Below are 121,896 nucleotides of genomic sequence, written 5' to 3'. Positions count from 1 at the left end.
TTATGCCGGTCCAAAAGGAACACCAATGGAAAAACACACACACACGTGCAGAAGTGAGAAACTGGGAAGGAATATAAATTGAGAGATGCAATCAGTTTCTTATTTTTTTGGTCTATGATCAGGAAGAGGTTGCTGGACTGTGATCTGTACAGAAGACCATAGCAGATCAATACAAGGTGGTGTGGAAAACCGTAGCAGTTCAGGCTCCTCCTATGGCATGGCCTCAAAGAATAAGTTCTGGGGCTGTTATATGGGGCCTTGCTGTAAAGCCGGGGTAGAGTACCTTGGCTCTCCAGCTTTTCCAAAACGAACTCCTATCTGTCCAGGCATAATGGGAGTTGTAGTTTTGCAACAGCTGGCGAGCCAAGGTTTCCTACCCCTGCTGTGTATAATTAACAGCTGTGCTTTTTCTAATCCTAGATAACTCATTTAACAACTTTCTTGCAAAAACAGCACCACCCATGTCCTTAGGTTGTTTGTGGTATTACATTTCAGCTCCATTCACTTCAGTGGAACTGGGCTGTAAAACCCACACCCAAACTAACAGGAGCTGTGCTGTTTCTGCAGGTTTTTTTGTTTGTTTTTTTTCTTCTAAGCCTGTGCAACCACTTAAAAAAAAAACAGCCCAGCCAAGATAGCTGCTCCCATATGTACAAGAAAAATCTAAATAGAATAGGTTCCCTAAGTGTGAAAGCATTTTTCCTTCATATGGACAGAATTCTAGTGTCGGTGTACAGAAAGTCTATATCCATCATGACTATCTTTGTGCAAGCAACACGTCGCTCTGTCGCCCACACATCATTGGGAGCCGCCTGGTTATTACATTCCTAGGCGTTTTCTCCTTCAGCTACACCATGACTGAACAGCTCTCTGCATTCCCACCTGTCTGCTGTTCACATCAACAGGAAAGGAACAGTGGATTGTATAGAAGTGACCACACTGCCCTCTAAATCTTTTAGGCAGCAGACCTCTAATACACGAGAAAGCAGTGTAATGTATAACAGAATGCTGGTCACCTGCAGTAGACTCCTTTCAAAAGAAAATCCCTTTAAATCCAAATTTATGGCCAAATTTACAGCTTAAAAAAAAAAGTCTGAATGTAGCCAGGTGTAACAGGGGTTAAATCCATGGTTTCAGCTTTTGCTCAATCTATGGAGCTCTGCATGTCCCAGTTTCACTTGCCCAAAAAGGTGGAGTTCTGAAACTATGACCCCCGATGTCTGTGTGAAACAAAAGCTGCTAATTTGCCCCTAGCAACCAACCACAACTGCAGCCATTAGCTTACAGTAACCAATCACGGCTCAGTTTTTATTTTACACAGACTAATAAATCAGGACACTCTTGAGGGAGATTTATCAAACTGGTGTAAAGTAGAATTGTCTTAGTTGCCCCTAGCAACCAATCAGCTTCCACCTTTCATTCCACAGATTCTTTGGAAAATGAAAGGAATCTGGTTGCCAGGGGCAACTAAGACAAATTCTACTTTACACCAGTTAGAATAAGGGTACGTTCACACTTACCCGATCCGCAGCAGACTTCATTTAAATAACTGAACACAGCATTAAATCTGCTGCGGATCCTGTAGGTGTGAACGCACCCTAAATCTGGAGAATGGGGGAGATTTATCAAATTGAAACCTAATTGACAAGATACACATCCATGTGCCCCCTCATGATAAATGGCAATGCAGCATAGATCATGTATACCAATGAATGTCAGTGCTAATGGGGATGTGTGAATCAGGCCTAATGGTGAGTTTACACAGATTTATCTGACAGATTTTTGAAGCCAAAGCCAGGAACAGACTATAAACAGGGTGCAGGTCATAAAGGAAAGACAGATTCCCTGTCTTTTCGAGTCCATTCCTGACTTTGGCTTCCAAAATTGGTCAGATAAATCTGCCTGTGTAAACGCACCATTAGTCCTATTCAATGAGGTACATTTAAGTTTCTGCAGAATCTCCATAAACAAGTTTTTGGGTCTTTTAGGTTACACAATCCACATAAATATCTGCGCCATGTGAGCCAATGTGCTTTTTACAAGAATTTCTGCATAAATTACCATGTGCTTATTCAAAATAATTTGTTGTATGAAATAACATCCTCCCCGAGGTAATAGCTTGATTCCTAACATTTATGAATCCCCTTATTTACAAAAAAAACCCTTTCCCACTAGGTGTCTCTCCTCTACAATCAGCTGATCACAGCCTATTGGTATGGAAACTGCATCTCTAGTAGGTTTGGTTGAACATCTGAGAAAGCTAGGTCCGATCGAACTCGAACCTAGCCGAACCTTCTGTATTTGATTTCTGATGTCTTCACAGTCCGTGCAGAAGGAGGAGACGTTCCAGAGACCGCCTGGCATTCCAGGATTCAGCCTATTACCTACAGGTACAGGTCTATGTCTGGTCAGTACCAGGTGAATATGCTTGTGCAATTTTTGCAACTAATGCTGCGTTTACACGTAACGATTATTGGCCCGATCGTACGATTAGCGATGTCGGATTTACGATTTTTTTTATAACGATCAGCGTTTAGATGGTACGATATATCGTACGAGAATTCGCACTGCGATCGTTTAAGCCTATCTCACACATTGGTTAAATCGGCGAACGACTTCACACGGAACGATTTGCAAATTTTGTGCGTACGATGGACGATTTGATGACCTGATGAAAGATCAAGATGTACAATTTATCTTGCGTCGTTTGATCGTTTACACGTACGATTATCGTTCGAATTCGACCGTTATCGCGCAAATTTGCACGATAATCGTTACATGTAAACGCAGCATTAGATGCATTCACTATGGCAGTGCTATATTTTAATAAATCAGTCACAAGATACTGGAACAAAATATACACCAATCCACATTAGAAGAGTCACACACATTAAACTTCTTAGTAAATGTCCCTCATAATATCCAATAGGAGCACAAAACCAACACCACATTGCAGCAGTCCTGTCCCCATTCCTACTCCTCTAGTCATCTGGCACATATGACCCCTTCCTATCCACTCCCCTCTAATAGCAGCGCTCCACACTACCTTCCGCATTCCCAATTCCAAGATCTATTGTAGAGCAGTAAGGCTATACTCACATGCTCAGTAGTTTGATAAGGACTGTACATGTCTGCAAAGAAGGAACTCTTACATGTGGGAGCAGACAGGGATGTTATACTGGGATTGAAAGTGCTGGAGCTGGAAGTAAGAGCACTCCCCTGCACTTTACACACTTACTACAATTTATACTCCCCCCTCCAAGTAAAGGACCCGTGAGCTCAAGATCATGTGACTATGGCACTGCAGTCCCTTTAGTTGTTACCATAGAACATACAGGGACAATAAGTATTAATAAAAGCGGTCTCTTTTGGAGTCCCTGCTGTGTGCCAATGTCAGGCCGCACATGCTAAGAAGCATTGATCCAGTGTCCCTGAAAGGTAAATCATGGCTTCTCTCTCAGAAGAAATGTTGAGCAGAAATGAGTAACTGGGTTCAGCAACATTCTTTAAAGAATGGAGAGGCCATAGTGTACATACAGTGTAGGGTCTGCCTCGATATGAGTCCACCTTATCGTGGTGAGGCAGTTTACGCGGTTTGCAAATAGTAACCAAGAGACTCATTATTTTTGTGGGAATTTTTTGGGCAGTTGGGGGGGGGGGGGCTGCTTTTAATTATTTTCATGTCTATGGTGGGTCTGTATCTTGCTGTTGCGGTGAGCTGTTGCATTTTTCTGTGTTTTTGTGTGTTTGCAATTTCAGCCATGGCAACGTGCTCCTGCCTAGTGTAAACAGTGTTCTAGGAGAGCTGACCAATTTTTTCCTTTTTTTCTGTTTTCCAACATTCTTTAAACATTAACACTTGCCATTTGACTCCCCATGGCTACAGAAGTTGGATGCCCCCATAGGGCTTGCATCCAACTTCTGCAGCTGCAGGAAGTCAAATGCCGAGGGTTCAGAGAACATTGCCGAACCCGAACAGTACGGTATCTCCACCCAACACTACTCAGAAGCAGTTGTGCTTAGTGTATATCCTTCATTGCTATGCTCCTGTTTCTTTCCTTTCTGCTCTCATGGCATGTTGCAAAACCAGTGCATCAGTAACTCCCCTTTCTTCCTCCACATACCACCAATTATATTGTCATGTGTAAATGAATGAAGGTTTTTTAAAAATCTTTATCAGAAATCCCCATAGTAATCCTGTGGGGGCTCTACAAAACCTTATAAATGAAGAGTAAGCGAGACGACAGTGGGCGCTCAGCACAGACATTTATTCCGTATGCATTTTACACGCATCTTTATAAGCAAAATAAAACAAATATACAAATACAGGAACAAGCTTTGTCCAATGTAACTGGCACTAGTGTTATAAGCGGATTAAACAGGTGACTGGAATCATTAATATCTGACCGCAGCACATGGCATAACTTCTTAGAAGCACTCCAGCACAATAGTAGCACCTTCTCGGCAATACTTACAGAGACCAGAACGTCGACAGTTTCAATACCAACAACTGTTTTGCATTGTCAAAGTGAATTACATTGCACAGGTTAACAGTAAAAGGTTCAATGACCACCTTCTGGACTTGTAGACTAATTCCTTTGCTTTGTATGATAAAAGTATAAAACTAGATCACAGCCATGTTCCACATCCACCCATTGTACGTGTGCAGCTCCTGCACTGTGCTTTATTTGCGATTGTAGATGTCGATATACAGATTTCCTCTAAAGCCTGAGTGAGTCTTTGGTAGGTGAATACGGTTGTATTAATGACATACATTAATGATCTACCACAGTCATTGGCCTGGAGGGTATCAGCTAGTCCTCAGGTGGCCATAGAGGACTAGGCGGAAAAAAAAAAAAGAAAAAAAAAAAAAAAAAAAGAAAACACTAACAAAAACATTTAGTACAAATTCTCATGACCAGGCACTTAGAACCCAGTCTTTGCTGAAGGCACCAAAAAAATGAGAGGGTGGGGTGGTCTGCTCCCAGAATGATGACGGTTGACGCTGCCCTCTGCGATAAGCTGAACTAGTGTCATACAGACTCCATTTTGTGGGTTTAACACTAGTGATGCCAAATAGGTGGACATATTAAACTTTTCTTCTCAACTTTTTGTGCAAAAAAAACATCAAAAAACCTTTAAAAACAAAAATCCAAAAACATCTGCTCATAGCATAACTTGATTTAACCTGCAAACCTTGCAGACGGACTTGTTAACACTTCACACTTTCCCCCGCCCTCCGGATTTTGGAATGAAGATACATTGTGATTGCGATTATGACCCTGTAATAGTAACGCGGACAGCAACGTCTTCACAGAACATGGTGTGGCGGCCATCGAGGTGGCCGCCCTGCAGTGCACGCAAGCCTGCTGTAGTATTGGGATTGGCAGAGAACCTTCTTGATGGGGCAAATCCTGCAACCTCCCAGGGGACCAGCAGCATCATAAGCAGACGCGTGGTCACAAGCAAATGGATATCAATGTTACACAGCACTGGAAGGCTTCCCGTTCTCTTTTAGGGTTATCCCCAAAGTGGTTACCCAACATTTTGCAAAGCTTTCCATGTGAGCAGAACTGGTTAGTGGTAGAGAGTAGTATTGCAGCAATAACAGGCCTAGATGTCCGTCTGGATTGCAGAGTTTCCTTCTGTTTTTGGATCATTCTCAGTGTCCGTCTTCTCCCCGGGGCTGGGTAAGCCCTGGCTGGCACCCTCCTCCGCTATATAACTCAGCTGGGGGATGTCCGTGCAAGGAACAGGGATGCTAACAATGGCGACACCACTGGGCTGAGGAGAGTTTTCCAGCCGGTCATTTTCCACTTCGGGGAGTGGGCTGACTGTAACAAAGCGGGTGTGATACTCATTGGAACCGTGGCTGCAAGAAGTTTTCATGCTCTCCATATCGGAGCAGCTGAATTCTGAGAAATGACTAGAATGAGAGTCTGCCACTGAGGGTAAGCTGTCACTAAGAGAAGGGGAGTCACATTCACTGGAATGAGTGCTCTGCTGCTCCAGGAGCTGGGCGTCCATGTCCTCTCGCGTCTCGTTTATCTTGGTGCTACTTTTCTTTCGTAGCTTGCCTTTGCATTTCTTCCCTGTTGTATTGTCTTTGGGCCATTTGGTGGCGCTGCATTTACTTTCCGTTTGGCAGGCTGCAGAGCCGCCCACATTGCTTCGGCCTGGTGCGCTGCCATCATCTACGCTACTGCTGCCACTATTATGCCTGAATTTGGCTGGTTTAGACTCTATGTCCACTTGAACCTCCATACTGTTACCTTCCCTGCAAAACAATAATCACAACATTAGATCCAATAATTTTTTTTTTCTGTCGAAAGAAAACTTATAATAGGGGGGAGATTTATAAAATGTGGGAAAAGAATTAAAGGGAATCTGTCACCATGAAAATGCTACCTAAGCTATCACCATCATGTTATAGAACAGAAGAAGCTGAGCAGATTGATATATATCTTTATGGGAAAAGATTCAGTATAACTTCTAACTCTTTGATTGAAATCTCTGATGTTTCCATGCTAAAGAGTCCAGTCCATTGAGTGACACCGCCCACTGGACTCCTTAACACGGAATGAACAGGGATTTCTCTCAGCATGTTACAAGTTATACTTAATCTTTTCCTACAAAGATATATATCAATCCGCTCAGTTCTTCCTGCTCTATAACATGATGACGATAGATAAGATATCATTGTCTTGGTGACAGGTTCCCTTTAGAAAAATAAATAAATAAATAGAGAGAGAGAGGTGTGTGTGTGTATAATATATATATATATATATATATATATATATATATATATATATATATATATATATATATCTGAAAAATATGAGGGAAAATTTATTTTTATAGATAACAGTTTATGGACCAACCAAACCAATATAGTTAGTATTATAAGCCAACTTTTCTGTAACCTTCCTGAGTGACAAATCATCAAGCCAATGGCTGTTAATGATCCTGGCTAAGTAGGATGACAACAAGCTGCGTGAAAATGATGGTTTTTCAAGGAGGGTACCAAGTGTATTGTGACTACAGAGATGACAAAATGCTTCCCTACCCCTATTATATGGACTTGTCAAAGAATTTCTGAATGGTTTATACGCTGGTGTATTGGAGAATTAAACTCCATGCATTACATTAAAGGGGTAGTCCACCCAAAAAAAAATTCTTTCAAATCAACTGGTGCCATAAAGTGCCAGAGATTTGTAATTCACTTCTATTAAAAAATCTTAAGTCTTCCAGTACTTATCAGCTGCTGTGTGTCCAGCAGGAAGTGGTGTTTTCTTTCCAGTCTGACACAGTGCTCTCTACTGCCACCTCTGTCCATGTCAGGAACTGTCCAGAGCAGTAGCAAATCCCCATAGAAAACCTCTGTTGCTCTCTAGACTGGAAATAATACAACTTCCTGTTGGGCATACAGCAGCTGATAAGTACTGGAAGGCTTGAGATTTTTTAATAGAAGTAAATTACAAATCTCTGGCACTTCATGGCAGCAGTTGATTTGAAAGAAATTTTTTTTGGGTGGACTACCCCTTTAAGCCCAGACATGATGTGATGACACCACTGTACCTGTCCAGCGGGATGTAGGAGTTCAGGATGGATCCAGCCATGGCTTTGGTACTTGCATTGTCACTGACGGTTCCTAGGCTCACGGTGCCCGACTCTCCACTCAGGCTATATCTCTCCTTCTGAATGTCTGCTTGGACTTCCAACCTGGACACAGCGAGAGAAGACATGTTATATGGTAACTTATGAATCGGTGCTGTGTACCTATTGAGGATTATTGCAGAGTAACCTTGCTGTTATATAGCTGCAAAATCCTCAGCTACATCAATGGCACAAAGACAGGGAACCATAGCAAGGATGCTCATGTGTGGCCATATTACAGCTGCCTTACAGACTGGTGAACTTGCATATAACAAGGTAAATAAAACAGACGTTTCCCTACATCATGTGACCCAAGTAGGATGTGCAAATTTATCACACCTCTATGTTTTAGATCAGGGATGTCATACGTGCGGCCCTTCCAGCTGTTGCAAAACTACAATTTCCACTCAGCCGAAGCTTTAGCTGTCCAGGCATGATAGGTATTGTAGTTTTCCAACAGTTGGAGGGCCACACATCTGACAGCTGTACTGTAGATGATAGATGAGCGCTGTACTCGTCAATAGTCTTCATTACCTACTGCTTATTGTATGCAGCTCACATGCAGACCTATGCCTTATTATGGATAAAATAAACCCAGTGAAGTGTGATGCTGCAGCCGTGTCTTACCTTACCCCCCCCCCCCCCCCTTTCTATGGTCTATAGGGTTGTACAATGCAGAGGCGATCACCCTGTTTGGGTATTACAGGTCTATACAAGGTCTCACGGCTCCTGTTTATGTAATATTCACAAGATCAGAACAGAATGAGCCAGGCACACACATTCCCAGCATGCACAGGGAGTTACTGGCAATAGCTGAGGTTCCTGTAAACTGGAACAGGATGTAAATAAAGAGGGGAATAACAAAGATCTCTCATTCTCCAGTGCACATAACACACTTGTCAGGGAAGCCCCCTCACCTCTACCAGCAGCTATAACGTAGAGGACAGCGTTAAAATCTAACATGCCCGATCTGTAAGGGGTGAGGTCACCATATTCATAATACACAGAAATTGTCAGGAACTTCTAAAGTCTTGGCCCTCGGTGTCTTAATTTCCTGCAATATACTGTCCACAGCCACCTGCTAAGGGATTTCTGTCTCTAGTAACAGCTGAATCAGGACAAAACCGTCCCTACTTCCTATGTACATAAGCCTGGGTTGTGTACCTGTAATCTTCACTGTCCCTGAAAGGTAAAGCAAGGCTTTCATCTTATATCAGCAGCAGTTGTTTAGTGCTTTACGTTACCCCTTGCTTGATGGGCTGCTGCTGTTTCTTTCCTTTATTGCTCACATAGTATGTTACAAAGCTGATGCATCAGTAATTGTCTCCCTCCACATGGCATCTATAGTAGTGTACTATGAATTATCCCTCGGTCCACTGCATGTGACATGGTACTATGCCGTGATTGGCCAGCTAACTAAAGGAAGGAAATAACTCCTCATGTGTACTACTTGCCCCTGAAATGAGAGAATGAGAACTAGCAATGCACCATGACGGGGGTTCAATAACCGAGGGAACACTAAAAATAGCCCTGTCATCACTCTGAGGGGTTAATGTAAAAGTCAGGCAGGTTGTCCTTAGAAACTACAGGAACACTGAGAATCTAAAACCTCTCAAGATTGGGGGCAGAGGACTAGAAGACAAATCCTATATGTAGTTTATGGTCGGTTTACACTTATTCTGATCGGGCAGCACATTTTTAGTCTCCACTAACAGTATAAATAATATTTCCCATGTAATTTAGGTGTATATCAGATCATATATCAATGTAAACTCTGCAGAGGTGACAGCCTGTACGGCCATATACTGGATGCCCAAGGTGCTTGTTATACAGAGCATTAGTTAAGAATGATCTTTCCTTGCAGGTAGATTCCCTGTAGGTTTCCAGAAAGATCATTCACCCATCACCCGGTGTCACTGATCATTTATAGTCGGCCTAAAAGGCCAATAATGACTACAATGTGGTTGGCTATGCCGGCAAAAAAGATTGCTCACCACATAACCGATTCTAAAGAGCCCTATTACACGGAACAATTATCGTGCAAAAAAATAGTTATATCATTCAAATTTAAGCGATAATCGTTCTGTGTAACTGCAAGCAACAATCGTAAAATCGTTCGTATGTCGTTGATCTAGATCTGAACCTAAATTATCGTTAACTGTTCGCTGTTATTTCACATTCGTTCGCTCAAGTTCCACATTTTTTCACTAATCACTCAGTGTAATTGCACATTGTTCACTGTTTTGCTGGGATCAGAAGGAATAAACGATCATAGTAACCATCGCAGTAATGATCTTAGTAACAATTGTATCTAACAACCATCGTTCTGTGTAATATGGTGAATGATTTCAGATTTCAGAATAACGATAAACAATCTCGTTTGCGACTGTTTATCTGTAATCGTCAAAAATCGCTCAGTGTAATAGGACCCTAACCAATATGTGCGGCCACCTTTACAGTCCAGATATAAAGATGTAGCCTCCCCCATGATAACAAGAGTATTTCTGAGCCATTCAATAAACACTAAAACCTTTCAATGGTAAAACCCCTTGTAATATGGACAGGTTCTGGTATCAGACTCAGAGCAAGGTATATTATGGAACCATAGATTTCTCCAGAAATTAAACTCAAGCTATTAGGATGTAGGTAAAATCTCCTGAAGTCTAGAGAATCCTATGGAGAAGCTGCAGAGATGATGTCCCTGCAGTCACTACAGCTTTTATAGGGAGTCGTAATACCAGGATACAGGGGAATTTCCCACATTGTGATTCCCTACGATGCAAAACCTGTCTATATATTTACTTACACTATGCAGTAAAGTGAAAGCCAATCATCAGCGAAGACAAAGGATAGAAACGTGTGCTTCTGCTTTTATTGATCTCATCATCATTCTGTATTTTCTATGGAGATGTAAGCCCTCATAGGCACGGCACTGAGCTCAGCAAGTTTATGGTACTTACTTACATTGTTTATTCATGTTATGTCTTTTAACCCTTTTGTATTTCTCATTGTGTTATCAAATTATAATCTAAAAAGGAGCATACAAAATGGGGATGTGCCATGAAAACCCATCTATTTTTCATGGACCATCATGCATGCCATTAGGTTGCAGGATCACCCATGCATATGCAGAGTGGGGTCTCTAGTCTGTAGTTGTCCATGAACATCCAGAATACTCCAATAAGGGATGACATGGCAGCCTAATCTGCAACTTCAGCCTAGACCCTAAAAAGAGTAAACTTTTTAGCTTCTATTCACATCCTGTTAATGGCCTCGGGTTGACGCATACTCCTGGTGTATGGCTCGGATGGAGGCCTGTCACAGCTGCCATCCCATAGTATACTTGTGTAACAAAGCCTTATGAGCTTTTCCTGCATTACGCACTAAGCCACAGGTAATATACCTGCAGCCTCTCCAGCTGATGCAAAACTACAATTCCCATCATACCTGGCCACAGGCACGCTGGGAACTGTAGTTTTGTATCAGCTGGAGGGCCGAATGTTTGTCACTGCTGCAGTATGCAGACAGACCTAATGTGAAAAGGGCCTTACACCCGATAAATATGGTAGAAGGTGATCTTTAGCATATGCTGCTGGGGTGGTAATGGCTCATATGTTCAGTAATAAAAGCTCATGAAAAGTCTATAGTCTCAGGAATTCCTTTATTTGATGTTCTCCAAGCTCTTTGATCGGCAGGTCCCAATATTTACCTATTAAAACAATTCACCATAGCGCTTCCGGAGAGGCTACCAGTGATGCTAGCCCCCGCTAATGCCATGGTGCTGGCTGTTTCGCTCAGGTTGTCCCGGATGGCGCCAATTCTGTCCATGTGACTTCCGCTGGCGCTCAAGCTGCCGGTCATTCCTCCTACGCTTCCTTCCCCGATACTGGGGTTGTGACGGGCTTCTGCTACAGAGGTGGTGTCTAAACAAAGGAGACAAAACGGAGGTGTAATGCAATGAATGGCTGACTGTTACAGGCTGGCATCCGATGCCTGGTGCCCAGCAACATAGAAACGTAACATAAGAAGTTAGAGAGATGTTTGGCGCGTGTAGAAACAATAGGAGAGCTTCAATCCAAATTGGCGTCCACAATGAACGTCAGGACCAGACTCTGCCAATGCACAGCGAGAGCAGGAAGTTACAAGGGGAAATTTTATTTCTTGCGTCAGACATGGCTTGTGAATATGCAAAACAGGATAAGAAGCTAAGGCCTGTACTGGGAAAATACACTACAGAATGTTATCCGTATGTTATATAGACTCCGGAGTACACATACGGTAAGGCGTCCTTATGTAAATAGCTATAACCATGGGTTCATACTAACGTAATATGGAGAGAATTTTTTTTTTTAATGGCCCAGCCTGACTACAAGTCTGATGACCTAAATAGACAGCTGTCAGCCCTGGTTATCAGACCAGTATATGTACATATCTACAACCTACTGCTGTAACCAGATCAGCCTGGAACCACTATGGGACCACTTTCTTACTGACTATAATAATGGGGATCTTACAAAGGTAGGATAGCTTGGGGAAAAAAAAAGTGAATAATGAGTGTAAAATGTGACTGTGCTCACCCGTAACAAACCGTTCTTGGCAAAATTTACCATAAATTATTATTTGTTATCTTGGCCCGGAGACTCTTGGCTCGTCCTTGTCAGGAAAATATTCTCCTGACGCGCACAGAGCCGTTTGGATCCTAATCTCGCCTTATATGGGAGGAGATGAGCACGGTATAGTGCACAGAAATATCAGCAGTACGACAGCAGGGGGCAGCACTGGATCTCTAAACATGCAAACTTACAGTCTCTGGCGTCTGTTAACCCACTCCTGGGTGATATATATGTGTGATGTAGGATTTTTTTTTCTATTTTTGTCTTTATGGTTCCCGTTTGCAATAGATTGAGGCCATTTTCTACTAATAGGGATTTAATTTGTCATTAATTGTGACACCTATGTCGCAGACAAAAATAATATAATTGCAATTTATCTGACAGATTTTTGAAGCCAAAGTCAGGAATGGATTTGAAAAGAGGAGAAATCTTAGTCTCTCCTTTATGACCTGTTCCCTGTTTATAGTCTGTTCCTGGCTTTGGCTTTAAAAATCTGTCAGATAAATCTCTGTGTGTAAAGGCACCATTAAAGCAATGGCATTACCCATTTAAGAGAAGGGGACAGACAGTAGAGACTTTAAGTGTATGATCAGTGTGACAGTACGTGACCAATCGCTCATCACTACCCCTGTTCCTTGCAGACAAAGCCTGAAGACAAATTAACAATGAAATGTTTAAAGGTTACCTCTCATTTAAACAAACTTCTGGCATGTCATAGCGACATGTTGAAGGTTTGTATCGGTCAGGGTCTGGGTGCTGAGACCTCCCGCTAAACGTTATAACGAAGGGGCAGGCATGCACAGTAACACACATTCTGCCTCTTTATCTCCATGTCACTACTAAAGTAGCAGTGAATGGAACCCTATGAAACCTCTGGTAATTGTTGTACCGGAAGTTTCATAGGCTCCATTATAATTCTGTTGCCTGCCAGTTAAGCAGAGACAGAGTGGCAGCTACTGCACACGCCTGCACCCTCATTCTAACGATTAGCGGGGGTCTCTGCACCCAGACCCCAACCGATACAAACTGTCAGACGTTTGTTTACATGATAGGTACCCTTTAACCCTTTCACGACCTGGGGTCATTGATGCCTTAATGCCCAGGTCGTGATAGGACATCAGCTTATGGGATCATAATGATCCCATAAGCTGATGCCTGTATGTCTGCCCCCTGCCACTGTTACTATCTTGTATCAGTGGCAGAGGAGAGAGGGGAGGGGGCAGAGCTCACGGGCACGCCCCGCCTTCCCTCCCGCGGCCCGCCGGCTATTGTAGCCAAGAAACCGGAAGCCAGTTCGCAGAGCCCCTATGGACACCGGAGAGAATTCACCCTCCATAGAGGGAGAATTCTCTCTCTGGAGCCCTATAGATGCTGCAGTCTTGCTGGCTATCACTGATAGCCGGGGACACGCCGGGGATGACACAAGCACAGCTTCTACGCCTGTGTCATCCTAGAGCATTAACCAACGTCGCTGCAGCCTCGGGCATAGGCTGCAGCGACGTTAATTAACAGTGCAGCGGCGGGAGGGGGCTAAAGGAGATAAAATGACCATATTATGTACTGAGTGTTACCCATCTCTGGATAAAAAGACAATGGTCTCACCTGCTGCAGTATTCACTCCACCAACATTGATATCGTTCTCATCATCAAATTCAATCCTGACCCCTTTGCCATTGCCGGCTGACACGCCGCAACCTCCGCTCCGACATAGTGATATTGGGACTACTCCATAGACATAAGCCAACATAATAGGAACTCCGATGCCTGAAAAAGCAACAATGACAACATTTTTGGATTGCTTGATGGGAATGTTGCAAAGATTTTTTAAATGAGGCTTTACATTAGGGGTCACCTTAACTGTATACTGGGAAATTGCACTGTAAGCAGATGCCTTACATAATCTGTGACATGACTGAGGTAATACGGGAAAGAAGCAGAGCATGTCAGATCATCCGACATCATCAGCAAAATCTAGGTGTTCTTGTATGACTGAGCAAAAGCGGCTCTCCTGCTCTCTATTCAAAAAATAAAGGTTACCACAATCGGCACAAGAACAGCCACAGGAATGAGATCTTCCTCTTATTAGGACGTGACGAGTCTGTCATCCCCAAACTGCTGCAAAACTACCAAGACTAACAAGTCCCAGTATGCCAGAGGTGAAGCTTTGGACTGGTTGGTTAGTGTTATAAGTGAGGGAAAAAATATATCACTCTCGAGATCTGGTCATAAAGTAACCTCCTTATAGGCACTTATATATTTTAGGATAACGTGTATTTTCAATGCCCTACAAGATGAATGTTTGTTGTAAGACATTCCAGCTGGACTCTATTGCCTTTATACACATTACATGGGTGGGTCCATATGTGATTATCCAATGTGAACTTCAGCAATATCAAGCAGTTTTGTGCACATCACGGCCAAAAAAATCCCCACAAGACCACAAAGTGTGTATTGACCCTAATACTGACCAACAGCCCTTACCTACGGTTACAGCAGCAACAACTGGAGATACGATGACCGACAAGGTGACGCCGCCGGCTATCGCCAGATTTCTCTTGTGCTTTGAAATGTCTTTACCTTCGTAGCGATTGTGAATCTGAGGAAAACATTGTCAGGTTAGGTACCAATATGACTGAGGATGGAGACGTGTTCATCTAATAGGCTGCACGTTTCATTACATTCGCTTCAAGATCTTGGAAGGATCATATCGTGTTATCAAGGAAGTGTATTGTCAAACCCTTGTACTGACAGATTGTTCCACAGATTTGCAGGGAGGAAGTGATGCTGACACCCCCTGCTATTTCTCCAATACTAGAATAATATGATAAGATGCAGGGCTAATTCCAAATACACCACACGGCAACCTTTATATAGGAAGACGTACTGTGACTTCTGTCCTTTATCATATGGTGGATGGGGCCCGATGATCACAAGAGCGGTGGTAAAGTCCCCTCTATGCTAATGAAGGGGCAGTGAACATGATCAGCCGGGCTCTACCTTTCTTTTTTTCTACTAGTCATAAGTCACCGCTAGACTTTCTGTGGTTTATAACTCCTACACCTGTTTAAGATCATCCACCGCTCCCTAAATATTGCGCAACAAGCGCTAGCGATGTGCAAGACACCACAAAAGGAAACAGAGGGTTTCCCAACATGAGGATGGACAGTCTGAGAATGCAAGATCTCCTGTCTGTTTCTTTATTACAATACAAGAAAGCCGGCCGTCCACAGCTATTCTGCTGCTCCACACATCAGAGGCCGTATACCCGCTGCCAGGCATCTGTCCACCAGCTTCCAGGCATTGCACTCTCTTATGTGACATGGGAGATAATCTTATGTGGATAGAATTCACTTGGTGATTTGTCTGCCAGGGTTTTTGTATTGGCTCACAGTATAAGACCTCCCTAGTTATAATGGTGTAGCATTGGTACATTTAGGTGCCCTAGTACAATTACGATGCTAAAGCGTAGACATAAGCCTTAGACATGAGATTGCATTGCATCTCACTGTATAAACATACAGTAATATACAAGGCCCATGGAGTCTCATTGTAAACAAAATATTGAATGTCTACAACTTATAGCATGACCTGAAAGCTTTCATGCCTTTCATGTCTTACCTCATAACACTAGTAGTAAAGAGCCACAGAATAAAAGTACATACCTTCCTTCCTACATATACAGGTATACCGATAATCATGGCAGGAATGGCAATGCCAGCTATCAAAGCTATGCCCACAGGGGCGCCAACAAGGGTGCCGAGCTGCCACAGGATCTTCTTCTTTCTGCTCCATGGCTTCTTTCCCCAAAACGTACAACCTGAAGGACTGAGAAAAAGCAAATGATACTGTGAGTACTGGATATCTTATACAAGGAAAAGGCTCAGAGAATTCAGAGTATGAGGAAATCTTTCTTCCCCTTGGCTCCTTTCCCACCAACACAATAAATGGGTCACACGGCAAATGCTCAGATACAAATCCGAGCATCTATAAGATCTATAGCTAAAAATCCATTGCAGCGGCTGGACTCCCAGCACAAAACCCGCAATCCATCCCTATTGTAGATGAAAGCGTCCCGTGGCTTTTGGCGCTTTCCTGTATTCGGCTAGAGGGAAGAACGGGCGCTCAAAATAGTCAATGTGTTTTGCAGCTTCTATTCTGGGCAATGAAAATAGTAATGGTCTGGAAGGGCACAGCGGGGGCACTGCCCTATCTATGAGCTGCCGGGTAGGGAGCGCAGGAAACCAGAAAAGACTGTCTACTGAACACATAGAAAAGAAGAAGTAAAAAGCACACTATCATTTATATACATGGTGGACTTTTTACTTCTCCCCTACCAGGAAGTGTAATGTAGTAATCCTCATCTCTACATAGGTAAAGCACAGAGGTCAGGTATAGGTTTCCCTACATGTACAGTAGAGGTTGTATTTTACCAGCATACTTCCCCAAGCAGAACCAATGCAAATCAGCCCCCGCAGGTACTACGTGACTATGGGAACACATTCTTCTCTCTACATGTCTGAATCTGGCAGGAGATATAGAACTTCTCCTAAAACATGCAAAGGCTGAACTGCAAGCTCTCTATGTTTTAATAAGTAACCATAAACAACTTATAGGGCAATGCCTCTGAATTTCCCATATATTGTCAGAGATCTTACCTGTCAGATCCTACACAAATCTAAGGCTCCTATTCCAGGGGCCGATGGGGGTCCGATCAATAATGTAAACGACTATAACACGGCCCAATAATCGTTTAGCGAGGGCTGCAGGGACATAGTTACCGATGTCCTTGAAGCCCTTGTTCAAACACCATACTTTACCTAAGCATGTTGCAGGGCTCCTTCTTCCTCCCGGTCCCGCGCGCAGCAGCAGCTTCGGTGCGCCCTGTCTTAGCTGGCAGACCGCTTGGCCAATCACTAGCCACTGCGGTCCTGGCCAGTGATTGGCTGAGCGGTCTGTCAGCTAAGACAGGCCACACTGAAGTTGCTGCTGCTGCTGCGTGCAGGACCGAGAGGAAGAAGCAGCGCAGGAGAAGACCTGCAACATGGTTAGGTAAAGTATGGTGGTTGTGAAATTGTCGGTCGCCCGCCGCGCATCGCTGCCTGGAATAGCAATGCGCGGCGGACACGATGATTTTAGGTTTTAACCTAAATAAACAATCAGTTGATGACACGATCATTGGCTGATCGTTGTCTCTGTTCCACGGAGCGATAATTGGCCAAAATGGGGCGATTCGGCCGATTATTGCTCCGTGGAATAGGCCCCTAACAGGGAAAAAGGAAGCACGCTTCACTGCACGCCATATCAGGTGTAACCGTCTCTGTATGGCCATGTTCACACCATAGCAGGAGCAGAATCTCTGAGTGTATTGGCCCCTTACAACAAATATATATCTGCTGCAATAATGATTATTCTGCATGTAAGTGGCTATAAAACTAGAATCTACGCCTAAACCGTACGCCTGCGCCTAAATTGTACAAACCCAGATTTTTTACCTAACAAGGCTTTAGTTGTAACCAATGACATAGGGGCCTCTGCTGTATTAAACCCTTACATGGGGTAGCTAACAGGAAAATACACCTTGATAACTAGACTGTGTTGCTATTGCCAGGCTGCAATGTGACCCGGCTTCATCCAGCGGCAGTATGAGCAGGCGCTGTGGGGATAGGTATTTACCTGAGATAATGCAAATCTGAGATCTCCTTCATGCAGAGCCAGCAAAACTCACAGCCGCATACGGCACAGGTCATGTGGTTGCAGCTTCCGTCATTCATCTTTATGATATAGGCAGCACATCTCGGGCAAGGCTTGATATCGTCCGCTAGTCGGGGGACAAAACAGACGTATTAGAATAAAGGCATTTATAGTCACTTTCATGCTAAAGGCAAGTGTTTCCCAATCTCAATCTCTCCAGCTGTTGCAAAACTACAACTCCCAGCATGGCCTGACAGCATGCTGGGAGTTGTAGTTTTGCAAGAGCTGGAGAGACTGAGGTTGGAACACACTGTCAAAGTGGGTGCGAAGAATGACGTTTAGCCCCAAGAGATATCTTTGTGCCCCTCGTTGATCCTGGGACCAGGCAATGCTGGGTCACTGCATCACAGAAGTTATAGAGAGGAGTCATTGTAACCTACATCCCATGATCAGGGAGCGCTGTACAGATGAGGGATTGTGTGCGGGCGCGGTGGGCTCTGTGCCAGGGTGATAAGTAACAAGGCGACATCTTTACACTGCCTGGTCCCGATCTGCTGGGTTCATGAGAAGACAGACACCAACTCTATGTCTCATATAAACTGGCACAATAGCCTGCCGCCTTGGTACAGAACTTATCTTTCTAAGAATTCAGTGTTTTTCTGCTCTATATGATAAAAGGACGAAACACAAGGAGATACCTGCAGCTCCGGACTCCTGGCTGTAACTTATGGATGATGAGCGGATTGTCCTCAGGCGTAAGCTCTGGGCCCGCTCCTGACGGGCAGCATCACACGTCTGGTTTGGGTGCCATATCTGTTTACAGTGGTAGCAGAACTCCGTGCCGCATCCGTCACGACCGCAGGTTAACTTTGGGCAGCTGGCACAGCCGAAGGCAATGACGGCATAGCTAGAGGGCAGAAATATCACTGGTCATAACACACGGCAATACTAAGGACCCGTCGGCTCTCTTGAGAGGTTGCAATAAAGGGTTCTAAGGTTATCCTCTATTGGGGATAATTTGACTGATTTATGAGGATATCTTAGTCTGTGCTTCCCACCAATTCGCTCAGGACAAGTGACTCCTGCACTCCTAAACCCGGTGGTCAGGCCCCTACTGATCACCTATCCTGTGTACAGGGGACAATGCTTAAAGGGGTTGTTCAGGATTAGAAAAAGAACAGCTACTTTCTTGCAAAAACAGCGCCACCCCCTGTCCTCGAGTTTTGTGTGGCATTACATTTTGGCTCCATTCACTTGAATGGAACTGAGCTGCAAACCTACACCCAAACTGAGGACAGGAGAAGGGGTCTTTCTGGAAGAAAGAAACCATGTTTTTCTAAGCCTGGAAAACCCCTTTAATTCAAGGATAACCCCTTTAAATACTTTAATTTCCTATATTATAACAATCCCAGAGCATCTTTTCTCAGAACTCTGTATTGTGCAACTCCTCACTAACTCCTCCTGGAAACGACAGATACAATGACAACCGTTCCCACCGTCAGAACGTCATTCAGTCTGGAAATATATTCATACCTTTCCAGGAGGAATAGCAGAAGGCAGAGCAGCCATATCACGGGGGGATACAAGTATTTACTAAGACGTCAGGAGAGCCGACAGATCCTCATAAACAGCAAATCCCAGGATAATTTATAGGGAGAAAAGTAGGTTACAAATGAGTTTTTACGACAATCCTTAATCTGTATACTTAAAAGCTGAGCTCATAAAGGTGACGAGCGGAGAACCAGTTGTATAGGTTATTGCAAAATTCTATGTTAATGGGTTTAGGCACCTGCGTTATTGTCAGGGATCCTGCCCCCACCCTAATGACTGATCCTAGTACTGTGCCAAGATGGCAATGCTTGTCTATACACGTCCTCCTGTGCCAGAGGAGAATAGAAACCATCGACCATGGAGTCCTTTAGCTCTGTAACAGTGTCGGTTCTTTATACCAATGACAGCTATATACATCATGGGGGTAACGTACACAGTACGGATGCATTCACATGTGGCAGATTTCTTACAGATCTGATTTAATGTATCAAAAAATTCTGCAACGAATCTGGCAGGTGTGAATTCAGTCTGTGCATACACCCAGGCTGCAGACGTGGGCAGTGTTATGTAGGATGGATATACACGTGCGTACAGACATACCCGGCACGCGGGAACACAATTCATGGATGTGAGTTAACACCCAATCTCTCATTCCAAATATAAACCTTTGCTGACATGGCAGAGTTACCCAAATACTAGAGAGGGTGATATATCCATCAGGGTGTGTGTTCACAGTCAGGGACTTAGATATAGAAGCAAGAATGGATTTGAGAGTCTTAGGCTTTGCTTAATACGATTCTTCTATTTATGATCTATTCTTAAATTTGGCTTTAAATATGACATCTAAAAACCAGACTGTGGGAACACACCCTTATCGTCCAAACCCGAGCGTGCAGCATTTGTTTACCAGTGGCTAAAGTAGTTGGATGCAGCCAGGGAGTTTTGAAAAACATGGATACTGCCTATGTTTTCATGTTTTTTTCATGTTTTCCAGACAGCCTTAGGGTTTCATCCAACTTCGCCACACACCGGTAATTGAATGCCGTCCGCTCGGGTTCACTCATCTCTACTCCTCGGCATGCAGTTATATAGGAGTGAAGCGATCATAATGGCCGCCATTATATCACGGTAACATTCCTCTCTGGCACTACAAAGAGCACCTTTATTCTGCAGACACTACTAGGAAGAGCGGCTCCTGGAAACTGGCGTTCCTTGTATGTACTCCCTCATACAACCTGACATGCTCTCCTGCTTCTAAGGCTGGGTTCATACTAGTGTAATCCGGTCACCAGATCAGGACTTCAAGCCATAATACAATGCAAAAATGTGTCCAGATTACACAGCCGAACGGTGAATGTAGAGCTGGGTTCATGCTGGGTCCTGCACCGCATATCTGCTGCAAGGTACAGGGCAGTGCATGGCAATGGCACCAGCCACACAATGCAGAAAAGAAATCCACAGGATAATCCACATCAAAATCTGCATATAACACACATGGATTTCGCTGTAAGATCACTGCAGATTTGTGGCAAGGTGCAGGGGTTGTCCGGGATAAATTTATTTTTAGCCCTGTTGCTGGGGGATATGACAGTGACGTATACTTACCTGTCCTGTTCCCCTGCTGCTTGCTCTGCGCTGCAGTCAGTGTTTTCATAACATTAGATGATGTCCCTTTCCCATAGGAAATGGACAGTCAGCATAGACTGCTGAGTGGCATGTCATGGATGTTTTCAAAAAGCGACAGGGACAGAAAGTAGGCGGCCCAGGATCTGACAGCAACATGGGAGCAGGTCAGGTGAGAATACATCACTGTCATGTGCCCCGCAGCAGGACTAAGAATGAATTTTTCCCTGACAACTCCTTTAAGGGGTTTATCCAGAATTAGGGGGAAAAAAAACACGTCTACTAGCTACTTCATTGTGAAAACAGCGCCACCCGTCCCTCAGGTTGTGTGCGGTATTACAATTCAGGCCAATTTACTTCAATGCAACTAAGCTGCAAACGGAGGAGGATAGTGGTGCTGTCTGTGGAGGAAAGCAGCCATGTTTTTTCTAAGCCTGCATAACCCGTTTATAAAGGAGAGCCAAAATTTTATAAAACTCTTAACACATCATAACCCTGTGTGTCTGACGAACATCTGTTCCTATGGGCTTGTACATTGATTTCCAAACCAAAAACAAAAGAGGCACAACTCTCGTAAGAGCACAATAGTCTCTTGGTTTCAGCCTCCGGACACAATCTGACGTGTCACTATGACCGCCCCCCTTAAAGTGTCTTTTTGCTTTCAGCAATCCATTTATCATGAGAGCTATACCGACTATCATCTGTCATTCCCCATATTACAGAACCCATTATATCTTGCTGGTCCAAATATAGGTTGCACGCATCAATAGGTATTAGACTTCCTTTCACAATCCATATATAACTACATCAATCCCTTACCCACAGTCAGGCGCTGGACACCATCTACAATCCGGATCTGCAACAAGCCACCTCCTGAGCATGAACTCCTCGTATTTCTCCATCAATACATCGTCATTCAGTATAAGACGGATATCATAAGGGTTAAAACGTTCTGAGCACTCTGGACAACTGATATTGACCCTGCTCTCTGAGATCTCTATCCGCAGGTACTGGCGTAAGCAGTCCGCACACGAGCGGTGGTGACAGGTCATGATCTCAGGAAAGCGGTCCTTGGAGTGCCGTAAAAGGCACAGGGGGCACTCCATATAGTCTCCGCTCTGTTTACTAGCACACGCGGTGGTCCCATTGTCTGCGGAGGTCACCGAGGCAGAGAATATGGAGTTTTTATCAGTGCACATCTCCGAGTGAATGCTTTCAATGCTGGCAATCCCATCCACCCCGCCAGTCAGGTCCCTTGATTTCCTTTTCGGATCTTTTTTCTTACGGAAGATGGATCCCCATGGCACTCTCCTTTTCTTTGGTGCCTTTTTAACAGGAGGAAGGCTAACTGAGGAAGTAGACGACTGGAGGTCCCGATCTGAACCCATCTGCCGATGCAAACTCATTTCTACTCCACCACAAATAAATCATTCAGCATATGTGCACGGCACAGGTCATAGTTCTCGGCAGAACAAGGAGTCCGGGCGCAGGGTAATCCGCCTGACAGTCAATCCGAGGTCTCTGGTTTCAGATGGGAGAATCTCGTGTTGTAGGACGGGCGGCTTGAAGTCAGTCTGTGAATGGAAACAAGAGAGTCAATACTTCTGAAACATACTGGAGAGTGATGTATCGTCTCATAAATCTGAGATGAAAAAAAGGAACTTGAGAGTCTAGATGGAGGGGAGCCAGAGGCATGATGGGGGAGAACTACAGGCCAAAGCTTCCTGGAAGCGACCAAAGGCCAGAAACTGTGTCACCGGCAAAAAGTGCAAAAGCTAAACAAACTGTCCCATAGATTACAAGTCTACCATTGCCTCAAGGGTTAATGGGGTTTCCCAGGACCTATCTTTGGATATGTCATCCCTACCAAATGGGTGGGGGTCTAATTCCTGAGCCCCTTAATGATCAGCTGATTGACGGAGCTGCAGTGCTGAAGGGTCGTCATTGCTGCGGCTGTGTCTGGTACTACATGCTGTTCACCTGTTCAGCTGACGTACCAGGTACAGCCACAAAATGGATGGAGCTGTCTCTGATAGTACACGTGGCTCACTTGTTAATCTGCAGTACCAGGCACAGCCACTATAAAATGGACGAACTGTGTTTGGTACTACATGCGTCTCACTTGTTAAGCTGCAGTATCAGGCACAGCCACTATAAAATGGATGGAGCTGTGTCTGGTACTACATGCGTCTCACTTGTTAAGCTGCAGTACTGAGGGCAGCCACTATAAAATGAATGGAGCTGTTTCTGGCAAACAATTAAGGGGTCACAGTGTTCGTGTCTATCAGCTGACTAGAGGGGGGTTGTGGGATGTAATATGGACAGTCTACCCCACACATCGGACATGATTAAAAAGGATTTTTGGTCTCATCACTGTCAGCTGATCCTCAGTGTTTACCGGCAGACAAGTGACGTACACCGCTCCTGCTCTGCGGACGAGCCTATTTAACTATTGATTTTAATAATCTAGTAATAGATGAGGACGTCTGTAATGTTTTGCGGCCGGAAACAACATAGTGATCGTCCATTTATTCATTTATCGCCTTAATCGAATGATGAGAAGTTTCTGCATGCGTCATGGCGGCCGTACACTGAATAAACAGACCATTCGGAGACCAGGGGCAACGGAAACAGCAAAAGGGTCGACGGAAAGCAAAAGTGTTTCATCAGTGAGAGAAAGAGCGACGTGTTTCTGTATGTTTAATATAGAAACCAAAAGGAGACGTGTAGGTGATACACACAGCGAGGAAAACTACTGTCAGCCATCGGGGCCCCACAACATGGAGACGTCCGCTCAGAACAGGATCGGTGTGGGCATAAACCACACAAAGTGTTATTCTCATCAGCCCTTAACCATGCACACTCAGTACAGAGGAACATGCATGTGTGGTTAAAGGGGTTATTCAGAATTATAGAAATAAGGCTGATTTCTTTAGAAAACTGTGTTTGGGAGCGGCATTACAGTTCAGTTCCACCTAAGTCAATAGAGATACTTTGTAATACCACACAACACCAGAAGACAGGGGTGGCGCTATGTTTCTCTAATCCTAGATAAACACTTTAATGGGAGAGAGGAATAAGCCGCTGCCAGACATCTCTGGAGAAAACGCTGGAAGAGGGGAAAACCTACAAAGTAAAAAAAAGGCCAATACTATAAAAGAGGACAATACTAAAGGAAGTGATATAAAAAGGTAAAGCACAGGGGCATTTAGAGACTGGCAGGCTAACGCACCAAGGACATATAACCATATGCAGCCATCACGGCTCTAACCACATATCATCTCCTACCAGAAGTGATTCTAGAGAACTGCTCGCCCCTTTACTGGAAGACGTCTTATCTTGTCATGGCTTTGGTATGAGTTCTGCTCCGGATACTGCCGGAAGATTTTCTGCCTTGTAATAGTACTAGGAATGACTGACACACAATAGTGATTGGACACGAAGGCTTTACACCGCAAAACTGTGAGGAAGAGATGATGATGAAGATGTAACAACTGCAGCCCCCATAAAGCATACAGGCCTTATAGTTCCTGCAGTCCTCATAAAGCATACAGGCCTCATAGCTACTGCATCCCCCCATAAAGCATACAGGCCTTATAGTTCCTGCACCCCCATAAAGCATACAGGCCTCATAGCTACTGCATCCCCCCACAAAGCATACAAGCCTTATAGTTCCTGCACCCCCATAAAGCATACAGGCCTCATAGCTACTGCATCCCCCCATAAAGCATACAAGCCTTATAGTTCCTGCAGCCCCATAAAGCATACAGGCCTTATAGTTACTGCAGCCCCCATAAAGCATACAAGCCTTATAGTTCCTGCACCCCCATAAAGCATACAGGCCTCATAGCTACTGCATCACCGCATAAAGCATACATGCCTCATAGTTCCTGCAGCCCCATAAAGCATACATGCCTCATAGTTCCTGCAGCCCCATAAAGCATACAGGCCTTATAGCTGCTGCACCCCCATAAAGCATACAGGCCTTATAGCTACTGCACCCCCCCCCCCCCATACAGCATACAGGCCTCATAGCTGCTGCACCCCCATAAAGCATACAGGCCTTATAGCTACTGCACCCCCCCCCCCATAAAGCATACAGGCCTTATAGCTACTGCACCCCCCCCCCCCCATAAAGCATACAGGCCTTATAGCTACTGCACCCCCCCCCCCATAAAGCATACAGGCCTCATAGCTACTGCATCCCCCCATAAAGCATACAGGCCTCATAGCTGCTGCACCCCCATAAAGCATACAGGCCTTATAGCTGCTGCACCCCCCCCCCCCCCCCTATAAAGCATACAGGCCTCATAGCTGCTGCACCCCCATAAAGCATACAGGCCTTATAGCTACTGCACCCCCCCCCCCCCATAAAGCATACAGGCCTTATAGTTCCTGCACCCCCATAAAGCATACAGGCCTTATAGCTACTGCACCCCCCCCCCCCCATAAAGCATACAGGCCTTATAGTTCCTGCACCCCCATAAAGCATACAGGCCTTATAGCTGCTGCACCCCCATAAAGCATACAGGCCTTATAGCTGCTGCACCCCCATAAAGCATACAGGCCTCATAGCTGCTGCACCCCCATAAAGCATATAGGCCTTATAGCTGCTGCACCCCCATAAAGCATACAGGCCTCATAGCTGCTGCACCCCCATAAAGCATACAGGTCTTATAGCTGCTGCACCCCCATAAAGCATACAGGTCTTATAGTTGCTGCACCCCATAAAGCATACAGGCCTCGTAGTTACTGCAGATGATTTCCCACGATTTGTATACTACACTGAGCAGCATGGAGGATGGGGACATGTCTGCTTTTATCTTCTCATGAAGAGGACACAGTTTTGGGTAAGCCCTTGTTTACTGGAAACGGTACATGTCGCAGTATCAGACTCTCATACTTTCACTTGCATTTCTACTGAGCGATGGAGAAAAACAAAGCTGAGGAAGTGTAGTGGGGTGAGCGGTGCGGACATGGCTGGAATACCTGGTGATAATAATCCAGTGTGCAGTCCTAGGCCGCCCTGTGTACAGCAGATAAAGGAAGGTGAAGTTTGACCCACGGTCTACAGAACGGATTTTTAGGGTTACTGATTAATAAGGGAGCAGTGCCGAGCTGGAGCCGCCATCTGTCATCTACCTAGTCTGATGTGATCAATGCTGATGTGATTGCTGAACTTGGTAAAAGTTTACTTTCAAGGGAGCCTGTCATCACTATCCCTCCCTGACTTACAAAGGACATGGGGGGAGATTTATCAATCATGGTGTAAAGTGAAACTGGCTCAGTTGCCCCTAGCAACCAATCAGATTCCACCTTTCATTCCTCACAGACGCTTTGGAAAATGAAAGGTGGAATCTGATTGGTTGCTAGGGGCAACTGAGCCAGTTTCACTTTACACCAGGTTTGATAAATCTCCCCCATTGTCTCCTGCAGCAATCCAGGGAATGAACCACTTAGTCGAGCGCTTCTCCCAGCTCTAACAATTACGGTCTGAACATTCAGAGCCTGACCCATTAAAACTTTTGACCAGTTACCCATTTAAGCAATATCTATCCAAAGACTGCTTCTGCTGACAGTGGACTGATCACGGGTACTAAGACCCCCATGCAAGCAGCCAGAGATGGTTACCCTGTAGGGGAGTTACTGACAAGTCAATGGACCATTAGTGGAATGCGGAAGCACAGGGGACCTCCTGGGGGACAGCCATCTCTGCTGAGGGTAATGGGGGGGGGGGGGGGGGTAAGAGGCAGATCCTATACCAAGATCTGATGGACACTATTACCTGAAAGGGAAACTGTCAGCATATTTGAGCCCTCAACTTCTGACAGTTCTGTATAGAGCACTGGGAGAGAAAAGGATCCAGTCAGGAAGGCTTCTAGTGACCCAACTAGATCCCTGATACTGATCTGGTGACAAAATACCATAGTGGTCATGGACATGTGATTGGTAAACTAAGTATATTTGACATTTTGGACAATAAAAAAACCTAACAGATCTAAAGCCTTTTCTTACCTATACAAATTATACTGACAGCACAATAAGAGAGGCAGCGATGCAGACTTATTAAAGAAGTCGGGGACCCCTTTACAGGCGTGTGCTGGTACAAACATGTATTCTGCAGATCAGTCCCCCCCCCGCCATCACTCTGCAGATCAGTCCCCCCCCCCCCGCCATCACTCTGCAGATCAGTCCCCCCCCCCCCGCCATCACTCTGCAGATCAGTCCCCCCCCGCCATCACTCTGCAGATCAGTCCCCCCCCCCCGCCATCACTCTGCAGATCAGTCCCCCCCGCCATCACTCTGCAGATCACTCCCCCCCCGCCATCACTCTGCAGATCAGTCCCCCCCGCCATCACTCTGCAGATCAGTCCCCCCCCCCCGCCATCACTCTGCAGATCAGTCCCCCCCCCCCGCCATCACTCTGCAGATCAGTCCCCCCCCCCGCCATCACTCTGAAGATCAGTCCCCCCCCCCCGCCATCACTCTGCAGATCAGTCCCCCCCCCCGCCATCACTCTGCAGATCAGTCCCCCCCGCCATCACTCTGCAGATCAGTCCCCCCCGCCATCACTCTGCAGATCAGTCCCCCCCGCCATCACTCTGCAGATCAGTCCCCCCCGCCATCACTCTGCAGATCAGTCCCCCCGCCATCACTCTGCAGATCAGTCCCCCCCGCCATCACTCTGCAGATCAGTCCCCCCCCCGCCATCACTCTGCAGATCAGTCCCCCCCCCGCCATCACTCTGCAGATCAGTCCCCCCCCGCCATCACTCTGCAGATCACTCCCCCCCGCCATCACTCTGCAGATCAGTCCCCCCCGCCATCACTCTGCAGATCAGTCCCCCCCCGCCATCACTCTGCAGATCAGTCCCCCCCCCCCGCCGTCACTGCAGATCACTCCCACCCGCCATCACTCTGCAGATCAGTCCCCCCCCCTGCCATCACTCTGCAGATCAGTCCCCCCCCGCCATCACTCTGCAGATCAGTCCCCCCCCGCCATCACTCTGCAGATCAGGTCCCCCCCGCCATCACTCTGCAGATCAGTCCCCCCCCGCCATCACTCTGCAGATCAGAACCCCCCCGCCATCACTCTGCAGATCAGAACCCCCTGCCATCACTCTGCAGATCAGTCCCCCCCACCATCACTCTGCAGATCAGCTTCTGAGAAGGGCTTGGGTGTCTTGTGTGGGAGGTTGCACATAGAGCCAGATCTGCAGCTGTTTATATACCGCATCCAGTCCTCACAGGCGTCTGTACAGATGTCTGGACGCCCACTGAGCCCTGCAATGGTGCTGCTAAACTGTGACTAAACAGCCAGAGCGAGAAGGGAAAACCACATTACCAAGGGGGATCTGTCTGTGTGAATGAGGGCAGATCCCGACCACAGACAAGACCCAGAGCTGTGTAACATCACAGACACAGTAAACAGAGGTAGAGGGGTGTGCATTACCCCCCACCCTCCTCACCATTGCCCCCATCTTCTAGGCTGTACTTCCTATGCTTTCCCTGCAGCCTCACTGCTCAGGTGTCCCTATGACAACCCTTCCTGCACATGTACTGCAGCCTGGCCCTCACATGTATGGATGCAGACGTCACATAATAGTGATATAGGTAACTCTATACACAGCTCATCTCATCTGTTGTCAAACATTTTTTTTTCCGGAATTCCACAAAACTTTCCATTTAGCTTCAGGCAGCCAAGGCTGTTCCTGTCGGCCGCGAGGTTCATTGTAGTTATGCAGGGTCACAAGCTTGTCAAGGGCTCGTACACAAATTAATGGGTGACACCCAGCTTTATGGTCAGCTGACTGGCAAGACATGGGAAACAAAGTGTTCTGTGAGGATTGTGGCAGATAAGTCTGCCGTCGCTGCTAAGAGTCTTTCATAATGTTTGTTTTGTCTTACTAGGAAAGTTTCCATGAGGTCATGTTCACACATAGCAGGTACACTGCAGAATGCCTCGAGAATATCTATACCTATAAAAAAAAAAAAAAGAGCCGCTTTGCTCTAGAAACAGCGCCACTCTGATCATCAGTTTGTGTGTGGTACTGCAGCTCAGATCTACTTGATGATCAGTGGTTTCTGTGATTTAGCTAGTTACAATGTATCCCCAGCAATGGAAATGTCTCTCTACACCAGACCCAGAAGCAGGACCCATGGCAGATGGCCAGGCTGTCACGATGAGGCGAGTGTCTGATCAGTCTTCTGCTTCTGGTTTTCAGAGGTTACACTGCAGATTATCAGACATACTGGATGATCAGAAGCTGGTCAAGTGGGTTGTCTCATCACAGATAACCCCTTTAAGAATGCAGTCGTCCCCTCCTTCCCTAACAAAGAGGAAACAATCTGCAGAATTAAAGGAGAAGTCAGAAGAAAACCTTCTTTAAGTATTGTATTGCCAACTGAAAGTTATACAAATCACCAATATAGACTTATGTGAAAATCCACATAAAGTGCTTTTTTCCCTGCACTTACTACTGCATCAAGGCTTCACTTCCTGGATAACATGGTGATGTCACTTCCTGGATAACATGGTGATGTCACTTCCTGGATAACATGGTGATGTCACTTCCTGGATAACATGGTGGATAACATGGTGATGTCACTTCCTGGATAACATGGTGATGTCACTTCCTGGATAACATGGTGATGTCACGACCCGACTCCCAGAGCTGTGTGGGCTGTGGCTGCTGGAGAGGATGATGGCAGAGGGACACTGAGGGACACAGGGCACTGGAGGGACACTGAGCATCCCCCTGCCATCATCCTCTCCAGCAGCCACAGCCCCCCCAGCTCTGGGAGTCGTGTCGTCGTGACATCACCATGTTATCCAGGAAGGGACATCACCATTTTATCCAGGAAGTGAAGCCTTGATGCAGTAGTAAGTGCAGGGAAAAAGCACTTTATAAGCATTTCCTGGTGATTTGTATAACTTTTGGGGGCAAAAAAACATTAATAAAAATTTTCGCCGGACTTCCTCTTTTAAACATATATTGGTTGCAGGTTTTCTCCAGAAAAGAAGTCAAAATCCCCAAAAAGGTAAAACTTTTCTTCCGTGGAAATTCTCCCCCAGCGCCCACAAGTGCGGATCAGTAACATTTCTTCATGGTCTTCTTTAGAACAGAAAACCAGAAATGGCAAAATCCATACAACGCGGAAAACTCTCTGTACAAGTGTGAGGTTTCCTATAGACGGATGAACGCGGCCTGACCCCTATTTATTGGAAATGAACTGGACAGAAAGTGGAAGTAACTGGTGCAGTTCCAGTATCTCACATGGTGTTACTAGAAGTTCTCCCTTAGCTATAAATCCAGATATATATGGCAGGAAGAGACCGCTGGGAACTGCCCCATATCCCTGACCATGTAGATGTGAGATCCAGCTGTGTCTTGACTGGTATATATACATATATATAGAGAGACAATGTGATTCATAAGGAACGGCCGGTGACAGGGAGTAGCCGACATCCTCCCAGATAGCAGCGCTCTCTCCTCAATGCTTTTTATTAGTCTCCGCTGTAATGACACACCATGACACATCTAATATAACACAGGAGACAGCCAGGCCAGACAGTGGCACTCTATTCTCTGTACAACACTATATGGCCGAATACCTGCATATAAAGAAAAGGAATCACTTTCCCCTTATCAGGTTGGGATTGGTGAATCACAGGCCTCTATACTAATGTCACATATCTTATATTGCTCTAGTCAGGTGCTGAGGTGTAAAGGAGTCACTGAGTAATAGGAAATGTGTATGTATAAGCTCTATGGAAGGGGTGGGGAAGCTTTGGCCCTCCAGCTGTTGCAAAACTACAACTCCTATCATGCCTGGACAGCCAAAGCTGACGGGAATTGTAGTTCTGTAACAGCTGCTGGGCTGAAAGGTTCCCCATCCCTGGTCTATGGCTCTTGTAACCCCAGCCCCTCTACACTTGGCCTGGGTGATCACTTATTGTGATTGAGGCCTAGCTGTAATACTAGGAAAAGCTCCTGCAGACGTAGAGAAGGAATCATTATATATAGGATGGGGAGATAGAATAGAGATATTGTCACAGGCAATGAATAATGCAAATGGCTGCCTACACACTCATCACAATAAGGAAGTTCTCCACCTACATTTATTTATAGAAAAACCTACTTACGAATGCAAAGTGAGATAAGGACTAACATGGTGTGACAGCCATAGGGATGCATAGCCTAACCACCATCTGGTAGAACACTACAACCACCTGCCTACTATTGGGCAGGCTCCCCTGTACTGTCTAGTCTAGGCATGGGCTCAACAAGAAAGTGTCCTTTGGTATCAGGCACCAAGACGTCACCAGCAAATGCTGTAAGTTGTGAGGTGCGGTGTCCATGAAGGTGGGGGGGTATTGATCTGTACAATGTTTAGGTAGGCGGCACATATCCCAGTAACGTCCACATCATGCCAGGAGCAAAGGCTTCCCAGCAGATCATCGCCCAGAGCATCACAGCTTGTCTTTTTTCCATGGTGCATATGGACGCAGTTCCCTCCTATGTGGGGCACATGACACGTCCCTCCACGTGATGTAAAACAGGTTATGGAGATCCTTCAGCTGCTACAAAACTACAATTCCCATCATGCTTAGAAAGGAGGGTGGCAGGTTCTCCCATCCCTACATCAGGATAGCCCATGACCACAACATATTAGTACCATCTCACGTTCTGGAAATACTGCGACCCAGGTGTCTAGGGAGGTATGAACTTGGTCCTTGTCGTAGTGCTCAGATCCTTACACCTTTCTGTGCACCAAACACATCATCTTCACTTGTTCAACCCAAGCCGCCATGGTCACGAGATGATCCTTGACTTGTCAATGGTTTCAATGTTATGGCCGATCGGTGTATACAGGTCTGAGAGCTAGCACATTGCTTAAAGGGATTGTCCCAACAAAAATCTTTTTCTTTCAAATAAACTGATATAAGAAAGTTATATAGATTTGTAATTTACTTCTATTAAAAAATCTCAAGTCTTCCCATACTTACTAGCTGCTGTATGTCCTGCAGGAAGTGTTGTTTTATTTTTCATGGTGTGTAGGAAGACTCCGAAGTTCTTGCTCAACACACAGGTTTATTCAGCGTGCTTAATTACAGCTGCACGCGGTTTATTTCACAGTGCTCTCTGCTGACACGTCTGGCCGAGACAGGAACTGTGTCTCGGTTTTATATGAACCCCCACAGAAAACCTCTCCTGCTCTGGACAGTTCCAGTCTCGGCCAGAGATGTCAGCAGAGAGCACTGTGTCAGACTGAAAATAAAACACCACTTCCTGCAGGACATACAGTAGCTAATAAGTATGGGAACACTTGAGATTTTTTAATAGAAGTAAATTACAAATCTGTATAACTTTCTGACAGCAGATTTTCGCTGGACAACCCCTTTAATTTTATTTAGTAATGTCCAACGTGTGGCTCGCCAGCTGTTGCTAAACTACAACTCCCAGCATGCCCTGACAGCCGAAGGCTGTCAGGGCATGCTGGGAGTTGTAGTTTTGCAAAGGTTGAAAGGCATATTGACAAGAAACAGTAACAAGGACAAGTCTCCATTACCAGCTGTTCTACAAGTCCTAGGTCAGCATTTATTAGCCCAAATATAGCGACTGTGAAGTTATAAACCCACCCCCCCATCAGATTATTGCTCCCCTTCAGCTCTCGTAACTAAGAAAATAACCCAAAACCCTGGGAGACGATCTACCCCAAGCCCCAGAAGACTGCGAGCGTCTAGCTAAGAGGCAGAGTTACTTACAGCTCTAGGAGGAAGCCCGGTATACACGTCTGAGATCCCCGAGCAGCAGCCGCAGCACTGGAGGCCACTCCTCAGTCACCGCACAGACATCTCAAGCTTTCCATACATCACTTCTTCCTGAGATCACATGAACGGCTGCCATAGAGGAAGCTCAGCTCCAACACGGGGAAATGACAACAGAAAGTGCTGTGCCCGTAACGTACGTCGCTGCCATCGCTGCCAGGGGGGCGGCAACCAATACATGTTAATCATTACTTCCTGAGACAACAAAGCTCGCTCTACAGCTAGTGACCTTTACCAGAGAAAAGTCTCAGCTCTGGCTGGAATGTCTCACAAGTATAAACACAAGGAAATCGGGATCGTTCACCATAGAGGGCGGCAGAGTGCGAAGAAGGACGGGCCGCTGCATGTACAGGACATCACCACAGGGGGCGTCACGCCTCGCTCCACGCTCATTCTGAAACACTCACTAGCTGATGGGGTTTTCCAATGGAAAATCATTGCAATGTAGAGACATATCGGTGTGATGTAACGTCTGGGCTGTAAAAAGAGTCCAGAATTACAATTATACACAGATTTTTAAAGGTATCACCAATATCAGAGCTATGACAGTCAATACTGAAAGAAATTTAAAGGGGAAATCTGGCAAAAAAATTATTTTAAATCAAATGGTTTCAAAAAGTTATATAAAACTGTAACTTAAACATCTTAAGTCTTGCAGTATTTATCAGCTGCTGTATGTTCTGCAGGAAGGGGTGTATTCTTTCTAGTCTGCCACCTCTGTCCGTATCAGGAACTGTCCAGAGCAGGAGAGGTTTTCTATCACGGAGAGGTGGCAGCAGAGAGTACTGTGTCAGGCAGAAAAGAATACACTACTGCCTGTAGGACATACAGCAGCTGATAAGTACTGGAATACTTCAGATTTTTAAATATAAGTAAAATAAAAAATCTGTATAACTTTCTGACATCAAATGATTTATTTTATTTTTTGCCGGAGTACCCCCTTTAAATGATTTAGAAAATCATGGCTACTTTAGTCCTAGAACAGCGCCCCTCTTGCCCTCAGTCTGTATGTGGTACTGCATTTCATTACTGTTGCAGTGAATGGAGCCAGGTTATACCACCACACACAACCTAAGGGCCCTATTACACGGGACGATTATGGTGTGAAAAATCGTTATATTGATTGAATTTAAACTATAATCGCTCTATGTAATTGCAGGCAACGATCGAGAAATCGTTTGTATGTCATCGATTTAGATCTGAACCTTAAATTATTGCTAATCGTTCGCTGTAATTCCATATTCGTTCACTCAAGTTCCACATTTGTTCACTAACTAACTGTACATTGTTCATTGTTTTGCTGGGATCAGATGGAGTAAACGATCACAGTAATCAAGTGATTAATCGTAACTAACTATTACAGTTTTGTGTAATACGGTGAACGATTTCAGTTTAACGATAAACAATCTCGTTTACGATAGTTTATCATAAATCTTTTAAAAATCGCTCCGAGTAATAGGACCCTAAGGACAGGGGTGTTGCTGTTATTCAAATCATTCATTACAGTGCTGAGAATATTCAAAGACTCTCCCTGCTGCCATCACCATATTGTAGATGATGCCGTCCGGTGGGTGAGGACTCCACTAGAGGGCTTCCACAGACATCACGTCCGTGAAACACAGAACGCGTGTATAAGGCCTACGAGTACATTCCTACAGGTAGTGGGTTGTACCTGATGGGCATATACTGAACGTTTGCTGATCAGGTGGATAGCAAACCGGCAGAGATAGCAAACCCGCAGAGATAGCTTCCCAGAACTTTGAGGGTGATGGCTGAGGGGTTCACAGATTACAGGTAGCATCAGATCACCTATAGAACACCATACATAGCCACTACATCTATCCTGAGAACACTGCCTATGGGAGTTATTAATATGCTGTATGTCTCTTCATAAAGAATGGTGGAGTAGGGACAGATATGAAGTCACATTACCTGATCCCCCCAATCGCATGGCTGTCTATGGACCAAACAGCTGCTTTAAACCCCCACTGCTTCTTAAAAAAATGTTTTAATTTTTTTGAAAGAAAAGAAAAAGTGAAAGAACAGCCACCTGAATCTATCCGGGGATGGGATTTCACTATGATGGTTATGTGACCTCAATGATACATCCTAATGACTTCAAGGAAGGTGACATGGAGCGATACACAAGGCTGCACAGTCACAGTGACCCAACATAATTCCCCCTGGTGGTAAGACGCCATATCCTTACATATTGAGTAACCGAGTCAATGTGAAACTGCAAGGGATGACTTTCCTCTTCTAGAGAAGTGCTGCGCTGTGTCATCATATGGTGTAACACCTGCACCCTCCCTACCGATCACCATAGGGTTCACTACAATGCACCTGCATCACAACCATAGGAGCTCAGGACAATACATGTCACATCCATTTTATTGCCACCTTCTTGGCAGCTTAGCTGGTGACGTGAATGTAGGTGACAATGCTGCGGCCAAGTCCTGGCATTAGGAGATTGCTGCTAGGTTGATGCCTATCCGAGTGACAGAAGTAGTCCCCTCCAGCTGGATGACGGCCACACTCTACATTATACCTCCACCTTCTTTTCTTTGCTAGATAAGTGTTGGGGCCGATGTGTAGATTTCGGGGACAAAGCCCCATCCCCTCGAATCTTTATGACTGGAGTTATCACGGTGCTTCGGCTATGGGTCCTATTACACGGAGCGATTTTTAACGATTAACACCTAACGATCGCAAACAAGATTGTTTATCGTTAACCTGAAATCGTTCACCATATTACACAGAACAATAGTCTTTAGTTACGATCGTTTACTCCTTCTGATCCCAGGAATATAATGAACAATGTGCAATAAAGGCCCTTTTTACACAGAAAGATTATCTGACAGATTATCTGCAAAAGATTTGAAGCCAAAACCAGGAACAGACTATAAACAGAGATCAGGTCATACAGGAAAGCCTGAGATTTCTCCTCTTTTCAAATGCAGTCCTGGCTTTGGCTTCAAATCTTTGGCAGATAATCTGTCAGATAATCTTTCTGTGTAAAAGGGCCCTAACACTGAACAATTAGTGAACCAATTCGGAACTGGAGCGAACGAATGTGGAATTACAGCGAACGATTAACGATAATTTTAGGTTCAGATCTAAATCAACGATCAGCGACATACGAACGATTTTTCAATTGTTGCCTGCAATTACACAGAAAAAATTATCGTTTAAATAACGATTTTTTGCATGATAATTGTCTTGTGTAATAGGGCCCTATGTGATACCTAAATCATGTAAATGATACGTCTGCCCGGGAAAATCTCCTCCTGATATAAGGGCTTTAAGTCTCCTGCTGACAATGCCTTATGACAGCGGCCTCGCTCAGATACAATCTCCAGCAAACTTCTGCGCAAGAACAGAGCCGGTCTGGTTGTAGAAAACAGATGGCACAGGCTGGAAAACACAGGACATCCTAGATGAAAGCGGCCATCGCATCCAAGAAGGGGAGAAATAATGAAGTGCCGAGCGGAGCAGAGACGCTGGCTTCTCTCAGAGTGACATGACGCCCTATGGATTTACAGGAAGCAGCGGCCGCGCGTCATCCACAGGAATAACCCGGTCACTGTCACTAACATGGGAGTCACATACTACACGAGACCTCAGGGATTATACGGGGGGAGAAAGTGACAGGTCATGTGCAGAGCATCAGACACGAGACATATGGGAGACAGAGGACAAGGGGGGAGAAATCAGCCGGATCGTATGGGAAACAGTCACATAAATAATGGTAAATGGCTACAAACCAACTGTATAATACACATAGATAACTGGCCAGTGGCTACCATACCCACTATAGCCAGATCCAGCGGGCATACTTGGAATAGCTTAAATCCCTCTTAAAGGGGTACTTGGCAAATCAACTGGTGGCAGAAAGTTATGCATTATTGTAAATTACTTCTATCTAAATAACCTAAGTCTTCCAGTACTTATCAGCTGCTGTATGTCCTGCAGGAAGTGGTGTATTCTTTCTAGTCTGACACAGTGCTCTCTGCTGCCACCTCTGTCCATATTAGGAACTGTCTAGAGCAGTAGTAAATCCCCATAGTAAACTTCTCCAGCTCTGTACAGTTCCTGACATGGACCGAGGTGGCAGCAGAGAGCACTGTGTCAGACTGGAAAGAATACACCACTTCATGCAGGACATACAGCAGCTGATAAGTACTGGATGGCTTGAGATTTTTAAATAAAGTAAATTACAAAAGTATAATTTTGATTTAAGAACAATTTCCTTTCTCTGGAGTTCCCCTTCAAGAGTTGACATGTGGACTCCACTGAAGTCCCCACTGCACATCAGACTAGCAGGTTGGGTTGATGTTTCCGGATATGTAGGCCCAGCTTTAGGGCTTTCTATGGCGTGCTGGATTATCAGACTTTCTGTATTACTGGAAATAGGATGAAGAAGGTTTCACAGTAAGAGGTAGACGTTAGGCTGTTGTGAGAAGCTGCTCAGACAGGATGTTTGTCAGACCTCGCATGTGAACGTGTGAACTTCCCTTTATACCTCGCAGTATAGTACAGGCCGTATTTCTTACACATCAGACACGGGAACAGAACATTTTGCTTAATTGACTTCAATGGAGAAGATGCAGTAGTCAGCCATGTGTGTCTTACAGGCAGTGCGGTGCGGCTTTTCCCACAGTAAGCAGTTCTAGGGATGACATTATTTATTCATGTCTTTAGAGTGGACGGTTTTCACACCAAAAACTAACCGCAAGTACATTTAACATGACGTGCCGGGCTGGGGGTGGGGGGGTCATTCCTTTCATGGAAGCTGCAATACTCTGCATAAGACATGCCTAGCACCTAGCATGTTTAATATGGTGTATGACAGCACATGGAGACACGGCAGCAATATAATGTGCGTCAGGAGGAGCTGCTGTAGTATCAGGCCGGGGGGCCTTCCCTCTTATACATTCCTCAGTATACTGTACCCCCCCCCCCTTCCCGATTGGGATGATCTAATCTTTTTATAGTTACACTGAACAGTATATTCCTGTGTGACTCTTCCAAACAATCGGTGAGAGGACGCCCATCGCTTCCCCTCTAACCCAAACGTCTATTTATGCCGCAAGGCATCGCATTGTTCCTCCCAGTGCTTCCCTGTCTAACCTTTGTACAGCAATTTACTGCTCAGCCTCAAGATGCAAGGTTAAAGATACCACTATATATACACTCCAGAGGGGGGATCCCACCTCCAACTCCTGAGCACATTGTCCACTTTCCAGTCTGACACAGTGCTCTCTGCTGCCACCTCTGTCCATGTCAGGAACTGTCCAGAGCAGCAGCAAATCCCCATAGAAAACCTCCCCTGCTCTGGACAGTTCCTGACATGGACAGAGGTGGCAGCAGAGAGCACTGTGTCAGACTGGAAAGAATACACCACTTTCAGCAGGACATACAGCAGCTGATAGGTACTGGAAGATTTGAGATTTTTAAATAGAGGTAAATTACAAATACGTATAACTTTCTGACACCAGATGATTTGTAAGTAAACCCCACTATGTTAAAGCTCCAGCATATACATCAACCCAACAATGAGAGCATATACTTCCAGAAGGACGCAACATGTAGCCGCGCACCCTTCGTATTACCAAGACATAAGCCCCTATTACACGGGGCGACTGAGGGGCAAAAGAGCGTTGTCAGTGCTCATTTGCTCCTCGTTCCCAGCTCACTGCCACAGCCATAACACGTGGCGGCGGCAGCAAGCGGGTGAGTTCTGGGGAGGAGCGGGTGAGTACTGGGGAGGCGTGGGGGGGCTGTCCGGGTGATCGCTAGAGGATAGCGGCAGTCTGCTGCCGCTGCTCCTACTGCAGAGCGACAGCAGCAGGTCGTTGCTAAATAAGCCGTTTGTCTTTCAGCGTGTTGAAAGACAAATGACTGCAATGATCAGTCGACATCGTTCATGTCAGCTGATCACTGCTTTTTACTACACAGAACGATTATCGGCCGAATACGGCCGATAATTGTTCCATGTGATAGGACTTATAGGCTTAAAATGTAATGGAGTCTAAAAACGAGCACACACATTAATGTCATAAGAAACCACTGACTTTGGTGGGACCAGCTAAACATCTAATGCAGGGGTAGGGAAACCCTGGCTGTCCAAGCTGTCAAAGCTAAAGCTTTGGCTGTCCAGGCATGATGGGAGTTGTAGTTTTGCAACAGCTGAAGAGCCAGGGTTCCCTACCCATGACCTAATGTATACACTTCTCCCATAGAGAACACACACATGCATGCACAGCAGAGTCCGGTAGACATATGCATATTGGGGGGGTATTGGGAGAGACAATATATGAACAACAAATATAAATCTGTTCTTATTCCATAAAATAATCCCCCATTATCTAGTAATCACTTCTAGTAAGAAAAACGTTGACTCCTGCTATGAGGACAATGGAGGCGGGGAGGGAGGGGGCAGACGCTCGGCAGCCTAGAGATAGACTGTGAATACACTGGAGAGGCATTTGTCACTAACCGGGTCCCAGTAGAGCAGCTTCTAGGAAGTGTCATCTGTAAGCGATGTATTACATCATGTGTATCCTAATGCTGCTGACTGGAGACAATGCACTGGACACCATCAGCAAGCAGGCATTACAATAGCAGGGGCATGTATAGGACGATGCCTGGCACACAGCCATGCAGTCACGGCACACCTCTGTAGGACGTAGACCACACATATTTCATGTTGCACTTGATGAAAGCTGTAAAGCAATTTCTTCTATGTGATGCACAGACGTGCGCTCGGGCTAGAGATCCCAGAAAATACAGCGTATCCCGGGGCGGACGTGTCTCTGTGACAACCGATGCCTTCTATAAATAACGCCTGGTTACCATGACAGCGCACAATAATAGAGCGCCAGGAGTCAGGACGCACACACCTAAGTACATAATGCTTCCTAGACGGCCCCGCTGCTGGCCGCTAAGTGACACATTAGCCGTGTTTTCATGGCCGCGGCTGAACGGGCCGGGGCGCCAACAATTAGGGGCCATTTTCTGGTGTGTATTCTGCAGGGTGGTCGAGCAGGATGGGATTTGTAGTAGAACAATTGCGGTCGGCAGGGTGCCTGCGGCTGGGTTTATGTTCCTAATAAGTTGGCGGTACATGGAGCGGCTGGTTTGGCGTATGTTCCCATGACAATGCTGATCAGACGGGAGGACGGCCTCCTATTATTTCTCTGTAATGAGATTTTCCCCGCACACAGTCAGGGTACATTACTGAATGTGCAAAATCCTCGGCAAAAAAAGCTTCTCTCTTCTTCTAATCCTTGTAATTACCGGGAGACACAGTCATTGGGCACCGCCGGCAGCCATAGGGCGCAGGGTGATGGAGGGTCAGGAATAATGGGCATCTATAGTAATGGCCACCCGCCTGCCGGGTAACTCAAGGTAAAAGTCAATGGTTCAGAGATATAGGGAGAAGGTACAAATCACTGTGCCAGGGATTACATACTAACATCGTATGCTGCGTTTACAAGGAACGATTATCGTTTGAATTTCACGATAACGATTGCATTTCAGCGATAATCAGCTCGTGTAAACAGCGAACGATCAAACGACGGGCGAGAAATCGCTCATTATGATCTTTCAACATGTTCTCAAATCGTTGTTGGACGTTCACTGAAAATTCACAAATCGATTCGTGTAAACAGTCTGTCACCGATTTACCCATGTGTGAGATGGGCATAAGTGATATTAAAACGATCGCAATAACGAATTTTCCAAACGCAGCATAACACTATTAACATCCCCTAAATGGCACCTGGGAAGAGATGTGCTAGGGTTCAGAGGCCACAAATCACATACCAACACACAAAGGACTAAAGGCCCTATGACCCCAAACGATTATCGGCCGTTACAGACAATAATCATCTTATGTAATAGAAGGCAACGATCAGCCGACATGACCCATAAATACTGCTCCACCTGTACAAAACCACACTGCGTGCATACCTACTGATCCGCCAGCATACCCTAAACCAGTGATTTTCAACCTTTTTTGAGCCACGGCACACTTTTTATACTTAAAAAATCCCGGGGCACACCACCAACCAAAATGGCACAAAATGACACTAAGGGTACAAACACACACGGCATATACGCTGCGTATTTACTGCTGCGATACGTAGCAGATACGCAGCAGATTAGATCTAAATAACTGAACACAGTATCAAATCTGCTGCGTATCTGCTGTGTGTGTTTGTATCCTAAAACAGTACATATTATACATATAGTTAATAATATAGATTCTAAATGTATTTATACTCACTCAGTGTGAAACCTGGGCCTGTTTTCTTCTCCCCCCTGTGCTTCTCTCCACCATACTTCTCCCCCCTACTTCTCTCCACCATACTTCTCCCTCCTACTTCTCTCCTGTGCTTCTCTCCACCATACTTCTCCCCCTTGCTTCTCTCCCCCTTGCTTCTCTCCCCCTTGCTTCTCTCCCCCTTGCTTCTCTCCCCCTTGCTTCTCTCCCCCTTGCTTCTCTCCCCCTTGCTTCTCTCCCCCTTGCTTCTCTCCCCCTTGCTTCTCTCCCCCTTGCTTCTCTCCCCCTTGCTTCTCTCCCCTGTTTCTCCCCCATTCCCATGTTTCTCTCCCCATCCCCAGCTTTCTCTCCCCCATTGTTTTCTCCTGTTTCTCTCCCCCATCCCCAGGTTACTCTCCCCCCCTTCCTTCTCACTTCCTCCGAGATGGTCGCGGCTGCTGTCCACCTCACCTACTGGCCGCCCGTAGGGCCCGGACGTGCTCCTCCAATCAGCGGAGACCGGGAGCTTGGTGCGCTGTGGCGGGCCGTAGCGCACACGTTGATTGGATGCATGCATCACGGCCCGCCGCAGCGCACCACGCTCCTGGTCTCCGCTGATTGGATAGGAGGAGCACATCCGGGCGCTACAGGCGGCCAGTAGGTGAGGTGGACAGCAGCAGCGGGGCGATCTGCAGGGGCACCATAGTTTGGGGAACTTTCCCCGCGGCACACCCGACTATGTGTCGCGGCACACTGGTTGAAAATCACTGCCCTAAACCACACTGCACCAATAAATACTGTTCCATCTGTATACCCCAACACCACACTGCACCAATAAATACTGTTCCACCTGTATACCCCAACACCACACTGCACCAATAAATACTGTTCCACCTGTATACCCCAACACCACAGTGCACCAATACTGCTCCACCTGTATACCCCAACACCACAGTGCACCAATAAATACTGCTCCACCTGTATACCCCAACACCACAGTGCAACAATACTGTTCCACCTGTATACCCTAAACCACACTGCACCAATAAATACTGTTCCACCTGTATACCCTAAACCACACTGCACCAATAAATACTGTTCCACCTGTATACCCCAACACCACAGTGCACCAATAAATACTGTTCCACCTGTATACCCCAACACCACAGTGCACCAATACTGCTCCACCTGTATACCCCAACACCACAGTACAACAATAAATACTGTTCCACCTGTATACCCCAACACCACAGCGCAACAATAAATACTGTTCCACCTGTATGACATAACAAGGATGGGGCCCCACTCCTCACCAGACTGAGCTGCACCTCACAGATTGAGTTGTGCTACTTTAAGGGAATTCTCAAAGCAACATCACCAAGCTATGTTACAAGTGATGTACGGGTGAACCAGCTGTGGGGGTCTCAATACAGATCCTGTAGGTGGATAGTAAATTATTTATTACCAGAATCTTCTAAGAATAAACAAAAGGTTAGCCATGCTCGGGAGATGAGGAAAAAAAAGTTTCGGAATCTGTTGGTGCTATATAAATAATTATTATTAGATATGCAATATGCAGGGTTACGGGGTGGAGCCTCGCTTTCCAAACGGGGAAAAATTAAAAATCTGTACAAATTTAATCCATGTGTATGTGGTGCTATAACCTGCAGTGAATTTCCAATGTTGTCAACTGAGCGTGTAAGTGTGACCTTCTGGAAACATACTGATGCAACCTGGTATAGCGGAAATGAATAAACCTGCAGACGTATACTTATAGTGCCAGGTATAAAGTACTTCATAAGCATCAACCTAAAAGTGAAGTGCGTATAAATCATCACATGCATGCATAAAAACATCACACAATACATCCCATCCAAAGGCCCAGGAAACCGCAACACTGTTAAAGGGATTTCAATACATACATAGCCCTGGAATCAGCAGGAGTGTCAGCAGCCATGCCGACCCAGTGACATCCTGACAGCAAAGTGTATGTCCAGGGAGCATGTCCATTCACAGAACAAGTAACCAGATACCGAACTCCACCACTCATATGGTTAGGGTGAAACATGAGCCGACTCCTAGTCCCCAGCCATCCAGGTGATTTATGAAGATATCAACACTACAAACAAGATAAAATATACATGAAAACTGTACACTCCCTGTAATGACTACACAGGTATAAATGGGCCTCCTCAGCTCAAAAATAAATGGGCCTCCTGAAATACTACTGGAAACACAACAACAATACTACTACTTATAGGAATATTCACTGAAAAGGAACTTATAATTAAGCGCCACTCTTGCCCTTGGTCTGTACATGGCATTGCAGCGTCTCTCTACTCACGTGAATAGGTCTGATTTGCAATAGAATAAAAAAGAAAGCAGACATGTTTTTCTAATTTCAGACAGAGCTTTCAAAAGGAGAGCTCACCCCTTGTGCAGAAGACCAAACCACAATCCTGTATATTTTTATCACTAGAAAGTCAGGTTTCGGAATTCTTCAGGTTAACAAAGAGGACAAAAGTCATAAAAAAGAAAGTAAGCGGTGGAAGTAACACCAGCACTGAAAAGGCTCAAACAAGCAAATGCTCCAGGACACGGCTGACAAATGGGGTTATGTGCAGAGTATGTGCTGGAGATTTCCACACATACATACGGTAACATGATGGGTACGTGTTATATGGATGAGAATTAATAAACCCCCCCAAAAATCTAAATCTACAAAGCAACTAACTCCCCCCCCCCCCCCCGCCCCCCACTGACTGCCAGGCATGGGTGCAATGCAGTGTGTAAGTGGAGTAGCCCTGACAACATGGCGCTGCCATAACTCAGACTTGTTTATAGGCTTCCTGTCCATGGAACATTACCTCCCCCTGCCAAATCACATCCTCACTTCCAGCTATTGTTCACAGAATACATTGCATTTTGACAGATATCTAAACAACTACATACCTGCCTGTAAATGATAGTTCCCCGAAGAAAATAAAATCCCTCCAAAAACAAAAAGTGCTCACTAAAACAGTGGTGAAAATGTATTACCACTGTCCTAAAGTTATACAGGAGAAGATTAGAGGAGACGGGCAGAGACTGCTCCCCACTGTGATAGATCTGCTGGATATACCTGGACGTGTTAGCTGCTCCTCTTCTCCTTACACACTCTCAGCTAGCCTGTTCTACGCTATTATTCTGCGCCTTGAGGCCATGTTCCCACTACGTAAGCTCGGTAGTAATTATGGCTGTTGTAACAACTGGCGTGATTACTATGGAACTTACAAAGTGCTGCCTTCTTAATCTTTCAGATTATCGTTAAATCGTTCAAATCTGAACGATAATCGTTCGGTTGAAATGCAGTTAACGATTAACGACCGAACGAGAAATCGTTGATCGCTTTATAAGACCTAGACCTATTTTTATCGATGCTCGTTCACAAAACGTTCGCATTGAATAAGACGTCGCTCGGTCGTTCGCAGTAGATACGAACACAATAGGGAAGAAATGGCGAAGAAAAAACTATCGTAAATACGATCATAAGTAACGATTATCGTTCCATGGAAATGAGTGAACGTTTTCAGGTCTTTCGCAATAGAGGTCGTTGCGTATGCGAGCGATAATCGTCTGGTGGAATAGGACCCTAAGGAATCCTGGCCGAAGTGTATACACGTGAATAGTGGCCGCAGAAAACCCTATTAGTTCACCGATCGGGTCACGGAACGCCCAGTGTCTTACAAAGTGTGAACATGGCCCTAGGATGCGTTTACATGCACAGGATCCGCAGCAGATTTGATGTATATTTAAAAGCTGTGTTCAGTTATTTAGATCAAATCTGCTGCGGATCCGCACCATCAAATCCGCTGCGATACAGTACGTGTGAAGCTACACTTAAGGGGTAATCCTGGATTAGGAAAAGCACAGCGCCACCCCTGCCCCGCAGCTCAATTCATCTCTATGGAGCCGCCAGAAAGACGATAAGCTCTTTCTGGCTGCTTCATAGGAACGAATAGAACTGGGGGTCATATGCTGTACCCGCAGCGCTATTCAAAACAAAGCAGCCAGGGGCCCGATACGGAAATCAGCGGGTGCTACAGAGGTCTGACCCCCCCCCCCCCCCAATCTCTTACTAGACAGGTAGAGGCAAGATATTTTTCTCTGGAAAACTTAAATGATCATAGATCATAATTTGCCTAGAGACTCACATCTTACAGGTACACACCCCAGGCCTTTTTCTTCTTAGGCTCCCCCTCTCCTGCGCAATGACTATGGCCCACTTACCGTAATTGTCACTGTTTCTGAGGAGGCTGTTACTAGAGACAGATTTCCTCTGACAACAGGCAGTGGGTAGCAAACGGTAAGGAGGACACCAAGTGGCCAAGACTATATATAGAGCCATTTTTGGTAAATTAAGTGATTTACAAATGAGTTAGAGATCATAAAAACTATCACATTGAGTATGTGTATGCTGTTAATGACATGAAGCCTTTCCTTGGCCCTAATATCTATAGCATCTCTAAAATAAGCCTAGCCCTCGTGCAACCTTAAGTCCAAACATACCTGAGGTGTCAGACTCTTTTAAGGCGTTGTATATATCTTTAGTTACCCATTGCCTTGACCTGAATTCCAAAAGTTTAATATTGGCCAAAGGCTTAAAAAAAGAATAAACCAGCGCTCTGCATATTAATCTAAATACTTCTGCTTAAAATATTTCTCCTCGGTTGCCTGGACACGTAAATAGCAGCGACTTAAAAAAGAAAATATGCATAAGCTTTTAATAGACGCTGTATGAGGAAGAGGATAAAGTGCAAAGTGACGGGCCGGAGAAGACTACACAGACACCGGTACAGACCAGACAAACATTCCTCTCCTATGACTGTATTTCTCCTCCCCCATGAATAATGCAAACACAGGTTTATGCAGCGATTCTCAGGAGATCTGTTCCTCAAAACATGCGGTGCTTTCCAAGATTTCATTATCACTTCAGCCACAGCATACGCCCCGACGTGATGAACAGGAGAGCCACATTGAGAATGACATCAATATTACAGGAATGGGGAACCTATGGCCCTCCAGCTGTTGCAAAACTACAATTTCCATCATGTCTGGACAGCTATAACAGCAAGGCATGATGGGATAGGTAGTTTTGCAAAAGCTGGAGGGCCGAAGGTTTCCCCATCCCTGATCTAATAAAATAAACTAAATCAACTGGTGTCAGAAAGTTATAGATTATAGAAAGTTAAGTAGATTTGTACATATTGTCTATTTAAAAATCGTACAGTACTTATCAGCTGCTGTATGTCCTGCAGGAAGTGGTGTATTCTTTCCAGTGCTTTCTGCTGAAATCTCTGTCCAAGACAGAAACTGTCCAGAGCAGTAGCAAACCCCCATAGAAAGCCTTTCCTGCTTTAGACAGTTCCTGACATGGACAGAAGTGGCAGCAGAGAGCACTGTGTCAGACTGAAAGGAATATCCCACTTCTTGCAGGACATACAGCAGCTGATAAGTACTGGAAGGCTTGAGATTTTTAAATAGAGTTAATTTACAAATAGGTATAACCTTCTGATGCTAGTTGATTTAATAAATATAGAAATGATAATAAATATATTCCAGAGTACCCCTTTAAGTCCTGGGGCTTGATCCTCTGCAGTTCTGTCAGTGCCCGGGTTCCTGCTGGAGATCAGGATTTAATGAGCAGTGCGGACTGTAACAATACCAGGTGAGTATTGCATACAGAGATTATCTTTCTATCTATATAATTTTTTTCCCATTAGATCAGCCCAAACTATTTTTACATACAACTTCTAGACTTCTAGCACCAGACGCCCCTTTGAGGTTGGTATTAGAAAGAATCTGAACTAATTTAAATTCTCAGCAATTTCTGGAGAAAATGAGAGCAGACAATAGGGATGATTGGATAAGCGCAGATAGCTCAGAGGTATAGTATTACCCTATTATGCAGCGTAAAATTTGTGGAGTCTATAAAAAGGAAAACTCTGGAGATAAAGGGGGAAACATCTTCTCTGATAACATACGGATCATTGTCTAATAGACAGAACATAGGAAAACTACTACAGAAGAGGAGAGACTTCCCTGAGCATAAAGGGCTAGTCACTAGGAGGATGCTAGGCACCATACACAAACTGTGTAATCCCCCCCCAGGCTGTTTCTGCAAGAAAGCTGCCATGTTTTCCTAAGCATACTATTACGCGGAACGATAATCGGCCGTACCTGGCCGATTATCGTTCCATGTAATAAACACAACAATCAGCCAATGATATAGGTTTGTACCTATAATTGTCGCGCGACGACCACACATCGCTACGTGTAATAGCAGTGCACGACCGGCGGCGGACGATATGCAAACAGAATACATTACCTATCCATGTTGCACTGTGCTTCTCACCGGGTCCCGCATGCTCGGCCTTAGAGCGGCCTGTCTGAGCTGACAGGCCGTGGCAGTCCCGGCCAGTGATTGGCTGAGCAGCCTGTCAGCTCAGACAGGCCGCTCTGAAGCTGGAGCGTGCGGGACTCGGGGAGAAGTAGAGCGCAAGAGGAGCCCTGCAGCATGGATAGGTAATGTATACAGTTTAAGCAAGGGCTGCAAGGACATCAGTAAGGATGTCCATGCAGCCCTTGTTAAACGATTATCGGGCCGTGTAATAGGCCCAGTAAACAAGCGCCGATATAGCAGGGACTGGTAATACTATCTGTATACTCAGTCTATGGAAGAAGATCTGGCATTTCTCAACAGCTACACCCCCATGGCTGTATATCCTAGGAGGACACCCAGCTCTCTGCATGGGTCAGGCAACTAATGGCTTCATATCTAGAGACCTAATGAGAACAATATATCACGGTGAACGCTGGTGGGCAGATTGACTAGAAACATGTAGCTGCGGCTACTCCCGGCTCTCCAGAGGAGCTTTACATCCCTTTAATAATTAACCTGAATATCGGACACATTCCAGTGGAAAAACCAGAAACAATAGAGAGGTTTATGCTGCGAGCGTCTCCCGTCTCCCCTACGCTGGGAAGGTCCGCGGCAAATAACATCTGTACTTTATGAGGATCCTCAGAGTAAACCATCTGCCATCTCTCAGCAGCCTTATTAGGCCATAATGTGAGAAGAAGAGTTAACAATCTCAGCGCAGGGAGACAGATCTCACTTACACATCAATAAAGTTAGGTCTTATGACTTGACGGAGATAAGGCCGGGGCGAGAAGGAAACTTTGGCCACATTATAGATTCGAGGCGCGTCGCTTCTCTTAACTGCTTTCCAGGCGTAGGCCATAGATTTTGTAGTGGCTGTGTTTGGTATTGCAGCACAGTTTTATTCACTTAAAGGGGTTATCCAGCGCTACAAAAACATGGCCACTTTTGCACCACTCTTGTCTCCAGATTGGGTGGGGTTTGAAACTCTGTTCCATTGAAGTAAATGAAGCTTAATTGCAAACCACACTGAAACTGGAGACAAGAGTGGGGAAAAGTGGCCATGTTTTTTTAAATGAGAAGAGAGCTGCAGTACCAGGCACAACCACTACAATATATATGGCGCTGTGCTTTCTATAGCAGCTCAGTCTTCATTTGAATGGTTGCAGTACTGGGCATAACCACTACAAAATGAATGGCACTGTGCTGTGACAAACAAGAGGCTGCGGCATCTCATGCCTTTAATCAGAACCCATCGATCTGACACCAAAGGCCAATGCTAAGCCCTTAAAGTTTGATCAATTAAATAAAATAAACGTCACAGGAATATCCAATTTCACCACATGATTATAGGAGTATTACTCCAGCATGGCCGCCTTCTGTTAGTGCTGCCATCACATTACACACAAATACTCGCTACAGGTCCATGACACCAGGGTTACATCTGCAGCTGCTGTAAAGCTATCCGACCATGATGCCCTGGGAGGAGAAAAAGTGCTCGGTAATCAGATTTAGCTCCTGGGCAGAGTACAGTAAAGGACAAAGCATGGCAGACCACTGACTGATGCCAGGAATCGTTGTAAGCTGTACACAGCCGGCACGTATAGCTGCCAGTGCGCCTGCCGCTGTCAGATGTGAGGGCCACATTCAACATAGATTTCTTTTGTATTTGCCACCAATATCAGAATAGAAGCTGCATTCTACCCTCGGTGTATCTACCCCAATTCCCATATATATCCACGTCTATCTGTTAAGTGTTATGACTTACACATTCTGAGTATTCCCACGTTAAAGAACTTGCAACCTCCGTAACCAGAGAGAAATAACACAGTCACTCCCCGACAACAGTAACCTCAGGACGTGGAAACAATGATGAGGTATGTGAGGCCACTAAATACTAGGCCCTGCACTGGATTTTATATTAGGAGCCCATATCAAATAAATGCACTATGGTATAAACCAGGGACAGGGACCGGAACCCCTTGGCTGTTGCAAAACTACAATGCCCAACATGGCTGGATAGCCGAAGGCCCCCAACCCTATGGACTCCAATAAAGTTACACAAGGTGATATCGTCAAGTCTGACCAATAAAAGGGCCCTTACCAATGTAGACTATATGCCCACATTATACGGAAAGGGAATCCATGTGATTCCTATGGTGCAGTAATACTTATATGAAGAGATAGAAATACCTTGCAGAGGGCGGTGTAAGTTTCCGGAGCTTGGTGCTCCTCAAGGCGTTCCAATCTATAGAGAAATGGAAGCAGGAGGGAAGTAAGACAAGTCTGAAGACAAGGAGACTGGGTGTAAGTAATGGAGAGACTGAAGACAAGTTGCAGCCGGAGGAGGAACAATAATAAAAGAACTGGATGACCCAGTAACTCTGCACACAATGACCTCTGGCACTGGTAATACACAATGTATGCAACGTGACTGCAGTCAACACCATGCAACAGTCAATTTAAAATGTTATATGCCACCACTCTGTACTAGGTAAACAGCAATACAATCAATAGTGGTGTGACGTGGGAACGGTTACAAACTCAGGTACTGCATGTGAAAGAGCTGGAAGATGAACACCAAGAGCCCGGCAGGCAAAGGGACCGCTGGCGGCTGGTGTCTAACATCTGGTTTGTTTATGTTTATGGAGGAGGGGAGGGGGGGAGGCGGAGGACGAGCGGCACTAGCTGCTACAGGAGCTTCTGATGTCCGAAGAAGTCGTGCGGAGAGGACACCTGACCAGAGACTGCTCCAAGACAGAGCAATGCTGGTTTAGTGCCATGTCCTTTGCTAAATATTCCCTGTACCACAGGTGGCAAACTGCGGCCCTCCATCTGCTGCAAAACTACAAGTGTTGATGGGAATTGTAGTTTTGCAACAGCTGGAAAGCAGCAGTTTGACGCCCCTGCCCCACCCAGTGAAAATACCACTGATAATTCTTGGTGACTAGTTCTTTCGGCAGTCACAACCATCCAGCAAGTCATGTGTGTAGAACCAGAGAGCTGCAGCCCTCTCTCCCCTCTTCTGGCTGGGTGCAGGGAGCAGCTAAATGACAGCGGCCATTACTGGCAGCTACTGAACTGTACAGATTCTTCATAGGAACATTTAGTCCCTGCCCGCTCCTCCCCTCAGAGACGGATCTAACACAATCTGCAAGGGTAGAGGAGGCTTTGTTCACACTGGCATCATAGCTGCTGTGACCTGATCCCTAAGGGACGTCATACAGCATTGTTTGTGGAGCTGATGACAGGTGCGATATGTTACGTCCCCGGCGAGGACACGCTGGATGAGAAGAGTGGGAGGTGACCGTGCCCATTTACACCCACACCATCAGCCTGATCACACAACGGCCCCACTTTCTGCTACTCTCAAGCAAACTCCATGGAAACAATCTACAGCTATTTTTACCTCCTTTCATCCCAACCATCATTCTTCTTATTTATTACTGAACTAACAGAATTATTCCCGAGAGCTGGCTCCATACACTGGAATTAGCTGAAGGTCTAGAGGCCAGAACCCCCCATTATAGATTTGTAATTTACTTCCAGTACTTATCAGCTGCTGTATGTCCTGCAGGAAGGGGTGTATTTTTTTTTTACTGACTTTTTTTACTGTGCTCTTTGCTGCCACCTTTGTCCATGACAGGAACTGTCCAGAGCAGGACAGGTTTTCACTGGAGATTTGCTACTGCTCTGGACAGTTCCTGACATGGACAGAGGTGGCAGCAGAGAGCACTGTGTCAGACTGGAAAGAATACACCACTTCCTGCAGGACATCCAGCAGCTGATAAGTACTGGAAGACTTAAGGTTTTTTTTTTTTTAATGTAGAAGTAATTTACAAATCTATATAACTTTCTGAAACCAGTTGATCTCCCATGCCAACTCACAGAAGGCATTTAGTACATGAGTAATTGCTGCCCCCAAATTAGAGCCCTATGTCAAATGTCATCCGAATCTCCTGGGGATAGTACCATATCTCACTTTCAGTCATGTCTCCCTTTAAGACGACAGCAGCAAATGAAGGTCCACCATGTATTATTAGACAGGAGGGAACAGCTTCTGCTACTGAAACTGGCTTAAAAAACACAACAGGCTTTGTGGTTGAGCAGAGGAGGAGAAGAGTGTTCGAGTGGTGATGGAATATACTAGGTCCTGCCCAAATTTATTCCTACTCAGTGCAAACCACAGAGAAAAACAGCTCAGAGAGAACACAACCTACAAGCCGTAGTGCTATTGTGGGCTAGGGGTGTGCGACATTTCTTTACAGCATACCTACGCTCATCTCTAATGGGTAAGGACGGCTGATAAAGTCCACACAAATCCACAGAAGACCTTCACCGGTAACCTCAGTCTAAGGGGCCTATTCCGGGGAGCGATAATCGGCCGATTATTGCTCCACGGAATAGAGAGAACGATCAGCCGATGATAGTGTCATCGGCTGATCGTTCATTTAGGTTCAAACCTAAAATCATCGGTCGCCACCCGCGCATCACTAGGTGGAATAGCGGGCACGGCGGGCGATTTCGCAATCATCATACATTACCTGTCCAGGCGCAGGTCTTCTTCTCCCAATCCCGGGCGGCAGCATTAGCTTTGGAGCGGCCTGACTGAGCTGACACAGCACTCAGCCAATCACTGGCCAGGACCGCCGCGGCCAATGATTGGCTGAGCGTTCTGTCAGTCTGCTCCAAAGCTAATGCTGCCGCGCGGGATCGGGAGAAGACCTGCGCCTGAACAGGTAATGTATGAGACAAGGGCTGCAGGGACATCGGCAACGATGTCCCTGCAGCTCTCGCTAACGACTGTCGGGCCGTGGAATAGGCCCAGTAAACAAGCGCCAATCTAGCAGATCGGGCCCTGCTCGGCCCGTAGAATAGGACCCTAATGGTGCGTTTACACAGGCAGATTTATCTGACAGATTTTGGAAGCCAAACCCTGGAATGGATTTAAAAAGGGAGAAATCTCAGTCTTTCCTTTATGACCCGTTCCCTGTTCATGGTCTGTTCCTGGCTTTGGCTTAAAAAATCTGACAGATAAATCTGCCTGTGTAAACGTGTAAACGGACCATTAGGGTCCGTTTACACAGAAAGATTATCTGACAGATTATCTGCCAAAGATTTGAAGTCAAAGCCAGAATCAAACTATAAACAGAGGTCAGGTCATAAAGGAAAGCCTGAGATTTCTCCTATTTTCAAATCCATTCTTGGCTTTGGCTTCAAATCTTTGACAGATAATCTGTCAGATAATCTTTCTGTGTAAATGGACCCTTAAAGCATAAATGGAGTCCAAATGGTAAGGAAGACTACTCGAATTCTATAGCCAGCATATCACGTGACCAATGCATCTTTATTCCATACATATACAATGGACTAATCACAAGACTGAGAAGGGAGCTCATATACAGAAAAAAACAATGTGCACGGTGTTTGAGTTTTCTGTATAGTTATATGGCGGCATTCCCATGACACATCAACACGCAGGGTTATAAAGAGGCGGGATGGGGATCCAAACAGCAGATACTGGAGAACGGTGAAGAACTTTAAAAACAAATAGCTCAAAAAGTTAACCTTGACTATCTTGTTTTTTTTTAAGTTGTTCCCAACCACTTTATGGCGCCATCCAACTAATACACAATCTGGATGGACACAAGAGCATGTCGTACTCAGCGCCCGGACGTCATCTTTACTCCAGCCACGACATACTGTATGTTACGTGGCTTTATGTTCTGTTGTAGGCTCAGGGCACAGCTGGAATCTACAATGGGGATGGCGAGAACGTAAAACAGGAATATTCGGCCGACTTGCAGAAATTCTTTCGAGGCAACAATATAGATTCAGTTTCCAAGCAGAGGAAACAGATAGTTTCGCTTTGAACGCGGCAGTGGCCACACCCGGACAGATGAAATTGAGTACACTGCCATGACTGCAGGGGAAGCAGCTGACTCCAGGCTGACAGCAGTATTTTAATCCAGCTATGAGTCACGCCAGCAGGGCTGGGACCAAACATGGGATATTAACTCCATGTCTAGCGAGAACTGCTCCGGCCGCCGCTGAACGCCTGCAAAGTGTCCTGGATGCATCACTGTAAATAGGATCTACAGAGCGATAAGGACACCCAGGCCAAGCTTTATCCAATATTCATGATAAAGCCTTTTAAACTGGCTGTAAGTTTCTAGTTACTCACACAGCTACTATAACCTAACCCTTAGTGTCCCATTACACTGAGAGATTTTAAACGACTAACGATCGCAAACAAGATTGTTTATCGTTAACCTGAAATCGTTCACCACACTACACAGAACGATAAATCATTAGTTTTTATCGTTACTATGATCGTTTACTCGATCTGATCCCAGCAAAACAATGAACAATGTGCAATTACACTGAACGATTAGTGAACAAATGCGGAACTTGAGCGAACGAATGTGGAATTACAGCGAACAATTAGCAATGATTTTAGGTTCAGATCTAAATCAACGATCAACGAAGATCTATATCAACGACATACGAACGATTTTTTGATCGTTGCCTGCAATTACCCAGAACGATTATCGTTTTAAATTCAAACGATTTAACGATTCATCCCGTGTAATAGGGCCCTAAGGATTTTAAAGGAGTCAGCACATCATTAAAATATATATATATAAACCTTACAAGGCAATTTAGATCCATTTTAGTTTGGGTATAAGAGCGCTACACGGTGGTAATAAAGTATAGTTATGTGCACGTCCATGTAGTGTACCGAGTTGGATCAATGTTTTCAACCTTTGACATTGGCCTTGTATTATAGGCTTACTGCTTGTCCGGGAATATGCTCATTAGCACACTGTAACATCAGCTGAAGAGAACACCCGCAATGTGCAAAACTTGTCCCTTCTTTTGATACCACCATCAAGTTTATGAGCCAACATAGTCATCGCATTTTAGAGTATTGTCCCTAGTGGTCGGCTGCTATGTTGGTTTATCTATTAGACCACCAGCAGTCTCTAGGGACTATACAGCAATGTTTCTCTCTCTCTCCAGCCTACAGTTCTCAAGCCATGGTGGGGATTGTAGTTTTGCAACAGCTGGAGAGCCACAGGTTGGGGAACCATGCTCTAATGCAGGAGTGTCAAACACAGGCACTTCAGCTATTGCAAAACTACAAATCCCATCATGCCTGGACAGCTAGAGCTAAAGCTTTGGCTGCCCAGGCATGATGGGAATTGTAGTTTTGCAGCAGCTGGAGGAGCGAGAGTTTGAAACATGTGCTCTAAAGCTCCCACGCACCTTTGATAGCTGTCAGCCAAATAATTATCCCTTAAGAACTATTCAATATAAATGCATGCCCAGCTGTGAGTGCATATAAACTGAATGCGGAGAGGAGAGTAAACTGCTGCCAGACACCTCTAGTGGTGGTTTATCTCACCCTGAACAAAAGGATGGGGCATGATGAAACCAAACGGGCTGAACCTTCTCCCTCCTGTACATCCTCACCATGGCCCAACATCTGCCACTGCAAAAAAATTGCAACATTCCCCCATACATATAAGATAGCTGGCTAGTCATGCAAAAATCAGGTCTGAGTAAGGGGCCTATTACCCGGGACAATTATCCTTTGTAAAATCATAAGATCGTTCGGATTTGAATGATAATTGTTTAGTGTAATAGCAGACAACGATTAAACTACCAACAAGAAATCGTTGGTCGTTTGATAGAATTTGGACCTATTTTTATCGTTGATCGTTTGCATGAAATAAGATGTCGTTCGTAGTAGCGGCGAATGCAATAGCGACAAAAAGACGATCGCAAGAACCATCATCGTTCTGTGTAATCGGGTGAACAATTTCAGGTCGTTCACCATAGCAGTCGTTTGAGATTGTTTATTGGTAATTTCGAAAAATCGCTTCGTGTAACAGTGAGCCAACATGCATGGTTGCTTTAAGTTCTTTAAAATCTTTTTCAGTCTTCTCCATTGTTGCTGTGGCTTCCAATTGGCTGTCCAAGCATGATGAGAGTTGTAGTCTTGCAACAGCTGGAGGTCAAAGGTTTCATAACCCTGTAATAAATGATCACCTGGGGGTCCCAGCACCAGGACCCCCAGCTACTCCTGACTTATCTAACTTAAAGGACCCCCTCCCTCTGCAGCGTCCCCAGTGACTCTGGGCAATTACGGGCACATTTCATGAGGTCAGTCACATAACTAATCCTGTACAGTCTCGGAATTGACTTGAGCAGCCTCTTCTCGGTCAATCAAGTCTGTAAGCTCCTAATACAAAGTCTTCCAAGATTAATCCCTCCAGTGACTCATTCACTTTCAGGGAGGATGCAAAACGCATGAATGAGAAATCCACTGAAAGAGGAGAAAGAAAAAAAAAAAAAAAAGTATACCTATAATTCTATATAGGGGTGCAAACATTTCAGGTGTACCTCGTGTAGGTCTGGGCTTTGCTCATTTTATCTCTCTTCATGTGACGACAACTCTATGGTACTTGCGATGGAGTAGGCTCTAACAATACTAAAAGCCGCATCTCTGTATATAAACTAATACCTGCTGTATATATAACCTGGTATACACTCTTATTCCAAAGAAGGGATTTCTGGTTATATCCAAATGAGATCATGGATATCCACACCGTACAAGACGACATTCACATCACACACAATGCAAACTTCTATGCAGGTTTCTCAGGAACGGCTTAGTGAAATGACGAGGGAAAAAACCTTCCTTACACCCTGGCAAGGAGGACAGATGGAAACTTCCAGCCGACGCTGTAAACAGAGGAGACTGTGAGGGCCATTCACATGTGGCTGCATTACATGGAGGAAACTATCAAGAATACAGATATTAGTGGAGGCAAACAGCAGCCCCAGGGCCCAAGAGGTCCTTGTGGCCCCTCACAGATACTGCTTGTCATGGTAACACTGACCCCAGTAACAGTGTCACATATACATATAGGCCGCTGGGAGATTGGGCACTGTCATTCACTGACAGCAGGGACTGATCTAATGTAGCTGGGAATTCACCCGCAGGTGACAACCCCCCCATACGCAATAAAGCACCCACAATTCCCAGACAACCCGTGACACACAGTTTTTATGCAGAAGAGAACTAGGCATTACTTCTATCCCTTAGACAGTGAATTGCGGCTTTGTAGGCTTGGGTTTGGCAGCGTATTTTTAGAAATGGGTAGGATGTTATAATCTAGTTTGTCTGATGGAAAAAAGAAAAAAAAAACACATGTATAAAGTCAATTTCATCCAAAATGTGTTCTTACTGGCTCCAACATGTGATATACAGCCTGAGGCTACGGCTATGGTGTTGGGTCGGCATTAAAGGGGTACTCCAGAAGGAAAAAAATATATTTTTCGAATCAAATGGTTTCAGGAAGTTATACAGATTTGCAATTTACTTCTATTTAAAAGTCTTCTGGTACTTATCAGCTGCTGTATGTCCTGCAGGAAGTGGTGTATTCTTTCCAGTCTGACAGTGCTCTCTGCTGCCACCTCTGTCCGCGTCAGGAACTGTCCAGAGCAGGAGAGGTTTTCTATGGGTGTTTGCTATTGGTCTAGACAGTTCCTGACATGGACAGAGGTGGCAGCAGAGAGCACCGTGTCAGACTAGAAGGAATACCCCACTTTCTGCAGGACATACAGAAGCTGTTAAGTACTGGAAGACTTAACATTTTTAAATAGAATGTATCATTTACAAATCTATATAACTTTCTACCAATAAATAAATATATTATAAAAAAAAAATAAATCATTTATTTTTTTTCTGAAAAAATAACTCTAAGTCCTAGTCCGATGACCTGAACTAACAGCTGAAACTTAAAGTCAAATACATTCTTTAAAATTTTTCAATTCATACTGTACAGTACAGTTCAAAACAATAATAGTGAATAGGGAGCCGAGGCCCAATTGCATTTTTCTTTTATTTTCTACATAGTTATTCCCCTTCTACAGAACAGACTGTTCTCATCTAGACCCGACATTTACTACACTCACCATCCAGGCGGCTACGGTGGATGACCCCCACTATCACAATCTGCCCATCAACAGGAAGCCCTCTCCCCAGAGACTGTCAGTGATAAGTCAGTGTGTCAACAGGCAAAAAAAAAATACATCTACCAAATGGGTTTTAATTCTATGGATTAAATCACCTAATCCATCTGTAGCCAAACAAGGCAATCCAGTAAACCCTAGCAACACGGAAGATTTTTTTTTTTTAACATTTCTAAATTGTCACCCCCCCCCCCCCCCCCCCCCCCCTCCCGATAGAAAAAAAAAAAAAAAAAAAAAGAGAAGCCCGGTCCTGGAAAACATTTCTGTCTCCCACACACTCATCCCATAGAGAAGACAGAACAAAAGCAGCTAAATAACACGGCTGCAATGTGGATTTTGTGCCTTGTCAGCCCCTGCTGATCTTTAAAGTCTAATACCCACGTAGCAACGCAACACGTGCGCCATCCGAGCCTTAGGAATGGCTTACATCAGTGTGTCCTCAACCTGAGGCTCTACAGCTTTTGCAAAACTACAATTCCCATCATGCCCGGACAGCCGAAGGCTGTCCGGGCATGATGGGAGTTGTAGTTTTGCAACCAGTTCCGGACACGCCGACTTATAGTGTCAACCTGGAAGGCATAGATTCATTCCGTGAACAATTTTTTTTCCCTCCATTCTCTGGATTGGTTGGGGTTGAAGTAGTCCCATCATAAAATAAACCCTCTAAAAATAGAATCCTTTGATCAGCTGACGATCCCTTAAAAAAAACAAAAACTAACCGTAGTGTTGTATGACTGCCACTAATAGCAGCAAAACAGACAAAAATTATACAACAGATGTAAAATGGATGATATTCTGGCAACTTGTCACGCTTTTTTTTCCCCCTCTATTTCCTAGGAAAATCTCCAGAAAAGATGATTTGTGACCGACTCCGTGATGACACTAAACATTTGGCTCTTTGCAGTTCACAGTAGTAAAATAAAGAGCAGCGGAAAGGGCAAATTTTAGCGGGTCAAATGGGGGGGGGGGGGGGGGGGGGGGCGGCTGAGTTGGAAGACTATTTTGAGAGAAGGACAAATATTAATCTGTGGGGGGTTTTCTTAATAAGGAAAGAATTAATTAACTATTATAGTAAAAGGGAAGCAAAACCAAGTCACGTGGGCCCAGAACTAGTCTCCCCCCATTACAAGGCAACATAGCCCCAACTTTCTGCTGCTCATCTAGATCAGGGGGTGTCAAAACTGGACACCCTCCAGCTGTTGCAAAACTACAACTCCCATCATGCCCGGACAGCCTTAGGCTGCCACCTCTGCAAAGCTGGATAACCCCTTCACTGTTAAACTTAATTGATATACAAGCACCCATTAAAGGTGCATGCAATAAGCATCCTTGTGGCTCACCATGCATGCTTAAAGGGGTTATCCAGTGCTAAAAAAAACATGGCCACTTTCCCCCTACTGTTGTCTCCAGTTTGGGTGGGGTTTTGAAACTCCATTGAAGTAAATGGAGCTTAATTGCAAACCGCACCTGAACTGGGGACAACAGTAGGGGGGAAAGTGGCCATGTTTTTGTAGCGCTGGATAACCCCTTTAACTCTGTAGAGGATGCATATATTCTGAAACGGGACAAAGGCATAAGCCGCTGACATGTTATATCCCCTGAGGATGGAACAAGATGAAATCTGAGCACCCTGTTTTCTCCCCCAGACATCTGCACTGGGGGAGGGAGGAGACCCCTAAACACATTAGATGGATGAACGGTCGGTCCTTCCTGCGGATTGTTTGGCCATTTACTTTTGAAGTCTTCCCAGCAGATCTGATGACACGGCCGGAGCGCCAGGATATGGGGCAATGTATGGAGTCACATTACAGATATGTTATGTAAGCAGTCTCATATCAGGAACATCAGACCGGTCATTTCCGAATATGAGGAGATGGGGATAGATATATATATATATATATTATATATATGCACACACATACATACACATACACTTTAGGGTCTTCATGCACATCAGTATTTGGCCTCTATGTATCAGGTTGTATGCCTAATACCCTAAGGCCGATACTTAATAGGCTTTTGGAAATCTGCGCTGTGAGGGGCCCTTAGTCCCGAAAAGTAAAACTACTTATTAAACCCTAAGACGTTAAAAAAAATCCATTATTCTTCATGTACGACACTGAGGCGGCAGATGACTGCTTCTTCCAATGGAAAGTCTGGTTCCCAGGCACCTGTACAGGCGGCTCTGGACGGCTTCCCTGCTCCAGTTAAATACACATATTATGTATTCCATGACATCAGCAGGAATTTGGCAACACAGACGCACGTTCATTTCTGCAGAGTTGGGCAAGGAAAATCAATGCACGGCTTTGTTGCCCACCCCGGAGCGGAAGAGCATCTAAGGCGACGGACAGTAATATATGAGATCCAAGCGTCAGCTTATCAGGACGGAAATGGAGCACGTCTGAGACTGTGAGGGGTTGAGGGCAAGGAGTACTAGTGATGTCTAGTTTGTTTATGGCAGCTGATCCCTGACATCATATACTCACGTGCTATCCTGAGGACGGGCATAAAGAGGAACTGCAGCCATTTTTTTTTTCTTATCAACTGGTGTCAGAAAGTTATACAGATTTGTAATTTACTTTTATTTAAAAATCTTAGGTCTTCCAGTACTTATCAGCTGCTGTATATCCTGCAGGAAGTGGTGGTCTGACACGGTGCCATCCCTGTTCATGACAGGAATTGTCCAGAGCAGTTCCTGACATGGACAGAGGTGGCAGCATAGAGCACTGTGTCAGACTGGAAAGAATACACCACTTCCTGCAGGACATACAGCAGCTGATAAGTACTGGAAGGCTTGAGATTTTTAAATAGAAGAAAATTACGATTTTCTGACTCCAGTTCATATGAACGGGAAAAAAAAAAATTGTCCGGAGTTCCCCTTATCCTTCATCCACAGGATAGGGCGTGAGTATATGACGTCGGGATCAGTTACCATAAACAAACTAGACATCACTAGTACTCCTTGCCCTTAACCCCTCATATAACTTTCTGAAACCAGTTGATCTGAAAGGAAAAAAATATTTAGTCGGAATTCCCCTTTAATGGTGGGACTATATAAGACCATGGATGGGCAACCATCCCTGGTATAGACAAGTGTGACTCCAGCAGAAAATACACAATGTCAGATATTGTCAGAGATCTCTGGACGCGGTAACGGCGAGCAGAATGGAAAAAGATGGAAAAAGGGAAATAAAATTTATATTACATTTTATAACTGAACTAAAACTATCCACTAAAACGTCTCAGGCCCTTCAGCTCTATGTGCTCTTGGCCAATAGAGGAAAACGCGGAGAAGGATACAGAATTGGTCTTTACCTCTATCCAGCTGAGCAGTGTAATATAGCAACTACTAATGCAACTCCAGGTAAGGTTACCATAGCAATAACATCAATGAGAATAATATATACGGGGGGTAGTGTATACCAGGATTATATAAAAGGACCCTCTGAAAATGAAAGCAAAACCAGAGTGCTGTCGTGTGGCAGCGATACGAGTCGTGACAGCCGTGTTACCCTCCAGACCTCACAAAGGCGAGATTAATGGAGATCTCTCCCCACGTCAGCAGCCACTGAGCTGCCACCCACGTCTCTCCATCCTTAGGAGTGTCAGGGAATGCACATTACCTATACACACATGGCTGAGCAGGGTGCATGCAGGCAGCAACCTTCCTAGACCACAATGGAACTCTCTCACCTAGATAGGGTTAAAAAAAAAATTGCACAGGATTGCAAGGGAATAAAATATTCCCACTAGGACAATGGGATCAGTCACCTAATTCTCACTAAATATGCAACAACGCCCCAAAACTATGTCTCTCCAGCTGTTACAAAACTACAACCACCATCATGCCCTGACAGATATGACGCCACCTGTGGTTATGCAACAGGTAAAAAATACTACAAAGTATAAATAGATTACAAGCCCTTATACTTAGCCTGTTGGCCTATCAAATAGGTTATACGGTATAAAAAGCAAAAACACGCCCACTTTCTATCAGAAACAGCGCCACCCTTGGCCATGGGCTATACCTGGTATTGCAGCTCTGCCCGTGAGTTATCACCTATCGGCAGGATAGAGAATAAACATGTGCTCCACCAGAACCCCCGCCATCTCGAGCCCCTTGTGAATGGAGTGGTAGTGCCCTTGTGTCACCGCCATCCCAGACACTGCTATAGGATGGACAGCATTTATCTCAGTCCCTTAGTCCCTATCCCAGTCACTGCTATGGGATAGACAGCATTTATCTCAGTCCCTTAGTCCCTATCCCAGTCACTGCTATGGGATGGACAGCATTTATCTCAGTCCCTTAGTCCCTATCCCAGTCACTGCTATGGGATGGACAGCATTTATCTCAGTCCCTTAGTCCCTATCCCAGTCACTGCTATGGGATGGACAGCATTTATCTCAGTCCCTTAGTCCCTATCCCAGTCACTGCTATGGGATGGACAGCATTTATCTCAGTCCCTTAGTCCCTATCCCAGTCACTGCTATGGGATAGACAGCATTTATCTCAGTCCCTTAGTCCCTATCCCAGTCACTGCTATGGGATGGACAGCATTTATCTCAGTCCCTTAGTCCCTATCCCAGTCACTGCTATGGGATGGACAGCATTTATCTCAGTCCCTTAGTCCCTATCCCAGTCACTGCTATGGGATGGACAGCATTTATCTCAGTCCCTTAGTCCCTATCCCAGTCACTGCTATGGGATGGACAGCATTTATCTCAGTCCCTTAGTCCCTATCCCAGTCACTGCTATGGGATGGACAGCATTTATCTCAGTCCCTTAGTCCCTATCCCAGTCACTGCTATGGGATGGACAGCATTTATCTCAGTCCCTTAGTCCCTATCCCAGTCACTGCTATGGGATGGACAGCATTTATCTCAGTCCCTTAGTCCCTATCCAAGTCACTGCTAAGGGATGGACAGCATTTATCTCAGTCCCTTAGTTCCTATGCCAGTCACTGCTATGGGATGGACAGCATTTATCTCAGTCCCTTAGTCCCTATCCCAGACACTGCTATGGGATAGACAGCATTTATCTAAGTCCCTTAGTCCCTATCCCAGTCACTGCTATGGGATAGACAGCATTTATCTCAGTCCCTTAGTCCCTATCCGAGTCAATGCTATGGGATGGACAGCATTTATCTCAGTCCCTTAGTCCCTATCCCAGTCACTGCTATGGGATGGACAGCATTTATCTCAGTCCCTTAGTCCCTATCCCAGTCACTGCTATGGGATGGACAGCATTTATCTCAGTCCCTTAGTCCCTATCCCAGTCACTGCTATGGGATGGACAGCATTTATCTCAGTCCCTTAGTCCCTATTCCAGTCACTGCTATGGGATGGACAGCATTTATCTCAGTCCCTTAGTCCCTATCCCAGTCACTGCTATGGGATGGACAGCATTTATCTCAGTCCCTTAGTCCCTATCCCAGTCACTGCTATGGGATGGACAGCATTTATCTCAGTCCCTTAGTCCCTATCCCAGTCAATGCAGCAGTGACCACTTCAATTACTTTTTTTTTTTTTTTTAAGAGGCACTTGGGATGCTCCATTTTTTAGATAACTAGGGGGTCCTGGCATTCAGACCACCCAGTATCCATAGATCTATTCTGTGTATAGGTGATAAATGCTATTTAAAAGGTACAATCCCTTAAAAGGAATATAGACAATGAGCAACCAGTGCGCCCACTACACAGAGAGTATTGCGTACAGGCACTATAGTAATGGCTGGCACTGCCCATCACACTGCAGTAGCCTATATTCCGCACAAGACAGCAGGGGATCTGGAGCCCATATCCCCACTCTTATACCCAGCACCCTATAAGCATCAGACATGCATAATACACACCATCAGGTACTGTATGGAATCCCTGCCATTCTATTATCCTGCCCCACGCTTGGCTACTGATCTAACCCACATACAATAAAACTTTATTTCCACCGGGACCCATTGTAATTCATGATAAAGGTGGCTGGAGCTTTCAAGGAAACCCAGCTGTGAGCAGATCGGTACACGGACACACGGCACAGCCGGCTCTGGGACAGAACAATCCTGCATGACTCCATTGTCCCTGCAGACAGTGACAGACTCTCACAGTCTGAATAAACAATAGCTGCGATATGTGCTGACCATAAGCGCACACAGGTTCCTTCCTGAGCCCAGGAAAGTGTCCGCTTACAATGATGTGAATGCTGGAACATTATGTGATAACCTGGAGAAACCTACAATAACCTGACGGGAACTAATATCAGAGTGGCAGCATCACAATGTATAGCAGGACCCCGCATACAGGAAAAGGACTGTATAGAATAGCCCATTCATATCACCCTATCAGGGCATTCTGAGTCAGTGAGCTCTTCCCTCTGTCCCCACTGGAGGAGGACCCTCAGTCTGGCCAATACATAGCCCAATAATTTCATGATGATGTCATTCCTTATTCTGCCTGCGGAGGCGCTGTAGAATATCTGAAATCTCAGCACTGAGCTACACACCTGAGTATACATTACCTAACAACCAAAAAAATAATAATAAATTATATATATATATATATATATTTTTTTTTTTTTAAGTAGTTGTCAAGCAACATGTCGACAGCAACTGGTTTGTCTCCAACTATTGTCAGCCTGAGGAAGAGCAAGGGGGCTTATTTAAAGGGTTTATCCAGCAGGGGGGAAAAAAATCTTTCAAATCAACTGGTGCCAGAGATTTGCAATTTACTTCTATTAAAAAAAAATCTCGTCTTCCAGTACTTATCAGCTGCTGTATGTCCTGCAGGAAGTGGTGTATTCTTTTCAGTCTGATACCTCTGTTCAAAACAGGAGCTGTCCAGAGCAGGAGAGGTTTTCTATGGGGATTTGCTGCTTATTTGGACAGTTCCTGACATGGACAGAGGTGGCAGCAGAGAGCACTGTGTCAGACTGGAAAAACTACACCACTTTGTGCAGGACATTTAGCAGATGATAAGTATGGGAAAACTTGAGATTTTTAAATAGAAGTAAATTTCAAATCTATATAACGTTCTGAAAGCAGTTGAATAAATAAAAAGATATTTGCTGGAGGACCCCTTAAAGGCTGTGATTCTGAGGCCCTAGGTTCTAGTGAAAAATTGATCCTAAAACGACAAGAGCCCCTCCCCCCCATGCAACTTTTTCAATGTTTGGGACCATTGGTTGTGACGTATGGATAAGTCTGACCATGTGAACTCAGTCTTAAAGCAGAATACCACCCGGGACCCCCTACTGTGACGCTGCAATAAGACAATGGTGAAAGCAACAGGTCAGATCCCAGCAGCTGTCACCAGCCAGGGGCGACACATTTGTTGTGTAAACACTGGTGTGACCCCTTACACTCCCACCCGAGAGCTGTAGTCACCACTAAAACTAGAATATAAAAGAAAAACAGCAAAACAAACTTCTTTTTGGCAAAACAACATAGCAACTCACACCAGACACCAGTGCTGTGAACTACAGAAAGACATGCTGAGAGTTGTGGTTGTTTCACCATAGCTAAGGAGCTACAGGTTGCAGACCACTATTGCTGGATGCTAACAGCCGCAGTGTATGATGGGAGTTGTAGTTGTCCCTCATATCCTGTCCTCCATACTGGGCTGTCCACCGTACTGACCAGCAGCTGTGCCATAACCGCGAGCTCTGCTCTCACAGCCAGGAACAGACGTGGCTCAGGCTCACAATGTGCCATCTGTGGCAGCTGCATGTGCTCTGCTGCAATATAGCATTGTAAAGTACCCGCTGATGGGCATAAGAGCTGGTGGCATAGGAACCTGGTAGGAGGTGCAAGCAAAAGTGAATATACATCAAGACATTGGCATAGAAAACTGTCAGTCAGCATTAGGTACATATTATGGGCACCCAGTCCATGGCACTATGTGGGCACACAAGCACATTACAGGGTCATCCATTGGAACATCTCTACCAGCGCCCAGTCTCAGTGATGGCACACCATTACCAGCGCCCAGTCTCAGTGATGGCACACCATTACCAGCGCCCAGTCTCAGTGATGGCACACCATTACCAGCGCCCAGTCTCAGTGATGGCACACCATTACCAGCGCCCAGTCTCAGTGATGGCACACCATTACCAGCGCCCAGTCTCAGTGATGGCACACCATTACCAGCGCCCAGTCTCAGTGATGGCACACCATTACCAGCGCCCAGTCTCAGTGATGGCACACCATTACCAGCGCCCAGTCTCAGTGATGGCACACCATTACCAGCGCCCAGTCTCAGTGATGGCACACCATTACCAGCGCCCAGTCTCAGTGATGGCACACCATTACCAGCGCCCAGTCTCAGTGATGGCACACCATTACCAGCGCCCAGTCTCAGTGATGGCACACCATTACCAGCGCCCAGTCTCAGTGATGGCACACCATTACCAGCGCCCAGTCTCAGTGATGGCACACCATTACCAGCGCCCAGTCTCAGTGATGGCACACCATTACCAGCGCCCAGTCTCAGTGATGGCACACCATTACTTGCACCCAGTCTGCAAACTGGCACACCTCTACCAGCACCGTAACTAGCACTATACTAGCACCCAGTCTCAGCCTCACCACATTCCCCTGGGCACCGCCACACTCCTTTGAGCACCCACTCTCCGGCCCACCACACTCCCACGCAGTCTCAGCCCTGGCACACTATCCTGGGCACCCAGTCGCGGCCCCTGGCACACTATCCTGGGCACCCAGTCGCGGCCCCTGGCACACTGGCCTCTGGCAAGCTCCCCAGGACGTCCAGTCTCAGTCCCCCCAGCATGCTCCCCTGAGCTCCCAGTCTCGGCCTCTGCCACGCTCCCCTTGGCATCCAGTGTCGACCCCTGGCACGCTTACCCGGGCACCCAGTCTCGGCCCCCGCCACGCTCCCCCGGGCACCCAGTCTCGGCCCCCGCCACGCTCCCCTGGGCGCCCAGCCTCGGTCCTGGCTCACGCTCCCCTGGGCGCCCAGCCTCGGCCCCCGGCTCACTCTCCTGGGCACCCAGCCTCGGCCCCCGGCTCACTCTCCCGGGCACACTGTCTGGGTCCTGGCTCACTCTCCCGGGCACACTGTCTGGGTCCTGGCTCACTCTCCCGGGCACACTGTCTGGGTCCTGGCTCACTCTCCCGGGCACACTGTCTGGGTCCTGGCTCACTCTCCCGGGCACACAGTCTCGGTCCTGGCTCACAGTCTGGGTCCTGGCTCACTCCCCCGGGCACACTGTCTGGGTCCTGGCTCACTCTCCCGGGCACACAGTCTCGGTCCTGGCTCACTCCCCCGGGCACACAGTCTGGGTCCTGGCTCACTCCCCCGGGCACACAGTCTGGGTCCTGGCTCACTCTCCCGGGCACACAGTCTGGGTCCTGGCTCACTCTCCCGGGCACACAGTCTCGGCCCCGGCTCACTCTCCCGGGCACACAGTCTGGGTCCTGGCTCACTCTCCCGGGCACACAGTCTCGGCCCTGGCTCACTCTCCCGGGCACACTGTCTGGGTCCTGGCTCACTCTCCCGGGCACACAGTCTCGGTCCTGGCTCACAGTCTGGGTCCTGGCTCCCTCCCCCGGGCACACAGTCTCGGTCCTGGCTCACAGTCTGGGTCCTGGCTCACTCCCCCGGGCACACAGTCTCGGTCCTGGCTCACAGTCTGGGTCCTGGCTCACTCCCCCGGGCACACAGTCTCGGTCCTGGCTCACTCCCCCGGGCACACAGTCTCGGTCCTGGCTCACTCTCCCGGGCACACTGTCTGGGTCCCCGGCTCACTCTCCCGGGCACACAGTCTCGGTCCTGGCTCACTCCCCCGGGCACACAGTCTGGGTCCTGGCTCACTCCCCCGGGCACACAGTCTCGGTCCCGGCTCACTCTCCCGGGCACACAGTCTGGGTCCTGGCTCACTCCCCCGGGCACACAGTCTCGGTCCCGGCTCACGCTCCCGGGCACACAGTCTCGGCCCCGGCTCACTCCCCCGGGCACACAGTCTCGGCCCCGGCTCACTCCCCCGGGCACACAGTCTCGGCCCCGGCTCACTCCCCCGGGCACCCAGCTTCGGCACACCTCATGTACATATGATATTCCCTATACTGGTCATGCCCAGGCTCACACACTGCCCATGGGCACCAGTCCCTGTCAGCAGTCCCGGGTCCCTGTGGGCAGCTGGGGGCTCCGGGCACACACAGTCCTGTCAGGGTGAGTGCCGCCTCCTCCTACCATGGCACCAATCCTCCCGGTCACCGGTGCCAGTCCCCCGGGCAGCACTTCCCAGTAAGTCCGGTCGCAGCCCGGTCCGTGCACACAGCGCGGCTCCGGCCATGATCTCACCCCTGGCAGCAGCCGCCGCCGCCACCCCGCACTTCTGAGTCCCCGACATGTCCTACCTCAGCGCGGCGTCCAGTACAGAGCTCCCCGGGCGGACAGGGCAGGGACCAGGCCGGCACCAATGTTACTAATCACCCGACTTTAGTGCCGGACCCCGCGGCCGCCGTCTGAGCCATCAGTGAAGCGGAAGTGAGGGAACCGGAGAGTGAACGGGGAGGAGGAGGGGGGGGGAGCAGGGAGGGACGCGCGCTCCCGATGTTTCCAACAGCCGCCAGAACGCGGAAGCCGCACAGCTAGACGCGATGACGTCATGCGCGTGCACCGCCAGACCTCCTTTTTTTTTTTTTCCTGCGGAATAACGGCGGCGCGTCCTGACGTGCGAGTGCGCGCGCGGTGTGACGTCACTGGTATATCCTGTGGGCGATGTGCGGCAGGAGCTCAGTGCTGTCTTGTTGTGTGCACTGTTACTGTGTCCTGTGTGAGATACAATGGGGTCTGCTTTTCCCCAACTGGATTTTGACGAGACAAACTTGCCTGTTCCCCTGGTAACCAATAAGAGTGGAGCTTTTATTTTAAATTACGGTGTAAAAGAAAAAGCTAAGCTGTGATTGGTTGCTGTGGAAGAGATGTTTCCATGGGAGCAGGGACCTAACAACAGTCACTAGGTCGGCCATGTTAAGAAGCCTATTAGACCCTGGCAGTGTACGCCTATGTTCACACAGGGGCGTGATACCCCATAAGTGCGCATTCACAATATACATATTCTGTAAGATCCGGTACAGCCACTACACAATGTATGGAGCTCTCTGCTTCTGTCCTTCTGGCTGACCATTAGGCGTGTCAGTGTCAGACCCCATCCATCTGATTAATGGCTTAGGGTATGTTCACACTGCCTCAGTGTGCCATAGCCCGTCTATGGGAGAGCGCGCGCTCCTCTGCTGCCGCCTCTCTCCGCTCGTGACTCTCCCATAGACGGCTATGGCACAAAGAGGCAGGCGGGATTCTGCCTAATTTACTCAATGTGAACATACCCTTTTCTTGAAGATAGGCAATAAAAAATATTTCTGGGAAACCCTTTAAGGCCAGTTTAGGTACTAACTTACCTCTCCCTGTGCCTGCGGTGAGTGGCGGGACTGGCCTAGGGATCCCCGCCAGAAGGTATTGCCTGTCCCGGCTGATGGACTGGCCGCTAAGCCAATCAGTGACTGGAGCAGAGTCCCGCTGTGGTCACTGACTGGCTAAGCGGTCAGTCTATAAGCCAGGTCGTGTCTGTGAGTTTTGGAGATCCGAAAGCCTGTCGGTGGTCCCGAGGTCCGTCCCGCCGCTCGCCACGGGCATGGGAAGAGGTAACTTCGTACACCTGATCAAATTTCCCCCCTTCTGGCTGCCAGATTTAAAAAATGTCCGGACTTCTCCTTTAACCGAGTACCAGTCCGAACTTCCGTCTGCTTCTCTGGCTGAGCCGGATGTCAGGCAGGACCGCAAACAGGCAATGTATTAGCCTGGCAGCGGTGGGTTAAGTGGGAAGGGGCTACATTCTCGCAGCAGAATGAAAATCCACTGCAAGAATGTAGAGCCATAGGAATTTACAATACTGAGTATTACAGCCGAACTTGTAGCATGAAATCCGCTGTGATGTGGAATAAAAATAAGAAAATCTTAACAAAAAGTCTATGTATAACCTCAGCCAAAAAAAGGCTTCCTGCAGCCACCACTAGGGAGAGCTCTGCGAATAAAGATATAGAGAGCTGTAAAAATCCACATGCAGTGAGTGCCCCCTAGTGGCAGCTGCACAGGAAGAAGAAAAAGTTCTGCCTTCAAACATGAGCCCTTTAGCACTCACACGGTCTTCCTCTGTGAAAAGTAGCCGTATAGTAGGGAAGTGGATTTGTGTAAGGATTCCAGCATACTCAAAGTGATACCTGCCCCAACAATAGTCACTATGTTTCTGATTCTGGAAATCTGTCACAATTTTCAGCACCAACACTCTCTTACACAATATCCCTTAACAATATATAAGCTCAAGTGACAACGATTGGGTCTTGGCCTCTGAAGTAAAATTATGAGCTCTCCAATGGAGTAGTGGTATAAACGTAATAGCCTACTACAAGGGATACACATGTAGTACATATACATAATTGATGACTGGACGCTGGCATAAGAAGCGGAGTATAACATCTTAGCTGGAGTGCGAAGCAACCGGGGACAAATGACAAGACATACATGAGAAGCACATGGCCGGCAGGACCAGACTCTGGAATACTTTATTTAAGGCATTGGTCTGGGGTTGTTACAGCTTTTCACTAATTTTTAAGGGTTATTCCAGCCTAAATACTCAGGCTGCTGTAAGTTGAACCAAAAAAAAAGCAGGAAACCAACCTGTTGCTCACCAGCTGTTGCAAAACTGCATGCCCCGACAGCCTTTTGCAACAGTTGGAGTTCAATAGGTTGTTTGAGAACACTGCATTAGTCAGACCCAGCTAAACTGGCCTTATCCTTTAGGCTATGTTCACACATTATTTCTGTCAGTCTTTCGGTTAATGTTTTTTTTCAACCAAAACCAGAAGTGCGATGGAAAGATATTCACAGTTTGTGTGTTTTCCACCCACTCCTGGTTTTGGTTGAAAAAATACTGATGGAAATACTATGTGTGATCATAGCCTTATGCTGCATTATATATTGTATATGTAAACATCCTTTAAACCAGTGCTTCTCAAACTGTGAGGCGGGCCTCACCAGTGGGGCGCCCCCTAGTTGTTGGTGAGAGCCAGTTTTCACAAATTAACTATGATCTGCACAGTCCTTTTGCTTTTTTGCAGAAATCTCTATTTTAGCAACATTATTAATATATTTTGTACTGATTTATTAGTATATAGAGCTTGGGAGGCAGGTGAAAGCATTATTGTCAGCTTTCAAATAGACTTTCACCACAGATGTTGAGGCCCAGGCACCCTCTTGGTCAGTCTGGTGAGGCCCAGCCATTGCCTTGTGTAAAGCTCCTCTGCTGGTGGAATTCTTCAGCAAATAAAGAGTTAATGCTGCTCAGGCTGTGCGCTGGGGTGGGATTACACTCAGAGCTTTCCAGTGCAGTGATGGATAATAAAACTACAAGACCCATGATCCCCCAGGGTCAGTGGGGGAGGAGCTAAGAGGAGGGAGGAGGAAAGAGGATGCTGGGGTGGCAAGGACAGTGTGGTTTTGGGATGCTGCTGGAAGCAAGTGAAGAGACCCCTGTGTTTGCTCAACTAAAAGACATTTATCACCCCATAAAGCACCTGCAAAGAACCTGCCTGTTATCAGACACATGCCCGGGCTGTGAGTACAACCAGTTACAGTGTGCAACAAGTTATAGTGTTGGTGTGAGGCGGCCACCATCTCAGGAAGGACACATGGTGGATGTGTAGTGCTGTCAGCCATTTCTAAGCAGAAGATAACAGTAGCACATACTTACAGGAGCCGCATCACATGCAGCCCCAGTGTTCTACATATAACCCTGCAGACTGGAGGGAAAATACAGGGAATAAATACAAGTGCTGTGAGGTGTATGTGTGACAGTGAGGGGAATAAGTGACAGCCCCACCTGCATGTAAAGAGAGAGAGACCACAGCTAAAGCCCATCAGTCCCCTGCACTGTTATCTGTCATCTGTTTGGGAGCTACTTCATTCACAGCTGTGCACATGCTGGACTTCTCTGGGTTTTGGTACTAGAGGACTATGGACACATTTTTCCTCCTTAACCCTGTTTTTTTTCTTACCTCAGACAAAACCCTCTGAGAGCATTTTTGAACCAGTTGGATCATAAAATTACAGTTTATTGTGTGATTAGATGTCTATGCATGTGTAATTAATAACATTACCTTAAGTTCATTATTGGTGGTTAATTGGCAAATCATTTTCTTTTGTTGCTGTTTGCTACTTGTCTATTGTGTTACCTGCTCTAAGGACAATTCTACTAACCTGTCCCAATAAATGTGTTTTCCTGCTGTCAAAGAAACTGTGTCAGAGAGTTGGGGAATATTTGGGGTGTCACCAAGGTTTCAGGCAGGGGTCTTATCCAATTATTATAATAAAGCTCCACCTACGGGTGTGCTACACTTGGTCTGTTGGGTGAGGCTCCAGTAGAAAAAGTTTGAGAAGCCCTGCTTTAAACGGAAAGTAGCAGCAGGTTAGATACTTCTACAAGGCACTGGGGCTGAAGGTAAGTTTCTTACCTTCATCCTCGGCATGGTTTTGGGGATATTAGCAGTTTAATATGCTAATTAGGTGTTCGGTGCACTGAGGACAGGGCTACCGCCGACAATGCACCAATCCACCCAGCCGACGAGGGGTGGGGCGGATCTGTGAATTGAGTGTGGTATGCCCACCCCCAGTGCACCAAAACTCCTATTAAGCATATAGAATAAACTACTAATATCCCAAGTAACTGCGCCACGGATGAAGTTAAGAAACTAGCCTTCATCCTCTGCACCCCTTACCTTATAGCAGGGATGGGGAACCTTCAGCCCTCCAGCTGTTGCAAAACTACACTTCCCATCATGCCTTGACAGCCAAAGCTTTGCCCTATAGGGACAGATCTGCAGCTTTAAAGCTTCTCACCTGCTAATAGTTTCCCTTTTACCTCATCCATAGCCGGATACTACACTGGAATACATTTGGAAACATGATAAAATGTGAATGGGTGGAGGCATTATTGTTACAGATCCATATATTCACTTCCAGATTTTATTGAAAGGAAAAGCCTGACACTTGATAAGTATATTTCATAAAGCTGTCCGTTGAGCTTTTTAAAGGGGTTATCCAGCACTACAAAAACATGGCCACTTTTCCCCCTACTGTTGTCTCCAGTTCAGGTGTGGTTTGCAATTAAGCTCTATTTACTTCAATGGAACTGAGTTTCAAAAGTCCACCCAATCTGGAGACAACAGTAGGGGGAAAGTGGCCATGTTTTTGCAGCGCTGGATAACCCCTTTAACAAAAGATGGATGACTGCTTTATTAAGCGTATCTCAAACCGCTGCTACCCAGAGAGTTTCCTGAAAACCAAATGCAGAGTAGCATATTCAGTGCTATAGAAAGGCCTGCTTTAGGGTAGCTTCACACGGGCGGGCTCGCAGCGAGAATCTCGCTGCGAGCCCGGCAGGTCCTGTCAGTTTCCATAAACTACATACTTGCTGCGGACCGCAGCGAGTATGTAATTGTACCGCGCTTAACCCCTTCTACTCCCGCCCGGCTCCCCCGCTGTAAGCAGCATACATTACCTGTCCTTGCTGCACGGGTCCGGCGTCCTGCTCTCCCGCCCGGCCAATCAGTGGCTGCGGCTGGGCAACACACTAATTGGCCGGACGGGAGAGCAGGACGCCGGACCCGAGCAGCAAGGACAGGTAATGTATGCTGCTTACAGCGGGGGAGCCGGGCGGGAGTAGAAGGGGTTAAGCGCGGTACAATTACATACTCGCTGCGGTCCGCAGCAAGTATGTAGTTTATGGGAACTGCCAGGACCTGCCGGGCTCGCAGCGAGAATCTCGCTGCGAGCCCGCCCGTGTGAAGCTACCCTAAAAGGATTTCTTAAAGACAAACTCACAAACTCACATACCAGGGCCATGAAAAGGGATGTCTGGAATTTGAAGTGTTCAGGCAGGCTTAAAAATAAAAACCAGAACTGTTCTAGTCTGACAGTGCTGTTACTTTTTCCTACACTCCTCCTCATTCCTGAGATATAGGTACTTATATCTGTACTTTTCACTGAATTGTCCAAAGGGTGAGAGCTTTATTGCAGAATGGGTGTGAATGCTAGTATGTGGTGCTTCATAAACATGATTCAGTGAGCTGACCCCCATCAGCTTCCTAATTGCTCTCCTTTATGGTGCGTTTACACAGGCAGATTTATCTGATAGATTTTTTAAGCCAAAACCAGGAATGGATTTGAAAAGAGGAGAAATCTCAGTCTTTCCTTTATGATCTATGCTCTGTTTATAGGCTGTTCCTGGCTTTGGCTTCAAAAATCTGTCAGATAAATCTGTCTGTGTAAACACAACATAAACCTGGCTGTTAAATTACTGCCAACCTGATGATTCAGTGAAAAATACAGATAGTCAACCAACTGCTGTCAGTTTGGGTGATCAGATTGGCAGTCAGGCCACATGGGATCGGTTATCCAATAGGGCCCCAATCCAGATGTAAAAGTATCAGGTCTGATATTAGGCTTCTAATCTGGACTCTGAATTATTTTGGGGTTTCAATTAATTTGTTGGGGTTGCAGCTATAATAGACACAAAATTGCATCCATATTAGACTAGTGTGAAACCAGCCTTATGCTATGTTCTCACAATGTAAAAATAAGGGCAAATAACATCTGTTGCTGCAAAAAAGTACGGCCGTTATTTGCCCGTATTTTTACATTGTGAAAAGATAGCCTTCAGGTATGTTCTGATGCATTTTTAAAAGGAACTTACCAGTCCATGTTCCCACGCTGTTTGTTTCACCCCCTGCAAGGCTCGGGAGGCAGAACTCTGCTGCCAAGGATGGGTGGCTATCTCAAATAGTGGCCGGGCATCCAATCAGTGTTAGGGGGAGTACTAGGCTGGCCTGATCGAGCGATGTGGTGACCCGGCAGCCTATCAGGAGCTCCGGAGCATTGGGCCAATCACAAGCCATCCAATGCGGAGTAAGTTCAGGTGGGAAATATAAATAGTTGGGGTCTGCTCTTTAGGGCGTTACATCCAAGAATGTAGGTACTAGAGGCGAGCGAATTTACAGTAATAACAAAGCAAATTGCTTCATTATTTCAGAAATCTACTCATCAATCTGCTGCCTTTTAACTGCCTGACGCTCCTCCCCGGGTTCCTGGAAAAGCTGGATCCAGTCCTAGGAATCTTCTCCAAGTTTCCCAGGACTGGATCCAGCTTTTCCCAGCAGAGAAAGTGAACTGGGTACAGTTCAGGGATGCTGTTTCCCTATGGATGTGACACAAAGCTTGGAAATAAAAAGTCTCAGCCTTCTCTTTATACATGTCCCCTGTCCTCCATCTCATTTAATCTTGGCTTTGACTTCAAAATGTTCAGCACCTGGAAGCCTATGGTGGCTCTTTAGACAGTGAATAGAATTGCAGGGAAATTGCTTCCCCATTCTCTGGACTGGTGGGGGTCTTGAGGGTCAGTAATCAGCTTGTTATCCAGTATCCTATGGATAGGATATAACACACTGAGATGGGTATACCCTTTTAAAAGTCTATACATCAGGTTTTCTTTTTCATTAAAACACAGCTTATGTATTATGTAGAGCTCTATGAACTGTGCTGTAGCCAGGAAAGGTTAAAAAAAAAAATTGTTCATGTGAAACACCTTCATGTAAGATAATGTAAAAAGCTGGCGACCCATCACAAATTACTAGACCTTTAAAAAAGGTCAGCATATTGTCAGCAGAAATGCTATAGATTTACTAGAATATATGCATTGTACTATTTAGGCATTGTTCTTCCTGTGGGCAGGCACCATAGACTTAATAAATCTTATGTTGTCTGTCATCCTTTGGGTTCCCTGATTTTGGATGTCTTATATGAGCAGATGCTAGGGCTGGAAAAGATTGCTGGAAGCCCCTAATGTGTGATCAAAACACCTTAGAGTGTCTGTGCCCTAGGCCTGCGTCACCTCTCTATCCTTCCTCCCCATCCTTTCCTCATGAGGAACACCCCAGGCAGGATTTCTCCTATTCATCAGCAGTGCACATGTATCTTAACCATCCAGCACATGTGCAGTGTTCAGACAAGTGGTGAATAGAGGAAATCCCGCCTAGGGGTGTTCCTAATGGTGAAGAGGGTGGGGAGGAGGGACGGAGGGGCGGTGCAGGCCTCAGGCACAGACACTCTAGGCCACCTCAATTTTACACAGGGCTGCAAGTTTAAAAGTTGTTTCTTAGGACAATAACTTAATCACCTGCCGAACGGACCCCAGAACAGATCTTGGATTAAAAGCAGCTATCTGAAGGTACAAGCGGTTTGGGGAGACAGATTGTGGGTACAGAGTCGCTTTACACCTTCACATATATGTAGACCACCACCAATCTTCATCCTTTAGCCGAAACTTTGTCAGCTTACTGAATTGCATAGTTAAAAAGCTAAACGTTTTGGTGTGACTTTGCAGTATATAGTTGAAGCGCTCAATGGATATCAAATACTAGAAGACTGGCAGCAGCTGTGAGGGATTTTCTGTCTTCTGATCAGGGCTTCCCAGTTGGTGAAACAAGCCACTTGGCATCACATTTTCCTTCCATGTGCCAGCAGTGCCACTATACTATTAGCTAAGCCTTTTATCCTCTTCCAGGAACCTGACAGTGTTTCCTTCACAGCTCAGCTACATGAGCGATATCTGCCTGGGTGACCATACAGAATCATTATTACAACACATAACAAGGGGCCGACTTCTCCCTTTGTAGTTATAAAAAAAAGGTTGGCACTTACCTAGAATTAATACAATACCAATTGCAAAAAAGTTGGGACCCTGTGCAAAATGTAAATCAATATAAATAAATATATATACACCAGCCAGGCCACTGCTTTTAGAGCAGAGTAATGGTCAGTAACCTAGCAATATTTGCAAAAACAGATGAGACCTACAAAGTTAATTATGTTAGTTAAGATGGGAACCCCCCCTTTCGACATCAATGACGACTAATAATTCTAAAGACTGGAGAACCCTCTAGTGGGCCACATCACCATGACTTTCTTGATGGCTTGCTTATATGATGATCCTCCTATTAAAACTATAAATACAAAAAGGTTCTTAAACCATTTCCATAAACAGGCACTGTTGTTAAAACACATTTTTCATAGAGCAATAGTACTAGTGAATACAAGAAACATTATAATATATCTTATCAGACAAAAATCTGATTATCAAGCACCTTTTCCCCTGCTTCCTCCTTCCTGCTAAACTGTCCACTCTGAAAAATCAGCCCAGTCCTATCCTGTAGCTAACTCAGGGATCAAGTTAAAAGGAAGACATCTCTTAGGGTGAGGGGCGAGGTGGGAGGGAGCACTTGGGTACACAGAGTAAAGGCCCTATTACATATAATGATTATTGAGCTAATACGTAATAGAAGGCAACGATCAGCCGGCATGAACGATGTTGGCTGATCGTTGCAGTTGTTTGTCCTTCAACATGTTGAAAGACAAACGACTCATGCAGCATCAATGTGCTGCCATCACTCCGCGGAATAGGAGCCTCGGCAGCAGACCACCGCTATCCCCTATGGGCTGCCCAGAAAATCTAGCAATCACCTGGGAAGCACCCCCCCCCCCCCCCCCCCCCCCGCTGCTCCCCGCGGCCTTCACTGTACTCACCCACTTGCTGCCACTGCGTGTAATAGCGGCAGCAGCGAGCAGGGAACGAGGAGCAAACGAGCGCTGACAGTGCTTGTTTGGTCCTCTAGTTGCCTCATGTAATAGGGGCTTAAGACAGCTAAGAGACAGCTCTGTAAATAGGGGTCCCATTACACAATCAGGCAGAGTCTGGCAGATATCGAACTGCGTAATAAATGATCAGCGGAGAAGTCAGTCATCCTCAGATCATTGTCTTTCAGCATGTTCAAAAGTCATCGGCCACTGACTGACCATTGCTTATTGTAGTAGTGATGCGTGGCCAACAGATGATGACAGTGTAAAGTAAAATAATAAACATTATACTTACCTCTCCAGGCTGCCCCGATGTCCTACTGGCTTGCTCCTGCGCTCCCCGCAGGAGCAACCGCCGTTTACACTTCCGAGCCTGTCTCAAAAGTTACAGGCCGCTCAGCCTATCACTGACCGAGAAGGGACAGCACAACAGATTGGCTAAGCGGCCTGTCACTTCAGAGACAGGCGCAGGAAGTGTCAGCGGTGGCTGCCGTGAGTGAGACCAGTGGTGCCTGGAGAGGTAAGTATGCCTATTGCTTTTAACATGTGCTTTTATAACTAGCTGATAGACCATGATTATGCACGCATGCGCGCAAAACGCATTGGTCGTGCAGAGCAGCAAGGATTTTAAATGGAATATGCAATAAAGTTTTAAACTTTTAACTACTTATTTTTGGAGTGCTGGAAACTGTACTACTTCTATTTAGTTTTGGACTTGGACTGTTGGCCGGCGCTGGATCTGTGCACCCTCCTACAACAAATTGTAATCCTATATCATCTATAAGGTGAGCTGGTGTCACTTTTTGATTTTTCTGGTTTATTTTGGTTACTGTATCTTTTTAGTCTGTGCACACCTAACAAAATAAAAGTCACCTGAAATGACAGGTACCATCATTTTTGTATGGACCCTCACCCAACAAAGTGATGCCGGGGCTGCACCATCAGTGGTGAACATTCATGCAAAAATATAAGCTATTCTCAGTCTACCCAAACTCTTTATAACAAAAGTACAAAAAATAAAGTCAGTAGTGTTCCTAAACCCGTGATTGTTGCAGACAGGCAAACGACTGTGCAGCTTATAGTCACTTTTTTAAAAGCTGTCCCCCCCCCCTGCGCGCGCTGTGCCTCAACAGCAACTAGGGGGCACCTCACAGTTTGAGCACTGTTTTACATCATAAAACTAAGTTGTATACTTTGTCATTAAAGCGACTCTGTACCCACAATCTGACCCCCCCCAAACCACTTGTACTGTCAGATAGCTGCTTTTAATCCAAGATCTGTCCTGCGGTCCGTTCGGCAGGTGATGCAGTTATTGTCCTAAAAAACAACTTTTAAACTTGCATCCCCGTGCCCAACAGCCGGGGCTTAGAGTATCTGTGCCTGTCCCTCCTCCCCACCCTCTTCATCATTAGGAATGCCACTGGAACATTTTCTCCATGCTGAACACTGCACAGGTGCCTTAATGATCCAGCCCATGTTCAGTATTCACATAGCTGATGAATAGGAGACAATCTGCCTGGAGCCTTCCTAATGATGAGGAGGGCGGGGAAGAGGGACAGAAAGGGTGTGCCAGCCTAATGCATACACAATCTAAGCCCCGGCCCCTAAGCCCAGGGCTGACAGTTTAAAAGTTGTTTTTTAAGACAATAACTCAATAACTGCATCACCTGCCGAATGGACCCCAGGACAGATCTTGGATTAAAAGCAGCTATCTGAAGGTACAAGTGGTTTGGGGGGGGGGGGGGGGGGGTCAGATTGTGGGTACAGAGTCGCTTTAACCACCTACTAATCTTTCTTTAATACATAAAATAAGACCCTAAACATTAAACCCTTTAATGCATTGTCACTTTTTGTCTGATAGTAGACATGCCTTCACATTTTACAGATCACTACAGAGTACAGTACATGTTCAGTACATTGTACGGAAGAACTTTTAAAGCTTGTGACTTTCCAAGGGCTTTTATTGATGTCATTTTGTGCCTAAGATTTGCCACACAACAATAGACCTGTCTTGTGATGGCCATGATTACTATGGTGCATGGAACTGTCATCTCCAGATAAATAATGAAATATGTAATTTTTAGTTATTATGAAGCTTTCATTCCCACTTGCTTAGGATGACTCAGCTGTGCTTGAAACGAAACCTACGTCACCGCTGAGCCATAAATACTAAAAAAAAAAAAAAAAAAAAATTCTGAACCTCTCAGATGCTTGAGTTCCCATCTACTTAGTAAGAACGAGACGGGTCACATGCTTAGTTTTTTTTTTGGGGCACTCTTGATATACACTTCTCTTGTGTAGTTTATTATTCCATAAAGGAACACAATGGGCCATGATACTAATGATGTCAACGACCTCGATTACTAGTGAATGAGCTGATACAAAAAAAGGGGAAACTCCTGTAATTTTCCTCGTAAATTCTCCACTATAATTGTAATGTCTGATGCTACTGATGGAACTTTCTGAATAATAAAGTATCACACATTAACAATTATAAACCACTGACAAGAGATAAGCGAGTTGAATCCTACAAACCAAGATTTATTATTATTTTCAGTTCGGTACCAAACATTTTGCAAAGCTCGAAACGAGTTCGTAAATATTGCGGCCACACATTTTAATATACATAAAAAGCCAATCACTGGCTGCCACGCTGTCCCGTCTCAGTCAATGATTGGCTGAGCGAGCTGTCACGTTCATCTTGGAAGTGACCGCCCACTCATCCAATCACTGACTGAGACAGGACAGTGCCGCAGGCAGTGATTGGCTGAGCCAGCTGTCACCCCTGAGACAAGAGTGACAGCCTTCTCAGCCAATCACTGGCCGTGGCACTGCCTCAGTCAGTGATTGGATGAGCAGACTGTGACACCCTAGGCGAGTGAGATGGGACAGCACCATGGCCAGTGATTGGCTGAGTGGGTTGTCACTCTTGTCTCAGGGGTGATAGCCCACTTAACCATTCACTGGATGTGGTACTGTCCTGTCTCAGTCAGTGATTGGCTGAGGGGGCTGTCACTCTTGTCTAGGGAGTCACAGTCTGCTTGTCCAATCACTGACAGAGACAATGCCATAGGCAGTGATTGGCTGAGCGGGCTGTCACTCTCATCTCAGGGGTGACAGCCCGCTTAGCCAATTACTGGCCGCGGCGCTGTCATGTCTCAGTCAGTGATTGGCTGAGCAGGCTGAGGCGGCTGCTTAGGACACTGGAGACCAGAGAAGGAGGACACTGGGAGAGCGTGGACAGGTAAGTATTCATGAGCTAAAAGCCTGAAAGCATTTAGCTGTTTTAGTGCGGTGCGTTTCAGGTTCAGTTCAGACAAACCCGAACATAGCTTCAAAGTTCGGCGAACTTAGCAAGCCAAACTTTTGAAAAGTTTGCTCATCTCAAGTGACAACATCAAATATACTTAGTCCTGCTCCTGCTGTCCACACACAATGGAAATGGTAGTTCGGCAGCTTTGACACCATTGTATAAATGATATAAGGCTGTTAACAACCAAACGCATCACTCCCTGTAGAGTTTGCTCAGTGCTTGTGACATGCATGCTGCTGCATAGGGCACAGTCTGCAGCCTCTCCTGTGTACTTTTTCCTTAGACCTGTATATTTGGAACTCAATCATCTTATTCTTATAGTGAATCTGTTAGCTAGAATTTAGGTTCCATAGTAAGATAACTGTTAGAAGACACATGGTACCTTTCATATCAGTCTGTGCTTCCAGAATGTAGATGTCACGATTGGCAGGTGAAGACAAGACACTCGACAGTGGGCCCTAAATCTGACCCCACCCACTGTCACCTGCCTACTTGCCTCGGTCGACCCTAGGCGGTCGCGGACAACCACAAAGACAATCCCTATGCTGTATACGTGCAGAACATAAAACGCAGACAGACAGACAAACACAATGCGGAGAGTAAACTAGCCGAGTCAGAAACCAAACGAGCAACGCAGTACAAAATCAGAACCGAGCGGAGAGTCAGGGGACAGGCAAAAAGGTCAGAATCCAGGCAATACCAATGGGAAAGGAAAGGGCAGGATACAAGGGACTGGGGAGCTGAGATCAGAAACAACTAATAGCCAGCGATTAGAGGCTGGCACTGATAACACTTTATACTGGATCAGGAGCCCGGACCAAAGGCTGATTGGTCCGGTCTCCTGAATCCAGACACATAGCAGCTGATGCGCTGCAGGCTGAGCGGCAGAGAGATCCGTCGCTCAGCCTGAGCTCAACAGCACTCAGCTGCTCGGCCGGGCGACGTACACTAACGCGAGACCCGCGGCTCCCCTGGTTACTAGGGACGCCGTCGGGTCTCCGTGACGTCACCCGGCCCGGCCGAGGAGGGCGGCGCTGCGCTCCATCCGGAGCAGACGACGCTGGAGCGCGGTCAGGTAAGTTCCTGACATTACCCCCCCCTTCAGGAGGGGCCTCCGGACCCTTACCTAAGGGACCAGGCTTAGATGGATTTTGTAGATGAAACTGTCTAACTAGACATGATGCATGCAAATCTCTACTAGCTACCCAAGAGCGCTCCTCTGGCCCAAATCCCTTCCAATGAACTAAATATTGCAAAGAACTCTGAACCCAACGAGAATCCAGAATTCTCTACACCTCATATTCCAGTTCACCCTGAATGACCAACGGAGCGGGAGGAGCAGACGGAATCACCGGATTAACAAATTTTTTCAATAGCGATTTATGAAAAACATCGTGAATTCTAAGACTCCTAGGCAACAGCAGCTTAAATGAAACTGGATTTATGATCTCTACTATAGGATAGGGACCAATGTATTTAGGAGACAGTTTACCAGATGGTGTCTTTAATTTCAAATTTCTAGTGGAGAGCCACACCTTGTCACCTACCCTGTACTCAGGGCCAGATATGCGTCTTTTATTAGACTGTTTTTTACAATTCTCTTGAGCTTTAACCAGGTTCTGCAGAGCCTGGGCCCAAACTGTGCACAGTTTTCTGTAAATTCTTTCGGCGGATGGATTAGTGGATTCGGACGCATGTACAGAAGAACAACGAGGATTAAACCCAAAATTACAAAAGAACGGCGACATTTTGAGAGACTGACTTTCACGATTGTTTAGGGCAAATTCAGCCAATGGTAAGTATTCTCTCTATTTCTCCTGTGAGCCTGCAACGAAACACCTTAAGAATTGCTCCAGTGACTGATTCACCCTCTCCGTTTGTCCATTGGATTGTGGATGAAAGGCTGAAGAAAATGACAAAGATATACCTAGGCGACCACAAAACTCTTTCCAGAATCTAGATATGAACTGTACTCCCCGGTCAGACACAATATTCTCTGGTACCCCATGCAACCATAAGACATGATTAATAAAAAGAGAGGCCAAAGTACGAGCATTGGGAAGTTTGTTGAGAGGAATTAAATGACACATCTTCGAGAACCTGTCAACAACCACCCAAATCACCGTTTTACCCTTAGAGGGTGGTAAATCAGTTATAAAATCCATGGAGATGTGGGTCCAAGGTCTAGCAGGCAGAGGCAGGGGTTGAAGAAGTCCCTCCGGTAACCTGCGAGGAACCTTGGACCTGGCGCAAATCTCACAGGCTTCTACAAACAGTTTAGTATCCGTGGCCCAGGATGGCCACCAATAATGACGAGACAGTAGATATTTGGTACCAGCAATACCTGGATGACCTGCCAGTACTGAACAATGTGTTTCTTCCAACACTCTCAACCGAAGATTAGGGGGAACAAATAGTTTATTTTCCGGGGTGTTTCTAGGCGCCATGGACTGAGACTGAACCACCTGAGCAGCCAGATCAGGCTGCAGAATTGCCACCACCACCCCAGGAGATAAGATGGTTTCGGATTCTTTTACAGGGACTTCGTTAATACTGAAACTACGAGATAAAGCATCTGCCCTTACATTCTTGGAACCTGGTCTGAAGGTGATTTCGAAATCAAATCGTGCAAAAAACAATGCCCATCTGGCTTGCCGTGGAGTAAGGCGCTTGGCTTTATCTAAATAAACGAGGTTTTTATGATCGGTTAGAACCTTAATTTTGTGTTTAGCCCCCTCTAAAAAATGTCTCCACTCATCAAATGCCCACTTAATGGCAAGGAGCTCTCTATTGCCAATGTCATAGTTGCATTCGGTCTTGGAGAACTTTCTAGAGAAGTAGGCTATGGGTCGGAGGTTAGTGAGTGTTACGGGACCTTGTGACAGGACAGCCCCTACACCCACCTCAGATGCATCTACCTCGACAATAAAAGGTAATTCAAAGTTAGGTTGAATCAACACCGGAGCGGCAGAAAAACATGTTTTGAGTTTGTCGAAGGCCAGAATGGCTTCAGGAGTCCAGTTATCCATATCGGAACCCCTTCTGGTAAGATCAGTTAAGGGTTTAGCAATTACTGAGAATCCCTTAATAAATTTTCTGTAGTAGTTGGCGAAACCCAGAAATCTTTGAAGAGCTTTAAGATTCCTTGGGCGTTCCCACTTTTCAATGGCTGCCACCTTAAGGGGATCCATACCAAAAGAACTAGGGGTGATCTTATATCCCAGAAAAGAGACCTCCTGAACACCAAACTGGCACTTCGACAACTTCGCAAATAACTGATTATGTCTTAAAAGTTCCATAACTCTGCGAACATGGTTGACATGTGAAGACCAATCTGGAGAAAAAACCAAGATATCGTCCAAGTACACTACTACAAAACGACCCAGGTACTCACGAAACACATCATTGACGAAGCGTTGGAAAACTGCGGGCGCATTACACAACCCGAAGGGCATGACTAGGTATTCAAAGTGTCCCTCGGGGGTATTGAATGCAGTTTTCCACTCGTCACCTTCCCTTATTCGAATTAAATTATAGGCCCCCCGGAGGTCGATCTTAGAAAACCACCGGGCCCCCACAATCTGATCAAACAAATCTGGAATCAAAGGGAGCGGGTGTTGATCCTTAATGGTGATTTTATTTAGCTCCCGATAATCAATGCAGGGGCGTAATCCACCATCTTTTTTGCCTACGAAGAAAAATCCGGCCCCAAGGGGAGAACAGGAGGGACGGATGTGACCCTTGTGTAAGCTTTCCTTAATATAATCCCGCATAGCTTCCCTTTCTGGTCGAGACAAATTAAAGATACGCCCTTTCGGGTATTTAGATTCAGGAACCAAATCGATAGCACAATCGTATGGACGATGAGGGGGTAGTTCATCCACCGATTTTTCATCAAAAACATCACGAAAATCAGACAAAAACTCGGGGATCTCCCCTTCTAATGAAGAACATCCTGTTAAATTTAACGAAAGACAGTGAGCAGCACACTCGGGCCCCCATTGGACGAGTTCTCTGCTTGCCCAATCAAAAACAGGGTTATGCTGGGTCAACCAGGGCAAACCTAAAATAACATTGGAAGACAAATTGTCCATAACCAGAAAATCAAGACACTCCGAATGGATCGACCCCACTTTTACTTCTAGAGGAGGAGTGATATATTTCACTCTACCTTGAGCCAGTGGGGTAAAGTCCGCCCCAGTAATACTCAGCGGGCATTTAAGCTGAAGTGGACATACCTCCAGACTGGCCCAAAACCCGGAAGTAATAAAATTAGCGGATGCCCCTGAATCAATACACTTCTCACCCAAACATAGTGAGATGGGGACCATTAATTTATTCTTATCGAGTGGTACCTGTGCGCCTGAGTGACCCCCTCGATAGTCACTCAGGCGCTGGAGTTTTCCGGCGATGATCCAGGCTTGGAAGTACACTCCCGAACACGGTGTCCAGCTTTGCCACAGTACAGACACAGATTATGTTGCATACGATGGGCCCGTCTAGTTTTCGCATCGGTAGCACCGATCTGCATGGGTTCCTCCGGAGGTGGTAACGGGGAAGGAGGAGGTTTAGAAGGAGACAGAAAAGAGGTAGGGGTTTTACAGAGTTCAATGGTTCCTTTCTCCCTACGTCTGTCCCGCGTACGACGATCCACCCTGATGGCTAACGTCATGGTCTCTTCTAACGTTTCAGGAGGAGGATAAGCTACCAACCAGTCCTTTAGCTGCTCAGAGAGGCCCACCCGAAACTGATAGCGCAGAGCAGAGTCGTTCCAACCGGATGGGATACACCACTGGCGGAACTCTGCGCAATAGTCCTCAACTGGCCTTTTCCCTTGTTTTAAAGATGTCAATTGTCGCTCGGCTACAGCAGTCCTGTCAGGGTCGTCATACAATAATCCCAAAGCTGAAAAGAAATAATCAACCGAGGTTAACTCTATGGCGTTAGGAGGAAGAGAAAATGCCCACTCCTGTGGTGGCCCCTGCAACAGTGACATGATAATCCCCACTCTTTGGGACTCGTCCCCTGAGGAGCGGGGACGTAATCGAAAGAACAGTCGGCACCCCTCTCTGAAAGTCCGAAAATTCCTTCTATCGCCCTTAAATTTTTCTGGGAGTTGTACAGGTGGTTCAGGGGGGGAAGGGGTGGTCATGGTAACTTGTCGGGGAGCAGCCTCCTGCTCCTGAACCCGTTCAGCAAGACTCTGTACCATTGAGTTTAGGTTCTGCATTTGCTCCAACAATGCTTTCATAGGATCCATAATAGAAATCCTGGTGCACGTCACGAAACTGTACTGGCTGGCTATTCTGTCACGATTGGCAGGTGAAGACAAGACACTCGACAGTGGGCCCTAAATCTGACCCCACCCACTGTCACCTGCCTACTTGCCTCGGTCGACCCTAGGCGGTCGCGGACAACCACGAAGACAATCCCTATTCTGTATACGTGCAGAACATAAAACGCAGACAGACAGACAAACACAATGCGGAGAGTAAACTAGCCGAGTCAGAAACCAAACGAGCAACGCAGTACAAAATCAGAACCGAGCGGAGAATCAGAGGACAGGCAAAAAGGTCAGAATCCAGGCAATACCAATGGGAAAGGAAAGGGCAGGATACAAGGGACTGGGGAGCTGGGATCAGAAACAACTAATAGCCAGCGATTAGAGGCTGGCACTGATAACACTTTATACTGGATCAGGAGCCCGGACCAAAGGCTGATTGGTCCGGTCTCCTGAATCCAGACACATAGCAGCTGATGCACTGCAGGCTGAGCGGCAGAGAGATCCGTCACTCAGCCTGAGCTCAACAGCACTCAGCTGCTCGGCCGGGCGACGTACACTAACGCGAGACCCGCGGCTCCCCTGGTTACTAGGGACGCCGTCGGGTCTCCGTGACGTCACCCGGCCCGGCCGAGGAGGGCGGCGCTGCGCTCCAGCCGGAGCAGACGACGCTGGAGCGCGGTCAGGTAAGTTCCTGACAGTAGAAAAATGCTTTCTGCTCACTCCCCCTCCCATCACTATCTCTGCTTGATTGACAGTCATCTGATAACAGCCCCAAGGGCTTGCACAAATGCTCATATACCTTATAATCGGCCCATGTAAAAGGTCCCCTAGATAGTACCTACAGCCAATGTTACTCAAGGCAGTCTAACATTGCCAGATAATGCCAAACTATATTATGCTACTTTACCAAACTGTATTGAAAGTGTACCTCTTACCCCAAGGGCTTTTAACCTTTCTTTGCACACACAGCTGAGAAGTTCGGGTCGCTGTGGAAACATTCTGAGTGTTGGCGAGTTCCTTGTAATGACAGTTTGACTTTAAAAGTAGACTAAGACAGAAAAATTTTAGGTGGCACTTTTCCCACCTTTTTTTGTCCCTTCTAATCATTATGAATAGAGCCGGTTGGCCAGGGACGGGATGGATTGGTGCTCTGGGGGTGGTAGCTCCATCCCCAGTGCTCCCAACGGCCTTACCAGAGGCAATAGGGCAATAGGGAGCTATCAATATTTCACCTCAAAAAATATTGTCTGAGAGTTACGTAAAGGAGACCATTTTCTGTTTTTAGCTTCCATGCCACCTCTGGCGGCTGCAAGGTAACCATGGATGATATGGGGACCTCAACTCCGAGATCTCTTTAATGCAAAATGTAGACTCTCATTTTCACAGTCAGCAACGACCTCCTTCTCCTTTCATCCTGCTGGACATGACTGCCTCTAGATGAGTATGTGGATGGTAGAGCGAATCGTAGGCATTGAAGATGTTCTTACACAGCCGCTCTATACATTTATGGATATACAGGCGAAATATTCCCACATTTTCCTGTTATGAAATTCTCCAAATCTGTTAGCACTGCTCTGTGCTGCAAATCTGGCTACTAGAGGACCCACTTGTTTTATTATAGGAACCTTATTATTCTTCCAGATGGAGATATTTTTCACAATATTGTCTATCTACCTGTCCTTCCTAGAACTGTGTTTGCCGTCTTCTTAGGCCGGGTTTACATTTGTCCAGCAGTGCGGCGGCGTTTCCCTCCGGCGCATGAGAAAAGCGACGGAGGGAAACGCATTATTGAACTGATCCCATTATTTTCAATGGGATCGTTCAATGCATGCGGCGTGTAAATATTGACGCCGGACCGGCCGCACGGGAGAACGCAGCATGCAGCGTCCTCCCGTGCGGCCCGCAAGGCTGTGCGGCGCTGCATCCACTAAAGTGAATGGAGCGCCGGATGCCTCGCCGGGCAGGACGCATGCCGTTCGGCTCTGGCATCCGGCATTGAGGCAAATAGCAGCACAATAAACATATATCTCCCCCTGTGTGCTCTCCCCCTCCCCTATAGCCCCCCGTTGCTCCCCCAGTAGTATATAGCCCCCCTGTGGCTCCCCCAGTAGTATATAGCCCCCCTGTGGCTCCCCAGTAGTGTATAGCCCCCCTGTGGCTCCCTCAGTAGTATATATAGCCCCCCTGTGGCTCCCCAGTAGTGTATAGCCCCCCTGTGGCTCGCCCAGTAGTAGATAGCCCCCTGTGGCTCCCCCAGTAGTAGATAGCCCCCCCATGTGAGCTCCCTCCATTAGTATATAGCCCCCCTGTGGCTCCCCCAATAGTAAATAGCCTCCTGTGGCTCCCCCAGTAGTATATAGCCCCCCTGTGGCTCCCCCAGTAGTAGATAGTCCCCCCATGTGAGCTCCCACCATTAGTATATAGCCCCCCCTGTGTGCTCCCCACCATTAGTATATAGAATTAACATGTCAATTCTTTGGGTGGATTGCCTTGGCGGAACTCCATAGAGCTCTAAGGGAGCTCATTTTTTCATGCGGAATTCCGCTAGAATTCTGCAACAATTCCGCAAGTACTATAAAATGCATGGAATTCCGCACGGAATCCGCCAGAGTGGAATTCCGTTAGAATTACTCAGTGTATATATACCCCGAGACGGAAAGAAATCTGAGAATAATGGTCGCTATTAGGCAGCGATCACACAATGTTTGTTTTCGGCCATGTTTTTGGACGGTCGTCATTAATTGGCTTAAAGGGAACCAATCAGCCCAATCAGGCTTATGTGAACTGCCGTATACAGCTCCTGCTGCAGACGCGGCAGGTACCGGCCGCAGCAGTAGCTGTATACCCGAAAAAAGCACGTCGGGAAAGTAGTCATCTGGGCGACTCCCCACCCATATCTAGTCACTGCGCTCTGCCTGTCAGCGCGCTCGGAGGGATGATTGACAGGCAGAGAGGCCAGTAAGGGACCTCCGAGCGCACTGGCAGGCAGAGAGCGGTGACTAGACACGGGTGGGGAGCCGCCCAGATGTCTACTTCCCCGCCGCCGCTCTTTTTTTATGTCTGTCTGTCTTTTAACTCTGTTCCAATCCCTGTCGCTCCTTCCCGGGAAAAGCTGGATTGCTTTGTTAAGATGGGCTATTTACTCATCTCTAGAATTCTTCAATGAAATTTTGGTGATAGTCTGATAGAGTCAACATAACCAATGGTTACCATCCAATCTTCCATAGTGCTACTTGTCAGGCCTGGAGCTCTGCATTGTCTGCCATCTGATGAACATTTCACTTACTCCTATATAGGGATAAGCGACTTTTGAGCACAATTTAATTACCGGTGGCTGAAGAAGTTGAATGCGGCCCTAAGGCTGCCTGGAAAACATGGATACAGCCATAGGCCATAGGCTGTATCCGTGTTTCCCAGGATTCCCTAGGGCTGCGTGCAACTTCTTCAGCCACTGGTAATGAAATGTCACAGGCTCAGGTTCAGACATACCTGAGCGTGCTGAAGGTTCGCTCATCGTTTGCACATATACCTCCTTGCACTCAAACCTTCAATGACAGCCTAAGGTCTAATGGAAAGGACATGGAAAAATGAATTCTGTCCTCAGTCTCCTAAACGCTGGAACACAGTGTTCAATTCTTCTCATTGTTCGAGGTGCAGTCCTAGAATGTTTGCTTTGCAGAAGGTTCAGTACTGACTCTGTAATGAGAATAATGATTGCTTGCAGCACTTCCAGGTTATAATATATATTTATATGTAGTGCAGAGCCGAGTCTCTATGGTATAGCATTGCTGGCTTGTCTGCTATAACTTATACAGGACTGCAATAGATCATAAACAATATGTTGAGTGGCACGTGTAAAATCATTCTGTTCTGACAATGAAATGGCAAATTCCCCTCCATTGCATCTCTGCTATGACTATGTAATAGAACATGGTAATTATATAAAACACAGGACTCTTAAAGGGAACCCGTCACCATGAAAATGGTACCTAAGCTATCGGCATCATGTTGTAGAGTAGGAGGGGCTGAGTGGATTGATATATATCTTTGTGAGAAATTATTTAGTATTACTTTTAATTTATTGATTTAAATCTCTGATGTTTCCATGCCAAAGAGTCCAGTCCTTAGAGTGACCCCGCCCACTTGACTCCATAATACACAATGAGCAGGAATTATAATCAACAAGTTACAAGTTATACTGAATCTTGCCCCTCGAAGTTATATATCAATCTGCTCAGCCCTTCCTGCTCTATAACATGATGGCAATAGATTAGATAGCATTGTCATGGTGACAGGTTCCCTTTAAAGGGACTATTCTATGATTTAACGTCCGCATTGTATAGGGAAAACTAGTAAATCAGAGGGGAACGGCCACCACTGGAATGGCCACTGACCATGGGAATAGAGGCTTCTTGTGTCATGAGTGATACCGACCGATACCGACCGTTATGGCCGCTAATCGTTTTGTGTAATAGAAGCCAACGATCAGCCAACAGGCATAATGCCGGCTGATCATTGTCTTTCAACAGGCTGAAACACTAACGATCAGCCTGTTAACAATCTGCTGCCGTCGCTCTGTGGAATAGGAGTGGCAGCAGACGGTCGCTGTCTCGTATGGGCTGCCCGGATGATCTAGCGATCACCCGAACCCCCCCCCCCCCCACCAAGTAAGCGCTCACTTGCTCCCTCTTGTCGCCCTGTGTAATAGGGGCTTTAGTCTTTTTTCAACCAAAACCAGGAGTGGAACAGATAGGGCAAAATTATAATGGAAAGATTTGCACAGTTTCTGTGTTTTTAACCCACTCCTGGGTTTGGTTGAAAAAGACAGATGGAAATACTATGTGTGAACATAGCCAAAGACTATAAAAAAAAAAAAAAATAATCACTGTCCAATGCAACAGAAAGGCCTCGTCCACACAGCTTTTTTACTGTTCCACTTGCAGGTCACTTCTGGGGGTCTACTCCTCAGAGGACCCTGGGAATCAGGCCTATCCAGCAGATGCTTCCCTAATGATAATCCAACACCCGAGACCCCTAGAGATCTCCTCTATTTACTAGGGAAACAGTCTAATAAGTATTTCTACAGGAGAAATTCTGTGGACAAAATAAAGAACTAATCGCATCTATGTAATACCCAGACCCAATGATCACTATAGACTATAGACTCTCCATAACATCCTGTAGTTTTGAGGGCAGGTTAGGCTTAAAGAATATATATATATACAGAGGTACCTTGGTTTAAGAGTAACTTGGTTTAAGAGCGTTTTGATATAAGAGCTCACAGTCTTTCAAAATTATGACTTGGTTTAAGAGCATTGCTTTGGTTTAAGAGCTCCCTGTACTGTGGGAGCGCGCATGGAGGAGGGGCATGGTCTGTATAGCGGGGTCTACAGCACTGTACTCTGACCCAGAAGGTCTCCCTCACCTTCCAAATCATAGCAGATCCACTTCCACTGGGGCTTGCATCAGGGGACAGGACCGTGGAGGTAATCTCTTTATAGCTGTAACCCCTCTCTCCCCAGACAGAGAGTGCTGCTATACTGTGCCCACATCTGCCCTGTTCATTCCTTCATACTCCCTGCAGTCTCTGTCAGCCCTTGTGTTTCCCATCCTCTCTATTACTGTACAGTAACCTATAATATCACATATTCTGCTGTTTCTGAATGTTTGTTTCATTAATTTTGCATGTTATTCAGAATAATAAATCATTATTTTTGGAGTGTGGAACCAATTGTCTTCATTTCTGTGATTTCTTATGTGAAAATTTGCTTTGGTTTAAGAGTGGATTTGGATTACAAGCACGGTCCCGGAACGAATTATGCTCGTAATCCAAGGCACCACTGTATATATATATATATATATATATATATATATATATATATATATATGTATATAGAGGAGCCTTTTTTTATCAACTGGTGTAAGAAAATTATACAGATTCGTGAATTACTTCTAATTAAAAATCTCCAGTCTTCCAGTGCTTATCAGCTGCCGAATGTCTTGCAGGAGGTGGTGTATTCTTTCCAGTCTGTCGCCACATCTGTCCGTGTCAGGAACTGTGCAAAGCAGGAGAGGTTTTCTATAGAGATGAGCTGGAAAACATGGATACAGCCAATGACTATATCCATGTTTTCCACGTAGCCTTAGGGCTTTATCCATCTTCAGCAGCCACCGCTAATCAAATGCCGAAAGTTCGGGTTCGGATCGACTCGAGCATGCTCCAGGTTCGCTCATCTCTAGTTTTCTATGGTAATTTGCTTCCTGACATGGACAGAGGTGGCAGCAGAGAGCACTGTGTCAGACTGGAAAGGATACACCACTTCCTGCAGGACATACAGCAGCTGTTTAAATAGAAGTAATTTACAAATCTGTATCACTTTCTGGCACCAGTCGATTTGAAGACATTTACTTTCTCTCCGGAGTACACCTTTAAAAGGGTATTCTCGTATCTTGGCAATTTTCAGGGGCCCACCAGAGGATCCTGCTGCTAGGTGGCGTAATTGTGCACACAGATTGAAGATCCTTGCCATAGGGCACACAGAGAGGGGCCTATGTACATTGGATGATCCCCGTATTACATATGTATTTATATGACTCTTCAGTCCGTGACTAATGAACTGCAGAAGTCTCTCTATTTCCAGGCAAGCCTGTGCTGTACAGTTCCAGTCATACTACTGAAAGCCGAACCGCCCTGAAGCTTTTTTTTCTCTACCAGTTACAGAGGAATATAACAATGCAGCGCTGCTGTTCCCGAGCCCGCACACTATTTCATATAGATACCGTGTGATGCCTCAAAGGGTCTGAGGGCGTCCCATAAATAACAAAGAGCAGAATCCCTTGCCAGCTGGCAATGGAAAAACTATAAACTAAGCTAAAATGTTCTCTGGAAGAGAGGGATGTTTTACATCTAGGTCTGCTTCGGTGATAACATTCAATTGAAGAACAATTTGTTTTTACCTTGTTTCTCATAAACCAAGTGGTAGAACTGGTATAAATCTTTGTATGTTGTAGATCGGTCTGGCGTATATATAAACATAAACCGGCAGGAACTGCCGCCTTTAAGAATCGGGTAATGTCAAATATCTGAAAAGTTAGTGCTATTCATGTAAATGGGGTTATAATTACATTATGTGCTTGGAGTTCCCCAGTCCCCATTGAGATAAATAGGAAGGTTTCAGAAATCCCCCTCCATGATTAACAGCTTTTTCTCATTTCCTCCATTTCAGGGGATGTGACCAGCACATAACTATTTGCCAGCAGTACTCAACCCTGAACATTCTTTCCCTAACCTGTCTGGCCAATCACAGCACAGCACAGCACCTACTCACAAGCCCCTTCCTGTCTCTCATGTCTGTATGTTTCTGACAGAGAGTAGACAATGCACACAGTACTGGAAACATGCACTGCTTAGACTGAACAGGCTGGCACTGTCTTGATGTTGGTTCAGTATTATAGATGGCATGTGGGAGGGAGATAGGGGGTTATTAAAGTGAGTCTGTCACCTCCTAAACACTTACAAAGCTTGGGGCACTGCTAGATAGAAATCATTGAAAGTATTCAGAACACACCCTTGTAGCCTGTGTTTGTGCTTTTATTCTAAAAGAAAAAAAACAACTGTATTTTTCATGTCAAAAGTGTCAAAGAGGTGGAGCTTATTGTTCCCTGGGCCTTTCATCACTATGCCTCACTGTGCTCACAGTGACTCCACGCCCAAATAAAGAGGCTTTTTTATGAAAATAAAAAACAGACACAGGCTAAAAAAAAATATTACTTTACTGAAAGAGTAGTAGATGCTTGGAACAAACTTCCAGCAGATGTGGTTGATAAATCTACAATAACTGAATGTAAACCTGCCTGAGATAAACATTTATTTATCCTAAGATAATAAGAAGGGAAATACTAAAAGGGGCAGACTAGATGGACCCAGTGGTCTTTTTCTGCTGACAATCTTCTATGTTTTTATGTATGTTCTGAATGCTTTAATTGATATCTATTCAATGGGTGACAGATTCGCTTTAGTGTATAGGGTAAGCAAGGTGCAATATGAGCTGAATCATGAGGATCACATCAAGTGTGAGAGCTTGTTCCATCACAGAGTGTCCCACATCTAAGTGGTAACCTGCTAATAATGATGATGGAAGGGAATTACTTTCAGGAGGCAGCACTGTGGGCTTAATAAAAACATAGTATTTCCACAAGATACAGCTGGCCAGAACTTTATGGTGGTCATAGATAAAAGGGAAGCCTTGATTTTACCTATCAGGCACAGGGTAGACCCTCTGGAGCACAGTTGGGACGATCTAGGAGAGGCAGACAGGTTCAGCTTGCGTGTACAAAATGGAGTGGTCCCTTTGCTGTAAGTGGTGGAATTTCTTCAATAGGCAATGGGCAGCAGTTTGCAGGGATGTGAGGTCCTTACTAGCCGAGACTTTAGGGCTTTTTTGGAGGGGTCATTTCTGGGTCAATTCTGTTATATACAGTGGTGCCTTGGATTACGAGCATAATTCGTTCCGGTACCGTGCTTGTAATCCAAATCTGCTCTTAAACCAAAGCAAATTTTCCCATAAGAAATCATAGAAGTGCAGACAATTGGTTCCACACCCCAAGAATATTGATTTATTTTTCTGAATTACATGTAAAACAGATGAAACAAAGATTAAGAAACAGCAGAATATGTGATATCATAAACTACTGTACAGTAATGGAGAGGATGGGAAACACAAGAGCTGAGAGAGACTGCAGGGAGTATGAAGGAATGAGCAGGGCAGATGTGGGCACATACATGCAGCACTCTCTGTCCGGGGAGAGAGGGGTTACAGCTATGGAGAGATTACCCCCACAGTCCTGTCCCCTGATGTAAGCCCCAGCCTGAAGTGGATCTGCTATGATTTGGAAGGTGAGGGAGACTTCCTGGGTCAGAGTACAGTGCTGTAGACCCCGCTATGCAGACAATGCCCCTCCTACACTCGCGCTCCCACCCAGAACATGGAGCTCTTAAACCAAAGCAATGCTCTTAAACCAAGTCACAATTTTGAAAAACTGTGAGCTCTTAAACCGAAACGCTCTTAAACCAAGTTACTCTTAAACAAAGGTACCACTGTATATATATAGTAAAAAATCACTTATCAAATACAATGGCAATGGTAATGTATTACATGGAACAGTTTGGGAAATGTTTTAGTTGTGACAAAAAGTCATTTATTAGTTCAGACTGTAAAATTATAACGTGCTGAGTATCCTGCAGTCAATCAGTTACCGCCGTTGCGTAATAAAAAGATTATCCAAAAAGTACCAGATTTACAGATCAGCAGATCGTCTGTTTGTTTTGTCTTATGTAAGAGTCATTAAAAGGATTTGTATAAACAAATTGTAATCTCTGTATAAATGTAATGTTTTACCAGCTAATATACTGTGGGGAACAGTGATTAACTGCGCCCAGGTGTACGCCACGGAAAAGGCACAATAATCTGCACCTTTTCTGCGGTATACAAACAGCTTGCCTGATGGGTGGGCAGGGGGAGGTGGCAAGGCGGGGAGGAGGCGTGGAAACAGGTGTATATTTCTGCACCCGACCTGTGATAGGCACAGGATCCTTGTGCCTCTTAGCAAATATGACAGGTAGAGCACGGAGAGGGGAAAAGGCAGCCCTGCAAAACACTACATCCTGCAATCTCCTCTTACCAAGTTTCTAGACTAGCAGTGACCTTTCTGACCTGTGAATCCAGCGTTTTACGTGCCCAGTCTCCAAACTGTACAGCCGCTTCTCTGCTCTCCCTGCTCACTCGTCCTCCCTCAGCCCCTTCCCCTCCATAGCCTATAATAAACTCAGCAGAACCCATCTTCACTTTGCTCCTCTGTAACGTAGACAATTTTGCCTAAAAATGAACGGGGGGGGGGGGGGGGGGGTATTGCAAAACAGCTTTTTGAGTACAGAAAGAGGCTTTTTTTTTCTAATAAAAGCTTTTATAGAGTTTCTTAAAATCACTTCTACTGTTGAATTCTGCAAAAATATTTAAATGGCAGTTACACTTTAAGCTCAGAAGGTGATATAATTGTATCCAGTCTAGACAACATTCAAGATGGATAAACTTCACTTGTAGTGTGCTACAAGGTCAGTTTTGTGCAGCCGCTATTCATTGGAACGCGGGCACACCTGAATACGCCCGCATTACAATCAAAAAGAAATGAAGTTCATCTGGCCGTTACTGCAGTACCAGCAGGGATTAACTTCACAAACAGTGGCCGTTCTGCGCCACAGCCATGTCACAGAACGGCCACTGTCATCCACTGAGTGAACCCAGCCTTAAACTGGTTTCAGTATATTTTTTAGAAGAATTACTACATTATTTTGCAAGTTGTTTTTCTGTTCATCGTCTATCTTTTCAGCTATTTACAGCTCAAACTAATGTTCTAAAACAGTGCGTGAACGGCCTAAGGTCATGCTCACATGCGGCATATACTGAAGACTAAATCAATACAAATAAATAATTGAACACAGCATAAAATCCACAGCGTATATGCTATGTGTGAACACACCCCAAAACAGTATTCTCATCTTAGATATCTATGGCATAAACACAGGGTATGCCAGATAGATGCAGGTTCTACGTCCAGGACCCCTAGTTCTGTCTCCATAGACAAGGTCCCCCAACAGCCATCCTACTACTGAGGTGATAGCCGACAGCAAAGGTTGGAAGGAAGTGATTGGAATTATGGAAGCAGCCTAGCTCACTGTGCTTCATTGTTTATGTACTGAAACTCCCATAGAAGTATATAGAAACACAGTGAGCCAGGTCGCTATCATAATCTCGGAGGTAGATGGAGCGGAGAAACACAGTTATTTGTATTTCCTAACAATGGAAATATGATGGGACTAGTGATAAGCCAACTTGATTAATGTTCGGGTTCGTCCAAACCTGAACAGTCTGCAATTGACTCCAACTGCCTGAAGAAATTGGATGCAGCTGTAGGGCTGAGAGGAAAACATGGCCTATGGCTAGGATGACACAACGGGATGGCCGTGAAAAAGGCGGCCATCTTTTAATAAATAATTTCATGCTCATGATCATTATTTGCGGGCATCATTATAAAATAATGGCCATTATTTATTTTCCAGGCAGTGGTAGTCAAACGCCGAATGGTTGGCAATTTCTTTCATCATTAGAAGTGACTGAAATTGAGTAAGGATCCTTTTACTTGGCCCGACATGAGATTGTTCAATGATGCTAACAAGTGCCGATAAACAAGATCGGCGCTCGTGTACAAGTGCCTGTACACGGCACAATTAACCTAGGGGCCGGGCAGCACGAGTGATCCTTGTATCGTTTGTGTCAGTTTCCTGATCACACAAACAGTGCATACATACCATCTGCGCTGCTGTGTGATCAGCTCTCGTCCTACCACTGCTGTAACTATAGGCTCCAACTCCCCCAGAATGATTGAGAGCCAGAGCAGGCAAAGAGGCCTGAAGACACAGCGGCGAACCAGAGTATAGGATCACACAGCAGCGCTGATGGTAAGTATGCACTGCATGTGTGATCAGAAAACTGACAACACAGATATAGGCAGATGTCCAGCTGATCGGGCGTTTTCATGCTCATTGGCTGACCGCTGTCACTGTTACAGGGGCCGATTGTTGGCTGCAGGAGCATTTCTAGCAACGTTCCTGGCCGATAATCGGCACTTGTAAAAGGACCTTAAGGGGGTGAGGTGGATCTTAGGGCCCTATTCCACCGGACGATTATCGTTCAGATTATCGTTAAATTGTTCGAATCTAAACGATAATCGTTCGGTTGAAATGCAGTTAACGATTAACGACCGAACAAGAAATCGTTGATCGCTTTATAAGACCTGGACCTATTTTTATCGTTGCTCGTTCGCAAATCGTTCGCATTGAATAAGACGTCGTTCGGTCGTTCGCAATAGATACAAACGCAATAGCGAATAAATAGCGAAGGAAAAACGATCTCAATTACGATCATAAGTAACGATTATCGTTCCATGGAAATGAGTGAACGTTTTCAGGTCTTTTGCAATAGCGGTCGTTTGAGATTGTTAATCGTTAACTATAATGCAAACGATAATCGTCCGGTGGAATAGGGCCCTTTTACACAGAAAGATTATCTGACAGATTATCTGCCAAAGATTTGAAGCCAAAACCAGGAACAGACTATAAACAGAGATCAGGTCATAAAGGAAAGCCTGAGATTTCTCCTCTTTTCAAATCCACTCCTGGCTTTGGCTTCAAATCTTTGGCAGATAATCTTTCTGTGTAAAAGGGCCCTTAGGCCTTCACATCCTGCAGGAGTGATGGGGCAGTAGGTCTTGCTTGCTTCCAAAGCAGTAAGCTTTTGGTCACCATATTTACATTTCTACAGTTCTCTCTCAAGAGGCACTCAAGGCTTGGCAGTTTCGGACACAGTCTTAGTTGTCGCTACAGTTTTTTAGCACAAATTCACTTTCGGTCACAGTATCAGACTCTGCACAGATCATCTGATGTAAATCAGTCCGTGTGAGGAGGCTCTTCTCCATCCTCTGGTCTACCTCTTTCCTCCACTGTCAACCTCTCACAACGCCCTTAAAGGGATTGTGCCACAATTACAAGTTGGGGTACAGAAATAAAAAATACTTATAGCCACCTTATCCGCCCACTCCCAGTCCATTGCTGCCCCCAGTTTTCCACTTGTCCAGTGCTGCCACTGGTCTTCCTCTTGTTCAGTGCTGCCCTAAGTTATCCTCTTGTCCAGTTCTGCCACCACTCTTCCTCTTGTCCAGTGCTGCCACCGCTCTTCCTCTTGTCCAGTGCTGCCACCGCTCTTCCTCTTGTCCAGTGCTGCCACTGGTCTTCCTCTTGTTCAGTGCTGCCCTAAGTTATCCTCTTGTCCAGTGCTGCCACCACTCTTCCTCTTGTCCAGTGCTGCCACCGCTCTTCCTCTTGTCCAGTGCTGCCACCACTCTTCCTCTTGTCCAGTGCTGCCACCACTCTTCCTCTTGTCCAGTGCTGCCACCGCTCTTCCTCTTGTCCAGTGCTGCCACCGCTCTTCCTCTTGTCCAGTGCTGCCACCGCTCTTCCTCTTGTCCAGTGCTGCCATTGCTCTTCCTCTTGTCCAGTGCTGCCACCGCTCTTCCTCTTGTCCAGTGCTGCCACCGCTCTTCCTCTTGTCCAGTGCTGCCACCGCTCTTCCTCTTGTCCAGTGCTGCCACCGCTCTTCCTCTTGTCCAGTGCTGCCATTGCTCTTCCTCTTGTCCAGTGCTGCCACCGCTCTTCCTCTTGTCCAGTGCTGCCACCGCTCTTCCTCTTGTCCAGTGCTGCCACCGCTCTTCCTCTTGTCCAGTGCTGCCATTGCTCTTCCTCTTGTCCAGTGCTGCCACCGCTCTTCCTCTTGTCCAGTGCTGCCACCGCTCTTCCTCTTGTCCAGTGCTGCCACTGCCCTTTCTCTTTTCCAGTGCTGCCACCGCATTAGTCCCTTCATTAGTATAGGTGTGACACCAAACAAGACAGATGAACAAACACAAAGGCAAGTCCAAAAGCCAAAGTCCAAACCAAAGGGGCAACGCAATACAAAGTCAGGTAACAATCGAATAGTCAGAGGTCAGGCGGAAGGTCAGATAACAGGTTAGTCAAGCAGAGGGATTAGGAACGGGGATCGCAGGAGTAGACAGGGGGAGCTGGGATCAGGGTATGAACCTTAATAGCCAGCGATCAGGAACTGACCGCTGGCTCTTTAAATACATAATCAGGAGCCCGGACCAGAATGTGATTGGTCGGGACTCCTGAGTCCTGATAAAATACACATGAGTAGCTGCAGGCTGGGTGGCAGCAGCTTCTGCTGAGCCCGATTCCGGGCAGCCGAGCCACCGTACGTCATTGGAGCACCGGGGCGCCGTCGGGGCTCCCTGACGTCACACGGCCCGGGGCAGGAGGACGGTGCTGCGCTCCAGCCGGAGCAGACGACGCTGGAGCATGTAAAAAATCAAACTGGGACCGCACTGGAAAAAGTGGAAAAAAATCAAGAATGTTTAGATGGAGTGCACGTCTCACCGCACAGGACCCTTCCGTTCGGCTTCAATTCAATAGGAAACGTAGGAGACAGCACTTCTTGTGAAAAAACGTGATTTTTTTATTCACATCAGACGCGACGTTTCGGCTGGTACTTCAGCCTTTCTCAAGCGTGACGCTGGAGCATGGTCAGGTAAGTTCCTGACATATACTTTTTTTTATTACTGTTCCTATCCTCTGGTTCCGAGCAATCCAGAAGCCGGAAAAATTCTTTAAAGGTATTTTAAGAACAAGAGAGGTCTCACGTGTGAGGTTGCATATGGTAATGTACTTCTTTACTGTATGTATCTAATGGTATTACGTAAGAGCAGTGTATGAGTTTTATGCACCTCCATATGAGTTCCATATGGTGTCTTACAAAACCAATCTTCCTTGTTGATAGCACAGTGAAGGAAATTATGCTCATTTTTTTCGCACAGATCTGTATGCATGGATAGAATTTTTTTTGTTGGATTGATTAGATATAGACTAGATACAGAATACATAGACTAACACCTCTGTACAACCATACATCACACAGGAACCTCAATGGGACAATATTTGCACTGTATTATGACACTTTATTATGGCCCCGTAGGGCCTATCAAATATGTATATATGGGGTTAATAGGACAAACCTAGAAAGTAAGTAATCTTTAAATTAAATTAATTATTTTAAGGGAACCTGGGACCTGGATGGAATATAGGGACAGACAGACAGTGTGAGCCCTAGTGGTAGCCCCCCCCCCCCCCCCATGACTGTCGCTGTCTACTTGCCAGCCCGACCCTAGGGGGTCGGCGAAAACTGGACGACAGTCCCTTTGCTAGGTAAGTGAAACACAAACCAAGATAAGAGGGACAAACACAATAAGGAATAGTCAGGCAGATACCAGTCAAACCTGGAGATCTGAATCCCGAGAATGGCAACACAGTTTGCAGCCACCGCAGTGTGCATCCCATTCAATCTCTATAAGGGATCTGAACGTTTCCAAGTGCTGAGATAGGAATACCCCTTTCAAGGAGGGATGCTCTGCAAGAAACCACATCAACATAGGGCAGGGTGTAAGATTTATGGTATACAGACAGTATACAGCATAAACCCCTCTAGGTTATTCATGTATTAGACCTTTTATTCCATCTTTTACTAGAAACCATAAAACTCTTTAATGCTCTTATAATCAAAAACTGTGTTTAATCTGTCAGCAATAACCTAAACATTTGGGAGGCAGATGGCGAAGCTTTAATATTCGCTCAAACACATTGTAAATATAACGTAATGTAAAACGTGCAGATGCCATCATACCAAATTTAAAGAAACACTACAAGTGTGTATGTAACTCAATGTAATGTAGGAAATGTACAAATGATCAGTGGGGTCACCGAGCCCAAAGGAATATATCATCAGAAAATGAACTAACCTTTTATGTTAAATGTATTTTTTAAGAATTTTTGATTATCTTTTTTTTTTATATTTTTCCATTTTACTGTTTGTATTTTTAAATAATCCTGAAATCTTGCAGATTTCATTTTAACCACTAGGCCCAAGACTGAGCTGAGACTTCCTGTTCTGTCTGTAATTCTAAGGAGGAAGCTACTGGAAAGTGTTCTGTACAGCAAGAGACACTAGTATATAGAGGAGACAATAAATGAAGCTCCCAGCTCAGACTCCCCCTCCCTGTGGAATGACCTCTTCAAAGATCACAGAGTATGCCCAGTAACGTTTCTCATTTATGTCAATGGGACAGCTTCTGCCCATGGAGCTTGCTGTAAAGCATATTTATTAGAGATGAGCAAACCTCAAGCACGCTCAGGCCCCCATAATGGTTGGTAAGACTGGAGAAAGACCCTTAAAAAATAAAAAATGGCTGCGGGAGGCGGTCAAAACATTGCACTTTTTTGATAGAATAAACTCAGTTTTTTTTTTATTTTTACTATATTGGAGTTCTGCGGGTTTATTATTCTGTGGTGGTTGGTCAAGTGTTGTTATATCTGCTCAGCCAAAGATGGTATTGTAAGTTTACTTGTACCCGTGTTTAGACTGTGTCTGACCACCTTTTGCCCTACAGTGTCGAGTGTCAGTGACCCGTCCTAGTAGGGTGATACAAGCCCCAGTTGTGGTTATCTGGGCGAAGCTAAGTTTCCGGGGTTGTCCCAGTTACCTGCACTGCAAGATAGGATACGTAGACCTTCCTTGGTAGCCTTGTCCTATCCAGACTAGTTCTTTTGAATCTCAGGATACTGTCCTGCACTTTTTAGACTGGTTCTCGGTGTGGGTTAGGGTGTTCCTGGACTCTTCTCCCTGTTTAGTGTTTAGCACTGCATAGTAGATATAGTATAAGTAGTAGAAGAACTGGTTGTCTCTAGCTGCACCTGTACACTTCTGTGTCTCAGACTAGACTACTCCTTGGTCCCGGACAAGGGTCCTGGCATAAGCCAGGCCCTGGCTTAACTACAGCAGGAACTTTTGTCTTGTGTGTCCTCTCTCTGTAAGAATCTGGATAAGACTGATCTGCACTTCCTCCACAAAGTATTTACTTCCTACAGGGGCCTCTGTATGCCTCATTGTGAGTGGTGGGGATGAGTGTGTGCATAAGAAAGAGGGAAAGAGATAGGTCAGAAGTAGAAAGCACCTCCTAATACGCAAGAAGATTAATATGACAGAGTCATTACCATGGTCACGGTGGTAGGAAATGAATTAAAAGAAAAGCTGATTCTGAGCTTTGGTTTTCAGAGGCGGCCGCTGTCTGTACACAGGGAGCTGAGCACATAACAGCCTGGGAGATGACAAATAAAATGGCCAGGGCAGCTGACAATGACTAGCCCCGGCCTGCAGGATATGCCATTGTTTTTCTGGGTTTATTTTGGACGTAGATTACATTACTAGGAAGCCAAAGTCATTACTGTTTGCTGTTTACGCTCATTGCTGTAGAATACATCTGATGCAGGGGAAGTGTGATTTATTATTAACCCTATATAGGACACAAGTCATAACCAGCTATTAGCACCATCGCTATAAGTGTTATCCTTCCATTATGTTTATTATGAACATTTTTCTAACTTAGAATTTTCTGCGGTCATCCTGTGGGTTTAATTGTGTGATATTTTTTTGGCATTGTTGATACGCACGCAGTGATAATGAATATGTGTGCATCTTTTTTTTTCTTCCTACATTTATTATTTGTATTTGGGGATATAGGGATTTTGTGTGTATTTCACTTTATGTATTTATATAATCTAAGAACAGTGGTGCCTTGGATTACGAGCATAATTCGTTCGCTTGTAATCCAAATCACTCTTAAACCAAAGCAAATTTTCCCATAAGATATCAATGAAATGCAGACAATTGGTTCCACACCCCAAAAAAGATTTTTTATTCTGAAGAACATGCAAAACAAATGAAACAAACAATGAGAAACAGCTGAATATGTGATATTATAAGTTACTGTACAGTATAGCAATCAGCATGTGGTGTATAATGTATAGTAAGGGCATAAACCTGATAACACAGCCGCAGTTTGTAGATACAGGATGGAACTGCAGATCCCAATAATGTGTAGTACAACAGGCTAGAATAGAGAAGCAGGGCTGCAGTCAGAGGTCTGTGTGGTCACATGACTGCAATTGGGAAGGGTGTGTGTTCAGCATGGACCAATGAGCAAGTGAGAATCACAGAGCTGTGCAGTAGGACAGTAACAGAAACTTTTCTATACAGCAGTGTGAATTGCTGAGTGTGAGTGCAGGCACACTATAGCAATGTGTATAGCTGAGTGTAAGTGCAGGAGAGTGTATAGCAGGAGAGAATGGGAAACACAAGGGCTGATAGAGACTGTAGGGAGCATGAAGGAATGAGCAGGACATATGTGGTTACATAGAGGGGTTACAACTATGAAAAGATGATCTCCACAGTCCTGTCCCCTGATGTAAGCCTGAAGTGGATGTGCTATGATTTGGAATGTGCGGGAGACTTCCCGGGTCAGCCCCCCCCCCCCCCTTGCAAAAACACGAGGGAACATGAGCAGTAATCCGGCTACTCACCCAATCGCTGCTGACACTTGTAATATCGCCAGCAGTGAGTGGGGAACAAGGAGCAAACGAACGCTGACATTGCTCGTTTGCTCCTCTCCGTCGCCCCGTGTAATAGGGGCTTTAGAATGTGCATCTTTAGTGCTCCATGCTTCACGGAGTACTACATTGGCACTTCTTTAACACAGCGCTGAAAATCCCAGTCCGCAGTACAGCAAGTCCTTTTATTGCTGCATGGACCGCAGCCCCATACACATGTTTGGATATGTGAATGGGACCATTGATTAACATTAGTCTTATGTTTTGTCTGCAATTTCTTGTCTCCAGGTTAGGTGTGGTTTGCAGTTAAAGCGACTCTGTACCCACAATCTGACCCCCCTCAAACCTTGTACTGTTTGTACCTTGGGATAGCTGCTTTTAATTCAAGATCTGTCCTGGGGTCCGTTCTGCAGGTGATGCAGTTATTGTTCTAAAAACAACTTTTAAACTTGCAGTCCTTGTCAAATTGTTGTGGCCTAGAGTGTCTGTGCCCCAGGCTTGCACATCCCCTCCATCCCTCTTCCCCGCCCTCCTCATTATTAGGAATGCCCCAGCCAGGATTTTTCCTATTCATCACCTGTCTGAACACTGCACAGTTGCCTTAAAGTGTCACTTTCGTTAAAATTTTTATTGCAGAAATCAATAGTACAGGCGATTTTAAGAAACTCTGTAATTGGTTTTATTAGCCGAAAAATGAATTTTTATTATAAAGCTTTGAAGCTCTCCCCCCTGTCTTCATGGTTTTCCTATGGAGAGATAAAGTAAAAGCAGCAAAACAGGACAACAAAGAGTTAATTAACATTCACATCACAGGCGCTCTCCTTTGACAGGCACCATGGCTCTCAGCTGCCTGCGAATCTAGCTCCTTCCCCCTCCCCCCTCCCCTCTTCATAGACCAGACAGATCCGACTGATGAAAAAACAGTCGAGATTTTCTGATTCTGAGGAGTGGATGACAGAAAGAAGAGGAGGAGGGGACCTGGGAAAAGGCTTTTTACATGCAGATAATGGCAGATTTGGCTAATAAACATAATTACAAAGTTTCTTAAAATCGCCTGGACTATTAATTTCTGCAAAAAATTTTTTAACGACAGTGACACTTTAACGATTCAGCATATGTGCAGTGTTCAGACAGGTGATGAATAGGAGAAATTGTTCTAGGGGCATTCCTATTGATGAAGAGGGCGGGGAGGAGGGATAGAGGGGTGTCGTAATCCTAGGGCATGGGTACTCTAGGCCACGCCAATTTGACCCAGGGCTGCAAGTTTAAAAGTTGTTTTTAAGGACAATAACTGCATCACCTGCTGAATGGACCCCAGGACAGATCTTGGATCAAAAGCAGCTATCTAAAGGTACAAGTTTTTATTTTATTTTTTTTTTTGGGGGGGGGGGGGGGGCAGATTGTGGGTACAGAGTCGCTTTAAGCTCTATTCAATTCAATGAAACCGAGTTGCAAGACCCCACCCAAACTGGTGCTGTTTCTGGAAGAAAGTGACCACATTTTTTTCTAACCCTTTTGAGTGACTACTCTGTACACACACAATGTCCGACCCCTTGGAGAGCCTCAAAAGATCTGACAGTCAAACCAGAGATGTCCTATCTGTAGACTGTTTCAGACTTGTTGCTTCTCATCAATAGAGGGTAGGAATCTGGTTAGCTGTATAGTAAAGGCACATTAGGTAAAAGTTGGCTGAACACGCCAATTTTGGCTAAGCTGGGCGGCATAATATGTATGTGTGCATCCTGATTCTCCTTTGACAGGGAAAAAAATGACCAGACATGTTGAATTTCAATGCCCAACCCTTCCACTCTCTGAGTAGAGCTTTCTCTCCTCTCCCCGTTGCGAACACATGCATGCTCCACCAAACCTAATGTTCATATGTATTGGTATAGTCAAAAAATAGCAATCAGGCAAAAGAAGCAATATGGCTACACTTAAAAGGGTATTCTGATGAAAAAAAATGAGATCAACTGGTGTCAGAAAGTTATACAGATTTGTACATTATTTCTATTTAAAAATCTCAAGGCTTTCAGTACTTATCAGCTGCTGTATATCCTGCAGGAAGTGGTGTATGTTTCCCAGTCTGACACAGTGCTCTCTGCTGCCACCTCTGTCCATGTCAGGAACTGTCCAGAGCAGGAAAGGGAGTTGCTACTGCTCGGGACAGTTCCTGTGATGGACAGAGAGGGCAGCAGAGAGCACCGTGTCAGACTGGAAAGTAAACTCCACTTCATGCAGGACATACAACAGCTGATAAGTGCTGGAAGACTTAAAATGTTTAAATAGAAGTAATCTATACAACTTTCTGACATCAGTTGATTTGATTTTTTTTTCCACCAGAGTACCCCTTTAACTGGATGCACGAATACATACCATCTTTTTAGGACTTTTTGTTTATACTATAGCTATATGTAGTAGGCACCAGCCGACCATAGCGGTACCCAAGTTTCTTTATACTTTATACTTTTTACTTTATACAATAACTTTATCCTTCATTCAGTAGAGATATGGTTTGGAGACTTGAGATCCTAGATAGCCCATATCCTGGTGTAGTTCTTCCTCAATAGATACACAACTTCCTCCGCCATACCATACCTATAGTTCCATGTATACTAGTCCTATCCTGATGAATAATACCATTTCTACCCTTGTTGGAGATGACAATAGGCTTCACTGGTAAGGACGGCGAGATTCTGCGGCTCTGTAGGAAATATAAATAAATGATCCTTGTAAAGTTTCTTCAAATAATCAATTATACATGGTAGAAACCTCATTTCCAGTCCGTGGAGAAGCGGCGGTGGCGGGAACGCTCCTGCAGCAGGTGTTTCAATTAAAATCACTAATTTGGAACAAAGCGAGCAGTAGTTTCTGTACTAATTCAATTAGCAATGACAGGTCTGAGAGGAGGAACAATTCCCTGAGCCGGCGCTGTTCACACTGCAGAAAGTGAAAATACATACGAAAGGCATAAGGGAGAGTCACACGCTAGAGACCTGAAACGCATCCAAAAATAGTGTCACCCAGCAACTAGTGTTTACTATACGCCTACAGAGGCCAGGCCTGACATTCCCTGCATGCTACAGGCCCAGCGAGAGGCTAATAGAGTGACGCAGTGTTACCTTAGATATCCTGCCCTATACAAACACCTAGGACCTTGTATGAATGCGCCACATACCCATAGACGTACAGAAATAGGAGAAGGCTATTCATATTCATGTCTAACTCACTGAACGGATCTAAGCTGTAGAAAGAACCTATTCTCCCGGTCACATGCTGCCATTCCACACATAGCACACACTGGCTCTATCACATTCCTCTTCTACTAGTCACATTGGACGATTGTATTGATCTCTTTAATCTGTCCGAAGGTGGTTTCCATTGTACATAACCATATTTTATCTGACGTATAATGGAACGTTCATTGTTTTGGAGATCATTGGCCGCCCCCCTAGGCTGGAACCTCATAATGCAAGTGGGGTAGACGTTGTAATTCCTTTTTATCCTCCCACAACAGTTAGTCAACACTGAACAAATTTTTTAGCAATTGCGTTGTTTTTTTTTTTTACACAATTGTGACACATTTGTGGGTTTTTGGCTTAAAAGGACATATAGGCCTACAGAAGTAGACTAGACAATCTTTAAATGCCAGATGTATCAGGATGTGTCAATTTTTTTTTTTATTTCAATTCAACAGGTGTCAGAGATTCTGTGCTTCAAAGCCAAGGTATTAACATGGAGGGAAGTTGGTAAAGTGATGGTAAAGACTGGTAAGGTTCTGAGGGTTGTGCGCCATCTAGGAAGCTATATAAGAGAAAGAGTAGGTTGTGTGAAACCCCAGCTAAATAAGGGACCCTTGCTGGGTCAGCCCTGGTACATGTAGAGTATCCTGGTACAGTAGATGTGGCCTATAGAGAGGTCTGTAGGTTCCAGTCCTGTAAAGGAGGTTGACCATTAGCAAAGAGGTTCAGAGTTAATGAGTTCAAGGAAGATGGGCCAAGTGAGTGGGGATACTGACCCATGGACTGGTGGTCCTTAAGCAGAGGACAGGGCCTGTAAAAGTAGTCCAGTGACTACAGACAAGGAGAAGTAGGACAAGCATAATGGGTTCCTGCAAGGCAATCTACGAACAGGGGCTAAAATGATAAATTAAGGATTGTATGTGTGAGTATAGCGTTTACCTGTGTGAAAATAAAGTTGGGGTCCATTTGTTGGGGTACTTCTCCTATGTTGGGTTTGGTACCACCTTGTGGCTTCCATTATGAGCAGAGCCGGAGTCTTCCAGGCATCTGAGCACTATGTAGGGTGTCATACCTAGCTTGGTATTTTAACCATTTGCACTAATCTAACACCGCACCTATGTGTAACCTGTTCCCGTGACATCATAGAAACTCCCTAGCTGTACAATAGACTGAAACTACCATAAACCAATATGTACAATATATCCAGGTAACATTCATATCTCAGCACTTCCATCTTGTAGATGTATAGATAGGGGCTCGCTTGAGTCGATGACATATTAAAGGTCAACATACACTTTTAATAGCTGTTGGCTGCACCTTTGTTCTGCTGGGAGTTCTCTCTCCAGACCTTCTTATACACATGAATGTTGGACACAGCCAAGCGTTCATGTCTTCTCTATGGAGATATTTGTGGTCTGGCAGTAAGTTGTCTCTCTGAGAACAAAGGACAGGCCATTGAAATCCAACATGCCCGACCTTACTCTACCTCAATATCATCTGTCTGGAAAGAGTCAGAAGCCTACTGCACACTTTACTATAGGCTTATACATCACAGTCAAATTCTTCTCTGATCAGAGGAGTCCACTTTTCTTTTTCGTCTTCATCTTCTGAATTACAAGTTATAAAGTGTATAGTGCACTAAGTAACCACACTAACACACAAATGGTTAAGCTGGATCTCTTTTATTCAAAGATGGCAGCCAGTTTATATATCCTGGGGGATTCCGTTCTTCTACTAAGGCTGGTGTCAGTACTTCATTGGCTGAGGTACAAAAAGAGTTACTGGAGTAGCACTAGTGTTTACTTACATAAGCTTTTAGGAAAGTAAACATCTCTATGTGTTTAGAAGGTCAGCACCATATTGTAATGGCTTCACTTACTATACAAAATATGACATCCTTAACAGTAGGTGATTTGGTAAGGAGTAGGTAGGTTTTTTAGCCCCCATGTAGGTAGTTTTCCATCTGTAGCTAGGACCATCTTGTAGGTAGTTTAGCCCCCTGGAAGTAGTTTTCTATCTGTAATAAAGACTTTCCCTGTAGTTTTCTCTTTCATGGCATCCCCCTCGCTTCTAGACTGCAGGCAGCTTCTTCTTCCTCTCTGGACGCCTGATGTGAGAGACATCTCGGCCTTTAGTGACTGAAGGTTATATTCCTCCCTGACTGATATTTACTGTTCTCTAAGAAACACCAAACATTTTTTTCTTCTCGTCTTCCTCTCCTTTTTAGCCATGTATATTCTAATAGAGTAGAGTCATGGCCAAAAGTTTTGAGAATGATACAAATATTAATTTTTACAAAGTCTACTGTGTCAGTTTTTAAAATGGCAATTTGCATATACTCCAAAAAGTTATAAAGAGTGATCAGCTTAAAAGCAATTACCTGCAAAGTCAATATTTGCCTAGAAAATGAATTTTATCCCCCAAAACACATTTCAACATTATTGCAGCCCTGCCTTAAAAGGACCAGCTAACATCGTTTCAGTGATTGCTCCATTAACACAGATGTGGGTGTTGATGAGGACAGGGCTAGAGATTAATCTGTCATGATTAAGTAAGAATGACACCACTGGACACTTTAAAAGAAGGCTGGTGCTTGGCATAATTGTTTCTCTTCTGTTAACCATGGTTATCTCTAAAGAAACACGTGCAATCATCATTGCACTGCACAAAATGGCCTAACAGGGAAGAGTATCGCAGCTAGAAAGATTGCACCTCAGTCAACAATCTATCACATCATCAAGAACTTCAAGGAGAGAGGTTCCATTGTTGCCAAAAAGGCTCCAGGGCGCCCAAAAAAGACCAGCAAGCGCCAGGACCGTCTCTTAAAATTATTTCAGCTGCGGGATCGGGCTACCAGCAGTGCAGAGCTTGCTCAGGAATGGCAGCAGGCAGGTGTGAGTGCATGTGAACGCACTGTGAGGCGGAGATTCTTGGAGCAAGGCCTGGTCTCAAGGAGGGCAGCAAAGAAGCCACTTGTCTCCAGAAAAAACATCAGGGACAGACTGATATTCTGCAAAAGGTACAGGGAGTGGACTGCTGAGGACTGGGGTAAAGTCCTTTTCTCTGATGAATCCCCTTTTCGATTGTTTGGGACATCTGGAAAACAGCTTATTCGGAGAAGACGAGGTGAGCGCTACCACCAGTCTTGCCAACTGTAAAGCATCCTGAAACCATTCATGTGTGGGGTTGTTTCTCAGCCAAGGGAATCAGCTCTCTCACAGTCTTGCCTAAAAACACAGCCATGAATAAAGAATGGTACCAGAATGTCCTCCAAGAACAACTTCTCCAAACCGTCCAAGAGCAGTTTGGCGATCAACAATGCCTTTTCCAGCATGATGGAGCACCTTGCCATAAAGCAAAGGTGATAACTAAATGGCTCAGGGAACAAAACATAGAGATTTTGGGTCCCTGGCCTGGAAACTCCCCAGATCTTAATCCCATTGAGAACTTGTGGTCAATCATCAAAAGACGGGTGGACAAACAAAAACCAACAAATTCTGACAAAATACAAGCATTGATTGTGCAAGAATGGACTGCTATCAGTCAGGATTTGGTCCAGAAGTTGATTGAGAGCAGCTGGGGAGAATTGCAGAGGTCCTGAAGAAAAAGGGTCAACACTGCAAATATTGACTTGCTGCATTAACTCATTCTTTCAATATAAGCTTTTGTTACTCATAATAAGATTGCAATTATATTTCTGTATGTGATAAAAACATCTGACAAACACACATAAAAACCAGAGGGCAGCAGATCATGTGAAAATATAATATTTGTGTCATTCCCAAAACTTTTGGCCATGACTGTAGCTGGAGAAGGTACCACATCTCCCTTATGTCTAGCTTAGTGGCCTTATAAAGTAATCGTCTTCAGGCTTACAGTTTTCTTTGCTGACTCATGAGAAGGACTGCCATATGGCTGCTAGGATATAGATCCCAGTAAATAAGATAATGACTACAGAATGAGGCTATGGAAAATAATTGCCGCTTTTGTAAAATAACAGTGTGTGAACACAGCCTTTCTGTGTTTTCAATCCACTCCTTGTTTTGGTTGCAAAATACTGTGTGTGAACATAGCCTAAGTGTATCTGACACTAGAGGCCAATGTGACCAATACAAAAAACAGTTGTCAGCTTTTGTTCTTATATGTCAGGGGGCCTCTTTGCTATAGGCATGCCTTCTTCTTTTTATTTGTTATGGCACCTAGCGCTTCTAATTGTCCATCTCTCTGCCATAGCAGAGAATCGCGGTAAGGATGGCTCTCAGTTATCCCATCTTATCTCTTGGTGACCCAAAATCTGGAATATAGCAAATAAGCAACTATACTTAGCTCCGTCACTAGTCTTATTCTCCGCACCTTGGCCTTTACCCATGGTCCAATATGGAGCTTGTGCTTTATTAATATATAATCACGTCGTGCTGTGATAATGCCTTTACACTAGACACCACGTGATGCTGGGCATTATGCTGAGTTATTCACACTTACCTGCTATAGGTGACTAGCCGTCCTTTTACTGAATTGTCATTGGGAACATCTGAAGTATGTTGGGTCCCCAGCTGTATGTCTGAGGCCTTAGAGCTAATGGCGGACGTACCCTGAATAAAGCATTGCACGGCAGGAGCAAAATAAATTGATGGACTTCAGAGAAGTGTGCATAATTTATATCATAGAGGTGACAATGGAAGGTTCAGTATTAGCATTACATGACCTTAGAGAAAATGATGATTGCTTATACCTATATATATGGAAACCTTCATATTCATACTCTTATTACACAATCGATTGTTGGCTTATATCGCTGCATGGAATAGGGCAGTGTTCAGCCAACATGAGGCAAACGCTCTTTCACTGACTGGATTTGCCCTATGTGATAGGTGAACTGTAGCTGACAAAACATAAAAGTTGTCATTTGATTCCATTGCTGGTTTAAGCTAAAAGTACTGACCCAAATACTAGGCCTTAAAGGGGTACTCCTGTTATGGGTGCGCTGTTGATGTGCACCGGGTTGTATGGTACCCAACTGCGGGGATGATGTTATATCGGTGGTTGGAATACAGCTCAGCCGATGGTGGTATAGTCATGACACCAGTGCTAGCCTCAGCACACAGGTATGGTGTTGTACCTGCTTTTAGTTTTTTTGTGGCTGGCTGTATTGTCCCCTAATGGTCGGTGACCTGCCAGGTTGTGATGGGTCCCTTGGGCTCTTATCACGGTGGTCCGGAGTGCAGATATGACCCACTCGGACTGTCAGTGCCGCCACCCACAGGAAGGGGAGAGTGACCCAAGGATGGTGTAGCCTGTGTATATGGGTGCTGGTGCAATTATTATTGAGTCCCATTAGAATAAATAAACTGATCTTTACTGAGGAGTCTCCGGTGATACAGCTGAATAGTATAATACATGACTGATACAGACTTGCTTTCACTGGATCTGTACTGAGAGTTGCTGAAGTGTTGAGGTAGAACAGTAGTGCTGGTTTGGTTGAGCAGAGTAGAGCGTTCAGAAGAGTGGAGAGGAGTTTGTCGGGAGAGAGTTCCAACCCAATTTACTAGTGTGCTGTGTCGTAACTTTAGTAGTAGAGATTCTTGTAGAAGAAATACTTGAAAGAAGAAGAATAATACTTGTGCCCGTGTTTCGACCTTTGTCGCTATAATACCTTGTGCCCTGCAGTGTCAGGGTACCCGTCTTACATGGGTGACACAAGCCCCAGTCCTGGTTACCTGAGTTGAGCAAAGTGTCCAAGCATGTCCTGGTGTCACCTGCGCTGCAAGATAGAGTACGTAGGTCTTGACTATGGCTGCTTTGCCCTATCCATATTAGTTCCCCTGTTTAGGATACTGTCCTGCACTGTGTAGATATGTTCACAGCGTGGGTTAAGGTGTTCTCTGACTTGTCCTCTCTTTAGTGCACCTTCATTACCACTGAAGGAATAACTTTCTGACCGGTGCCTGAAGCACTTAACTGTGGGACACCACACTCCACTGAAAAAAAAACACCATTATTTTAAATAAACTGGTGTCAGAAAGTGCCAGAGATTTGAAATTTACTTCTATTTAAAAATCTCCAGTCTTCCAGTACTTATCAGCTCCTGTACGTCCTGCAGGAAATCATGTATTTTTTCCAGTCTGACATATTGCTCTCTGCTGCCACCTCTGTCTGTGACAGAAACTGTCGAGAGCAATAGAAAATTCCTATAGAAAACTTCTCCTGCTCTCCAGACTGGAAATAATATACCACTTCCTGCAGCACATACAGCAGCTAATAAGTGCTGGAAGACTGGAGATTTTTAAATAGTAGTAAATTAGCTCAGCCGAACATTCATGGCTTCCTCTATGGGGAAGGGTAAGCCACAGCCAAACAGCAATGGCAATGACTTAAGATGCTATTACACTAAATGATTATCGGCCATATTTGGCCAATATCGGCTGTTACAGACGATAATCGTCTGGTGTAATTGAAGACAGCGATCAGCCGACATGAACGATGTTGGCTGATCGTTGCTGTCATTTGTCTACTGATCACCCGGGCAGCCCCCCACGGACCCCCACACCCCCCCAGCTGTCATCCGCTTGCCGTCGACGCGTGCAATAGCGGCGGCAGCAAGAGGGGAACGCTAATAGCGCTCGTTTGCTCCTCAATATCACTCCGTCACTTCTGTCCACCTACATGATCCGTCAGTTGAGAGCTTGGAGACCTGTATAGATCTTACAGTGGTGGCGAGATTAGTATAAGATGTATAGACACCTTAAGGGAAGGAGTGTACACTCCCTTTTCCCTTTCATCAGCACTGAATTACCTCCTGGGAGTTCAGTGTAACCATACTCATAAGTATTTGACTTCAAAGGACAAAGCAAACAGTGCAGTTTATTTTGCCTCCCTGCTACTTGCCATACCATGACCTGGATGAATGACAGCTTCCACTGACAGCAAGAAATTAGCTGGATAGTTGGAGTGACAGTGTTAGGTAGAATGTTTCCATTGCTTGGCCCCTCACCATTCATACATTTATTATCTACCCTCACAGACCACCCAGTTTTTGTTTTTTTCATCCTCTTTCTGAGGAAGGGGGGGGTGTTACTTTTTAATATAACTCTTTATTTTACTGATTAATGTATTGAGATTTAAAAAAAAAAAGTTTTATTTCAGCCACCAATCTATATGGTTTTGTTATACTACGTTGAAAAAGAAATGTTTCATTCTTTGGAACTTTTGAGGTTTTTTTGCAGGGGTAGAGTACAGATTTTATTTGTACCTGCTGCAGCAGTGACTTCCTCCGGCTTGTCCCTCTGTCTTTGGACTTTGCGAATGAACAAGTGACATCTCTCATGCGCTGCAATGCTTGGGGGGGGGGGGGGGAGCAACCTCTTGTGGTCAGAGGCATAACGCTGCCTTTGGCCAGAGGAGTGATTGACAGGATCAGGAGCCAAAGGCTCCCTGCCCTATCTAACACAATGCTGCATTTAATTGTATGTGCTCCTAATTAGGAGCACGTACAGTTAAAGTGTCACTGTCATTATGACTTTCAAAATGTAAATCAACAGTAGATGTGATATAAAGCAAGTTTGCAATATACATTTATTATTTTTGTTGTTGTTATCATGCTGTAAAACAAAGCTATACTTACCAGAAATCCAGGTCCAGTCTCCTGAAGGCAGATTTTCTGACTTGTGCTGGATGAAAAAAACAGACTAAACACAAGAATTCCGGCCAGTACAGAGAGTCACGGCTCAATGTGTCCATCAATCACATGACTGCCTTTTCTCTGTTGCGCTCAGAAGGCCTGGGATACACTGGACTTCCTGTTTTCTGACTGTTTCCTGTTTTTTGAGAAAAAAAAGAGTCAGAAAACAGGAAGTGCCGTGTTTTCCATGATAGCTAAAAAAAAAGAAAAAAAAGAAAAAATTTTTTTGAATGTTCATCCAGAAGGGTATCCATGACCAATACAACCAGGGCCGTACTTACCACTAGGCACCCGTGGTCCGATGCCTAGGGCAGCACCTTGCAGGAGGTTTTTTTGTTTTTATTTTTTTCAGTCTCCCACCCCCCGTTTAGACTTCCCAGTAAACCTGGTGTCGGGGGGGTAGGGGAGGGTTATGGTGGAATTGTTCAGGTATGGTATGGTGATATTGTTAAGGTCTGGTGTGGCGGAGTTATCCAGTCACAGTATGGTGGAATTGTTCAGGTCTGGTATGGCAGTGTTATCTAATCACAGTATGGTGGTATTAGGTCTGGTATGGCGGTGTTATCCAGTCACAGTATGGTGGTATTGGTCAGGTCTGGTATGGCGGTATTATTCAGTCACAGTATGGTGATATTGTTCAGGTCTGGTATAGCAGTGTTATCCAGTCACAGTAATTGTTTATGTTTTAAGCCGTTAAAAACCATGAAATATGCGATTCAGACAATGTTTTTACATATAGAGAAATCTATGTGGCCAAAACCATGCTTCCCAAGATGGGGCATCTTCAGGTTCAGTGCCTATGGCAGCAGCAGCTGTTAATACGGCCCAGAATACAACACTATGGTTCAGGAAATCTATCTGGATTTCCTAAAAAGAAATACGGATAGATTTTCCTGAAGTGTGAAGGAGACCTTATTCTTTTCTTTTCTGGCTTTCAGCACCCTTTCACAGGGTTCACTATACAGGGTAAATAATGTTATATAGTAGGTAAATTGTGGCAGTACCACTTTACTTTTTTTTTCTTTATAGCTTTGATTTTTTTTTTTCATGATACATTTACATATAGGGTTGTTTCCAATTTTTAATATGCCTTTTTAAAATATTTTTAGATAGTTGCGTTTATTTTTTTACTCGTACTCTCTTTAGAGAACTTGAACATGTGATCACTTGACTGCTTGGACAGTATGATGGGATGTATGATGTACTAATGTGTTGTCGCCTACTGTCCTTTTCTTATCTCCTCCCAGGGTATAATAGTAATACTAACATGGCACAACAAGATTTTCAAGTAATTGCAACAAAAAATTCAAAACTTTGCCCTTGTAGATTCCGAGTTTGTGCAGATCACTTTCTCAATGAACAGAGCTCTTTGTCTGGAGAGTGAATCGCAACATAAGCTACAATCTCCTAGAGATATTTTGGCAGGGGAGATTTGGGAATTCCTCATTCTTCCTAACCCAACCCCATAACAGATGGAGAGAGGCCGGAAATACACTGCGATGTACAAGATGCTATTTTTAAGTCCGATAACCCCACTGATCCACTAAACGCAAGCAAATCCAGACAGTCTGAAGTGATAATTGTTTGTTGGTTTTATGTAATCTAAAAAAGAAAGATTAATATAGGAAGGGACAACGCAGACCGCGTACGACTAGAATGCTATGTTCCCTGGCACGGTCCTCTTGGCATGTATCATACGTGGCTCGGCTTGTAACACAACACTGCAGCACTATTCATCCAGGACATGATGTTATATGCACTGCAGGCAGCTTCAGGCTGTAGATGGTTACTACCAAACAGAGTGAGGTCATGTACGGAAATGTCTTGGGGACATCACATACATGTCTCCATTACCAGTAAAAAAAAAACAACAAAAAACCATAATGGGGGAGATTTATCAAACATGGTGTAAAGTGAAACTGGCTCAGTTGCCCCTAGCAACCAATCAGATTCCACCTTTCATTCTTCACTAACTCTTTGGAAAATGAAAGGTGGAATCTGATTGGTTGCTAGGGGCAACTGAGCAAGCTTCACTTTACACAATGTTTGATAAATCTCCCTAATTTTATATACTGTTTATAATAACCTCTTTTTCTGTAATGGCAGCTTTTTTTGGTTCTCCATCAACCGAAATACAACTAAGGCTCAGTTCAGACCAAGGCCATGGCTTCCACTACAATGGAAGCCATGATGACAGTGTTGGACCGTCAAACGATGCACACCAGCTGTGCCTGATGGACCCATTGAGCTATAATGGGGGTTCTGGGGTGGTGTATGTCATCGTAATGGAAATAATAGTGCAGCATATGAAATCTGACCAACACAGACTCTAAATCAAGAACCCATATTTAACCCTTTTCTGCCAAGTGGTGTATGGTACATCCCCTTGGCCTTCCTGACATGGACAGGGGTGGGAGCAGAGTTGCACTGTGTCAGACTGGAAAGAATACACCACTTCCTGCAGGACGTACAGCAGCTGATAAATTTTTTTTAATTGAAGTAATTTACAAATCTATATAACGTTCTGACACCCGTTGATTTGAAAAAAAATTTTTTTTCTCTGATGTACTCCTTTAAAGAGGAAGGAAAAACAATGCACTTGCATTTGTGTCTGTAGGAGATCGCCTTAATCAGGTGACACAAACCCATATTTAAGAAAAAGCCTACTGCTGGTCATATATATTACGATTAGATACCCAGCGTACATATATGATCAGGTGATAACCATATGTTAGGATGACTAAATGTAGCAGCAGCAAAGTCTAACAATTCTTTTTTGTTGAGGTTAGAGGAACATTTTGAGTTAAAGTGACACTGTCACCCACTATTTGTATTTTGACTGCTCTCCATAGATGTAAAAGGTAAATGTTACAGCTTTCATTACTTATTTTATATCACACCTCATGGTGCTTGTTCTGGTAAAAGGTCATTTTTATCACCTGTGGATTGGTATATGTGGGCGGGGCCTAGTGGTTTATGTGCCACATCGCTTCACCCCTAGCGCTACTTAGGCCCTGCCCCCTCAGCGGCCATTGGTGTGGGACAATCAAGGGGGTGGGTCCTAGAGCTTTACGCTGGCCCTTCCAATGGCTGCTGAGGGGGCGGAGCCTATGCGGTGATTACGCCACTGATGGAGGCGGGGCTAAGTGGCGCTTGGGGCAGCGATGTGGCACATAAGCCGCGAGGCCCCGCCCACATATACCATTCCACAGGTGATAAAAACGACTTTTCACCAGAACAAGCACCATGAGGTGTGATATAAAATAAGTAATAAAAGCTGTAGCATTTACCCTTTACATCTGTGGAGAGCAGTTTAAATGCAAATAGGAAGTGACAGTGTTACTTTAAGTACAAGTATTGGTGCAAAAGGAGGTACTTAGGGTCCTATGACGGCGCAATCAATATAAATGAGTGCCGATCTGCAAGATTGAAGCTCATTTACTGAGCTTATTACATACACAGCCCGATAATCATTTAGCAAGGGCATTGTTAGCGATGTCTGTGCAGACTTTGCCCAAACAGTTAATACATTACCTGTCCATGCTACCAGTCTCCTCCTGCGCTCTGCATGCTTCCCGGTCCAGCTGCTGCAGTTTCAGAGCGGCCTGTCTGAGCTGACAGGCCGCTCAACCAATCACTGTCTGGGACCACAGTGGCCAGTGATTGGCTGATCGGCCTGTCAGCTAAGACAAGCTACTCTGAAGCTGCAGCCGTGGGACCAGGAAGCATGCAGAGCGCAGGAGAAGACCAAGAACATGGACAGGTAATGTATTAACAGTTTGTTCAATCGTGCAATAGCGATGAGGGCAATTTTAGGTCTGGACCTAAAGGAACGATCAGTCGCTAATCGTTGTCTCTTTTACACAGAGCAATAATAACGGACGATTATCACACCGTGTAATAGGGCCCTAACAGTGTACAGAATTGGATGTTCGCATTTCATAGGAGGGTATACATATGGATCCACCGATCACACATGTATATAGCCCTAACCCCATGTAAGCATGTTATCGATACCCGTCCAAGGGACTTTTTACAAAAGACACCATACCAGGAAATTAGAGGATGTCTTGTTCTTGTACACGGAAAGGGGTTTTCTAAACCGAACAAGACAAGTAATGGACTATGGTTACAGGTAATGGACTATGGTTACAGAAGGTAGTTTCCAATTGGCATCCCTGTGGGGCCTGTGGTTGTCATATATTATATGTCTTGCTATATCATGCCATTATATACTGATTTATCGTTTTACAATGTTTGATACTATTCATGTTGCTCTGTGTTGCACTAGGCACTGTGTTCAGCTCACTATATCTTAGTTATACCTTCATAAGGGAATTCTGGATGAAAACCAAGGTGAGTGTCAATACAGCTACCACATGGATTGAGTTTTAAGTAACAATAAATCTATTTTCCCCACATATTTTTTTACTTTTTTTTTTTTTTTTTAACTTAATCAAATTTTACAGTGGAATATCTCAGGTTGTGCCTGACTACAATGACCACACTTGGCACATTGAACTTACTGTGCCCTGAGGATATTAGACTCCTTCTAATGCCAAATAGTTTTCATTTCTGTGTCTGGAGGTATGAGAGGATTATCCATTTAATTAAATATCCAGACAGAGGGAACCCAATATGAAACAGGATCAGATTTCTATTGGATTTACCAAGAATTATGCATAGGACTGCGACAAAGCATTACATACAACTCTACCTAAAACTTTTCTCTCAAGCGCGTAACTAGGCCTCCATGTTCTGTCAAGTGTTATGCTGCGTTTACACGGAGCGATAATTCACCCGATTGTACGATTTCGAAGTAACGATTTTATTTAATAACGATCAGCGTTTAGGCGGAACAATATATCGTACGGAAAAATCATTTTGCGATCGCAAGCTAAGCAGCTATCCGAAGGTACAAGCGGTTTGGGGAGAGGGGGGTCAGATTGTGGGTACAGAGTCGCTTTAAAAAAAGAATTTGCACCTTTTTCTATTTTTTGCTAAAATACTTCCTTGAAAAGAGATTTGGGTAACAATAAGATTTCTTTATGTTTCCGGCAAGAAGAACTAATGAAAATGCTATTTGGCTCTTGTTTGCAAAAATTTTTAGTTCAGTCCTAGTTTTATATAAAAGGACCTATCACCACGTAGCAGGCTGCTTCCATATGTTTGCTTAATAGCTGCTTTTAGGAAACGTCTTCTCAGCCATGTCAGATTGCACCAAGGAAACAGTTTTCTCCAAGATGTTTACACAATGATTGCAAATCTATTGTGCCGACAGGACCCAGTGAGACACACAGCGAAGCTGATGGTATTGTCTGCCTGACATACAAAGGAAGTAAATGAAATATTTGAGGCTGGCTACGTTGTGTAATGGGGGATTTGTCCTCAGGCCTAGCTGTGTAATGTATTGCATAATCGGCCTTCTTTTGTCCTCTCCATAATGGCCTCAGTAGGTGACCCACTTTATGATAAAAAAAAAAACAACTGTTTGGGTGTTTTTGCTCCAATTTTACTGTCCTCTTTTATATTGTGCAAAATAAGGCCATGGCAGCAGAGGATGTACCGTCCCTATGTCTGTAGGAGTCTAACTAGGTCTTAGCTGGGAGTAGGGAACTCACCAATATGACCTACATTGAAAGAAAGGACATGTAGTGGTGAGTATCAGTATCCGATCTTCAATGCAGGGCATCAGGTCAACGAATCCCAATTCTCAAAAATGTTTTTGGTGCAACAAGTATTTTTTGTCTTACAGTAGTTCTCGAGAGACAAGCCATATTAGGTAGAGCTTTATATTGAGCTGGGCATTTTTTTTAAGTCATAGGGGAGTCGGGTACTTTAGGTTTTACCTGCTGAGAGCATAAAGACATTTAGGCTCCAGACATTGAGGGTATGAACAAATTTGGATTCCGGTTCTTGTGGACATTGGACACATGAATTTGGAATGGGTGAACATTTCTGTGTTCTCTATGGGGAGGGGTAGGCCGCAGCCAGACAGCTCTAGCGACAGCTTATCTCTTCGAGAACAAAGGAGTTGTGCAGTGAATTTCCATCACATGCAAACCCTTTCTCCACCAACATCATCTGCCGGTGGATTCTCGAGAAGCCCCCATACACTTTATATGCTTGCAAAGTGGTCGCCCGTCAATATAAAGTATCGGGACCTTTACAGCTCTTTAGGGCATCAAGTAATTTGAGTAGTAGTTCTTGTAAACATTACGTCATTAGGGTTTTAATCCTTGGGGGCACAAGTCCACTTGGATTTCAGTCCTTGACTGCATCAGTGCATTTGGGTTTCAGTCGTTAAGGGCATCAAGTCACTGGGGTTAGGGCCGATTTGGCACATTATCGATCCGTGTTAAAAAGAGATTGATAAATGTAAATACTTCACCTGTCTACGCTCCCGGTCTTTTCCTGCGCCCTGTATGCCAATTACTGGCCAGGACCGCCGCTCCCAGTGATTGGCTGAGCGGCCTGTCAGATCAGACAAACCGCTCTAAAGCTGCAGTGTGCCATGCCAGGATGCATACAGAACGCAGGAGAAGACCGGGAGCGGGGACAGGTAAAGTATTAACTGTTTCAGCAAGGGCTGCAGGGACATCGCTAACAATGTCCGTGCAGCCCTTACTAAACGATTATCGGTCTGCGTAATAGGTCCAGTAAACGAGCACCGATCTAGCAGGTCGGCGCTCATTTACAGTATTTATCAGGCCTTTATAGGCCCTTGTTATAGGACCTTTACAGTCTATGAGAACCTAGACTGCAAACGCTTTGATAAAGGCATGAAGATATTTTGGTCCCAGTCCTTGAAGGTATAAGGTTGTCTGAGTTTATCAATTTTACCTAAATAGAAAGAAAGCACATTTCATATTCATTGGGTACTTGACC

At 45.4% G+C, this 121,896-nt stretch overlaps 1 protein-coding gene across 3 annotated transcripts; it reads right to left on the bottom strand.

The window, feature by feature from the left end:
- Positions 1-4,247: 4,247 nt before the first annotated feature.
- On the bottom strand, positions 4,248-68,321 carry RNF19A (ring finger protein 19A, RBR E3 ubiquitin protein ligase). Of its 3 annotated transcripts, XM_069957330.1 has the most exons (11): positions 68,067-68,321; positions 49,847-49,901; positions 21,954-22,708; positions 18,659-18,867; positions 17,943-18,087; positions 15,932-16,094; positions 14,751-14,865; positions 13,872-14,033; positions 11,366-11,579; positions 7,579-7,722; positions 4,248-6,277 (listed from the first exon to the last, which is right to left on the bottom strand). In XM_069957330.1, the coding sequence occupies exons 3-11, from the start codon at positions 22,538-22,540 to the stop codon at positions 5,614-5,616; spliced, it is 2,403 nt and encodes an 800-aa protein (XP_069813431.1). In that variant the 5' UTR covers positions 22,541-22,708; positions 49,847-49,901; positions 68,067-68,321; the 3' UTR covers positions 4,248-5,613. The 3 variants fall into 3 exon arrangements, with proteins under 3 accessions (XP_069813431.1, XP_069813429.1, XP_069813430.1); XM_069957328.1 differs by lacking the exon at positions 49,847-49,901; XM_069957329.1 differs by lacking the exons at positions 49,847-49,901; positions 68,067-68,321 and adding an exon at positions 32,904-33,110.
- Positions 68,322-121,896: the final 53,575 nt, after the last annotated feature.

Source organism: Dendropsophus ebraccatus, chromosome 2 (assembly GCF_027789765.1).
Source record: "Dendropsophus ebraccatus isolate aDenEbr1 chromosome 2, aDenEbr1.pat, whole genome shotgun sequence".
Taxonomy (NCBI): domain Eukaryota; kingdom Metazoa; phylum Chordata; class Amphibia; order Anura; family Hylidae; genus Dendropsophus; species Dendropsophus ebraccatus.
The sequence above is the reverse complement of the archived record's forward strand: the minus strand, read 5'-3'. Positions and strand labels throughout refer to the sequence as shown.

Coding starts and splice junctions, on each gene's coding strand:
- RNF19A (XM_069957330.1), bottom strand. CDS start 22,540: ATGAGTTTGCATCGGCAGATGGGTTCAGATCGGGACCTCCAGTCGTCT. Junction 7,723..11,365: donor ATGGTGAATTGTTTTAATAG/GTAAATATTGGG, acceptor CGCTGTGTCCAG/GTTGGAAGTCCAAGCAGACA. Junction 6,278..7,578: donor TCCTACATCCCGCTGGACAG/GTACAGTGGTGT, acceptor ATTGTTTTGCAG/GGAAGGTAACAGTATGGAGG.